Raw genomic sequence first — 144,179 nt, 5'->3', positions numbered from 1 at the left:
GGTTTCACTGTCAAAGTTTCATCTGGGAAAACTGGGATGAAACTTTGACAGTGAAACCGGTCGGACGAGGCGGACGTGTGGCTGGACGGCGTCCTATGTTTTATTGAAATTGAAAAATTTTATTTTTTTTTTTAAATTAAAATTTGTGGGTTATGTTCAGAGTGTGGGAAATTTTTTGAAAAAAATGACGTGGGGTCCCCCCTCCCGAGCCTCTATAACCCCTTGTCTCCCATGCAGGCTGGGATAGCCAGAATGCGGAGCCCCGGCCGACTGGGGCTTCGCACCCTGAGCTATACCAGCCCGCATGGTAAATGGTATGGGGGGGCTTCGGGGGGGAGGGGCGGCCAAGACTTCCCCTCCCCCCCGGAGCCCTTGTCCAATCCATGGACAAGGGGCTCTTCCCCACTTCCGGTGCCCCAGGAGGAGGCGGGGGCGACGACTCCCTGGGCAGGGGTTCATGGTGGCATCTGGGAGTCCCCTTTAAGAAGGGGACCCCCAGATGCCCACCCCCTCCCAGGAGAAATAAGTATAGGGCTACTTTGTACCCCTTACCCATTTCCACAAAGGGTTAAATGAAATAAAAACACAACAACGAGAAAAGTCCTTTAATGTTCTAAATTAACCAGAAATACTTACCTGTACCTTTAAGAAAAAAAATCCCACGTCAATTAGGTCCCACGACAGTATCCTCTATCTTGCAACCTTCTGTTACATCTTGATTGAAGATCTCCGCCGCCCCGATGCCACACACGCCGCCTCCGCCAAACTGCTCTCAGCTATACTTAGTATAGCTAAGAGCAAAAAGCATCTTTAAATTTTAGCTCCGATGGTCCCCATTGGTTCCTTAACAGACCAATGGGGATCAGGAGGATCCTCATTGGTCGATAAGGAACCAATGGGGAGCGTTGGAGCCAAAATTTAAAGATGCTTTTTGTTCTCAGCTATACTTAGTATAGCTGAGAGTTGCGTCTATGCATCTATATAGACGCATTAGCGCTAGCTGCCGCTGCCCTCCCTGCCTCCCCCCATCTGTCACCCTCACCCAAGCTGGCACCCATGGGTGCATTGGGTGCCAGCATGGGTGAGGGTGACAGGTGGGGGGAGGCAGGGAGGGCAGTGGCAGCTAGCGCTAATGCGTCTATATAGACGCATAGACGCAATTCTCAGCTATACTAAGTATAGCTAAGAGCAGTGCGGCGGAGGCGGCGTGTGTGGAGTCGGGGCGGCGGAGATCTTCAATCAAGATGTATCAGAAGATCGCAAGATGGAGGATACTGTCGTGGGACCTGATTGGCGTGGGATTTTTTTCTTAAAGGTACAGGTAAGTATTTGTGGTTAATTTAGAACATTAAAGGAATTTTCTCGTGGTTGTGTTTTTATTTCATTTAACCCTTTGTGGAAATGGGTAAGGGGTACAAAGTAGCCCTATACTCATTTCTCCTGGGAGGGGGGTGGGCATCTGGGGGTCCCCTTCTCAAAGGGGACTCCCAGATGCCACCATGAACACCCCCCCAGGGAGTCGTCGCCCCCGCCTCCACCTGGGGCAAGGGAGGCGGGGAAGAGCCCCTTGACCATGGATTGGACAAGGGGCTCCGGGGGGGAGGGGGGAGGTTTGGCCGCCCCTCCCCCCCGGAGCCCCCCCATACCATGGATCATGCGGGCTGGTATAGCTCAGGGTGCGAAGCCCCAGTCGGCCGGGGCTCCGCATTCTGGCTATCCCAGCCTGCATGGGGGACAAGGGGTTACAGAGGCTCGGGAGGGGGGACCCCACGTCGTTTTTTTTTAAATTTGGTATCAATTTTTATTTTTTTAATGTTCTGAGTGTGGGAAATAAATTTAAAAAAAAAGGACGTGGGGTTCCCCCTCCCGAGCCTCTGTAACCCCTTGTCCCCCATGCAGGCTGGGATAGCCATAATGCGGAGCCCCGGCCAACTGGGGCTTTGCACCCTGAGCTATACCAGCCCGCATGGTCCATGGTATGGGGGGGCTCCGGGGGGGAGGGGCGGCCAAGCCTCCCCCTCCCCCCCGGAGCCCCTTGTCCAATCCATGGACAAGGGGCTCTTCCCCGCCTCCCTTGCCCCAGGTGGAGGCGGGGGCGACGACTCCCTGGGGGGGTTCATGGTGGCATCTGGGAGTCCCCTTTAAGAAGGGGACCCCCAGATGCCCACCCCCTACCAGGAGAAATGAGTATAGGGCTACTTTGTACCCCTTACCCATTTCCACAAAGGGTTAAATGAAATAAAAACACAACCACGAGAAAAGTCCTTTAATGTTCTAAATTAACCACAAATACTTACCTGTACCTTTAAGAAAAAAATCCCACGCCAATCAGGTCCCACGACAGTATCCTCCATCTTGCGATCTTCTGATACATCTTGATTGAAGATCTCCGCCGCCCAGATGCCACACACGCCGCCTCCGCCGCACTGCTCTTAGCTATACTTAGTATAGCTGAGAATTGCATCTATGCTTCTATATAGACGCATTAGCGCTAGCTGCCGCTGCCCTCCCTGCCTCCCCCCACCTGTCACTAGTGTTGGGCGAACAGTGTTCGCCACTGTTCGGGTTCTTCAGAACATCACCCTGTTCGGGTGATGTTCGAGTTCGGCCGAACACCTGATGGTGTTCGGCCAAACCATTCGGCCACATGGCCGAACTAAGAGCGCATGGCCGAACGTTCCCCGAACGTTCGGCTAGCGCTGTGATTGGCTGAACGGGTCACGTGGTTCGGACGCGAACGCGCTGTGATTGGCCGAACTGTCACGTGGTTCGGGTAAATAAATACCCGAACCACGTCATATCTCCGCCATTTGTCTGTGGGTTTAGCTTTGGGTAGGCAGGCAGGGTAGTTCGCGCTCCAGCCACGCTAGCCAGGGTCCCCCCAGTCATTGTGTGTCGCTGCTGGGAACAGTAGTACACCGCTCGCTCAGCCACACTATATAGCATTGTGTTTACTGCCACTCTGTGTACCTCGCTCAGCCACACTATATAGCATTGTGTTTACTGCCACTTTGTGTCTGCTGGGAACAGTAGTACACCGCTCGCTCAGCCACACTATATAGCATTGTGTTTACTGCCACTCTGTGTACACCGCTCACCCAGCACTATATATAGCATTGTGTTTACTGCCACTCTGTGTCTGCTGGGAACAGTAGTACACCGCTCGCTCAGCCACACTATATAGCATTGTGTTTACTGCCACTCTGTGTACCTCGCTCAGCCACACTATATAGCATTGTGTTTACTGCCACTCTGTGTCTACTGCGAACAGTAGTACACCGCTCACCCGCCACTGTATAGCATTGTGCTCTGTGTCGCTGCTGGGAATAGTGGTACACCGCTCACCAACCACTGTATAGCATTGTGCTCTGTGTCGCTGCTGGGAATAGTGGTACACCGCTCACCCACCACTGTATAGCATTTCTGTACTGCCACTGTACTGCTGCCAGTCAGCGTGTACTTTAAGGATAAGTGAAATGAGGAAGAAATCCGGTGAAAGAGGGAGGGGCAAGGGAAGAGGTGTTTCCCCTGACGGTTCACGTACATGCCACAGGGGAGCACCCAAGAAAACCCACTCAATACCGCCCATGTTGTCCAGGACAACAACCCTCACAAATCCAAAAGAACAGGACCAGATAATTACTTGGATGACCTCTCAAGCGTTCAGCAGTGGGTTAAGCAGCACCAGCACATCACGCACGAGGTCCGAGTCCTCAGCCAGTTACAAGGAGCCAGTGGGCACAAAGCTGACACAACCGGCAGCGACACCACGCACACAACTGCCAGATAACCAGTCCGATGAATTACCTCAGGACACAATGGGGTATTCGCAGGAGCTATTCCCAGCCCAACAAACTTCCACCTTTGAAAGGTCAATGGAGGAACAGCCAGAAATGTTGTGCCCGGATTCACAACCATTAACTGTGGGAAATGCACCGCGCGCTGAAATACAAGGCGAGTCCGAGGACTTTGAAACCTAAATCCCAGAGCAAGTTGGGCAGGAGGGGTTGCAATTGCAGGAGGTCGGCCGACAAGATCTGGAAGACGACGTTGGAGTGAGCTGCGCAGAGGTTGTTCTGGGGAGCTCTACTCCACGGCGGCAGCCCCCCACAATGACATATGACGAGTTTGAGGAGATGGAAGAGGAGGGTATGGACAATGTGGACATAGACGCACGCTATTTGTCCTCATGCAAGGCCTGGGTTGCGTCTCAAAAAGCGTGGCCTTCTCCTCCTGCGCCTCCTCCTGTTCCATCACGTGTGCTGCTGCTGGTGCTGGGTTAGCGTTACCGGTCCCTTTTCCTGGAACCTCTTCTCTGTATTACATTTATGACTGCATGGCGACAAAAAGCATGTTACCTGTGCAAAGAAACATGGCCTTTTTTCAAATTTAAAAGACAGTTTTTCCTTTGAAACTTTACAATCAATTTTCTCAAAAACTATAAGCTCTTTTTCAAATATTTTTTTCCTCTTGTACCCACTCCCAAGGTGCACATACCCTGCAAATTTGGGGTATGTAGCATGTAAGGAAGCTTTACAAAGCACGAAAGTTCGGGTCCCTATTGACTTCCATTATGTTCGGAGTTCGGCACGAACACCCGAACATCGCGGCGATGTTCGGCGAACGCTCGCGAACCCGAACATCTAGGTGTTCGCCCAACACTACCTGTCACCCTCACCCATGCTGGCACCCAATGCACCCATGGGTGCCAGCTTGGGTGAGGGTGACAGGTGGGGGGAGGCAGGGAGGGCAGCGGCAGCTAGCGCTAATGCGTCTATATAGATGCATAGACGCAACTCTCAGCTATACTAAGTATAGCTGAGAACAAAAAGCATCTTTAAATTTTGGCTCCAAGGCTCCCCATTGGTTCCTTATCGACCAATGGGGATCCTCCTGATCCCCATTGGTCTGTTAAGGAACCAATGGGGACCATTGGAGCTAAAATTTAAAGATGCTTTTTGCTCTTAGCTATACTAAGTATAGCTGAGAGCAGTTCAGCGGAGGCGGCGTGTGTGGCGTCTGGGCGGCGGAGATCTTCAATCAAGATGTAACAGAAGGTTGCAAGATAGAGGATACTGTCGTGGGACCTAATTGAAATGGGATTTTTTTTCTTAAAGGTACAGGTAAGTATTTCTGGTTAATTTAGAACATTAAAGGACTTTTCTCGTTGTTGTGTTTTTATTTCATTTAACCCTTTGTGGAAATGGGTAAGGGGTACAAAGTAGCCCTACACTCATTTCTCCTGGGAGGGGGGTGGGCATCTGGGGGTCCCCTTCTTAAGCGGACTCCCAGATGCCACCATGAACCCCCCCCCAGGGAGTCGTCGCCCCCGCCTCCTCGTGGGGCACCGGAGGTGGGGAAGAGCCCCTTGTCCATGGATTGGACAAGGGCTCCAGGGGGGAGGGGAAGGCTTGGCCGCCCCTCCCCACCGGAGCCCCCCCATACCATGGACCATGCGGGCTGGTATAGCTCAGGGTGCGAAGCCCCAGTCGGCCGGGGCTCCGCATTCTGGCTATCCCAGCCTGCATGGGAGACAAGGGGTTACAGAGGCTCGGGAGGGGGGACCCCACGTCATTTTTTTCAAAAATTTCCCACACTCTGAACATAACCCACAAATTTTAATTCAAAAAAAAAATAAATACAATTTTTCAATTTCTTTTTTAAATATTGTTTCCCAGTATCTTTTTAACATATCCTGCAAATTTGGTGTTGCTAGGATTTAAGGGGACTTTGCTATTAACTGCTAAAGTTGGCAGAAAAAGTTTCCACGGAAATGTCAGTACGCGATTTAAATAGATACATTTCCTCTTTGAAGATTTAAAATCGATTTTCTCAAAAACTATAAGGTCTTTTTGAACAATTTTTTTGTCTTCGTGTTGCCACTATTCTTCTTAACATTCCCTACACATTTGGTGTTTCTGGCATTTAAAGGGGCTTTGCTATTAACCGCTAAAGTCGGCGGGCGTTTAATTTTCCCACGGTCAGAAGAAGAATATTCAACATCGATTTTCTCAAAAACTATAAGGTCTTTTTGAAAAAAAAATTTTTCCTCTTGTTCACAATTTTCTTCTTAACATTCCCTGCAAATTTGGTGTTTTTAGTTTTTAAGGGGGCTTTGCTATTAAACATTAAATCCGGCGGGCAGATATTTTCCAAACGGCAGCAAAGCAAGGGTTAAAACGATAAATATCGTTCAGGCAGGACAAAAAAAAAGTTTTAAAACGATAAATTTCGTTCAAAAGGTCTGCACTATTTTAACCTTTAAAACGATAAATATCGTTTTAAACATATATCGGGCAGAAGGGGGCGCCATTTGTTTGCCGGCGCCATTTTTAACTAGACGCCAGTCAGTGAAGTGATGGCAGGGATTACATTATAAACTCCTCTGAGGACTGTTAGTGACATGATGTCAGGGGTTAGATTGTAAGCTTCTTGGCAAGGGGCATATTCGGTAACTGACAGGCAGCTCAGAGATCACTGTAAGTGCCCGTTCGCTGCCCCTTCATCCTCCAAGTACCAGATCCGGCTGTTGGTAGCTGCCCCCTGCTATGTATGTAATAACTATGCGTACAGGATGAATGTTTCACAGGATATTTACTACTGCTGCTCACAGCCCGCCCGTTGCTTTCCTGGTGTCCTAGTCCATGGCCTTTGTGGCCTTGTCTGAAATCCAGCCATGGGTATGGGAGAGGAGGGGAATTACCTGGACAGCCAGGTATTTTAAATATATTATTCACAAAAAGAGGAGACAAAATCGTGTTCACAAATATTAAGTGACCTGATATACGGTACATTTCTGATTGCTGTATCTAACCTGTGGGAAGCAAGATGTATCAGTCATGATGCTGTATTATTATCTTATTTCCACTGTACCACTTGCAAAGGAAATCTATTAGTAATTTTTGCCGTCTTTTTATATGGACGCAACCACAAAGTGTAAAAGAAATAAGCAGTTTTCATCTGATCACTTGTAAACTCGAGCCATGCAGATTTATGTCACACAGAGCCTGCAAAGCCAGAGATAAGTAACTACACCTGTGGTAAGGAGGATAAGTTGGGAGTGTGTGGAGAGGTTTGTCATCTAATTGAGTCAAGTGCAGTAACTCACAGGGATAGAAGTTGCAGCAACCAAGGCAGCAGTGGGTGACAAGAAAAACATTCAATCATACATGCAGTGCTTTATTCAGTGTAAGAATTAAATTCTTAATATACCATGCCATTGTAAGAGTTATGGATTCATACAATAAAACACATTTTCAAAACACTAGAGGATGCCAAAGATTTCCTGCTGGAAATCTGAAGAAAGCACAAAGGGGGTCTGAAGAGCAATAATAATATGCCCTGAAACAGGTTTAATCAATTTCTTTCCTCCTATGAAAAGGGACATTTTTCCAGTTCCACAACACTATCACGTTGTTGAGGCTTGTGATTGAGATGGAAAAAAAAATAAGTTGGAATACATGATATATTTCAAGTTAAAACATGGTTGGTTATGCGGTTTTATGCTGGCCTGAGATGCTAGAAGACAAGAAACATGCAGGAGAGAAGACAAATCTAAAACATTGTTTGTGAGTTCTGTATGTGGATTTTTTTAGTGATAATATAAAACTGTTAGCTTTGGAGGACTCCCTCTGTGCAATGGAAAGATTTTTGATGAAGTTTGTGATTGTAGCTAGTAACATAAACTTAAGTTAAAAATAATAAATTATTATAACATTTAATGCTGCTCAGGCCTCTTTAACACTGGTGCATTGCGTTACCCTGTTTTTACCGCAGGGTAATGCTACACCAATGTAAGTCTATGGGGCATTTCATACCTGTGCGATGCAGCGGAAGTGACATTTTCGCTGCACAGCCAACATTAGTGCCACAGCACGTTGGTGGATAACTTGCGTGGCACCGCACGGCAACCGGATGCCATGTAAGCCTAGGACGACGCAGGTTGTTAAAAAAAATTTGCGTTGTGGCACACATGAGTGGAAGCGTATTTTGTAAATACACTTCCGTGTAATTAGAACATAAGTCACAGGAAGTGAGCACTAGAGAGCCTCACTTCCCGCTTGGCTTGCAGCCAAAATGGAGATTACTGCGCACTGCCGCAGTAATCTTCATAGACTTTTTTTTTTGGTGATGCAGATGATCGCATCGCACAGCAACCACAGGTCACAGTGTGAAACTGGCCTCAAGCTTTCCAATATGCAAAAAAGAGATCCAGAGTAATTAAAGGGGAACTTCAGCGTAAACAAACATACTGTCATTAAGTTACATTAGTTATGTTAATTAGAATAGATAGGTAATATAATCTCTTAAGGCCCATACACATGTCGGATTTTTGCGAACGACCCATCGTTTGAACATTCCGTCGTTCCGTCGTTCGCACGTCAAATCCGGCGTGTGTACAGACTATCGTTCGGGTTCACCCGGCGGATCGCTGAAAACCAGTCTTATCACCCGAACGATAGTCTGTACACACGCCGGATTTTACGTGCGAACGACCGAACGACGGAACGTTCAAATGACGGGTCGTTCACAAAAATCCGACGTGTGTATGGGCCTTTACCCACCCCGTTTTAAAAGAACAGGCAAATGTTTGTGATTCATGGGGGCTGCCATCTTTGTCATGGGGGCAGCCATCTTTTTGGTTGAAAGGAGGTGACAGGGAGCAGGAGACACAGTTCCAACTGTCCTGTGTCCTGATCACCCCTCCTAGCTGCATGTGCTAGGCTTCAAATGCCAAATTCAAAATGTAAAAAAAAAAAAAAAATTGCACCAAAACAGCAGAACGAGAACAACAACATCAGAAATCCCATCATGCTTTGCACAGCATTAGGGGAAAAAAGCCCGGGCAGTTTTTTTCTGTGCAGCTAATGAGGCTTGTATAAGAGAAAAAAAGTTCTGATGCTGTGAAACAGTTAAAGAAACACCAAGCCTTTCCATTGCTACTGAGTCAATTTTTAGTCTTGAGGTTCACTTTAAGCATTTAAGAAACTTATGGACAGACATAGCATACATAGCTAACCTTCAAGAGACTTGCTAACAGCTCTAGTATCTCCAAAATCAATAACAGGTTAGCCACAAAACAGGGATACTTCATCTAATAAATAAAATTTTTCACACTCACTGGTGATAACAATAAGGCAAATGGATTATCCTCCCTGGCGGTAGATTACATCCAGATTTTAGGGTCTAAAAACTGTGCATGTTTTGCACCCTTTCAGACACTAAAACCGCAAAACAATCATGCCGCCAGAAAGCCTGCAGCGGTCCCTGCACTTACTCACCTCCCTGGGATCCAGCGCTGCTGTTCTCCCCTTGTACTCCGGATGGCGCTGTAACCCTATAGTGAGATACTCTTCATGAGGATAGGTGGCAATCTCACAGGGGGATACAGAACCTCGGAGGACAGGAAGAAGAATGGCTGCCAGCATCTGGATCCCCGGGGAGATGGGCTGAAACACCATTGCTCTGCATTAACCTTGCGGCGGTCACCAGGAGTCTGGCTCTGGGTTACCACTCTGAGCTGCGGATTTCCAACCCCAAGTCTGACTCAGGGTTACCTTTAAGGAGATTAAGCATAACACTGGCAATCTAGGTAAATAGTTATTATTAATGGCTGAATTATGGATGGGCCCAAATAAAAAAAAATTGTAAAACTCGTGTCTGCATCATGAGACATCATGGTCTAAGTGATAAAATAAAGCTCTATCTGGCAATGGGAAGTGCCAGTTAAGGTTGATAAGCATTGTACTTACATACTAGCAAACCAGTTAAAAACATTCTTTGTAGTTTTAAACCTTTATTGTAGTACTGTTTCACAATGTGTTTTTCACGTATCTCTTGATTTCTTGGGTCAATACTGTGTCAAAGAGTACCTCCGTTTTTAGGCCTTTTTTTTTCTCATATGGAGCAACAATTATTTGATTGCTTGCACAACATAGTGGTGTAGGAATCACCATAGTTACCATAGCATATGCTATGGGGCCCATAGCCAAAGTGGACCCGGTGGTCTCGGCCGGCAATAAGGGGGTCTCCTGTGAGCCTCATGGAGACCTGCGGGAGGTTCCCTGATTTGCAGAGTAGTGAGCAGTGTGCTAGAGAGAAGTGACATACCTCTCCAGGCTCTACCAATGATCTACTTTCTTCATACATTATGCCCTCTCTCATCACATAGGTTACATGATGAGAGAGAATGCTGAAATCATAGAGACTCAGATACATGGAGAAGGTAGATTATCACTGGAGCCTGAAGTGGAATGTTACTTCTCTCCAGCACTCTGCTCACTCACTCTGCATATGGGTAGATAATCTGGTTACCTATACATAGGGGAGATAATCTGGCTACCTAAACTTGTGGGGACTAATCTGGCTATCTATACTTAAGTGGGCTAATATGGCTACCTATACTTTAGGGAGGGTAGCCTGGCTACCTATACTTGGGGGCTTTCTTATTCTTCACAAGGCTAATCTTGCTACCTATACTTTGGAGGGCTAATTGGGACACCTACACTGGGGGGGTAATCTGTCTACCTATTCTTGTGGGGCTACATATACTATATTTGAAGGGGGCTACCTGTACTTGGGTGGCTAATTTGGCTACCTATACTTGGGTATTTCATCTGGCTACCAATACTTGTTGGGCCTACCTATACTTGGTTGGCTAATCTGGCTACAGATACTTGGTGGAGGGGACAAAATACAGCCCCCCCCCCCCCCCAAGTATAGATACACTTGAGGGGGGCTAATTTGGCTACCTATACCTTTGAGGTTAATCTGGCTTCAGGGACTAACTTCCTTCCTAACTTCCTCCTCTATATCATTTCCTTTCTTGTATTTTACATTGCATGTAATAGAGCAGTGGTCCTCAAACTAAGGCCCGCAGGCCGAATGCGGCCCCTCAAGGCTTTTTCACTGGCCCCCAAACACAAAGTGTATAACTTATAGATGTGGCCCACTACACCTTTAAATATTGACGGCCCACATATAGAATAGCAGTGCTAGCACCACCAATCCACACACTGTAGAAGGCAGCGAGCAGTCATTCACTGGCTTCCAATTCAGCATCAGGTGACTCTGCTGTCCAACTGGACTGCAGGTTGTCACCTGAGTATGCTTCACTGTCTGGTGCACAAGGAAGTTCTTCAGTGCAGCATGACTGAAGGGCTGCTGCTGGGAGTTCTCCTCTGGGCATGATTGGAGGGACTCAATACCTACATTTAATGTCATGTTTTTCCGCATCATTTTATGTATGATCCGGCCCCCCAGCAGTCTGAACAATGTTGACCCGGCCCTTAACAGAAAAAGTTTGAAGACCCCTGATTTAGTCAGTGTTTTCTCATTGTAAAATCTTTTAAATCCCTGATTTACATTCTGACATTATCACATGGTGGCATTTTTACTGCTGACAGGTGATGTAGCTGCTGCTTGCTTTTTTGGCAGTTGGAAACAGCTGTAAACAGCTATTTCCCACAATGCAGCAAGGTTCACAGACAGGAAACTGCCAGGACCATGGTCCTCAAAGTTTCTTGTGGGAGGAGTTTCATCACAATATCAGCCATACAGAGCCCCCTGATCATCCGTTTGTGAAAAGGAATAATTTTCTCATGTAAAAGGGGATATCAGCTACTGATTGGGATGAAGTTCAATTCTTGGTCATGGTTTCTCTTTACTTGCCGACTGCTCCACGCCAATTGGCGTGAGCAGTGCGGCAGCCCCAGGACCGCTCCACGTCGATTGGTGTGAACAACTGTCTAAGGGGCTAGCAGGAGATCGCACGCAGGTTGCGCACGCATCTCCTGCTTGGAGTCTTCAGTCTCCCAGCGACGATCGCCACTCAGAGACTGTTAGCCGTCTATAAACATTGTACAGCGCTGCGATCTGCAGCAGCGCTGTACTGGGGACAGCCGTGTGGCACGGCTGTCCCCTCCATTCCTGCGAAGTGATCCGCTGACATGGGCTGAAGCCTATGACAGCCGATCACGCTGATTGGCTGGCAGGAGGAGGGAGGGTATGAGTCAAAATAAAAAAATAAAATAAAGAAATGTATTGTAAAAATAATAAAATAAATATGTATTTAAAAAAAATAAACACTGGGGGAGCAATCAGACCCCACCAGTTGGTGGGGTCTGATCGCTCCCCCAGTGTTTAGGGGGGGGGGGATAACTTGTGTGCTGAGTTGTATGGTCCTGCAGCTTGGCATTAAAGCTGCAGTGGCCAATTTCAAGAAAAAAGGCCTGGTCTTTAGGGAGGTTAACACTGCGGTCCTCAAGTGGTTAAAGGGGCACTACAACTAAAAACTGTAAAATTTTAAATATGTGCAAACATATTATTATTATTATTATTATTATTGATTTTTAAAGCACCAACATATTCCATGGCGCTGTACAAAGTAAGAAACAAACATGGGGTACATAATACAGACAATGGTGTACACTAATATACAAGATACATAATTAGTGACAAAATACAAAAAATGATACAGCATACAGAGTACAAAATACAGAAGTGGTAATGACATTGATAAAAGTAACATGATGAATAAAATGTATAATGATTTCCAAGACACAAAAGGGGGAGAGAGTCCTGCCCTTGCGAGCTTACAATCTAAAGGGAATGGGGGGAAACAAGAGGAGGGGTAGTATACGATAAAATATATAAAGGCAGTGTGTTTTAGGATACCTAGTAGGAGTGCAATTTGGTCTTAGGACAAAGGGAAGTGGCCTAGGGTAGCGCATATGCTTGTCGGAACAAATTAGTTTTTAGAGAGCATTTAAAAGTAACAAAGGTTGGCGAGTAACGGATGTGTTGTGGGAGGGGATTCCAGAGAAGGGGTGAAGAGCATGCAAAATCTTGTAAGCGGGAATGTGAGGAGGTGATTCTAGAGGAGGACAACAGAAGATCGTGTGCAGATCTGAGATTGCGATTGGGTTTGTGTCTGGAAATGAGTGATGATATGTAGTGGGGAGAGAGATTGTGGAGAGCTTTGTAGATTAGGGTTAGGAGTTTGAACTGGATCCTCTGGTTAATTGACAGCCAGTGAAGAGCTTGACAGAGAGGGTCAGCTGAGGAAGATCGAGAAGAAAGATGAATGAGACGAGCAGCTGAGTTCAGTACCGACTGGAGCGGGGCCAGTTTGTTAGAAGGTAGTCCACAAAGTAGTACATTGCAGTAGTCCAGACGAGAAATTATAAGAGCATGTATTAACATTTTGGTTGTGTCTTGAGTGAGAAAGGGACGGATGCGAGATATATTTTTGAGTTGGAGATGGCAGGAGCTGGTTATGGAGTTAAGATGAGGAATAAAAGAGAGAGAAGAGTCGAATATTACCCCCAAGCACCGTGCTTTGGGAACTGAAGTGATGGGAGTGTTATTAAAATTTATAGTTACTTCAGGCAGAGAGGTGGCCAGAGATGGTGGAAAAATTATTAGTTCCGTTTTACTCATATTAAGTTTTAGGAAGCGAGAGGACATGAAGGAGGATATAGCAGACAAGCAGTCAGGAACACGTTTGAGGAGGGAGTTAAGGTCTGGGTCCGAGAGGTACAGTTGCGTATCGTCTGCACACAGGTGGTATTGAAAACAGAATGAGTTGATTAAGTCACCAAGACCGTGCATGTAGATGGAAAAGAGGAGGGGACCAAGGACAGAGCCTTGAGGAACCCCGACAGACAAAGCATGAGGAGAAGAGATCTGATCTGAGTAGGAGACTGTGAAGGACCTTCCAGAGAGGTAGGAGACCATGTGAGAGCAAGGCTCTTTATTCCTACATTTGAAAGTATTCAGAAGAGTAAGGTGTGGTCGACCGTATCAAATGCTGATGACAGGTCAAGAAGGATGAGTATGGAGAATTGACCTTTGGATTTGGCTGCAAGGAGGTCATTGGTCACTTTGGTAAGGGCCGTTTCCGTGGAGTGGTTGGAGCGAAAGCCAGACTGGAACTGATCAAGTAGGGAGTTAGCTGATAAATAATGGCTTAATTCTGCATGTATGTGGCGTTCAATTAGTTTGGATGCAAATGGGAGAAGTGAGACTGGGCGGTAGTTGGCGAGTGTGGTAGGATCTAGAGATGGTTTTTTAAGTAGTGGTGTCACAACAGCCTTTTTGAGTGGTGACGGAAAGATGCCAGTGGAGAGGGACAGGTTAAATAGCGATGTTAGTGCAGGCATGAGAGATGAGGATAGCTGCGGAATGAAATGGGAGGCAATAGGATCCAAAGAACAAGTGGTTAGATTAGCTTTGGATATTATAGAGGAGAGTGAATGTTCAGAGAGTGTAGAGAAGGCAGTTAGAGAGCAGTCAATGAGAGGTGTGGAGGTGGGATTTGAGGGTTGCGTGGAGAATTCACTTCTGATTTTGTCAATTTTATCAGTGAAGTATGTTGCAAATTCTTCAGCTGATAAGCAAGATGAAGGAGGAGGATGCAGAACGGAGTTGAAGGTGCTGAACAAGCGTTTTGGATTGTGTACTTGGGCGGATATTAGGGAGGAAAAATACTGTAGGCCTGTTTTGCCACAGAGAGTGCGTTTCTGAAGTTGTTCAAGGCTATTTTATATGCGATGAAGTCCTCATTGGTGTTACTTTTCCTCCAATTCCTTTCCGCTGCTCTAGAGCATCTTTTTAACTGTTTAGTGTCTTTGGTCATCCAGGGTTGGCGACTGACACGGTGAGGGCAGACATTGACGAGTGGGGCGAAGTCATCCATGACTTTTGTAATGGAGCTGTTGTAGTGTATAGCAGCCGAGTCTGGGTCATTGAAGGATTGTGTGAGGAGAGGTGCCAGGGCATCAGAGACAGATTGCATGTCTAGATTGCGATAGTTTCTGCGAATATGTGAGCGTGCTTGTGACAGAGTAGTAGGAAGAGAGGAGGAGAGAGAGAAGCTAAGTAGGTTATGGTCAGAGAGTGGTAGTGGCTCATTAGCAAAGTCAGTGACAGAGCAGAGACGAGTGAATACGAGGTCAAGCATATGGCCATTAGTGTGGGTTGAGGTAGAGGACCACTGAGACAAGCCATAGGAGGAAGTGAGTTAAAGAAGTTTGTTGGAGACAGCGTTCTTGGTGTCAATAGGAATGTTAAAATCACCCATAATGATGGTAGGGATGTCAGAGGACAGGAACTGGAGAAGCCAGGCAGAGAAATGATCTAAGAAAACAGAAGCAGGGCCTGGAGGGCGGTAAATAACTGCAATCTGGAGGTTTGAGGGTGAGTATAGTCGGACTGCATGGACTTCAAAGGATGGCAGGGAGAGAGAAGGAATAGGAGTGAGAGGCTTGAAGGAGCATTTGTCTGAGAGAAGAATACATATGAAAACATATACGTACAAATAAGAAGTACATTTTTCCCAGAGTAAAATGAGCCATAAATTACTTTTATTCTATAATGCTGTCACTTACAGTAGGCAGTCAGTAGAAATCTGACAGAAGTGACAGGTTTTGGACTAGTCCATCTCTTCATAGGGGATTCTCAGCAAGGCTTTTATTCTTTATAAAAGATATTCCCTAAAAAGGATTTAAACAATGATGCTGACCAGCTTCCCTGCTCACTACACAGTTTTTGGCAGTTGGACAGAGCAACTGTTATTCACTTAGTGCTTTTGAAAATAAATATATCCCTGAGAATCCCCTAAAAAGAGATGGACTAGTCCAAAACCTGTCACTTCTGTCAGATTTCTGCTACCTACTGTAAGTGACAGTAACATAGGAGAAAAGTAATTTATGGCTCATTTTACTCTGGAAAAAATGTACTTCTTATTTGTATATGTTTGCACATATTTTAAATTTTACAGTTTTTAGCTGTAGTGCCCCTTTAAAGGGAACCTGTACTGAGTACAATTATTTAAAATAAACACATGAAGCAACTTCAAATGAACATAACATAGTTAAGCATTACATAAAAATAAACAAAAAAGGCAGAAAATGGCACCAGATGCCAGACTGGCAGCTCAGGAGCAGTAGGTGCGAACAGCTGTGCCACCAGACAAGAACTAACGTCCAGCATGCAAAAAAGAGATGAGAGTCTGGGCACCAGCTGAGCTTGCTTGTCACCTTTTTATTGTACTCCCAACACCTTCACAACATAATGCTCTTGTCTGGTGGCACAGCTGTTCGCACCTACTGCTCCTGAGCTGCCAGTCTGGCATCTGGTGCCGTTTTCTGCCTTTTTTGTTTATTGCACAGTTCAATCTTTAATCTGAGCACAGATGTCCAATCCTGGCACCAGCATGGAAGAGATACAAGGTATGCCTGCGAATGAGACGACCTCTGTGACCACTGTGGTGCAAGCTGGACGTAGTGACTGGCAGACCTTCCTCACAGATACTGCAAAGGGCTCAGCATTCAGCAAAGCCCTAGGTGTTAAAGTTGTGGAACAAAGATTAACCAAGCTGTCTGAGAGGGAGTTACAACTCTTCTGGACAGTAGCAACTTTGAAAAAATACAACGATAAACAGATTGCAGCAAGAGGCTTTCGCAAGTACAGTGAAGCAATTGCATATCAAGATGATGCCGATTTTATGAAACTCTGGAGGACCCAGAAATTTGACAATGCCTTGAAACTTCAGAAAATTGTTCTTGATAGGAGTGAGCAAGAGTACAATAAAGTATCTGAGGATTTGAACGGATGTAAACAGGAATTATCACATCTTACCACCAATATCCAGTATACAGATATTACAACCAAGATTGATACTCGTTTAGGACCACTCCAGGACAATATTAAGGAGAGGAAGCTAAGAAAATTTAGAAGGGACCAAGAGGACTTTCGTACTGGTCATATTTTTGACTGGGGCCAATCATCAAAAAAAACACCTTCCAGGGGGAGGACCCACCAAAAAAAGTGAAAACCGTCAGGTTATTGGACAACGGATTCTGGATCTGACTCTAGCCCTGTAAATCCTATTACTCCGGTCCGGGTGAAACCAGTAACCCCCCAACCATGTGCAGGGGCCCCTTTGGGAGAAGGACCTGGCGGGGATGGAGAAAGCCCCAGCAGACCTCCAGCGAAGAGAGTAAGGTGGCATCAACAAACCTCTGGACGGAGGTACTGGAGGAAGAAGTAGGGCCAGCTAGTAATGACCTCCAGATCATAAACATTTCAGGTATTCAACTGCCAGAGGGATCTGATACCCTCCTTAAGAAGGGGCTGGGCTTCTCTATCAATTGTAACTTTGACAGATTTCAGTTTGAAGTAGATTGTTACAGGGCAGTCAGGCGGTTGAATATATGTACATTTCAAAGGTCACCTAATACCAAAGGACAGGTGGGTGAACTTGGGTTCACACCTTCCCCTACAGATCTACATGCCCTAAAAGACTTGACAGAACTGTGGAAAGAAAGTCATCCAGAAGAAAACATTGATGAATTATCTCAAGATTCTTGCCTTCCATTTATTCCCTGCAAATCTACTAGGGATTTTCCAGTTACTCTGGGGTCAGACCTAAATTTGACGTTAAAACTAGGGAAGAATTGAAAGCCCTGGTTTACCCCACTAGTGATGCTAATATAACGCCACAAGAATTTAAAGCTCTTAAATGGTTAAGTGGCAATGATCAGATTATAGTAAAAAAAATCTGACAAAGGGGGAAACCTGGTGTTGATGTCAAGAGAGTACTATCGAAAGGAAGCCCTGAGACAGCTGGAAGGTCCTGAAGGCTTCTATGAGAAACTTAGGGGTGACCCTACCCAGCAGTATAAAAATACCTTGCGGACTCTCCTAAGGCAGGGGGTAGAACATGGCTGGTTTACCCGTAAATTAGGGGAGGGTCTGTTTACAGACTTTCCAAAGAAACCCGTGTGGTATTTTCTGCCAAAGGTTTATAAAAATCTTGAATATTCCCCGGGTCGTCCAATTGTGTCTGCCAGGGGATGGGTTACCGAGCCTTTATCTAGGTATCTTGAATTTGTGTTAAGACCATTTTTGGAGGAGATCCCCTCCTATCTGGCAGACACATTGGCACCTGTTACCCTCTATCGAGTGGAAAGATGACTATAGCCTTGTATCTATAGATGTAGAAAGTTTGTACACTCGAATTCCACAAAATTTGGGGGTGTCCCTGGTCAAATATTTGTTAAGAGAAATAGGCAAGGATGACGGGTGGGTTGATTACATTGGGAGATGTATGTTTTAACCCACAATGCTTTTCTCTTTAATGATCAGTGGTACAAACAGGCTTCTGGTGTGGCGATGGGGACTTTGGTGGCCCCGACTTTCGCTAATTTGTTCTTATTGGGAAACCCATTGTGTTTACAGTTGGGATAATCCCTATCGCCACGCCATCATATCCTGGCACCGCTATATGGATGACGTGATGCTGGTATGGGATAGTAGTGAGTCCCTTTTTCTTGAATTTGTGGAATAGTTGGGTGATATTAACCTTAACATGCGTTTTACTGGTGTTTGGGGTGGTGGCAGTTTGGAGTTTCTGGATTTGGTCATTTATGTGGATGAGGGGTGGCTTTTATCCAGGGGTTTTAGGAAGTCCACCTCCACTAACTCCATTCTGGCTTATAACAGTTACCACCCCCACCATGTACTTAATGGTATTCCATACAGCCAGTTTCTCCTGCTGAAAAGGAATAATAGCAAACAAGAGGACTTTATTATCCAGAGCAGGGAGCTAGGATATAGGCTTTTGGCCCGGGGGTACCCTCTCCCTCTGTTGATTGAGGCCTTTAATAAGGCAGATGGTCACAGGAGAGAGGATATCTTGAAATGAGGCTCAGATAAGAGAAGAAGGAGAAAGACCGCCTTTGGCAGTGATACTGACCCTGACTCTAAAAGAGTAAATACTCCTTTTATTTTTGATTTTTCACCTATGGCAAACAAAATCCATAGTGTGATCTCCCGAAACTGGGTTGAATTACGTAGCCATCCGGAGTGGGAAAAACGCCTTACGGAAAGACCCCTAGTTGCATTCCGTCGTGCAGCTACGATCGGGGACCGTTTGGTTAAAGGCGAATTCAAGGATCGTAGAGAACTTGATTGGCTAACTATGGGGAGACCAAAAGGCAATTTTCGTTGCCACAATTGTAACCATTGTCCACAATTCTGGCTATGTAAAAGTATCCGCTTAGGCGGGATATATGTAACAATAGTGTCAGCAGGATAACAGATTTCTGCTGACTATCTATCTCATCAGAAGTGATTGTACCGCTGTTTGCTTGTCACCGTGGAGTGAAGAAAGCATTTTTTAACAGTCACATACGGAACCACATATGGAGACCATGGATGAGGGGGACCCTACTGTAATGATTGTGGAATTATCTCCGTGGTCAGCGCACAAGATGTGCGCTGACACTGCGGAAGTCCTCCACAAGCGTATAAAACGACAGAACCCAGCTTTGGTGCACCTGTAGAGAGAAAGTGAGCACACAGACAGAATGTATGTGTGTCCACCAATCTAGTCGCCACCCGGCGACGGTAAACACACAACAGCGGAAACCAAGTGGGAACGCAATCGCAAGAGTGGCGATTGCCAACAGTGACACAAGACCGAGTAAGACAGAGCACAAGTGTAGCGAGAAAGACACAGTAAATAACAATGATCAGAACTACAAGGAAAATAACAAACGCACACGAAAAGCACAACAGCGACAAAGCACGCTAATGGCGTGGTCTCCGCACGAAAAGCGCAACAGAGACAAAACACGCCAACCCTAACTAACCAATGAACACGGAAATGAAAAAAGAACGCGAACGCTTGCTAAACGGTTACCTCAACGAGCCTACAGCAAGCGTTCGTTCCAGACAAGACAGACAGAAGGAGTAACCAGTAGCAACCACAGCTCTGGCCTACACTCCCAGACAGAGTACAGAAGGAACCACCGCCACTACCACTAGAGAGGATGCGATCCAGACAGACAGATGGAGCAACCAGTAGCAACCGCTGCTCTGGCTTGCACCCCTAAGACAGAGTACAGAAGGAACCACCACCACTACCGCTAGGGCGAATGCGATCCCAACAGACAGAACGATTTCCTGTCGACCGCCGCTGGCGACAAGACAATTGCAACAGATAAAACAGCATAGGCAGTACAAATTAAACACAAACCTGACTGCACTAAATAGGAGTGCAAGTGCACTCCCAAGGAATTACTCTAAGATAATCTTTAGCAAACAATTAGCAAAGGTTGAACTCCAGGTGAGTTAACAGGAACAAACCTCTATGACCAGCAGGGAATTCTTGGAGCAAAAGGTATTTATACTGCAAGTCATCAAAGGAAGCAGCTAAGCAATTTGCATGACAAGTGTATGCAAATTCCTCACCAGCAGAGCAACTCTGAAACTTACAGAGTGAAGACAGGTCTCTTTTCCAGAGGCCTGCAGCACTCAGACCTAAACAATGGTCAAACAGCTGTCTGACAAACAACAGAGCGGACCATTACAGTCCCCCCCCCCCCTCCAGGGACTGCTTCCAGACGTCCCTCAAAACTGACATTTCCAAAAAATCTGATTGAAAACTCATGAAGGTCGGGACAGCCCGACAAGGCCCAATTCCAGAGTCAATCCTCCTGAAACCGACCTCGTCGGAAGCAGAAGCCACCCAAACATGCCCATCAGTACTACAAGTCTCAGCGTAACACCCATCAGAACTGTGAATGCCAGAGAAGAACCCATCGACACCCTCCGAGCAATACCCACCACCTTCCAGGGACCGTCCAAAAATACCACACCTGCCACAATACCTGTTTGAAGTGTCCCTTTGAACAGAGAAGCCACTGCTGATCCCATCCAGGGTACCAAGAAAAAATTCTCCCAGAATCTCCCAGAACACTTTGAAGCTCCGCAGAGATCCCAAGAGTCCAGAAAGCTCACCAGGAGAGCATGGAGAACTATCAAGAACCCCTATGGAACCTATGACAATTCCGGATTCAGGATTACCAGGACAATCATCAAGATCAGGGCTTTCTGGGATCACTTCTGGGCATGCAGGCAGGCAGGCAATATCAGAACATGTCTCCACCGAGGAAACGTCTGAGCATGCTGGCAACCGAGACACACTTGGGTATTCTGGCTCATAGAGCACATCGGGGTACACTAGCACAAGAGAAACCTCAGGACACGTCGAGGAACTGCTAACCTCAGAGTCCGTCACAACAAGATCAAAACCAGGACTGGGCAGAGAATCATCACGAGTAGTGGTCACAAGTACTGGACTTTCAAAAGAAGACTTGGACTCAGACTTAGAAGTCTCTGTGACTGTAATTGTATCCAAGCTGAACTCATCATTGACTACGCATGACTGAAGCTCCACAAGAGCTGCAAAAGTAGTCAGAATAACAGCAATGCCCACTGAAGTGGGCAATACCTCAGACGACCCTGCGGGGCTGGAGGCATCTCCTAAAAGTTCTGCACCCTTTGGGAGGAACTCGGAGACCTCCAGAACTTCAGAAGCATCATTTCCTAAGTTTTCTTATAAAGATTCTGAACTATCCATGTTACAGGGCCGAACATCAAATATCTTCTGCGAACAGGGCAGGTGTCCCAGGGATGGTTTTACCATACGCTGGGACTGAATTTCATCTTGAAGAACAGGATGCACAAGAATATCTAGTGGAACAAACACTGATTACTTGACTCTAGTTGCACTGCACGCAGAATCCTGCCTAGCAGTCAAACCAGACTGCAATTCCAAAATGGCAGAAATACAGGTGAGAATAGTTGCAATACCTAGATGAGCCTCTGGGCTCACTGCAGGAGATTTATTGCAAGGCAACATTGACTCATCCAGAGTACAGGGTGGAAAGTCAGTACTTTCCTCAGAGCAAAAAAGGGACTCACAAATGTCAGTGCGAGTGGACATCATAGTTTCATTCATGGTACAGGGTAGGCTCACAGAAACATTCTCTGGACAGAGCAAATATCCCTCAGTATCAGATTCGCAAAACCAAAGCACTGTCTCACCCTTAGATTCGGCTAACAATGTCGAATCAGAGGAGTCAGAACGCAAAATTTGCGAATAAAAAGATCGCTTTAGGTTGTGAAACTAACGCTTCCAAAGCGCAAGCCTCCGCAATCTGTGGACCAGACTGCAAAGTGTTCAAGACAGAAACACTGGAACAAGTGTCATCTGGCAACGTGCCTTTACAGGTGTGAACAGAGCGACACAGATTTATGTGCAGAAGAGTTTGTGACAACAACATGAGGAACTTTATTAATCATATTAACATTACTCTTGAGGCTGCATGGTTTAGGAATTTTTCCCATAGCAGGATCATAGATGGCAGATCTTAAAGAATCACTGGGAGAAAAAGATCTGTTTTTAAACGACAAGGGATCCCACATCTCTTTGACAAAACTGACACACTCACGCCATTCACAATCTGCAGGCACATCTGAGAAACAGGCATCAGATTGCACGGTGTCTAAACTCACTTGCTTTACCCCAGAAAGGCAGGAACAATCATCTGATAATGGTGTCACTTTATTGGAGTCAATTGGATGGTGTGTGTGCAATTCATCTAAAATCGTCTGCCACACACATATCACCGGATCCACAAAACATTCGTCTCACTCATCAGAGGCAATCAAAGTGTACACAGAATTAACACAAGCATTAAGAATCACTTTGCTTTTTGCGATGTAAAAATCGCAAAACGCCTTCCAATCAATCTCGAACTCCTCAATCAAAGCCCCAATCTCCCACGAAGCAAATGGAGGCTCAAACAACCCTGTATCAAGGTAACACTCATATGGGTTGGGATCAGGAACATGCATCGATTTTCTTACTCCTTTAATATACTGAATAATTCTGCCTATCATAGAATCCACATATGCTTTTGCTTGTGGTAATAAAACCTGAGACTGAAAAGTCTCTCTGGATTTATCACATTCAGGTGTGTTCCACATTTCAGACTTTACAGAAATAATTTCTTTATTTGTAGTTGCTATGGGCAATGGATCTTTCAGCTGAGAAGCCTTTTTAGACACAGGCTGAACCATTTTATTGTCAATATCTATAGGAAGTGTTTCATTTAGATGTTTGCGTCTTTTAGACTTTGTCTTTTTAGCAGCTTTAGATACAAGGATATTAAACTGATTGTCACTCTGAATGGTTTTGCATGGAAGGGATAGAATAGCTGACTGACTAGCAGGTACACACTCATCAAGAATGAGTGGTAAACAAGGCAGTTTAAACTAGTGGGAAAAAATCAATGTAAGAAACTGATAAGGATTATCATTCCAGGAATTGTTTTTCAAAATCTCATAAGCCCACACAAACAGATCTCCTTGCACTAGTGTACAAGCTAATTGGAGAGCCGACGTGGACAGATCAGTAGTTTGAAAGGTAGGATTCAAAAGAAATCTTACACATTCAGAAAGGAAGTCCTCTTTGGTTTCAGAATCTAGTCTTTTAAAGCTCTTAAAGGTATAAGAACCATATTCGACAAAAACGTACAAATCGGAAATTCCCTCCACACTGGGAATTTCGGTTTGGCTGGTCATACTGTAACGATTGTGGAATTATCTCCGTGGTCAGCACACAAGATGTGCGCTGACACTGCGGAATTCCTCCACAAGCGTATAAAACGACAGAACCCAGCTTTGGTGCAATGCACCTGTTGAGCGAGAGTGAGCACAGAGACAGAGTTTATGTGTGTCCACCAATCTAGTCACCACCCGGCGACGGTGAACACACAACAGCGGAAACCAAGTGGGAACGCAATCGCAAGAGTGGCGATTGCCAACAGTGACACAAGACCGAGTAAGACAGAGCACAAGTGTAGCGAGAAAGACACAGTAAATAACAATGATCAGAAAGCCAAGGAAAATAACAAACGCACTCGCTAAGCGCGGTCGCCGCACGAAAAGCACAACAGCGACAAAGCACGCTAATGGTGCGGTCTCTGCATGAAAAGCGCAACAGAGACAAAACACGCCAACCCAAACTAACCAATGAACACGAAAATGAAAAGAAAACGCGAACGCTTGCTAAACGGTTACCTCACCGAGCCTACAGCAAGCGTTCGTTCCAGACAAGACAGACAGAAGGAGTAACCAGTAGCAACCGCAGCTCTGGCCTACACTCCCAGACAGAGTACAGAAGGAACCACCGCCACTACCACTAGAGCGGATGCGATCCAGACAGACAGATGAAGCAACCAGTAGCAACCGCTACTCTGGCTTGCACCCCTAAGATAGAGTACAGAAGGAACCACCGCCACTACCGTTAGGGCGAATACGATCCCAACAGACACAACGATTTCCTGTCGACCGCCGCTGGCGACAAGACAATCGCAACAGATAAGACAGAATAGGCAGTACAAATAAAACACAAACCTGACTGCACTAAATAGGAGTGCAAGTGCACTCCCAAGGAATTACTCTAAGATAATCTTTAGCAAACAATTAGCAAAGGCTGAACTCCAGGTAAGTTAAAGTGAAGACAGGTCTCTTTTCCAGAGACCTGCAGCACTCAGACCTAAACAATGGTCAAACAGCTGTCTGCCTATACAGACAGCAGCGCGGACCATTACACCTACCTTTTTCTACTCAGCTGAGGAGATCAGCAATATTCTGTTTGTTGGGAGTAGATGTATCGGGTTTGGATCTGATAAAGCAACCGACCTTCTACGAGAATTACGCAGACTAAAGAAACGTCAAGTGAACCTGGAGTTGCATGGCCATACACTCTCAGAATATTACCGGTGCAAGAAGATCCCGAAAGGCTTTAGATTGGGGATACAACCGACAATCAGCCGGAATAAGAGGGATTTCTGTGACCGATGGTGTGCATTATCTACACAGCACTCACTAAACTATATGTTAATGGTGAATGAGGACGTGAGAGTACTACTACTCCAGGTAGAGAAGGAGATTGTTACAATACAGAAAGGTATACAAGAACTTCTCAATACTGACAAGAAACTGGCAGAGCAGCTGATTGCTCTTGATAAAGATATAGACAAATACAGAGAAGAGATACAACAAAGGAAAAGAGAGAAATTCCGGCAGATCTGCCAAGATCACCAAGAAGGCCATATCTACCCCTGGCTCGTGGGGATCTCTGGTGAGAGGAGGGGACCACATCCCGCGTACAGGAGACCAAGACCTAAAAAGGGTCCCAAGGGACCACCTAAAAGGAACCCCAACACAGACAGTGAAGTTCACACAGAAAACCCATCCTCTGAAAGTGAAACCCCGGGTTCATCGGGTTTTGTAACGATTGGTGATAGCACACAGAGACAATCTGATTATTGGTGATCTGCAGTATCACCAAAAATACAGATATATACCTGATTATTGATGATCTGCAGAATAACCAATAATACAAGTATAACTAACTCCTGGACACCTATATAGTGTGAGTGTTTGGTGCAACAGTAATGACTTTGAGTGGGACCACCCGAGGAGCAGGTGGTCCTTGGCAGTATGGGAAATACCTCCCTCTGCCAAGTGCAAAAGACCTTCCAGCAGCCTGAGACATCCAAAGGGGTGGAGCCCCAGGCTGAATAGCAGGAAGGACCTGTGGCTGAGTGACACCTGGAAGGAAGGTGTCACAAGCAGGTCTGGAGACTAGTCTCTCAATGGAGAGGGATAGCTCGCAAGCAGGAGCGTAGCTACAATTCAATGGGCCCCATAGCAAATTTTGTGGTTGCTCCCCCCCCCCCCCCCCCTATAGCCAACCCCACCCTCTTCTTCCCCAGTACTGTACATACTGGAGGAAGCAGAGATCAGAACACACTGCAGCTAGTATAGTATCAGTACAGGCACAGAGTAACAGCTTATCCTGTACATACTGGAGGTAGCAGAGATCAGCACACACTGCAGCTAGTTTACTATCAGTACAGGCACAGAGTAACAGCTTATGCTGTACATACTGGAGGTAGCAGAGATCAGCACATGCTTCAGCTAGTTTACTATCAGTACAGGCACAGAGTGACCGCTAATACTGTACATAATGGAGGTAGAGATCAGCACACACTGCAGGTAGTATACTATCAGTACAGGCACAGAGTAACCACGTATACTGTGTAGATACTGGAGGCAGCAGAGATCAGTACACGCTGAAGTTAGTTTACCATCAGTACAGGCACAGAGTAACAGCTTATACTGGAGGCAGCAGAGATCAGCACAAACTGCAGCTGGTTTACTATTAGTATAGGCACAGAGTAACAGCCTGTACTGTATATACTGGTGGTAGCAGAGATCAGCAAATGTTAGATCAGTACATGTTGTAGCTAGTTTACTATCAGTATAGGCACAGAGTAACAGCTTATACTGTACATACCGGAGGTAACAGAGATACGCACACACGGCAGCTAATATACTATCAGTACAGGCATAGAGTATCACCTTACACTGTACATACTGGAGGTGGCAGGAACAGCAGCTAGATCTGTGCCCCCTGACCCCCCCCCCCCCCATTCCTTCACAGTATAATAGCTAGATGTGTATTTTAATCCCCCCTCCCCCTATACACATTATAGTAGCTAGATTTGTACCTTCCCCCTCCCCCAGTATAATAACTAGATGTGTCCCCTGATCCCTCCCAACACACACAGTGTAATAGCTAGATGTGTCCCAGCCCCCTCCCCAGTATAACACACACACTGTAGTAGCTAGAAGTGTCCCAGCCCCCCTCCCTCCAGTGTGGTAGCTCCTCCACCCTCTCCCAGCATTACAGAGTGGGGGACTGGCAGGCAGCACACTCACCTCCTTTTTGTTGTTCCAGGGGCTGCAGGTCCCTCTCTCTCCTCTGTAGTGTAGCTCTGCACTTCCTGCTTCTGACATCGGGCACTAGAGCCCAAATGGAGGAGCAGGAAGTGCAGAGTAGCTACACTACACAGGAGACTGACAGACCTGCATCGCCTGGAGCAAGGCTGAGGTGAGTGAGTGCTTGCCTGCCTGCCTATTCCCACTGCTGCTAGTGGGAGAGCTGCAGCTTTCAGCCTGTCAATGTAAACTCCATCCACAGGCTGCCAGCTGCAGCTCTCCCTCTAGCAGCAGTGGGAATAGGCTGATAGCCATGGACCCACTTGTCTTCCCATCAGCCGGACGTCAGGATCAGGTGGACCAAGCCAGGGGCTCCTCCAGCACTTCAGGCAGCCTCTTCCTCTCCCGGTCAGGACGCCACTCCTCCCTGGCCGGAACTACAAAGTAATTGTCGGGTCTGGCAGCCGGCCAGGGAGGTATCATTCCCCCTCACCTGCTATTTGCAGGGATGGGTGGGGGGTGGAGAGGAGGGATGTAGGGAGGGGGGCCCGGCACCCAGCTTCGTTCTAAATAAAAGTAAAATAAAAGTAAAAAAAAAATCCTCTCAGCTGCGGGTCCCATGTGGCATAGGGCTGGGGGCGGGCCCCATACCATCGCTATGGTCGCTATGTCGATTGCTACGCCACTACTCTCAAGGTCGGGCAAGCCAGGTCGGCAACACACGGGCAGATAAGGTACAGAGACAGAAGGCTGATTCGGTAACCAAGGGCAGGCAGGGTTGGCAACAGGTAATCAGATATGTGTAGGTACCGAATCAGAAAGCAGAGGGATAGTCAGGAAATGTAATAGGTCATAACAGATATCAAACAATGCCTAGTCTTGGGTGTGAGGTCCGTGGTCTCAACACCCTGGAACTAGTCTGAAGTATAATATGATGGTACACAGTATCCCTAGTCTTGGGTGTGAGGTCCGTGGTCTCAACAACCTGGAACTAGTCTGAAGTATAACACAATGATAACACAGTATCCCTAGTCTTGGGTGTGAGGTCCGTGGTCTTAACACCCCGGAACTAGTCTGAAGTATAACACAATGATAACACAGAATCCCTAGTCTTGGGTGTGAGGTCCGTGGTCTCAACACCCTCGAACTAGTCTAAAGTATAACACAATGATAACACAGAAGTAATCTGGCTCAGTGTGAATTCAGACTATGGTCTGAGTGCTTTCACGTAAGTGTTCGCAACGGCAGACAACTTGAGACTGACCAGCAGTAACTATATATAGAGCGGCGCTCCCCGGCGCCACCCATCACCGATCAACCAATAGCCACTTGCTCTGAGATCAGCTGACCAACCTGGTCAGCTGATCCCTCCTCGTTTGTCATAAAGGTTCTGCCTCTCAGCGCGCGCGCGCGTATTCCTAAACCTGCGTGAACTAACAGACCCAGCCACACCAGACGCACGCTGCTGCGTGCAAACCGCCGCGCTGGATGCGGAATCAGCCGCCTTGCTGCCAGTCCACGCGGCGGCTTTTCCGCAATCTATTACAGGTTTCAACAAGGAAGAGGAGGAGACGAGTCAGGAGGGGCCGCTAATTCAAAACCATTGTCACAACGCCCGCACACAAGGAGCACACCTCGTGTAACGTAATAAATCTCAGTGATCATATCCTGAGTGAAGGTGAGATGGCGGTCTTGGCAAAAGGACTTTCGTTTTGCCCTACAGCCAAATTTAATGCCTTCCAATTAGAGGTGGATCTATTCCGATATGAAAGGCTTATGAAGTTGAAGCAATTTTTCTAGAATCGACCAGTATCAAGCCAGTCACTAGAGCAGAGCACAAGATTCAAATTAAAGAGTATGTTTACCCCACCAGGGACATTCTCGAGTATTGAGACCTACATTAAATCAGTTAAATATGATATACAGCACAACCAGCAGACGATACCTACTCGGAACAACCTAACTAGGAGGGAAAGAGCAAGTCTCAAAGGATTGAAAGATAACGACCAAATTATCATAAAGCCAGCCGACAAAGGCGGAGCGGTGGTCATCATGAACTATCGGGATTACAGTTCAGGAATTAGAACTATGCTGGCTGACAGCACAAGTTACACCTGTATACAGTCTGACCCAACCCCGTGTACTCTGAGAAAATTACACAGTCTACTCGATTTGGCGATCTCCAATAGATGGATATCCAAAAAGGAATATGAATATCTCTTGCCTAAATTCCCCCAAAGACCTGTGATCTACGGGTTGCCAAAGGTCCACAAGGGCACCGCACCATTCAAGTTCTGACCGATTATTTTGGGAACGGATTCGGTCACACAGCCTCTAGCAAGGTTTGTGGACTTTCACCTCCAACCCCTAGTCCAGTCATTACCAGAATATCTCAAGGATACGGGGCATTTCCTGCAAAGGTTAACAGCCGTCGGAGAGGTGAGTGATGAAATGTTGCTGTACACAATGGATATTAGTTCCTTGTATACCTCGATCCCCAACAGTGAGGGATTGAAGGCCGTAAGACATTTTTTGTCCAAACAGGATGACAAGTTATTACCTGTGGAATTTGTTTTAGCAGGACTGGAACTCATCCTCACTGAGAACTGTTTCCATTTCGAGAAGGACTGGTTCAGACAATGCAGGGGCACTGCTATGGGCAGTTCGGCAGCCCCTGCAATGGCCAATTTGTTTGCTGGCTATCTGGAGGAGACCAGGGTCATCAGCTCGCCAATGTACCTCGCCCATGTTGTTCTGCGGACGAAATACATTGACGATGTGTTTGTGTTGTGGAGGGGGACATCTGATGAACTTGAGATATTCGTCTAGTTTTTTAATTCACTGTTTGAGGGGATAGTGTTTAATCCAGAAGTATCAGAAACAAGTGTTCCCTTCTTGGATGAGATGGTTACAAAGAAGGGTGGAGGATTGAGCACCAGTGTGTACAGGAAACTGGCAGACCGCAACACCTTGTTGCATCACGACAGTGCCCACCCGAAACATTTGATTAACATCCTTCCTATTTCACAATTCTTAAGGGTACTTAGGATATGCAATGAAAAAGAGGAGGTTTCTAGGGAATTAAGAGGTCATGAAAGAACGGTTCCTCGAAAGAGGATACCCTGAGGGTATACTGACTGAGGCCCTCTACAGGGCCAAAGATGTCATGGAAGGGAAGGAAGAAAGACCAGCTAAAAATAGTTTGGCACTGGTCCATGATTATAGCCCAATGGCAACAACCATTAAAAAATCAGTGGGCAAAAACCTCACTATTCTGCAATCTGATGCAGCTTTGAATCCAACCTTGCATGAACCTCCCCTATTTTCATACAGGGCTAGCAGAAGCCTACGGGACATCTTGGTGCAGGCTGATCCAGTACATAAATACGAAAAATCTCCATTTACCTTTTCAGATAAAAAGGGCTGTTACAAATGTTATAAGTGTAATGTATGTAACTCACTAATTACAGGCAAATATTTCTCTAATCCTAGGAGTGGAAGGAGATACTACTTTAAGGATTATTACAATTGCAATACAGAATACTGTATTTATACAGTATGTTGCGGTGTCCTTGTGGACTAGCATACGTGGGGAAGACTACAAATGCTTTCAAAGTATGTTTCCAACATCATAGGAGTGATATCCGATTGGCCCTTGAGGCACTCAAGAAAGGTAAAACTTTGGACGTCACTAAACCAGTGGCAGTCCATTTTGCCAATATGGGACATTGCGCCAGCGACCTGAAAGGGCTGGTGATTGACTGTGTTAAGAAACCTCGGAGGGGTGGTGATCAGGACAGACTATTACTACAGAGAGAGGCGTACTGGATACACACTCTCGATACGGTTTCCCCGAGAGGGCGTAATCAATATAATTCATTGAACTGTTTTCTGAGTGAGAGATAGGTTAATGGACAGTTTAATTATTTTCTGTCCATGGAAGGGGCCAATGGGACATTGTCTGTTGGGCTGACTTATAGTGGGATCGACTTTGTGATTGTCTAACCTCATAGAGTATTTTGAGGGGGTCTCCCCTGTTACAACAATTATGCTGCACTGTTTGGGATTGTTTGTCACTTGTTTTTGGCAATCTTTTCTTTTTCCTTTTTTTCTTTTCTTTTTATCTTTTTTCCCCTTCTTTTTCCATTCTCTTTTTCATTCATTTTCTTCTTTTTCCCCCCCTCCTTTCCCCTTTTCTCCCCCCCCTCCCCCCTTCCTTTCTATTCTCCTGCATTGATGTATATCTGAATTTAATGTCAGTAAGGTTTCAATATGTCCCAGTATTGGTGCCGACCAGCAGTTTTTACATGCCCATGTTTTACTTTGATTAACAGATTTGTGGGGCCTTGGACTAATGTCCTTCTTCATGTGTCAATAGTTTGCCATTGCATCGTCGGATAGCCGTCTCCCCCATGCGGCCTTATGCAGTTCTATGTGTGCGGGGTGCGTTGTTGAAGGTTTCTATGGCAGCCGCACAATGCACCCGCCGCGTTGACACCAGTGATGAGAGCCATGATTGGCCGGTGACTCCCAGGCCCATACCCACTGAGTGGCGGAGTTCGCCTAGTGGGATGGGCTGGGATTCCCCTCAGTGACGTCTAAAGTGACGTCTTTGGCGCATGGCGACTGGCAGACCCGATGGTTGCCATGGCGACGCCACATACGACTCTCCTGGCGCACAACGGAAGTGACGTCATGGGGATGCCGCGCATGGCGGAAGTGATGTGGTTTCCCTATTGAGATGCACGCAGAGCGCACGGTAACAGCTGCAGCGGCCATGGCGCGAACTATGAGCTTATTAGATTTGAATGGGAACGGATCCCCGCCCAGGCAGACATGGATTGACACATTGGGGTGAGTGAGCATTACTCCTGTCGACACCATTGACTGGCAGTAATGTTATAACCAGTTTTGAGGTCGAGTATGTGGGGCATTCATGTTCACAAGTAACCTCATGATGACATTATATGGCATGTTTGATGGCGTATACTGTGAAGTTTGGCATTGTTTTGTTTACATATGATGCAAGAAAGATGGGAGGGGTTACTGTCTTGATTGTCATAGGTGGTTTTCCACCTCATAGAGTATATAATTGATGTGCACTAATGGGTGTATTGTTTGTTTGCACTATCTGAAGAAGGGGACCCCGGGCGGCCCCGAAACAATTGTCATATTCATGTGCCAATGAAGCAATAAATTGAAACAATTTGCATCTTAAAATGGTGTGCTAACCTGGACTTTCTACTTGCTTGTTACAGTGGACAAACTGGACGCAGGAGAGGAGGAAGAGATGGAGTAGACTGCACAGGAGGTAAGTATGACATGTTTATGTTTATGCTGACTTTTAATTTTCAGTTCAGGTTTTCTTTAAGCTAGCATACTAATCTTTCTAGCTTACTGACCGCCTTCTCTGATAAGTTATCAGTGCCTTGTTACAAACACTGACTTATGGTTCCAGATCACTGCTGGTCTATCAGTGGAGAAGGACTTGGTGATAGATGAGGCTTCCTCTGCACTATCAAAACCGATGTGACATATGCGTGCTTTCTCTCTCTCTCCTCACTCATTCAGTCAACTCTGACACTTTGTGACCATATGAACTTCTGCACGGCAGATGTCTCTGTTAATCACTGCTTCTTTCAGCTGTTGCATAGGCATGTTCATAGCTTCACATATGCTGTCTATCTTAGCCTCTTCATCCTCTTCTTCTTTTGCCCTCAATTTTTCTAAGCATCAAGGATTTTTCCAAAGAACCCGTTCTTCTCATTATGTGAGCAAAGTATTTGAGTTTCAATAGTAGTATCATCTCTTCTAGTGAACACTCAGGCCTTATTTCTGTAATGTATCGACTGGTGAGATCAGGTGTTTCTGACATTATGGTCAGATCTTACAAGATTAGCTGCATGCTTGTTTCTGGTGTTATTCAGACACTACTGCAGCCAATAGATCAGCAGGGCTGCCTGGCAATCAGTATTGTGTAAAAGAAAATAAATATGGCAGCTTCCATATTCTTCTCACTTCAGTTGTCCTTTTTTTTTTTTCAAATTTGTTTTTATTTGAGTTTAAATATAACAGGTACAGATAAGGGCCCAGAAAACCTGGGAGGAAGCAGTTGGTACTATACATTATATCAACAGTACTACAACATTATATTCAGGCACATTATCCATAGTTATTACAAATATCGTAGCGATGTAAATTTAACAGGGTGGTTAGGGCCGCATTAAACCAAGCGGACAAATGAGGGGGGGGGGGGGGGAGGGATAGAACTAACATCAGGTGGGGTTCAATCCGGGCCAGTGGATTGGGATTCGCCGTAATATTTTAGGGTAAGAGAAGTGAGATAGGGGAGGTTCAGGGCCGAGAGGAGAGCCAAGTTTCCCAAGGGTCCCAAATCTTGTCAAATAATGGGGTAGTTTCTCTAAGTGTGGAGGTTAGCTTTTCCATTATATAAATCGATTGGATTTTGTTAATTAGCTCAGATTTAGAAGGGGGAAGTGTCTTCCAATTTTTGGCTAAGAGGGTTTAACCTGCGTTGCATACTTGGCCCAGCCATTTGTTTTGGGGTTTGCTGAGTTGGGGAAGGGGTTTGTGGAAAACAGAGCCGGGACAAGGTCCTCCAGCACCCAAGGCTGAGACACCAAAGTGCGCCCCTCCATCCCTGCCACCCGAGCCATCAAACACTGATTGCTATTAGACTAAGAGGCGCCACAGGGCCCACAACCTCCCCAACACCTTAATATCTAGTTATCTGGCTTGCAATCACTGCCATGTATCCCCTTTTCTTATTTCTTTCTGCTTCAAACACAATTAGGAATGACAGCTGAATGAATTCTGCGCCCCCTCCTACACTGCGCCCTGAGGCTGGAGCCTCTCCAGCCTATGCCTCGGCCCGGCCCTGGTGGAAAAGGGCTGTCCAAGGGTTTGGTTGGATTTCTAGGCCCAGTACTTCGGATGCTAGGGAAAAGCTCATGTTCCAGAAGTTTGCCACACACGGGCCAGACCACCAACAATGGGTTTGGTCCGCCTCTGCCTGGCAACCCCTATAGCATAAGCTGGTGGGGATTAATCCCCATTTAGCAAGCTGGGCAGGGGTACGAAACCAGTCATAGAGAATTCTGTAGCTGCGTTCTTTAGTGAGAGTATGTTTGGAGGAGCTGGCCATGGCGCTAAATATATGCTCCCAGTGCTTTTCGTCCCCAGGCCCATTAAGTCTCTCCAGCCATTTCACCATGGCCGTGGAGGGGGTTGAGTATTTAGTGTACCAGATGTCATAATATATAGTGGACATAAGACCTTGTGGCAGGGGGTGGGAACAAGAAATAGGCTCAATGGAGGAGCGCGATAATTGTAATCCTGCAGTTTGACGAGACTGGATAAAATGGCAGACTTGTAAGTATCTAAATATTTCAGAATCTGGCCAATCCAATTTTTCCTTAAGTTGGGGCCAGGGGAGCAGGGTCCCATCTGACACCATGTCATTGTCAGTGTGGACCCCACTAGTTCTCCAGTTCCCCCAGACCAAGCCACAAACCCCAGGGGGGAAATCTTCGTTATAAAGTAGAGATTCGAGGACAGAGGGATGGCCCTTTGGGGTCAAAAGTTTTTCAGCGTCCTTTTGATCAATAGGGATTCGTTTATTGGAAAAAATGAGGAATTTGGACCCAGACAAGGTTTAGGGGTCCATAGAAGTGACTTTATTAGAAAGGGGTAGATGAGCTCCTGTTCTAGATCAACCCATCTTACCACGCCTCTGGGGGAGGACCACTGAAGGAGCTGTGAAAGTCTGGCAGCATAGTAATAATGTAGGAGATTGGGAGCACCCAGTCCCCCCTGTAGTTTGTGGCGGGCCAAATTTGTGTATTTGATGCGGGGTCTGCGTCCCTCCCATACAAAGTTAGTGATCCTAGATTGCAACCCCTCTATGTCTCTTTTATTAATTCTTATGGGTAAGGCTCTAAAAAGATACAGAATTTTGGGGAGTAGTGTCATTTTAACTGCGTATATGCGACCTTGCAAGGAAATGCGAAAGTGCTGCCAGTCATCCAAAAGTCTGTGAAGTTTTTCAAGCATAGGTACATAGTTAAGTTTATAGAGATCTCCGAGATCCTGGGAGACTGTGACACCGAGGTATTTCAGCCCATTGGGTCTAAATTTGAAGCCAAAGGAGTGAGAGAGAGAGGTCTGATGTGCCTCTGTGAGACCAAACGGAATCGCTTCAGATTTAGAGTTGTTGATCTTAAACCCTGAGTGGGTGCAAAAATGTTCAATTTCTTTGAATAGATTTGGGACCGAAATTAGGGGGTTGGAAAGAGTAAAAATTGTGTCATCTGCAAAAAGAGCAGTTTTGAAGACAGATCTGCCAACTGAAATCCCAGATACGTCCGAGGAGCGCCTGACCCTGATAGCCAGAGGCTCTATGTCAGTTGTCCTTTTTTATATGTAAAGTGATATTTAGTTCAGCTGTATGCAATCAAGTGCTAGAGTGATATTATAAACTATACTATTATTGTTAGAGGTTTTATATCCTGAACAGGAAGACAAGCTTAACCTCCTTGCCGGTTTTCCCGACCTGAGCTCGGGGTAGAAAAAAGCAGCTGCTATCGGTGATCCCGAGCTCAGGTCGGGGTAGGCATTGCAGAGCTTTACCTGCAGTTGTGGAGTCCCGCGCGCGATCTCGCTGCGCAGCGGGACTCCAGCCTCTCTCCCCGGCAGTGTGGGGTCTTTCCCTGGCCGCCGGGATCCCCCATGTCCCCGCTATTCTTCCGGGGACCCGGCAGCCAGTTGGAGCAGCGCAGCCGTGGTGGTGGCAGCAGAGCGGTGGTGGCAGCGTGACGTCATCGGGGGCGGGGCTCACATTGAAAAAGAACTTCTCTATATTAGAGAAATATAGAGAAGTTTGTTTATATGTATATTAGCGCCATCTTGTGGGCAAAGAGAAAACTGCAGCCCAGGAGCCCAGGAAGGTACATTTTTTTTTTCATTTTGCTGCAGATCTCCCTGCCAGAATGATTTTTTTCAGGTTTTAGGGTCTGAAAGAGTGAAAAAAATTGCACCGCTTTTAGACCCTAAAATCTGGAAAGAATCAGACCGCCAAGGAGGTTAACCACAAGACACATCAGCTGCTAAATCTCCCCATCTAGCACCAAAACAGGAAGAGAACCACACAAGTCAGTCATTTGTAATTTATGTTACATTTTCTGATAAAGCTAAACTTACTTTATATTAATATATATCTATGCATCACCACTTTGCCAATATAATGATATAATATATTCCTTCCTGTCAATGTAAGCATTGGTAATTAGATGAGGCATTGCATTGTGTAGAAAGCAAGCTCGCCACAGGAAGAGGGGAACGTTGATTCATTTTCATGACTCTGACCAAGCTCAAAATCACATACCATAGCTATTGGTAAGTACTTTATATTACAACAATTATTTATCATATTTTATTTAGTGTGCTATCTACAGGGGAGCAGGAAAAAATGGCACCGGGAAAAAATGGCGCATGGAGCGTAAAACGCTATTTTGCGTTTTAATGTTAAAACGTTAAATAGCGTTTTAATGTTAAAACGATATTTAATGTTTTAACATTAAAACACAAAATAGCGTTTTGAACACTGTAGCGGCAGCTCCGTGCACCATTTGTTATTTGTACATAAATAAAAAACAAAATAAATATAAATAATGTGTATATATATATATATATATATATATATATATATATATACATATATATATATATATATATATATATATATATATATATGTATATATATATGTATATATATATGTATATATATATATATATATATATATATACAGTATATATATATTATACATATATATATATATATATATGTATATTATCATATATATATATATATATATATATATATATATATATATATATATATATAAAATTGATATATATATATGAATATGTACGTACACACATCCATACACACACACACACACACACATATATATATATATATATATATATATATATATATATATATATATATACACACACATATACAGTCGCTTGCAAAAGTATTCGTCCCCCTTGAAGTTTTCCACATTTTGTCACATTACTGCCACCTACATAATTCAATTTTATTGGAATTCCATGTGAAAGACCAATACAAAGTGGTGTACATGTGAGAAGTGGAACGAAAATCATACATGATTCCAAACATTTTTTACAAATAAATAACTGCAAAGTGGGGTGTGCGTAATTATTCAGCCCCCTGAGTCAATACTTTGTAGAACCACCTTTTTTGCTGCAATTACAGCTACCAGTCTTTTAGGGTATGTCTCTACTAGCTTTGCACATCTAGAGACTGAAATCCTTGCCCATTCTCCTATGCAAAACAGCTCCAGCTCAGTCAGATCAGATGGATAACGTTTGTGAACAGCAGTTTTCAGATCTTTCCACAGATTCTCGATTGGATTTAGATCTGTACTTTGACTGGGCCATTCTAACACATGAATATGTTTGTTTTCAATCCATTCCATTGTTTCCCTGACTTTATGTTTAGGGTCGTTGTCCTGCTGGAAGATGAACCTCCGCCCCAGTCTCAAGTCTTTTGCAGACTCCAAGAAGTTTTCCTCCAAGATTGCCCTGTATTTGGCTCCATCCACCTTCCCATCAACTCTGACCATCTTCCCTGTCCCTGCTGAAGAGAAGCACCCCCAGAGCATGATCCTGCCACCACCATATTTGACAGTGGGGATGGTGTGTTCAAAGTAATGTGCAGTGTTAGTTTTTCGCCACACATAGGCTATCATTCATAAAGAGGCTGTCGGTAAGGGGAATCAGTGCGGGAAAACACCGCTGGTGGTATTTTAGACTTCTGGGTGGGCATTCACAGAAAAGTATCCATGTGCGGTAGCACTGCGGAGATTCCCCGAACTAGGCTGGCGATAGGCAGGCGGTAGGCAGGTGGAGACACGGAAGCTGCAGAGTTGATACATTTCTCCGTGTTCCGCTCTGCTGCAGCTGCCTGGGAGGTCTGTGTGTCTCCATTCACTTGCATTGCTATCGCCACATCAGAGGGAGCGGGACTTCCCGACCTGACACCGCTTGCGGTGTTCTTCATGAATGAACATTTTGCTACATTTGTTCCGATAATCACCGCACAAGGCGGTGATTTATCACTCTGCTCGTTAGTGTCATTTTTTCATGCGGAAAGAGCCTTTATGAATGCTGACTTTGCCGAGTGGTCGGTAAAGTCAGCTGTTTTTAGCATTTCCGCATGCGGAAATGCTTTATGAATGATAGCCATAGTGTTTTACATTTTGGCCAAAAAGTTAAATTTTGGTCTCATCTGACCAGAGCACCTTCTTTCCCACATGGCTTGTGGCAAACTGCAAACAGGACTTCTTATGCTTTTCTGTTAACAATGGCTTTCTTCTTGCCACTCTTCGATAAAGGCCAACTTTGTGCAGTGCACGAATAATAGTTGTCCTATAGACAGATTCCCATACCTGAACTGTAGATCTCTGCAGCTCGTCCAGAGTCACCATGGGCCTCTTGACTGCATTTCTGATCAGCGCTCTCCTTGTTTGGCCTGTGAGTTTAGGTGGACGGCCTTGTCTTGGTAGGTTTACTGTTGTGCCATACTCCTTCCATTTCTGAATGATTGCTTTAACAGTGCTCCGTGGGATGTTCAAGGCTTTGGAAATCTTTTTGTAACCTAAGTCTGCTTTAAATTTCTCAATAACTTTATCCCTGACCTGTCTGGTGTGTTCTTTGGACTTCATAGTGTTGTTGCTCCCAATATTCTCTTAGACAACCTCTGAGGCCGTCACAGAGCAGCTGTATTTGTACTGACACTAGATTACACACAGGTGCACACTATTTAGTCATTAGCACTCATCAAGCAATGTCTACTGGCAACTGACTGCACTCAGACCAAAGGGGGCTGAATAATTACGCACAACCCACTTTGCTGTTATTTATTTGTAAAAAATGTTTGGAATCATGTATGATTTTTGTTCCACTTCTCACATGTACACCACTTTGTATTGGTCTTTCACGTGTAATTCCAATACAATTGATTCTTGTTTGGGGCAGTAACGAGACATAACGTAGTATGTGTGAGACCTGGGCCCATATGCAATTCGCTTGCTTTTTCTCCTGAGTTTTCTTCTAGATGATAATTTGATAAACCTGTCAATAAAATGCCTTTTAAGGCAGCACAAAGCAAGAAAATACTCAAAATAATTTTGATAGTGCTTTTTCACCTACTTTTCAGTACTTTTTCAGTTGAAAAGTGCTTAAAGGGATACTGTAGGGGGGTCAGGGGAAAATGAGTTGAACTTACCCGGGGCTTCTAACGGTCCCCCGCAGACATCCTGTGTTGGCGCAGCCACTCACCGATGCTCCGGCCCTGCCTCCGGTTCACTTCTGGAATTTCAGACTTTAAAGTCTGAAAACCACTGCGCCTGCGTTGCCGTGTCCTCGATCCCGCTGATGTCATCAAGAGTGCACAGCGCAGGCCCAGTATGGTCTGTGTCTGCGCAGTACACTCCTGGTGACATCAGCGGGAGCGAGGACACGGGGGTGCAGGCGCAGTGGTTTTCTGACTTTAAAGTCAGAAATTCCAAAAGTGAACTGGAGGCGGGGCCGGAGCATCGGTGAGTGGCTGCGCCAACACAGGATGTCTGCGGGGGACCATTAGAAGCCCCGGGTAAGTTCAGCTCATTTTCCCCCGACCCACCTACAGTATCCCTTTAAAAGGTATTTTAAATTAAAGAGGAAAAATTATCTCCTAGGAGAAAACTCATGAGAAAAAGTTAATTGCATATGGGCCCTGGACTTTAGAGCATATTATAGCCCATTTTCACCATGAGTTGTACCGTTTCTGAAAAATAAAGATAGGACTGGCCATTGGCCAAACCCACCACCTTAAAGAGAATCTGTATTGTTAAAATCGCACAAAAGTAAACATACCAGTGCGTTAAGGGACATCTCCTATTACCCTCTGTCACAATTTCGCCGCTCCCCGCCGCATTAAAAGTGGTTAAAAACAGTTTTAAAAAGTTTGTTTATAAACAAACAAAATGGCCACCAAAACAGGAAGTAGGTTGATGTACAGTATGTCCACACATAGAAAATACATCCATACACAAGCAGGCTGTATACAGCATTCCTTTTGAATCTCAAGAGATCATTTTGTGTTTCTTTCCCCCCTGAGGGGGGAGTGCATAGCAGAACCACAACACTGAAGAACTTGGCAGCCTTCCAGACACAGGCTGACAAGTCTGACAAGGGAAAGATACATTGATTTATTACAGAGACTGTGATAGTACAAAGTGGTGCAGTAAGCCAGAACACATTAGAATAGCTTTTGGAACTTGTAGGATGATAAAAAACAGGATGCAATTTTTGTTACGGAGTCTCTTTAAAGGGAACCAGAGGCCCCAGAAAAAAGATTCTATACATACCTGGGGCTTCCCCCATACGCACGGATCGCTCCCACGCCACCGTCCTCAGCTTCCTGTATCCAGCGGTACCGGGTCCCGTAGTTTCGGCCAGTCGGCGGCAGCACATGGCCAATTGTCCGCATCACAGTGGCTCCCGGCATACCCTTACGCTGCATACTGCACAGCCGCACGCGTAAGGGTATGGAGGGAGCCCCTGCTCATGCGGACAATTGCCCGCGTCCGCCGGAAGTGACGGGACCCGGTACCGGCGGATCCAGGAAGCGGAGAACGGCGGCGTGGTTGCGATCCGTGTGTATGGGGCTGGAGGAAGCCCCAGGTATGTATAGAATCTTTTTTCTGGGCCCTCTGGTTCCCTTTAATGCCAAAGAGGAACCCTAGAGATATTCTAAACTCAGCCTTAAACGCAGAAGTTAGCTGCAAAGAACATGATGGCTCGGGTGGCGAAAAGTAAAGGTCTAATGCTTTACTCAACATAGATTGGCTCTCCACTTGTGAATAAATCATTCCCATACAGTGACTCTAGCACACCTAAATGAAATCACTTGCGACATTAAAGACATACTCAGGAGTGCCATCTCCTTCATGAAAGGAAATGGTGGTAAAAGCTGACAAGGAAGGAAAATGGTAAGCAAATAGAATATTTACAAGGCCACACTTACAATAATGCTTATCAATTGCATGCTGCATTCTGCATTATTGAAAATTTAAATAACATGGGAAGGCGATCAAACATGAGGCTACGGGGGTCTCACTGAACCAGTACAACTTAACCAGCTCAAAGAAAACCTGAACTGAAAATTAAAAGTCAAAATAAACATACAGAAGTCATACTTACCTCCTGTGTAGTCTACTCCTCAATCCCTTTCTCCTGTCCCGCGTCCTGTTTGTTCACTGTGATCAAGGGAATTCTCCGTCCTCCATTTTGAAAATGGCTATTACCCCATAACAGCTTTCTGGTCAGCACACTGTTAAACTGTAACATCGCCCGGTTGAGCCATAGGGAAACATGGACATTATCGGGCACTTCAGTTGTCCACTCAGCTATAACTGACAGCAACTGATATATAACTAACAGCAACTGATACATTTCAGTTCTGACAAAATGTTGTCAGAACTGGAAGGGATCATGGTCAGAAGAAAATGGTGAGCTTCTAAGAGGAACTGATAGCAAGGTAACTATTTAATATTCATTTGAAGTTATCTCATGTGTTTATTTTAAATAATTTTACTCAGTACAGGTTCCCTTTAACCCGAAATCCTGCATAGATAAAGTTCACTCTTTCCCTTTCCTGGCGTATTCTTTAGCAATACAGTCACAGTGATATGTCAATAAAATATATATTTTTATATTGTTCTTTAGTCCCAGGTGTTCATTACATCTATTACCACTCTCAATATTTATGCCCCTAAAAACTCCCTAGACCTTCCACTTTCCAGTTAATCAGACTATTATTAGGGGTTTGGAGCTATACAACTTGAGGTTCATGATGTAACCAGCAAAATGTATATTTTGTTTTTGTGTAGATAGGGATTTATCTTTCCCTTGGTCTGCTTATATATCATATCACTTTTGGTAACAGTTTCGCTGTACATTAATATAATATATAATTTGCATATGTATGTAAAGAGTACATTTACCATTGCTTACAAATGGTCTGAAATGTGACAAAACATGTTTGTTATTGTATACTCTTTTGATTAATCAATGAAAGCTATTTTTGCTTAAATAAAATATTTTATGTGTCCTTCTTTAGCGGCATTGTGCCTTAAAGGGAACCTAAACTGAGAAGGATATGGATTATTTCCCTTTTAAAATAATACCAGTTGCCCGACTCTCCTGCTGATCCTGTGTCTCTAATACTTTCAGCCACAGCCCCTGAACAAGCATGCAGATCAGGTAACCTGACTGAAGTCAGACTGGATTAGCTGCATGCTTGTTTCAGGTCTGTGATTCAGCCACTACTGCAGCTAAAGAGATCAGCAGAGCTGCCAGGCAACTGGTATTGTTTAAAAAGGAAACATCCATATATCTCTCAGTTAAGGTTCCCTTTAAAGATAGGAGGATAATCATTATTTTAGTTTTGACTCGGTTAAGGATAATTAAACTGAATCGCAATAATGTAATCTTGCTTCTGAAATTAACCAAAACTAATGCTGCTGTGATTCTCAGTACTCTTGTCATGTCACGCAACTTCATTCATAATGTTCAGGAAAGTTTAATGACCTTTGAGAGATGATGCCTACTTCTATTTATGTAATTTTCTTTCCACTGTATGAGGATATTATTTCAAAATATCTGTAGTTCCAAGGTACACATGGCAATTGATATCACCCCTGGACCTGTGACTGAAAGGTTGCGCACAATGAAAGGCTTACTAAGAATAAAGAAAGTGTAGCAGAGGAAGGTAATGCCACAAGTAAATTAGTGTGACAGCGGCTGATAATCATGGGAACTTTGTTGTGCAGCTAAACAGGCAGTAGAACAGTTCTATTTATAGCTTCTGATCATATGATATTTTGATATTCATTCGCTGAGATGTTACTAAACATGTAAGACAAATGCATTTTAAACACACACACTTTAAATTGTAGGTGATGTTTCCTTAACCCTTTCCACTCATATGTCCAGCATAGCGGGACATTGCTAATTTCCCGTTGCACTTGTATGTCCCACAGAGCGGGACATAAATATAACGGCGGTTTGCAGGCACATTGGTCCCATAACAATGCCCGATCTCTCTCCCCTAGTGTTCCCCAGCATGTAGACTACATGCCCACACAGTGCGTACCCCCCTGGCTGAAACCGGAAGTGCGCGATCAGCACTACCAGGAAGTGACCAATGCATTGAATTTTCCTTGCAGATTCCTTGCTTATTCCTTACTGATTCCTTCTTGCAGATTCCTTTCTGCAGATTCCATTGCAGATTTCTTGCAGATTGCTTGCAAAGGAGCAATGGCATCCTATGCAATGGACGTGGAGGAGCGTCTAAATAGTGGCCAGCATTTCATTGCTCTAATTACCAATCGAAATACCAAAGATTGCATCGTGTGTAGTGACATGAAGACACCGGGTGGCAGGCATAAAACCACCTATTATTGCGAAAGTTGCTCACGCAAGCCAGGATTACACCCAGGAAATTCTGTAAAATTTACTATACCTTGGCTTTCTTCTCTGCTACCAGCCAATAGAAGATGCCAAACTGTCCAAATAAGGTATTAAATTAAACTTTGTAATGTGTTAAAATAAGATATACCATGTTACTATGTTATTTTCCATGTTAAAATGGGAGAGAGAGTAAGAGGTAGAGTGCATCTCTGTAAAAAAAAAAAACTCCGAGCAGAAACGACTCCCTTTAAGAAAAAACTCAGAGTGGAAAGGGTTAACCCACAGCTTAAAAATAAAACCTAGCAATTTAGAGATTGGTACGCCATGCAACCTGTGTTTGCTACCCACTGTAGATGTGCTGTATACTTTGTCATGATAAGATTGTGCCAAGATAGTTGTAGATGAGTAATATGTCCAGCATATAATTATTTAAATAAACCCAATCAGTTTGTGCTTTTTGGTGTCAAAGTCCTGCACCTCTTTCCTTCTGAATGTTTCCAGAAGATGATCATTTAATAATGTAACTCTTTTTAAGAGCTACAGAAGTCAGAAAAGTGTCCTCATTGCCATTAGATTGGCTTCACAACCTATGCACTAAAAAGTGATCTTATGAAGAAAATTATACACAAAGTTTATTTTTTGTGAAAACAGCATATCAAAATAGTTACCGTATTTTCCGTATAAGACGCTCCGGAATATAGGACGCACCGCCAGGTTTAGAGGGCAAAAACCAGGGGAAAAATATATACCTTATCTTCTGCCGTATATGATGCTCCGGACGTCTTATAATGGTCCCCCCTCCCCCCTCAACTGGTGTCCTGTGTTCCCTTCTGTCCCCTGTGTATCCCCAGGTGTCTTGTTCTGTTGCCGGGTGTCCCCCTTTTGTCCTCTGTGTGGCAGCTCTGTCCAGCCTGTTTCCCCTTCTGACCCCAGGTGTCATCTCTTCTGTCCCTTGTGTGTCCCTAGGTATCCCTTTCTGTCACCTATGTGTCCCCTTCTACCCCAGGTGTCACCTTCTGCCTTCCGTGTGGCCACTCTGTCCAGCCTGTGTCCCCTTCTGTCCTCTCTTCTGTCTCTTGTGTGTCCCGACTCCCCAGATGTCCCCTATGTGTCCCCTTCTGTCCTCAGTGTGACCGCTCTGTCCAGCCCGTTTCCCCTTCTGACCCCAGGTGTCATCTCTTCTGTCCCTTGAGTGTCCCTAGGTATCCCTTTCTGTCACCTATGTGTCGCCTTCTACCCCAGGTGTCACCTTCTGTCTTCTGTGTGGCCACTCTGTCCAGCCTGTGTCCCCTTCTGTCCTCTCTTCTGTCCCTTGTGTGTCCCCAGATGTCCCCTATGTGTCCCATTCTGTCCTCTGTGTGGCTGCTCTGTCCAGCCCCTCAGCCTGTGTCTCCTCTCCCTGTGTATTAAGTATCCCCTCTCCACTTCTGACCCCTGTGTGGACACTCTGTTCAGCCTGTGTCTCTGCTCCCCTGCATTAAGTCTCGCCCTCCCTTCTGACCCATGTGGACAATCTGTCCAGCCCCCTTGTCTGTGTTCCCCGCTCCCCTGCATTAAGTGTTCCCCTCCATTCAGACCTGTGTGGCCACTCTGTCCCATCCCCTTGCCTGTGTCCCCCGCGCCCCGTGCATGTTAAATGTAACGGCAGCCAGCGTGTCTTACTGTATCCATGTTGCCCAGAGATCGCCAACATCCTCACTTCTTCCTCTAGTAACCGGCTCTTGTGTAGATGACCTCATCTACATAAGCACCTGTTATTAGAGGGAGAAGTGAGGACGTCTGCGATCTACGTGCAGCATGGATACAGTAAGACACGCTGGCTGCCGTTACATTTAACATGCACAGGGAGCAGCGGGGACACAGATAAGGGGGTGGGTAGGGTCGGAAGGGAGGACACAGACAAGAGGGCTGGACAGAGCGGCCACACGGGTCGGAAGGGAGGGGGACACCTAAAACAGGAGCGGAGACACATGCTAGGAGGCTGGACAGAGAGTCCACACGGGTCGGAAGGGAGGGGGACACTTAAAACGGGAGAGGAGACACAGGCTAGGAGGCGGGACAGAGCGAAGAGACAGACACATGCGCCTGGGACTATGCTGGGAATCCCCGATGTTGCCATGGGTCGGTGGTTTTGTATCAGTGGGCATATCTAAGTCGGGGATCCACTGCATTCGCCGTATAAGACACAGGGACTTTTTCTCCCTATCTTTTGGGGAGAAAAAGTGCATCTTATATGGCGGAAAATACAGTAGCTACTAAGATTTAGGCTGCTGATAAAGATGAAGCGCACTGAGCTCCAAATCTTCCTGGTTGGTCAGAGAAGCCACCTGCTATGCTAAAGAAAAATATGGACGTGTAGTAGGTGGATAGAATAGGACCAAGGTCAACTTTTAGATTGGAGCATTGGCTGTATTTGTGACTGCATGTAGGCAAAGCTTATAATTCCTCACACACTTAAAAAATAATACTTGAATTATTTTCTGCGCAGCCGCAGGAATTATACCACCAGGGGGGTTAAACGCAGATATAGGATTTGCCATAACTACTTCCTGTGGCAATGCATACCACATCTTAATCACTCTTACTGTTAAGAATCCTTTCCTAAATAAATGGCTGAAACGTTTTTCCTCCATGCGCAGATCATTTCCTCTACTCCTTTGTGAAGGCCTAGGGACAAAAAGCTCATCTGCCAAGCTTTTATATTGGCCTCTGATGTATTTATACATGTTAATTAGATCCCTTCGAAGGCGTCTTTTCTCTAAACGAAATAACCCCAGTTTATCTAACCTTTCTTGGTAAATGAGACCTTACATCCCTCATATCAATTTTGTTGCTCGTCTTTGCACCTGCTCTAAAACTGCAAAATCTTTCCTGTAATGTGGTGCCCACAACTGAATTCCATATTCCAGATGTGGCCTTACTAGAGAGTTAAACAGGGGCAATATTATGTTAGCATCTCGAGTTTTCATTTCCCTTTTAATGCATTCCAAAATTGTATTAGCTTTAGCTGCAGCGGCTTGGCATTGAATACGATTATTTAACTTGTTGTCGATGAGTACTCCTAAGTCCTTCTCCAAGTTTGATGCCCTCATCTGTATCCTATTTATTTTGTATGGTATTAGACCATTGGTACGACCAAAATGCATGACTTTACATTTTATAACACTGAATTTCATCTGCCATTTATGTGCCCATATAGCCATCCTATCCAGATCCTGTTGCAATATGTCACTATCTTCCCGAGAGTTGATGATTCTGTACAATTTTGCAAAATCATCTGCAAAAATAGCAACATTGCTTTCTACTGACCACAACTCTTTGTTTTCTGTCCATTAGCCAGTTCCCTATCCATGCAAACAGACTCTTCCCCAATCCTTGCATCCTCAACTTTTGCACCAGACTTTTGTGGGAAACAGTGTCGATTTTTTTTCACATCATTCTATGCTTATTTTAACCACTTGCCGACCACCCACTACCTATGGGCGGCGGCAAAGTGGCATGCCCAGGACCAGTGGCGTAGCTAAAGAGCTGTGGGCCCCGGTGCAAGTTTTACATGGGGGCCCCCCAAGCACTCTATACATAAAAATTGATACGGCGCACCAAAACCTGCCAAGGACAACCCCAGTGTCAGAGGTGCAAGAAGGGGATGGGGAACAGTGTGTTAAGGATTACTACTATTCAAAGCATCTATAAAAGTGATTATTACCAGCACAGGACCAATAGAGAGCTAATACTGTGATAGAGGGTGGACCTTTCGGGGCCCCTCTGGCCCAAGGGCCCCGATGCAGTCGCTACCTCTGCACCCCCTATTGCTACGCCCCTGCCCAGGACCGCGAAACGCTGATGGGCGTCGGGTCCTGGGACACTGAATTACCGGGGATCATCCGCCAACATTAGGCTCCGCCCACCCGCGACGTCAACCCGCCGGCTGTTTAGAAGCGCCGGCTGGTTGTTAACCCCCGATCTGCCACAATGCAAGTGTATAATACACTTTGTACTGTATACAAAGCCTCAGATCCCCCTCAGACCCCCTCCCGATCACCTCCCCAGTGCATTGATTGCATCTATTCTCCCCTCTAATCACCCCCGACACACCCATCAATCACCTCCTGTCACCACCTGTCACCCCCTAGCACTCCTATCCATCAGATCAGGCCCTAATCTGCCCCCTGCGGGCTTCTGATCACCCGCCCAAACTCTCACCCGCCCCACTGCAGTGACAGAATTTTTTTTTCCTGATCACTGCTGGTACGACTTAATTGTGGCTGAGACCAACCGTTATGCCACACAATACGCAACCGCCAATCCAAGAAGCTACTATAATAATAATAATAATAATCTGAACATTTGTATAGCGCTTTTCTCCTGTCGGACTCAAAGCGCTCAAGAGCTGCAGCCACTGGGATGCACTCAAGAGGCCACCCTGCAGTGTTAGGGAGTCTTGCCTTGAACTCCTTACTGAATAGGTACTTGACCTAGCCAGGATTCGAACCCTGGTCTCCCATGTCAAAGGCAGAGCCCTTAACCAGTACACTACCCAGTCTTTTCAGTGGAAGCCACTACAAGTTTCCGAATGAAATATTTTTTGGGGCCTTCTCCTTAACATGGGTGTAGTTAAAAATAATGTATTGCGGTCTTATTGGTCTACGCACCCAATACATCACATGCCCATGTTCTCTACTGCCATGTCCAGGTCACGATTTGAGAACATCCTGCGCTTCCTGCACATCAGTGCCAATACAACCTGTCATCTAAGTGGCACCCTGCTTATGACCGGTTCCACAAAATTCGGCCCCTCATAGACCACCTGTCATCAAAATTTGCAGATGCTTATACCCCTGAACAGTCATTTTGGGGCATTTGGTTTCCAGACTACTCCTCGCGTTTTTTTGGCCCCTAAAATGCCAGGAAAGTATAGGAACACCACAAGTGACCCCATTTTAGAAAGAAGACACCCCGAGGTATTCCGCTGGGTGTATGATGAGTTCATAGAAGATTTTATTTATTGTCAAAAGTTAGCGGAATTTGATTTTTATTGGTTTTTTTTCACAAAGTGTCATTTCCACTAACTTGTGACAAAAAATAAAATCTTCTATGAACTCACCATACACCTAACGGAATACCTTGGGGTGTCTTATTTCTAAAATGGGGTCACTTGTGGGGTTCCTATACTGCCCTGGCATTTTAGGGACCCTAAACCGTGAGGAGTCTAGAAACCAAATGCCTCAAAATGACCTTTGAAATCCTAAAGGTACTCATAGGACGTTAGGCCCCTTAGCGCGTCTCCATACTGCACACACGTGAGCGTGCAAGAGAGCGTGCTTGCGCAGGCGCAGTACAGGGCCGCCCTTCTTCAGGATTACTCAGGCTCCCTGAAGACTTCTGAAGCCTCCTTCGGCCGGGTAAAGCAGTATTTGACTAATTTAGTCAAATACTGCTACTACTGCTACCGTGCAAGCCAGCACCGGAACGAAGGGACCAAGAGAGGAGCCGGAAGGCTCTATAGGACCCAGAGCCTTCCCTCTCCTTGGGTAAGTATCTATCTAATTTTTTTTAAAATGCAGTTGCCATTCACTTAAGGGACACTTAAGCTGGTTTCGTTTTTGCCGAAAGGCCCGACACGACTGGCCACGCGTAGCTTTCTCCGCATTCCCGACTGTAATTAACGCTATTGTGGGCAGCAACGCATACAAAGATACGCGTTGCCGCATTACCTACGCATAGATATACAGCAACGCGTATCTTTGTATGCGTTTCGGCCCGCAATAACGCTAATTACAGTTGGGAATGCGGAGAAAGCTACACGCGGCCAGTCCTGTCGGGCCTGTCGGCAAAAACGAAACTAGCTGGCAGCGGGGGACCAGAGGATTAGTGAGTGGCTGCAAGGGCACAGGACTGCTGCAGGGGTCTGGTAGAAGCCCCAGGTGAGTAAAACTCATTTTTTTTCTGGCTTAAAGAGACACTGAAGCGAAAAAAAAATTATGATATTATGATTTGTATGTGTAGCACAGATAAGAAATAAAACATTAAGATCAGATACATCAGTGTAATTGTTTCCAGTACAGGAAGAGTTAAGAAACTCCAGTTGTTATCTCTATGCAAAAAAAGCCATTAATCTCTACAACTTTCAAAGTCGTGGAAAGGGCTGTCTTCTGACTTTTATTATCTCAACTGTAAGTAAACAGTTTTCTTTTTATCTGCCAGAGGAGAGGTCATTAGTTCACAGACTGCTCTGAAAGAATCATTTTGAATGCAGAGTGTTGTGTAATCTGCACATATTAGAGAATGATGCAATGTTGGAAAAATACTCGTTAGACTTACCGGTAGACGGTATTTCTACGAGGCCTCCAGGATGGCCCCTAGTTGAGAGTACCCTGGCCCCTCCCTGCAAAATGAAACACAGGCTTAGCATTCAATTAGTTGAGGAGGTATATAGGACAGGTGCTCCCCTCCCCTTTCAGTTTTCACAGAGAAACCAAGCGTGACTCCCCTTGAAATACCGCACTGTGAAAGAATATATTATCAGAAGAAAAAAACATGTGAGATAGGGAGGGAAGTATGAGGGCCATTCTGGAGGCCTCGTAGAAATACCGTCTACCGGTAAGTCTAACGAGTATTTGATCCCTACGTCCTCCAGGATGGCCCCTAGTTGAGAGACCACAGAGAGATCATACCTCATATTTTTAGGGTGGGATAACAGACTGCAGAACCTTCCTTCCAAATGTCATGTCTTGGTTTGAAAGGAGGTCTATTCTATAGTGTTTGACGAAGGTCGTTGGTGTAGACCACGTTGCTGTTTTGCATATTTGTTCTACCGATGCTCCTGCTCTTTCTGCCCACGAGGTGGAGACTGATCTTGTCGAGTGAGCTGACATTTGAGCGGGGGCTGGTTTATTTGCCATGACATATGCCTGGTAAATGGTTTGTCTGATCCATCTGGAAATTGTATTTTTACTTGCTGCCTGACCCTTCCTCTGGCCCATGAATATAACTAGTAGGTTATTACTCTTCCTCCATTCCCTTGTTCTATTCAAGTAAATTAGAATGGCCCTTCTTACGTCCAATCGGTGTAGAGACCTCTCTTTCTCATTTTTTTGTCTTATCACAAAAGGATGGGATGATTATGTCTTGCTTTCTATGAAAGTTTGAACTTACTTTTGGTCTGTAGGTTGGGTCTGGCCTAAAAATGATCTTGTCGTCTAGGACTGTCATGTAAGGCTCCTTAATCGATATAGCTTGTAAGTCGCTAACCCTCCTGGCTGTCGTGATAGCTACCAGGAAAGCTATTTTGAGAGTCAGGAAATTGTCAGAGGATTCCTCTAACGGTTCAAAGGGCGGGTCTATTAGTTGTTGCAACACTAACGAGAGATCCCAAGGAGGAAAAGTTTGCAGCCTAATTGGTTTATTTTTAGAAATTGCCTTAATAAAAGATATGACATATCTATTTTTAGCTAGCTTTCTATCCAGAAACACTGATAGTGCCGCAATTTGCACTTTAATTGTGCTTACAGATAGGTTCATGTCGACCACGTTTTGGAGGAAGTCCAGAATCAAGGGTAAAGTGTTAGGTTTTACCGTAGCCCCTTTCCTAGTCTTCCACCCACAGAAAGTTTTCCATACTTTTAGATACATTTTCCTTGTTATCTCCTTCCTTTCTGAGATTAGCGTTGAAATTACTTTCTCTGAGAAACCTTGTCTTCTTAGAAGCTGTTTCTCAGGATCCATGCTGTCGGTTGTAACCTGTCTATATGTGGATGATTCTGACCCCTCTGAGATAGCAGGTCCTGCCTGATGGGGAGCGTCCAGGGGTCTTGAGTTGCTAGTGATTTGACCAGTGGGAACCACGCTCTCTTGGGCCACCAGGGGGTAATGAGAATGACCGTGGCTCTTTCCTGCATAATCTTTCCCACCACTCTGGATAGCAGATTGAATGGAGGGAAAGCATAAACCAGCCCCCCTCCCCATGATGTGGTTAGAGCATCCCTGCTTTCTTGCAAGGATGAATCGGTGAGGGAATAGTAATCTGGGAGTTTCGCATTCTTTGGTGATGCGAACATGTCCTTGTCTGGGAGACCCCATCTCGCTACTATTTGCCGGAACACCTCTGGGCAGAGTTCCCATTCTGATTCCTGGAGACAATTTCTGCTTAGGCTGTCCGCCAGCCAATTCTGGGTGCCCTTTATATGTGTCGCTGTTAGGGATTTCACGTGAGTTTCTCCCCAGTGTGAAATCTGTAGCGAAAGGGTAAGGAGATCTCTTACCCTTGTGCCCCCTTGCTTATTTATGTAACTTACTGCTACCAAATTGTCCGAGAGGACCAATACTTCTTGGTCCCTCAGATAATCTTCGAAGTGACATAGTGCTTCCTTAATAGCTAACAGCTCTCTGAAGTTGGATGATCTTCCCTTTTGGTGTAGACCCCAACTTCCCTGAATCTGCATATCCTGACAATGAGCTCCCCAGCCCCATGCACTGGCGTCCATAGTTATACGTATAGTGGGGTGCGGGAGCCATGGTCTCCCCTGAGTAAGGTTCTCTGGTTGTAGCCACCAATCCAGGGACTCTTTTGTCGAGACATCTAGAGTTCTGCTGTGGTTCAGAGATCTGTGATTTCTGTCCCAATTTTTTAGAAACCATTGTTGAAGTCCCCTGGAGTGAGCCTGAGCCCACTGTACTGCAGGAATACAGGACGTCATTGAGCCTACCAAAGACAACACTTGCCTCAGTGTTACCTTTTGTAGAGACAGTAGATTCCAAGACTTTTCGGCAATCTTTGAGACTTTGTCTACTGGTAAGAATATTTTTTGTGACACGGAGTCTATGATGTAGCCTAAAAACATTTTTGACTGGCCGGTACTAGGTCCGACTTGTCGAAGTTTATAATCCAACCTAGAAATTTTAACGTCTGAATGCAGAGGCTTAGATCCCTCTCTAGCTTTTCTGCATTTTTCCCCATCACCAGGAAATCGTCTAGATAGGGGATTATCGTTATACTTTTCAGATGAAGATAAGCCGTGACTTCCGCCATGATCTTTGTGAAAACCCGCGGAGACGCCGCAAGGCCGAAGGGGAGCGCGCGAAACTGATAATGGCAAGTGGTGACCCCAACTTTTAAAGCAAAACTTAGATACTTTTGATGATGTTCCAGAATGGGCACATGGAGATATGCATCCTGGAGATCCAGGGTGCACATGAAAACTTCCGGCATTAGAATATTCCTTATGGAATAAATGCTTTCCATCTTGAAGTATTTAGCTCTCTTAGGTTGATGATGATACGGTACAGGCCCGACGGTTTCTGGACCAAAAACAAATGAGAATAGAACCCTTTCCCCCACTGATCCCGGGGCACCGGCGTTATCACCTTTTGATTCATGAGGGAAGTCACGGCCTCTTTTAAAGCTTTTGCTTTTACTTGATCTTTTGGTAGACTGGTTACATAAGGTCTTGGGGGGGGGGGGAGTTCCCTGAACTCTAGCCTGTAACCCATTTTTATAATGTTTAAAATAAATAGACTTTGGGACATCGTACTCCACTGATCTCGGAAGTACAGCAGTCTCCCCCCCACCTTTATACTGTCACTTTGCATCTTTGTTTCCCAGAGTTGGTTGCCTCTGGGAAGTGGAAGCTCCTCTACCTCTGCCTCAGGAATAGGACCAGGATCTTTTGGGGTCTGGGATTTTACTTTTGGGTATGTTCGTACCTCTCCCCCAAAAATACTTTTTTAATTGTCCTCTCTTCCGCTTATCTGGGAACTTTTTCCTCCTATCTGCTGATCGGGTAAGGACCTCATCCAGGTCTTTCCCGAACAGTAGACTGCCCTGGAACTTCATAGCACATAGGCGGTTTTTTGAAGTGACATCTCCCTCCCAAGTCTTGAGCCACGTGGCCCTTCTGATGGAGTTTACCAGGGCCAAAGCTTTAGTCGCAGCTCTCAGGGACTCTACTAGAGCATCTGCTAGGAAGGCTAGAGCCCTGGCAATAACTGGGAGAGATTCTAAAATCTCCAAGTGAGAAGTGCCTGAAACCAAATGATTTTGGAGTTCATCAATCCATGTTATCAGATTCCTGGAAACACAAACCGATGAAATGGTAGGTTTACAAAGAAAAGATATCGCTTCCCAGGCACGTTTTGATAACAGTTCCACGTTTTTGTCCATCGGGTCCTTAAAGAGACTCTGTAACATTAAAAACATCCCCTGGGGGGTACTCACCTCGGGTGGGGGAAGCCTCCGGATCCTAATGAGGCTTCCCACGCCGTCCTCTGTCCCACGGGGGTCTCTCCGCAGCCCTCCGAACAGCCGGCGACTGTGCCGACTGTCATTTCAATATTTACCTTTGCTGGCTCCAGCGGGGGCGCTGTGGCGGCTTTCCATTCCGAACTACACGGAAATACCCGATCTCATTCGGGTCCGCTCTACTGCGCAGGCGCAGGAGACTTGCGCCTGCGCAGTAGAGCGGACCCGACGGCGATCGGGTATTTCCGTGTAGTTCGGAATGGAAAGCCGTCAGAGCGCCTGCGCAGGAGCCAGGAAGGTAAATAATGACGTCACCGCTGCCCGGACTCCACGGAGGGCTGCAGCGAGACCCCTGACGGATGGAGGACGGCGTGGGAAGCCTCATTAGGATCCGGAGGCTTCCCCCACCCGAGGTGAGTACCCCCCAGGGGATATTTTTATGTTACAGTTCCTCTTTAAGGGCCCCAGTGTCCTCGAACGACAAGTCTGCTTCTTTGGAGTATTGGGATAAACTGGCGTCCAGTTTTGGGCATTTAGCCCATCTTTGAACCTCCTCCTCCTTAAAGGGGAACCTTCTTTTGAAGGATTTGGGAATAGCCAATCTCCTCTCAGGTGCTTCCCACTGGTCATCCATGATAGAATCTAGAGCTCTATGAATGGGAAAAACTCTGCCTGTCGGGACTTGTAGTCCTTTATAGATGACGTCTTGCACAGACGTCTCCTGGACGGTCATAGGGATCTGTTCAGAGTCATAAATTGCTTTTGACAACTCAGAAGTATCGTCTGCACTAAATAAATATTTAGACGTTGCTTTTAATACAGGTCCGTCTCCTGATTCCCCTTCAGAGAGACCCTCCTCCATCTCTTCTACCTCCTCTGCAGATGACTCAAAATGCTTCTGAACAGGTACAGGGGTGGCTGAGCTGCCTGCATGTGAGGTCTGCGGGGACTGAGACTTCACCGCCATAACCGCCCTGAGTGCCTGAAACGTAGTTTGCATCTCAGCGGTAAAAGAAGTCAAGAACTGCTTTACAACTTTTGATGACTCTTGTTCTGTGGAGTCATCCAGGCATTTCTGACAAAGTGCTTTTAACCAGGTGTCAGGCCATTTAACATTACAAGTGCTACACCTCTTAGATTTGTTTTTATGTTTAAGGGATACAGGCTTTGCATTATCCTTCGCCTAGAGGAATAAACACAAACAACAGAACTAACATCACTTAACTGTAATAGAACTGTTTCCAAACTACAGATTTGGAAAGGTTTATGCACAATAAAAAGACCCTGTATTACAGACCTGTCCCGCAGAGACCTGGTTAGGCACCTCAGTTCTTTTTGTAGGCTCCATCACAGCAGAGTTAGATTGTTCCATGCTGTTTGGTAGCCGGCTTCCGAATGATTCCCAGCTCCTTAAAAGGAGTCTGGTGTCTCCACCCCCATTGAAGGGGATCCTCAGCGCCATGTTTGATCCTGGCAGCCGCCCTTAGCCGCTGCTGTATTACCTCTGGATCGAGGAAGATGCAGGGATATTATGTCCCTCATTGTCCCCTCCGGCGCCGCCATCCGTCCGCTATACCTTGTGCAGCAGTCTGCGCGCAGACTAAAGACGCGCTGCATAGCGGGGAAGCCATTCCTCTACCCCCCCGAAAGCGGAAGCGCGTCACCGGGGGGCGTGGCCTAAGTGCAGCGAGGTTCCGGAGGCTAGGCAAGCATCCGGTCTCACTACCCGCACCGCCTGATGCCCCCAGCCTCAGCCTGCACTCGGCCTACAGACAGCATGGAGGAAGAAGCACTCCTTGCGGACAAGCACCCCTGCTCCCACGCGAGACCTGTAGACAGCCCCAGCCATCCGCAGATCCACAGCCAGCTACAGACCTCTGTTTGTGTCCCCCCAGCCGACTACTGGTCACACCAACCAACAGTGCACGTGGGGTCCATAGCCGGCAGGGTAGAGGTTAGAACACAAGGGCCATAACGACTACCACACATGGCCCCTAGTCCCCTTGATGCCTGTGAAACCTGCAGCGAGGAAACACAGTGAAAAGTGAAAGGGGAGGGGAGCCAGGGGCGTAGCAATAGGGGGTGCAGAGGTAGCGACCGCATCGGGGCCCTTGGGCCAGAGGGGCCCCGAAGGGTCCACCCTCTATCACAGAATTAGCTCTCTATTGGTCCTGTGCGGGTAATAATCACTTCTATAGATGCTTTGAATAGTAGTAATCCTTAACAAACTGTTCCTCATCCCCTTCTTGCAACTCTGACACTGTGGTTGTCCTTGGCAAGTTTTGGTGCGCCGTATCAATTGTTATGTATAAAGTTCTTGGGGCTCCCCATGTAAAACTTGCATCAGGGCCCACAGCTCCTTAGCTACGCCACTGAGGGGAGCACCTGTCCTATATACCTCCTCAACTAATTGAATGCTAAGCCTGTGTTTCATTTTGCAGGGAGGGGCCAGGGTACTCTCAACTAGGGGCCATCCTGGAGGACGTAGGGATAAACACACTATATACCTGAAAATAAAAATATGAGAATATTTTCTTTGCTGCTAATCTTCTAGTAATTATTCATAGTACACAACCAATTCATTATATAATTTTTTTTTTCGCTTCAGTGTCTCTTTAAGTGTCCCTTTAAGGGGTTTTATGACTGCAGTCCTTAAGTGGTTAAGGATTCAAACTTCTTGTTAAGGATTCAGTCTTAACGTTAAGGTTTTCATGAGGGAAATTTTTAGTGCAGGGGTACCCACACTTTTTCAGCTCACACGCTACTTTGAAAATTGCTTAGTCAAAGGGATCTACCAACGTATCAAATGCTAATGCATATAATTTGCATGCCCCTCCTTAATAATTTTATGCTAACGATTAACTAATAAACATTTACTTATTTTCATATTACTTTGAGCCTGTACGGTGTACCTATTAATTCTTACACATGCACATTAACAATATGGTACAACCATGCAGTGAGGCATACAGTACAATAAAAGTATGCAGTACTGCCAAAGTAAATGCGCACATCACCCTGTAAAGCAAGTGTATCTGTAATGATCGCTGCTGCAGCAGGCATTGCTGGAAGTAGTAGTGCTGCAGCTCAGGTAGTTCTGATCTCTTTTCATGCAAGCTGCATAGCTTTGTCGGCCTTTCCCTGCTGTCAGCTTGTGACTGATTATCATTCACCTGTGTGGGAATCTGCATGTCTGCTCCCATTGGATGACCTCAGTATAAAGATCTGCTTCCTGCAGGGTTTCCTTGGGTTTTCATAGCTTCAGTTTGAGCCTGTCTTGCTGTCGCTTCAGCCCCGTTCGTGTTTCTTGTTCTAAAAGATACTTTGCTGGTTTTGCATCATATATTGGTTCATTGCCCATATATATGCATACCAGCACGTTTATTATTTTCCTTGTATTCGTGTTACGTTGATACATCAGTGTCGCTGATGTATACGTACACGAACTGTTTATATCCTGTGTGCAGTTAGTCAGCTTTCCAGCACGTTTTGGTAGTTTGCGCGTATCGTGAGCACCCGTGCTGAGCTAGTATCCTGCTCCTGGTCCTGTTCGTGGATTGCGTTCATCTCTGCGAGGAGATAACGAATCCTTCTGAATCCTGTCCTGTTACCGTTTGTGGATTGCGTTCATCTCTGCGAAGAGATAACGAATCCTTCTGAATCCTGTTCTGTTACTGTTTGTGGATTGCGTTCATCTCTGCGAAGAGATAATGAATCCTTCTGAATCCTGTCCTGTTACCGTTTGTGGATTGCGTTCATCTCTGCGAAGAGATAGCGAATCCTTCTGAGTCCTGTCCCCTGTATTACTCCAGTCCTAGTCAGCGTTCCTGCTTATGTCATATATCGGTTCATTGCCGATATATACATATGTTAGTCAGACGTTACAAATAGTTTCATTGATAGCTGTAATTGTAATACGCTAGGAAAACATACTTATTGTATATTTATCTGTGTTACGTTCATCTATCTTAATCCTGCTATTTCCTGACTATCCTGTCCTGTCTTTGTGAGGCACGCCATCGCCGCATCGCATTGGCTGCCTCATTCCAGTCTGTGTTATTGTGGACGCTTGCTGTCACTAAGTAGTGGCTAGTTAAGCAAGCGTTCATTCTGTCTACCTGTCCTGATCTCCTCAGTTCTGGTTTGTGCGCTCAGCGCTACTTTGCGCTGAGACGTTATAGCGAAAGCATTGTTTGTGGCTGTCGGATCTGCACCGGCTCTGTGCGCCACAATCTCCTATTGGAGTCAGTCCTCCCCTCCACTATACTAGGGATAGCCTGTTTCCTTGTGCTAGTGTGTGTACCTCCTCCACGTCAGCTCATGCGTTGCATGCTGACTGTGGAGAATACACCACCAAGCCTTACAGTATCCCTTGCATTAACAGACAGAACCTACCGCACCTTGATCAGTGTGATCAATATCCTCATAGGATTATTATTGCAACTGCAATGTGACAGTTTTGTGCAGTGCAACGTGAGGCAATTGCTGAAGAATAAAACGACCCCGGCTAAAGTGGCCCTTAAATAGGCAGGCCACACCTGCTGAATATTTAATCCCAGGCTAAAGAGGAACAGCTGGGAAAAAACAAGTCCATCCAGACTTAGGGCCTGTTCAGACTATCTGCGTATGAAGAATGCGTTTAAAATCAAAGAAACGCAAGTTGAAAAACGCATGCGTTTTTCTTGCGTTCTAATGCGTATTCTATTGCGTTTTGCACACACACGTGACCCAGGGGGAAAAAAAGAATTATGGGAACCGCAGAGGAAAACGGAAGCTAAGTACGCGTTTTTGATACGCGTCCATAGACTTTCATTGCGTCCGTTTCTATGCGTGACGCACAAAACTGCGTGCAGCAATGCGGATGAGAAACGTATGCGTCTCATACGCATACATGTGAACTAGCCCATTCAAAAGCATTAGGAGCCGTTTCTATGCGTTTTTGGTACCCAGACACGTTCCCTGAAAACGTCTAGGAACGCGCATAGTCTGAACAGGCCCTTAGACACCACCCGCAGGTGATACAAAGAATAACCTCCATATACAAAAGGCTTAATGGGGCCAACTGCTGGTGTGCAGCGGAAGTCCACCACAATTCAGAGGATTGCTGCCACCAGCAGGACAAAAGTGATAATGTTCCTGACAATATGAGACATTCGCCAACCAGCATTAAAGAGAACCCGAGGTGGGGATCTTAGTGTGAAATCTATACACAGAGGCTGGGTGTGGCTATAGTGCCCAGCCTCTGTTGCTATTTGAATCCCCCCTAAGTCCCCACTGCGCTCCGTTCTAGCCCATAAATTACAGCCGCGCTGTCGGGCAATGTTTACCTAGCTACGGACACTTGCGGACTCGAACCGCAAGTGTGAATGGGGCCTAACAGTCTCCTAGTGATCGCCACTAGGAGACTGTTAGACGGCAAAACTACCGTCTATTTACTAGGAACAGTGCTGTGATCTAAGGCAGCGCGGTACAAGGGACAGCCGTGTCACTTGGCTGTCCCCTCCAGAGGCACAAAAGTGATCTGCTATCACAGCCGATCGCTCTGATAGGCTGATGGGGGAAGGAGGGAGCTAGAGGGATGAAAAAAAAGCATTTTTATTTAAAGAGACAAAAATATTTACTAAAAAAAAAGTAAACATTGGGGGAGCGATCAGACCCCAGCAACAGAAAGCTCTGTTGGTGGGGAGAAAAGGGGAGGGGAATTACTTGTGTGCTGGATTGTGCGGCCCTGCTGCGAGCCCTTAAAGCTGCAGTGGCCTATTTTGTCAAAAATGGCCTGGTCACTAGGGGGGTTTAAGCCTGTGGTCCTCAAGTGGTTAAGTTTAGCACGTGCCTGGGCTTACTTATATTCACAATGTGTGGCTTTCAGGAGCCACTTGCAATGACATGAATATATAATGTAATGTAGTTAGGAAACAGGGTAGTGCAAGGATCATGGTGCTAACCATTTGTCTCCCTGGTTATGAAACAATTGTCACGAGTTTGAGGGATCGGGCAATTTCTTATTCGAATGGACTGTGTGGAGACTGCATTCATGATATGCCAGATATGGAACTGATATGAGTATGAACTGGGCTCTCAAATGAATGGATGATCTGCTTAAAGCGCATTAAAGCAAACATATGTCATATACTGTATGTTCAGTAGAGATGGCCCGAACCTCAGATTTTCGGTTTGCGAACTTCCGCAAAAAGTTTGGTTCGCGCGAACTTCCGCAAACCACAATAGACTTCAATGGGGAGGCGAACTTTGAAAACTAGAAACACTTATGATGGCCAGAAAAATGATGGAAAAGATGTTTTAAGGGGTCTGGATTTGACGCAAAGCAGCGTTTTAAGGGCAGAAATCACATTGAATGCTAAATTGCAGGCCTAAAGTGCTTTAAAACATCTTGCATGTGTATATGTTATGGCCAAAACCAGAAATTGGCCAATTCTAGAATTGGCCGGCCGTTTCTAGAACTGGCCGATTTGACGTCGGCCAAAGTCCAAAATGCTGGGAATTTCTGACATTGGCCAGCCAGTTCTAGAAATGGCCAAAGTCAGTCGGCCAAACTGCAAATCGCACAAATCCAGAACATCCCGGGTCCAGTCCAGCACCATGAATAGCACTTGGAACTTCCTCTCTGCTGCAGATACAGCATAATAATCTTTTTAAAGAAAAGCATTTCATAGTTCTCAGCTGATACAAATCCTGCAATAAATCTGCAGTGTCTACATCCTGCTTTCATGGGAGCAGACATATTGTTAACATCCTGTGCTGCTTTGCTGTGGCAGTCAGGTGACACATTAGAGATCAAATTACAATGGTGATTAGTCACAGATGAGGGTGAATTAGACCGGCTAAACTCTCTAAATACATACAGTGTGCATTTTGCCAAGGTTTTCTTCTGTCCAGTGCAAGACTTTAGACAGACATATTTAACATCCTGTGCTTTCAAACTAGCTGCTCTGCCGCGGTAGTCAGGTGACACAGGAGAGATCAAATTACAATGGTTATTAGTCACAGATGTGGGAGAGCAGCCAGGCTAAACTCTCTGGATACATACGGGGTGCAATTTGTAAGGGTTTCCTTCAGTCCTGTGCAAAAGTTAAGGTCCACTTTAAATTAGGTGGCTGCTCCGGTGCACTGCTCGGGAAGAGGAGAAGATAGAATGCAGAAGGCTGAGAAGGAAGGTGGCTGGGAGAAGATGCATAGAAGACAGAAAGCGGAGAAAGAAGGCTGCAGGGAGAAGATGGATAGAAGACAGAAGGCAGTGGGGGAATCAGCTGCAGCCGGCAGCATACAAGCCAGCCCCGGGTCCATACAGGAGAGGAAGAAAGCAGCTGCAGCCGGCAGCATGAAAGGAAGCCCTGGGTCCTCGCTTGCAGGAGAGGGGGCAGACTAGGGGGAGAAAAAAATAAGCGGCAACAGCAGAAGGGACAAATGAAAAGGAGGTAATTTGCGGTGGGGGACGGCACTTCGGGACTTGGCCGGCCACATCTAGCCAGAATGCGTTCTGGCCGGCCAAAGTTCGCAAAAACTCGCCGTTTTGCACACTGGCCGGATCAGCCGGCCACTTCGCATTCTGACCGGCCAGAGTTTGAAGTGGCCAGACTTCGGGTTCTGGCCGTAACATATACATCAATCAGGTAGTGTAATTAGTGCATTGCTTCACACTGCCATACCAAACTCACTGTGTAACGCACCGCAAACAGCTGTTTGTGTAGTGATGGCCGTGCTGGACTACTGCACACCATGACGAGATTGCTCTTCCTCACTCAGTGATATCAGGTAATTTCTGACTGTCTTATGAACTTTCAATGGTTCTTTCTCTAACATAGTTAAAGCTTACATCTATTTATTTAAATTACTTTTCCTGCTGGCTGTTCACTGCCTGTAACGAGAATCTGCTATGGAGGGCAAGTCTGCCATTGTGAGTGACCACGGGTAATGGCCGGGGAATCAGGATTCGATTCCGGTCCGGAGTTGGAGCCTGAGAAACCACCACACATCCAAGGAAGGCAGCAGGCATGGTAATGCACGTCCCGAGGTAGTGACCAAAAATAACAATACAGGAGGACTTTCGAGGCCCTGCTGTATATGAGATGAATCAACTTTAAATCCTTTAACGAGAATCTGTTATGGAGGACAATGATGACACCACTTGCCTTTCATGAGAATCTGGTCTGGAGGGCAAGTCTGCCATCCATTCAAGTAAAAGGTATGCACTGACTGCCAGGTATAATAAAATGTGCAATCACAGACTAACTGACTCTACTGCTGATACTCTGTCTGTAATATGTTTAGACACAGGCCCTGAACAAGCATCCAGATCAGGTGCACTACTGCAGCCAAAAAGATCAGCAGGATGCCAGGCAACTGGTATTGCTTAAAAGGAAATGAAAATAGTACCCTCCACATGTCTCTCATTCAGGTTCTCTTTAAAATACCCCCAAAAAATAATGTTCCCTTTAAAAATACCAAAATGAATAAGCCTTTAAAATGCTGCATTAGGTAAAAACTTTTGTGAACTGACATATGAATGCATTATGCAACTGTTAGTAAAATATATCCAGTGCATAAATAACACACATATCATAACACAAAAAACAAAAACACATCTCAAAAAAACACATCCATATTATTAAAATGTGATTAAAAAGAAAACATAAACTTAGTTAAACTAATTTATTAAAATCCTGCAATGTAATATGTATTTTTATTGCTTCAAGACCTTTTTTGCTACAACAACACAGGCAGCACGGGGACAAAGAGGTTAGCACTTTCGCCTTGCAGCGCTGGGTCCCTGGTTTGAAACCCAGCCAGGGCACTATCTGCAAGGATTTTGTATGTTCTACCCATGTCTGAGTGGGATTCCTCCAACATCCCAAAAACAAACAGATACGTTAATTGGCTTCCCCCTAAATTGGCCCTAGGCTACGATACATACACTACACAATACATACATAGACATACAACGATGGTAGGGATTAGATTGTGAGCCCCTCTGAGGGACAGTTAAGTGACAAGACATCAGGGGCGCCTTAACCTACTGACCACCCAGGCAGTGGCTTGGAGCGGCTTTGATGGGGAAGGCGCAATAAATTACTGTCAGTCCAAGGGGAAATAAAAATTCCTGTCATGAAAAACCGTTGTAAGGTACTGGAGAGAAAAAGATTTCCTTCTGTTTTAAGAAGGAAAATTACACCAAGCTTTGCTTTTTTAGTAGGAGGGCATTTGGTTCCTTTTATCCCCCTATACATTCCTAGTAGCTTGGGTCACCCTGAGCTGCTTGGTTACTCTGCTCTTTTCACAAATAGCCTTCTGCTAAGTCACTGATAAAAAATCATTTAGAGTTCAGATTTATAGATACAAGATACAAGATACAAGATGGTTTTATTCGCCAAGTACGGTTGTTGCCGTACTCAGAATTGCTTGTGGTACACATGGCTTGGGCAAGTAGATAATGACAGTTGTACATTTTACATATACGGCGACAGGTTACACATTTACAATACATTAGCGGCTACAGAGAAGAGAAGGCAGAAGAGCAACATTAAAGCAGGTATGCTGGGTTTCAGGCTAGGACGGAAGAGTCAGGGGTCAGTGTTGTTGAGCAGCAGAACTGCCTGAGGGAAGAAAGAGTTCCTGCGCCTGGTTGTCTTGGATGGGATAGTTCTGAAGCGGCGGCCGGATGGGAGGGGCTCAAAGAAGCGGCTGCCAGGGTGGGCGGGGTCGCAGGAAATCCTGGTGGCCCTCTTTCTCATCCTAGCCGCGTGGAGGAGATCAAGAGGTGGCAGGGGCGATCCGATGATCCTTTCTGCCTCATTAATGATTCTTTGCAGTTTATGTCTGTCGCTGGCCGTTGTGCGTGCGTACCAGACGATAACTGAGGAGCAAAGTATGGACTCCGTGGTGGCGGTGTAGAAGCTGGTCAGCAGCTCCCGAGGCATGCCAAATTTTTTCAGTTGGCGCAGGAAAAATAGCCTCTGCTGTGCCTTTTTCTGAATTTTGATGGTGTTCTGTTCCCACCTTAGATCAGTGGATAAGGTTGTGCCAAGGAACCGGACCGATGATACTCTGGAGACTTCGGTCTCGCCTATGTAGACTGGTAGGTGAGTGGGAGGGTACCTCCTGAAATCAACAATCAGCTCAACAGTCTTTGTTGCATTGAGGACCAGGTTGTTGTTCTCGCACCACTTGCAGATTCTCTCTATCTCCCTGCGGTATTCCCGCTCTCCGTTGCCGCCGATGAGACCGATGATTGTTGTGTCGTCAGCAAATTTGATGACCTTGACGCAGTCCGAAGCGGAGGTGCAATTATTGGTGTACATAGAGAACAGAAGTGGGGACAGTACGCACCCTTGAGGTGCCCCTGTATTGGTAGTTCTCACGCTGGAGGAGCAGTTTCCGAGCTTGACCTGCTGTGTCCTGTCTGAAAGGAAGCTCTTGACCCATGCGCGAAGTGTGGGGTTGACACCCAGCTGCGCCAGGTTATCGACCAGGGTGTCTGGGCAGATCGTATTGAAGGCTGAACTGAAGTCCAGGAACAGGATTCTGGCATAGGAGCCAGGCCGGTCGAGGTGCTCCATAATGTATGCCAAGCTGATATTAATGGCGTCCTCTATGGACCTGTTGGCCCTGTATGCGAATTGGAGTGGGTCTAGCAGTGCATCAGTGGTGCGTTTGAGGTGAGCGAGGACTAGCCGTTCTAGAACCTTCATAATGGTAGGTGTTAACGCCACAGGTCTGAAGTTGTTGAGGTCTGTGCTGCCTGGCTTTTTTGGGACTGGTACGATTGTGGACCTCTTGAGACAGGAGGGGACTGTACCTTCCGCTAGCGATTTTCTGAATAGAGTAGTGAGCACCGGAGCCAACTGATCCGCACAGGTTCTTAGGCAGTTCGATGACACTCCGTCCGGGCCTGAAGCCTTCCTGGGGTTGAGCTTGCGAAGCAGCATGAGGACTTCTGCTTCCTGAACTGTAACCGGTGCAGTGATGTCATGGTCTCTCAGTGAGGTGGGGGCCGCTGTCGTCACCGACCCCTGGGCCCCGGGCTGTTCGAGCTGTTGCTCGAACCTGCAGTAGAACTCATTCAGTTCCTCAGCCAGCTGGGTGCTCGGGGTCACCAGTTGAGGGGGGGGTAGTTGAGGGGGGGGGTTTAAAGTTGGTGATCGCTCTGAGGCCTTGCCATACCTCCCTCGAGTTGTTGGATTGGAGGCGGAGTCCCAGCTTGTCAGAGTAGGCTCTCTTTGCAGTGCGCAGTTCCTTTTTCAGGGCATACCTGGCCTCCTTAAACTCTTCTTGGGAGCCAGACTTGTGTGCCTGCTCCTTGCATTTCCGAAGCTGGCGCAGCTTATTATTGAACCAGGGCTTGTTATTGGGGTAGGCCTTGAAGGTCTTTGAAGGGATGCACATTTCCTCGCAGAAGCTAATGTAAGAGGTGACATTCTCTGACCATTCATCAAGGGTGGGTGCCTCCAAGGATGACCAGTCAGTGCAGTCAAAGCACGCCTGCAGCTCCAGCTTGGCCTCTTCTGTCCACTTCTTGACAGACTTGACAGTAGGCTTAGCGGTCTCTAGGAGCCTCGTATAGGTGGGGATCAGATGTATTAGGTTGTGGTCGGAGTTCCCCAGAGGGGCACCCTGGCTGGCCTTGTATGCGTCCTTGTGGACCGTGTAACAGTGGTCCAGGGTTTTGTGGTGCCTGGTGGGGCAGGTGATGTGCTGCTTGTAACGGGGCTTCTCCTGACGCAGATTAGCGTTGTTGAAGTCACCCAGGATGATAAGGAGGGCCTATGGGTGGGCGGTCTCCCACCGTGAGATGCTGTCACTGAGTATTCGCAGAGCCTCCTTGGTGCTAGCGTCAGGTGGGATGTAGACTCCGACAAGAATAAGAGATGAGAACTCCCTGGGGGAGTACTGTGGTCTGCAGATGAGGGCTAGAAACTCGACTTCCGGGGTGCAGGCCTTGCTGAGGATGGAGGTGTTGATGCACCAGGTGGTGTTAATATAAAAGCAAATGCCCCCTCCTTTCTTTTTCCCAGAGAGCGTAGGGTCGCGGTCTGCGCGGAGGAGGTCGTAGCCTGGTACAAGCAGGGAGTGGTCGGGGACACATTCGCTCAGCCAGGTCTCTGTGAAACAGAGGACCGGAGTGTTCCTACCAATCGAGGATTTGCTGCCAAGTAGTAGGAGCAGCTCATACTCCCTAAGAAGAAGGTGTCTGGTTTATAGCTGTTCTCTGCCCCTCCATGAGTCCACCCTGAGCCTGACTGACTGACTGACATTTAAGGGTATGTAGTGAAAGTTTTCTACTCTCACAAGTGTTTTTAGGAATGCATCTAATAAGGATTCATAGAAAGATTTGAGACAGTCCCAGGGCCGGCGCTACCATTAAGGCAAAGGAGGCAGCTGCCCCAGGGCCCCAGAGCTTGTAGGGGCCCCCAGTGGCTACAAGAGGAAAAAAAAAATTTCAAATCGGCCTTATAGTTTTTGAGAAAATTGATTTTAAAGTTTCAAAGGAAAAAAAAACACATTTAAAAACCTGCCGACTTTAATGGTTAATAGCAAATCCACCTTAAATGCTAGAAACCCTAAATTTGCAGGATATGTTAAGGAGATCGTTAGGAATAAGACGAAAAAACAATTTTTCAAAAAGACCTTATAGTTTTTGAGAAAATCGATTTTAAAGTTTAGAAGGAAAAAAGTATAGTTTTAAATGCGGTAAATGTCACTTTTAATAGCAAACCTAACGGTAGTGTCATTTTACATGCATCAAACGAAAGCGCAATAAATTTCCTGACGGGGTTTCCAGGGGGTCCATACGCAGCCGCAGCGCTTTGGCCAGGGATCGCTATACAGCGGCAATATGGCTGTATGAAGATCCCTGGCATTTTTTCCTATTTTCCCAATTTTTTTTTATGTTTAGAGTGTGGGAATTTTTTTTTTTTTAAATTATGTGGGGTCCCCCCTCCTGAAACTTTTTAACCCCTTGTCCCCCATGCAGGCTGGGATAGCCAGAATGTGGAGCTCCAACGGATTGGGGTCACCCTGACTATACCAGCTGCAAAAAAGGTCCCCTAATGCCGATTTTTGTTCTGGGGTATATGTTGGAGGGGGCCCCCCAGGTTTATTTTGCCCTGGGGCCCCATTGTTGCTTAAACCGGCCCTGGACAGTCCCTGACTATTCAGTGTACAGAGGAGACAGCGCCCTACCCCCAAATGTTACTGAGTCTGCAGAGTGAGCGAGACAAACAAACAGTAAACTTTGCAGATAGCCCTGTGCACAATGCTCTGCTAGAATGTCTGGCATGTCTAGATGTCAGGACGCTCGCCAGCCATGACTAGCTATGGAGTGGTGGGATCATCTGATGCACTCCCCCTCTGGGACACAGCCTGCATTTCTCCCTGAATTCACAAGGACAGTGTTTGAAGTGTGTAATGGACACAGTGGGGGTTGCAGGTTTTGTCTTTCATTGTGAGACAGTGAATAGGAGGGCAGCATCTAAAGCTCAAACAATGATAATGGACATGTAAGCAATGTGTGTAATTACATCCATCACTACTTATAGTTGAAGATGGCATAATAATGTATTTCCATTAATGCTGTCTGTTTGCCCTCTCTCTAATGCTATGTACCACCTCACGATTTTTCCAACGATTTTCCTGATGTTCATCAATTTTTTTTTTGAGCGACAAGTAGTCATTTACACGATGTCGTGACATCGCTTAGCGTTGTGTGGTGAAAAGTAACCGTCACTGAGGATCGGATCTTTAAGATCCTTGACGACACCCCATAAAGTACTGCGGTCGCTTGACTTCTCGTTCGCGCCCGTCCTGTAATGTCACGTGACATCTTGCAGGAAGATGAATCGCTGGACGCTTGTCATGAGGGACACCTCGCTGGATCCATCTTCCTGTGTTGTTGCAATCACTGTGGTGAGTGTGGAGCTTAACTTTGGCTCGCCCTCACCCTCTGCTCATGCTCCCTCTCCCACTGTCTCTCTGACCAAACAACTGCTACTTGGGGAACAATGTGCACAACTATGTACACTAGTCTGAGCACTCTTCAGGGGAGCCAGTAGCATTTGGAACTATTATTGTGTATTTATGTAGCACTGACATCGTCAGCACTTTACAGAGTACATAGTCATGTCACTGACTGCTCACTGGAGCTTACAATTTCATCCCTACCATAGTCAAACTGTAATGTCCGACCATATTATTATCATGTATTTATATAGCACTGACATCTTCTGCAGTACTTTACAGAGTACATAGTCATCATGTCACTGACTGTCCCCAGAGGAGCTCACAATCTAATCCAACCATAGTCATAGTCTAATGTCCTACCATATTATTATTATGCATTCATTTAGCACTGACATATTCTGCATCACTCTACAGAGTACATAGTCATGTCACTGACTGTCCTCAGAGGAGCTCACAATCTAACCCTACCGTAGTTATAGTATAATGCCCTACCATATTATTATTATGTATTTATATAGCACTGACATCTCCTGCAGCACTTTACAGAGTACGTAATCATGTCACTGACTGTCCTCAGAGGAGCTCACAATCTAAGCCTACCATAGTCATAGTCTAATGTCCTGCCATATTATTATTATGTATTTATATAGCACTGACATCTCCTGCAGCACTTTACAGAGTCATGTCACTGACTGTCCTCAGAGGAGCTCACAATCTAATCCCTACCACAGTTATAGTCTAATATTTTCAATATAGGATTGTTTTGGGGTAAACCAGTTGACTTATTAGTATGTTTTTTAGGATGCAGGAAATGTCTGAAGTGTCTGAAGACAGAAACTCCATGCAGATTTTGCCCTGGCCAATGTTCAAGCCTAGGACTCAGCACTAAAATGCAGTAGTGCTACCCACTGAGCCTCTATTCTACTCATAGATATCTGCTCATCCATGTCATCAATTCTGACCCTCTACTACCCTTCCTCCCTCCATTCTACTTCTCTTCTCTTGTATCACTTACACTACAAACACACTGTGCTTATCTCCAGAATGGATTATGAATCAAACTATTAGGCCCAGTGCACACCAAAACCGCTAGCAGATCCTCAAAACGCTAGCGGTTTTTGGAGCAGATTTCAGAGCGATTCTAGGCATGTTTAGAGACATTTTCTAAACATGCCGAGCGTTTTTGTGAAGCAGATTACAAATACTGTTACAGTAAAAGCTGTTACTGAACAGCTTCTGTAACAAGAACGCCTGGAAAACCGCTCTGATCTAGCGTTTTTCAGAGCAGTTTGCATTTTTCCTATACTTTACATTGAGGCAGAATCGCTTCTGCAAACCGCAAATGTGCAGCAGGAGGCACGTTTGCAGTTAGCGAAAAACCTCAAACCGCTGGTGTGCACCATCCCATGGAAATACATTAGCCGCATTTTCACAGACAGATGCGGTTGGCGGATCGCTGCTAAAACCGCTCGGTGTGCACTGGGCCTTAAACCACCTTACCATATCAGCCCTTCAATGTCATGATATACCCACTCTAGTCCTACCCTAACAGGTGGTAACATATTTGCATATCTCATAATGTTTGTGAAAAATTATTTTAAAAGTAAGAATGTCTTGCTTGATAATCCAATCTTGCAATGTGACTGCCATTGGAACTTGTAGTGTGGATGCTGTATTTATTTGAGGTGCATACTGGCAGCATGTGCTGTATGGCATGCAACGCTGATCATCCACAAGGCAAACTTAGGCAGCTGCCTAGGGTCTAGAGAGAGTTTAGGGGCCTGGTGGTTGCTAGCCCTCACCAAATCTAACTAAATAAGCCAGGTGACCATCAGTGGAGGGCAAAGTGTTATCTTGCCTAGGGCCCCATTTCATAGTTATCCCTCTCTGATGGCTTATATCATGTGTGAAGTGTTCTATAATGTATATGATTTTTGTTTTCTTTTTTATGGGGGGGGGGGGGGGGGGGGCGCCACAGGATTTCTTGCCTGGAGTGACAAGAAGGCTAGAGGCGCCCCTGCAAGACATAATACTCTGTACAGCACTGCAGACGATGTCAATGCTATATAAATACTAAATAATAATAATAACTTAAAAGCTGAGTTTCCAAACAGAGCCATAAAGCATCCCCACTATTTTATTCATCTGTACCAATAGAAAAACTAAAGAAAAATCCCAAAATGCTCATGCTGGGTTAATTGCATTAGGAAAAGTTACCATAACAGATAATAGTTCAGGCTCCTTACACATTTTGCCGAATTCATTAATTTACATCACAGGAGCCTATAGGCACAGATGTCCTGGCACCCTTGACTTCGCCCTCCATGAACCTACAAACCCCAACTGAACTGCAACACAAGTGTGCTAGCTAGCCCAGCTTTCATTTCTCTAGCTACAGGTGTCCCTTAGTATTAGGTAGCCAGAGGTACCCTCAGTATTAAGTACCTAGTGTGGCCCCACTGAAGGAAGATCAGTGGAATGCCGAGAGCTGGGTGTGTAACCTCTCATTTATGCTCTGCTCTGGACTCTGCAGAATAAAGGAGGGAGGTACTAGGGAGGGAGGTACTACGGAAAGGAGGAAGGAACTAGGGGAGGGGAGTGAGCCGCCTTTCCATTATCAGGCACATGAAGGCACGTGCCTACAGTGCCTCATACACCTTACGGTACGGTAATTTGGCCCTAATTGTGCCGCAATTATTCTTCAATCAAACAGCCATATTTTTGAAAAGTTGCATCTCACCTTAATGTCGCAGTGCAGCTATACAATGAGGCATACTGTACCATTTAAAGTGTACTTGAGACGACAAAAAGAAAAAATATATATACCTGGGGCTTTCCCCAGCCCCCTTCAGGCTAATCAGTCCTTCGCCATCCTCCTCCGCCACTTGGATCCTCCGGTAGATGCCCCATTATCTCAACCAGTCGGGGACAGTCGGCGCAGGCGCAATCCCTTGTCGCTCTCCCATGGACGGCAGCACAACAGGGCACATGCGGCCAGACTGCACAAGTGCAAATAACGAGGAGTTTACCGGAGGATCTAGGTGGTGGAGGAGGACGGCGAGGGACTGATAAGCCTAAAGGGGGCTGGAGGAAGTAAGTATATATATTTTTTTCTTTTTAATGATCTCAGGTTTACTTTAAAAAAAAAGTCTGGAAGCAGACACACACACACACACACACACACACACACACACACACACACACACACACACACACACACACACAGAGACTGGACGCAGAGACACAGGGGTTTTATTATATAGGATTACCAATAGTTTTTTCTTCTTAATCTAATCTAACCAGCAGGGAGAACAATTCTGCATGACAGTTTAGCATGAATTTCTAGAGCTGCACTACAGTTAAGAAACGTGTAAATCCATCCCTAAACTGATGCAGATGTAGAAGTGCTTGATAGCAGTCTGAGAGACCTTCCTAGCGCCTCCTATTTTACAACAGTTTTAGAAGGAATCTGCACTATCTAGTGATTTCTTAAGATGTTTTTGCACGGATTTCTAAAAACCTACAGATATTTTGTCTCAGACATTCTTCGTAAATGTCCCCTTGTGTCAGGATGTGATGGCTTTGTGCAACACAACGTAATGGCCAAAGTGTAAAAAGATATCTGCATGTCATCCGAGAGTGGGGGTGCTCATCTTATTGCTCCAATTGCAAGGGGGCTTCTTTTCTTCTTTTCCTCTTTTTTTCTTGGCTTAGAAAAAAAAACGTTGCCTTTATTGCCAGGGGTGTTTGTGCTCACCAGCAGTGGGCTCAGTTCTTGAAGGACACCTGAACTGAGAGGGATATGGAGGCTGCAATCTTCTTTTGAACAAAACGATTGCTGTACTGTTGAGTATATGTCTCTAATACTTTTAGATATAGACCTGCGCAAGCATGTAGGTCAGGGGCTCTTATTGAAGTATTGATTAGCTGCATAGTCGTTTCAGGTGTGTGATCCAGACTGCAGCCAGCAGGACTGCCAGTGTCAGACAACTGGTACTTTTTAAAAGGAAATATATCCCTCTCAGTTCAGGTGTACTTAACCACTTCCATACTAGCAGTCTCAGGCCCCCTTAAGGACCAGACACTGCTGGTACCACAAGACGGGGCTTACCACTGAATCGCTGCACAGACCCGCCGATCTCACCAGTCATGCCACTCACCCAGGTCAGGGGCCAATTTCATAGGCTCCTGACCCTGTCATCAATGTAAGCCAATGGGATTGGCTCATAGTGATCACGGGGTAAGGAGCCAATTAAATCGGCTCCTGACCGGCTCACAGAGCTCTGCCGTCATACTGACAGCAGGGCAGCGGCGGGGCAGAGGGGAGCGATCAGCAGCAATGGCAGGACAGCTTGCTGGCGATGTTGAAATACACGTCCTGCCACAAAGAGGTCGTAAAGTTCAACTATTGCGGTCCAGGAATGGTTAAGGAAGAGAGGAGGAAATGTCACCCCTTCTGGCAAGGTTCTACCACCCACTGCAGATGGCCATAGCCAGCTAGTATACATAGTTAGCGGAAGTCCAGGCACTTGTGGGGATTATCTGCTCATCACCACCTCCTGTAGCTTGATGGCAAAGTTAGTACACCTCCAGGCAAAGAGAGTTATGTTATTTAACCTCTTGATGACCAGCTAACGCCGATTGGCGTAAACTGGTCGTCCGCAAGTTTTCTCGAACGAGCGGCCTTTCCATGTCAGTTTACGGAGGCTGTCTCCGTGAACACCCGGAGAGCCGCCGATCGCGGCTCGCCGGCAAAATGTACACACGCGGGCAAGAAATCCCCGCTGTTTACATCATACGGCGCTGCTGCGCAGCAGCACCGTAAGGCAGATCGGCGATCCCCAGCAGCTGATTGGCCGGGGATCGCCGTCATTTGATAGGCTGAAGCCTATCCTACAACGTCCTGCGCAGCTCAGAGGGGAAGGGAGAGGGACGAAGCGCTGAAAACGCTGCGGAGGGTGGCTTTGAAGAGCCCCCCCCCGCAAACCGCAGAGAGCCGGCGGCGATCAGAGCCCCCCAGCAGGACATCCCCCTAGTGGGGAAAAAAAGGGGGTAAGTCTGATCGCCCTGGCTAAAACCTGATCTGTGCTGCGGGCTGGAGAGCCTACGCAGCACAGATCAGCCAGAAAGCCACTGGTCTGCAAGTGGTTAATCAGTAAACAAAAATGTAAAAACAAAAACTGCTCCCAGCTGCAGGACCGTGTATTTTACATAATAAAAGCATACCTCTGTTTTGCATTTTTTTCAGTCACATATGAGAAGCAGCAAAAAAGCTTCCATGAATAATCCTGTAATACTAAACAAGATATTTTTTTTCATGATCAACACATATGCCTTAATTTATGCATACTAAGGTGCTAAATTAAAACAAACCTTTTTCCATGGCTGTTAATTGTTTTTTAAGCACGAGGTAAAGTGGAGTTAGCAAAACAAAAAAAGACATAAAAAGATGTTAAAAATACCAAACAAGTTTTTTACATAAACCACATTTAAAGGGACCCTGAGCAGATGCCGTGGGTATGTGTATAAGCATATCCATGGCTATTCGCGCGTCATATTGCGGTTCACGCGCTGATGGAAGGAAGAAGCCAGGAAGCCTGCGCATGCGCAGAGAGGACCTTCAGGCCTCCTTTTCCAGGTCACAGAGCGACTTTATGTCAGAGTTGCCGGTTACAATGTAATTTATAGCAGCCAGTCCGGGAGCAGGAGCACTTACATAAGGGGCCTGTGAGTGTCTCCTCTTTGTCAAATAGCTGTGGGTAGGCTTAAATGCATACCTACGGCATCTGCTCAGGGCCACTTTAAGCACTGCTGTCACTTCTGCATTGAAATATTTTTGCTAAATATATCTCTCGCCTCTAAACAGGGGCGTAGCTTGGGGGGGCGGGGTAGGACATGTGCCCCCGGGCGCCGACTCCCTAAGGGCGCCCTGCCACCTTTTGTTTATCTTTTAAATCTCCTCTCTGCCCGATTCTCCTGAGAGTAGCTGCGGTGTCAGCGCACCTCATTACGTGCTGTGCACGCAGCTTCCACGTGCAGGATGCTGTCACTGGAGCCCCGGGAAGTTTGAGTCAGAGCTGGAGGCCTGGCTGGATCGTGCGGGGACTTACCAGTGTGGACTGTCACTGGAGTGCTGTGCTGACCGGACTGTCTGCGGCATCCATATGGAGCTGCCTGTGTTGTGTCGTGGAATGGATTGGACGGAGCCCTGAGAGCTGTCAGAGGGAGCCGCGTGTGGAGATGCAGGTGAAGAGGGAGAGGAGCTGCAGAGAGAGCGTCACATCACACGCCGATGCCCCACCACTGCGCAGCGTGCACTAGTGGAACACATGCAGAGCCACTGAGCCAGCCAGAGCCATTAGCTGGAGATGATGAGGACCGCAGCCTGTGACAAAGCCTTCCCCCTGACGACATCTGCAGACAGATGGTAGGCTTGGTAGCCTGTCCCCTTTGCTGCGTGCTCCTCAGTCCTCACCTCACTGGAAACCCTGCCCCGCAGCCTGTCTCGATGGAAGAGGCATGTGAAGACTGGCTGCTTCCTGAAATCTGGCCCATGTTGCAGTGCCCGGCCCGCCCACATGTCACAGGAACACCATGGAGATTCTGGAGATGTACGAGGAGGAGACTGCAACCCCGACAGGAGAGGTCATCGAGCAGCAGCACAGCCACGACTTCCAGGTGATCTCTCATCATCATCATTCACTGCTTTCTCCACCACATCATTCACTGCTCTGTCCTTATCTTCCTGCTTCACTGCTCTATCCTCATCCTTCTGCTCTGTCCTCCTCATCCTCCTGCTTCACTGTTCTGTTCTCATCCTTCTGCTTCACTGCTCTGTTCTCCTTATCCTTCTTCACTGCTCTGTCCTCATCCTTTAATGCTCCATCCTCATCCTTCTGCTTCACTGCCCTGTCCTCCTCATCTTTCTTCACTGCTCTGTCCTCATCCTTCACTGCTCTGTCCTCATCCGCCAGCTCCACTGCTCTCTACTCCTCATCCTTCATTGCTGTGTCTTCCTCATACCCCAGCTTCACTGCTATCTCCTCCTCATCCGCCAACTTCACTGCTATCTCTTCCTCATCCGCCAGCGTCACTACTCTGCCCTCCTCATCCACCAGCGTCACTGCTATCTCCTCTTCATCCGCCAGCGTCACTGCTCTGTCCTCATCCGCCAGCATCACTGCTCTGTCCTCATCCTTCACTGCCCTGTCCTCCTCATCCGCCAACATCTCTGCTCTCTCCTCCTCATCCGCCAGCATCACTGCTCTGTCCTCCTCATCCACCAGCGTCACTGCTCTGTCCTCCTCATCCACCAGCATCACTGCTCTGCCCTCCTCATCCACCAGCATCACTGCTCTCTCCTCCTCATCCGCCAGCATCTCTGCTCTGTCCTCCTCATCCGCCAGCATCTCTGCTCTGTCCTCCTCATCCACCAGCATCACTGCTCTCTCCTCCTCATTCGGCAGCATCTCTGCTCTCTCCTCCTCATCCGCCTGCGTCACTGCTCTGTCCTCCTCATCCACCAGCATCACTGCTCTCTCCTCCTCATCCGCCAGCATCACTGCTCTCTCCTGCTCATCCGCCAGCATCACTGCTCTCTCCTGCTCATCTGCCAGCATCATTGCTCTCTCTTCCTCATCCGCCAGCATCACTGCTCTCTCCTCCTCATCTGCCAGTGTCACTGCTCTGTCCTCCTCATCCGCCAGCATCACTGCTCTCTCCTGCTCATCCGCCAGCATCACTGCTCTCTCCTGCTCATCGGCCAGCATCATTGCTCACTTCTCCTCATCCGCTAGCATCACTGCTCTCTCCTCCTCATCTGCCAGTGTCACTGCTCTCTCCTCCTCACCCGCCAGCATCACTGCTCTCTCCTGTTCATCCGCCAGCATCATTGCTCTCTCCTCCTCATCCGCCAGTGTCACTGCTCTGTCCTCCTCATCCGCCAGCATCACTGCTCTGTCCTCCTCATCCTTCACTGTTCTGTCCTCTATCCCTGCCTTGCATCACTCACCTCATGATCTTAGAGTCTAATCCTTAAAAAAAAAAATATTCTGAACTCTAATCCCTGCGTCATGTCACGAACTGTCTTTTGGATCTTACACTCTAATAACAGTCTCATGGCATCCTAACAGTTAGTGACATGATGCAGGAATTAGAATTCAGAATATTTTTACTTGGGGGTGTGGAATGTGTTGAGGGGCACCACGTAGGGTGCCAGAACACCTGTACCTACAGGCTCCTAACTTGTAAATCCGGCCCTGCCTCCCATTCATGATTATGTATTTATATAGCACCGACATCTTCTGAAGCTCTCTACTGAGTACCCAGTAATGTTGCTGTGTTCTCAGAGGAGCTGATCCATTCTAATCCTACCTTACTCCTAATCTACTGTCCTACCATATTATTGTTATGTATTTATACAGTACTGATATCTTCTGCAGCGCTTTACAGAGTACATATTCGTGTCACTGACTGTCCTCAGAGGAGCTCACAATCTAATCCTACCATAGTCATAGTACAATGTCCTACCATAATGTTATTAAGTATTTATATAGCACTGCCATCATCTGCAGCACTGTATAGAGTACATAGTCATGTCACTGACTGTCCTCAGAGGAGCTCACAATTTAATCCTTGCCATAGTCATAGCTCCACCACGCCCAAATTCTGATACGTGGCCATTTTTTTGGGCGTTGCAGGACTGGCCAGTAGGGGGCGCACAATCTGTCTTTGTCCCCGGGCGCTGAAAACCCTAGCTACGCCTCTGCCTCTAAAGAATTACCCAGTACCTTCTGTCTGTAGCGACAGTTGCTAGCTGAACTGACAGGAAGAGAGTGAGACAATTATAGTGTGAAACATTTGTTGTTATTTCTTTTACTACTTTAATGTTAAAGGACAAGACAGCTCTATCCCTGAATTTATTCAAATCCAGACTGAGAAGCCACCTGTTTAGCCTGGCATTTGTGGACTTGTAGAATTCTTCCTCTGTACCACAATGGTCTGAGCTATGCTTATGCGCTTTGAGTCCTATGGGAGAAAAGCGCTTTACAAATGTTGGTTGTTGTAAAAAAAAAGAAAGCAAAACAGCATCCCTTGCTATTTCCTTTCTATGTAACCATGACTTGGGGCATATAACCCCATAATAATGAACAGCTATGTGCAATGTGACACAGCTGGCCCACAAGTGTACTCAGAAACCTTTTAAATAAATAATGCAATCAAGATTTTCCCATCACATCTCAGCTTACTGTGGCTTTAGTAAGCCACGCTGGATATATTACAAGTTTTATTTCTTCGGATTTTGGGTTTGACTGTTACATTTTATAATTAGAAAAGATTGAATAACTTTATAGGGAACAAATGGACTTCATAAACAATTCTCAAATCTTGCTAACTAAAGGGCCAGTTTCCACTACACGCAGATTGGATGCAGAATGGATGCAGAAAAACTGACTCCAATGAATGCCTATGGGAAAATCTGCATCCGAAAAATCGCGTTTAGTGGAAACAGGCCCTTAGGCATTCATTGGAGTCAATTTTTCTGCATCCATTCTGCATCCAATCTGCGTGTAGTGGAAACAGGCCCTAAGTGTTTTTAAAAATTAGCAAGCCAACCGGTAAAGCTAAACTGAAAACTATTATTTTATAATTTTTCATAGGATCTTTAAAGTGAATGGGAACCCATACTGAAATAAAAAAGTCAGATACTCACCTAAGGAGAGGCAGGCTCTGGGTCCCATAGAGCATTCTCTCTCCTCTCCCGGTCCCCGCTGTTGCGCTGGCTCCTCCGTAGCGGTATTCAACCGTTTCAGTCAAAAACCACTGTTTCCCTGCCGAAGGGAGGCTTCAGAAATGCTTTGGGAGCCTGAATGCTCCCCGAAGACGGGCTGCTCTACACTACGCACGCGCGAGCACCCTCTATGACGCACTTGCACGTGCGCAGTATGGAGCCACGGTGGGGGATTTGAACGGGGGAGCCAGCGCAGCACCAGGGGCGCCGGGAGAGGAGAGGAAAGGCTCATTAGGACCAAGCCTTCCCTCTCCTTAGGTGAGTATCTGACTTTTTTTTTTATTTAAGTACGGATTCCCATTGGCTTTAACAAAAAGATGAATGTATATATATATATATATATATATATATATATATATGCTTAACCTTCCTGGCGGTAAGCCCGAGCTGAGCTCGGGCTATGCCGCGCAGGAAGATATCTCTGCCCCTGGTGGGGCGATTTGGCCCATTTAAAGTGCTGTACGCGCAGCTAGCACTATGCTAGCCGCGCGTACAGCTTTATCGCCGACGCTCTGCGGTGATCGCCCGCACGCAGCGGCAGAAGAGGGCCCCCCCCCCCGCCAGAGCCCTGTGCTGCCCGGACCAATGAGTTCCAGGCAGCGCTATGGGCTGGATCGGAGGCGTCTGACGTCAGGACGTCGGCTGACGTCCATGACGTCATTCCGATCGTCGCCATGGCGACAGGAGAAGCCAAACAGGGGAGCGCGTTATATACGCGTTCCCCTGTTTGCTATTGATGCCGGCGACGATCGCACTAGAGGGACACATGCGCCACTCTGGTAGCTTTACATGAAACACAAAAAAAAAATACAAAAAAAAAAAGGATTTCTGCCTGTTATTAATTAAATAAAACTGCCAGGAAGGTTAAAGGAAACCTGAGATGAAAATACAAGATGTCCGACGTCTGCTTCCGTCAGTGTCACTGTGTATATGTCTCCATAAAATAATGCATGCAGGGATATATATATATATATATATATATATATATATATATATATATATATATATATATATATATGCAGATATATATATATAGAAACACCTGCAGACATCTACACACAGGCACAATTACTTTTACTTATTCCTGTAAACAAAAGACAAGCAAGGCTGCTGATGCTGCATTTGATGTGTGATCAGTCACCATCATTATTGTCCTGTGGTGTGAAACAACTTTTTATGCCTGGCACGCACCATGCAATTTTCTGACAGATTTACTGTCAGATAGTTTATTTCCAACTTGTCCAATTTGATTTCCTATCGCTTTTTCATAGAACAGAAAGTCCATTGAAAAATCCATCGGAAATCAGATTGGACATGTTGGAAGTAATCGATCTGACAGTATTGTTTCAGATAAAAGGGTAATTGTCCCTGTATGTTCCTGGATCAGCTCGGGCGAGATAAGTATGTATCTCAACCTCTGACACTAATTTTCTAGGTAGATAAATAAACCTATGTTTCCCGAGCTGCTTCTCCCAAATCCAAATCCCCAAAAATTGTATTGGCAGGACCAAATACATTTAGCATTGCCAAAGCAGAACATTAGTGTTAGCATGGGAGAGGGTGGTTGTGGGATTATTGGCATGGGGTGGGTATAGGTGACAGTATGCGGGGTATACAGTCCATGGGATATCATGTTCCTCTTAGTTGATAACAGGTAGGATATAGAATTTCCTCTCCTCATCTGTGAAGGTGAAATCTGGGATGTGAGCGGTGAGTCTCTAGAAGTGGGCAGTCCTCACAGTTGCATATTTGCTGCAGTGTAGCAGGAAATGGGCCTCATCCTTCAGAGCCACCTGGTCACATTGCCTGCACAGTCTCTCCTCTCGGGGCTTCCACTACTGTCTGTGCCGCCCTGTCTCTATCTCCAGGCTGTGGGCACTCAGATGGTACAGGCTCAGTGTCTGTCTGTCTTTGGGGTGATGTAGCCTCTCCAGATATGGGGCCATTGTGTACTCTGACCTGTAGTGATCACAGGCACTGCTCTCTATGATGCCGTTCTGAGCACAGATAGGTAGAAAACAGCCAGAAAAAGGGACGGGCTTGAGCAGACTGCTCTTACAGCTATAGAGCTTCCAGGCCAAGCACACAACTGAGAGCTCAGTTGGTGGTTTTTACAGGGGGGATTACAAGCTCACAGGGCAGAATAAAACAGACAGCAAGGCAAGTGTCTGTTCTCATGTCCCTACTAGTATATTATATAAATTATAGCAGGTTGTTTTGTATCAGGTACAATTTAAGAATAAAGAGAATATTCCATTTGCAAATATTGGGGTCAGGACATTATTAAACATGCACAAATAAGCTGCTTTGTTATGATACGATCACAAATAAACTTTGTAGTTTAGAAAAAGGTAACTAGCCATGTATGCACATAAAATCTTCCAACAATGTTCCGGACCATAGAAAGTAGAGCGCTACAGCCAGAGTGGCCAGCACAGCAGCTCGGCCCCCAAGTGCAGTTCCAAGACTGTGTAGGAGAGTTGGGACATTTAGCTGGCTGAAGATGGATAGCAGGTGGTCATGGAGAGCAGAGCTCGCAGTGAGCCGTGATGAAGTGACAGCTGTGATTGGCAGGTGAGGCTTACCCTGCTGTTAGTGGTGTAGCAAAAGGGGATTAAGAAGTTGTGACCGCACCAGGGCCCCTGAATCAGAGGGGCCCACTAGGGACACTCCTTCATCCATCTTATCAGCTATTTATTGGTGCTAAGCTGGAAATGAACACCTCTTTATGTGCTTTGCATAGTGGTAATTCTTAACAAACTATTTACTTACTCCAAATACAGCTTTCTAACACTGCAGCTGTCTTTGATAGGTTTTGGGGCTCCATATCAATAGAGTACTTGGGGCAACATGTAAAAACTTGCATCGGGGCCCCAAGCTTCTTAGTTACGCCACTGCCAGCTGTGTGTACATAGTTAAGTTATGCCTGTGACTAGTGACTGCAGCAACAGGTAGAAGAGGATACAATACAGGTGGCTCTGTTTGCACCAGTGGGCGACAGTCAAAAAAAAAAAATGAACATTGAGATTCATTTAAATGATTTTTGAAAAACACAATGGACTCTATTCACTAAGCATTACTGCATTCGGAAATGCTGAAAACAGCTGATTATACCGATCATCTTCCCGGTGCTGGCTTTTTTGTGTGGGAGGGTGGTCCATGGTGGAGGTTGCCTGCTGACTCTGGGGTGAGGGGTCAAATTTTGGATCCATGTTATTGTATTGGAGGGTTTGCCGAACACAACATGTGTTCGCCTGCTGACGCGGACGAAAAGACGTGTTGCATTCCTCCTGTTGTATGCGTTGTTTGACGGGAACTGTCCACCGGCGAACAGTTCGGGCCATCTCTAGTTACCAACTTTTGTGAAGATCAATGGGGAACCTGAATAAGAGGTAGAAACAATAGTGATGACGAGCTCAAATTTCGCATAATCATAATATTGCATTGTATTTATGATGCAAATTTTTAATGTAACATTTCTGAAAAATTGTAATTAATTTCATATGTAAATGTAATCAGGAACCATAATTTGACATCATTTGCGTGTAATTTTGTGCGGACTTTAGCGATTAATAGCAAAACCCCCATACATACTGTGCTACTGTAGTTGAGGAGCCCCATTCTGGTCTTTCTGACAAACCAAGGTTGAAGTGCCCTTCCCCGTCTTTCTCTGTCCCCTCTGTGCAGGGGCGTAGCAATAGGGGTTGCAGAGGTCGCGACCACATCGGGCCTTTGGGCCAAAGGGGCCCTAAAGGACCCTTCCTGGACTACAGTATTAGCTCTCTATTGGTCCTGTGCTCATAATAATCACTTCTATAGATACTTTGGATAGTGGTAATCAATAACAAACTGCTCCCCATCCCCTTCTTGCACCTCTGACGCTGTAGTTGCCATTGGCAGGTTTTGGTGCGCCGTATCAATTGCCATGTATAGAGTGCTTGGGGGGCCCGATTGCAAAACTTACATCGGGGCACACCGCTCTTCAGCTACGCCACTGCCTCTGTGTTTCCTCCTCTTTCTCTTCTGTGCTTTCTTCTGTTCTTGTCCCTCCTCATGTCCTTCTATGCCCCTTCTGTCACCCTGTACTCCCTCTGTGCCATGTCCTGTCTTTCTGTGTTCCCTCTCCGCCTCCTCTTCCTGTCCTTCTGTGCCTCCACTATCACCCTATGCTCCCTCTGTGCCCTCTGCTGTCTATCTGTGTCACATCTGTGACTCCTCTTCCTGTCCTTCTGTGCCTCCACTATCACCCTATGCTCCCTCTGTGCCCTCTGCTGTCTATCTGTGTCACATCTGTGACTCCTCTTCCTGTTCTTCTGTGCCTCCACTATCACCCTATGCTCCCTCTGTGCCCTCTGCTGTCTATCTGTGTCACATCTGTGACTCCTCTTCCTGTCCTTCTGTGCCCTCTCTCTGCCTTCTCTGGCACCCTGTGTCCTCTCATGTCCTTCTGTGCCTCCTAATGTCCCCTTGTGCCTCCTCTTGTCCTTCTGTGCTCACTCTTTTATTTCTCCTGTTACATTATGCTCCCTCTGTACTCTCTACTGTATGTCTGCTTCCCCTCTGTGCCTCCTCTTCCTGTTGTTCTGTGCCTCCTCCTGCACCCCGTGTCACTCACCAGTTTTACCTCTGCTCTTCTTCCTTTGGCCAAGTTTTGTAGTCCTATTTAAGTTATAGGGGGGAAAATGGAACTATAGGACTTCAGGAGAGCAGAGGAGGAGGCAGAGCGAAGAGACATAGGTTGGACACTAACATTGATGCATGCGATGCTGCAACAACACCCTGCAGGATGCATGCAATTATAAACTCAAGATAGCTTGGGGGAACACAAGAAAAGCCTTGGTGTGCCAGAATTTTGAAAAGCCTGATCTAGTGTGTGTACAAGGCCTATTTTGCTATTTATCTTTTAATAGAGAATGATGGTATACACTCCAGTCAGCCTGCGTATATCAGATTTGCCTGGGTTGATCTTGTTACACTCAGATCATTTCTAATCAATTAATTAAAAAAGTCAGTAATTGCCTGTGGACCTCTACAAGGTAAAATTGATTCATTAAGACAAATAGCATGCCTTATCAAAGTTAACAGGCATTATCAAAGTTAACTCGCCTTATCAGAGTAGCATACAAGCGATATGAACCCGCAGGGGCTCATAACAGGACGAGTGGAGCTCTCGTCATTGCCATAAGTTTGTAGCACTTGCTATGCTACTCTGATAAGGTGTGTTAGCGTTGATAAGGCGTGTTATCCCTGATAAGGCATGCTCTTTGTCTTAGTGAATCAAGTCATTTGTGTTTAAACTTTACCTCTACAATTTTGGCTTTTATTAAAAGGGTGTAATCTTGCTCCATTTTTCAGCACTTTTTTCTGCATTGTAAGTGTATATGTTATTATAGTAATTGTATGGTTCAACAGATCTTTTTGCAGTTGATCTACTTTATCTGAAGCCTTCATCATAAAACAATCTATACCTGAGTTAGAAGCAGGACAAAATAAACTCTTGTGGTGTCCATACACGATACAATAAAAACATTACATTTTTTTGTTTATTCAATCTAAATGATCGAATCGAATGATAGTAGAAAATATTTTTTTTTACGATCAAGTAACTCGAACGATTATCCCATTTTTTCAAGAAAAATCTGATCCGACATGCTGGAAAAATCTTTATATTCGATCTAACGAAGTAATCGAACTAAATTATCTAAATAATCTAAAAATGAAAAATTGTACCATGTATAGCCACCTTTACATTTCAGATTTCTTGGATGCCCAGAGGAGATTGCCCATTTTCAGAATCATATCCAGTCTGAGGCTGATAAGGTAACAAGAAAAAAATACTTCAACCTAAAACTGTAAAAAAGGCTGGATGTCCATTTCAATAGGATCCAGAAAATATAAAAGTGAAAAGTTTAACTTTTTACTTAGTATAGAAGGTTGAGCTGCAGTGAGCTGGTGTTGTGAAATATTCATGACTAATTGGTTTCCCATTTTGGTCCTGGCTCAAAGAGATGTATTCACTATTCAGCGGTAAAATTTGTGCTTGTAGGGAGTGCCCCTCAATTTCACCTGTACCTCCATCAAATACAATTAGCACAATGTGTGTACATTGTCAGGACATTGTGCGCTATGCCACTTGCATAGCGTGTGTACCATGAAAACATAGCCCTTACCTAGGCAACGTGCAATGTGCTTATTGTGTTAGTAGTCCTGGTAAAACTGGTAACACCACACAGCAATTTTACTTCTGTATAGTGAATATACCCCTTTTAGGATGCAATCTCAGGTGCTCTAGTTGCATTTCACAGTAAGTGAAATCTTGTAGACTGATAAATTCCACTCCAATGGGTGCTTTTCATGTGCAATAAAGCTTACAGAGTATGATAGAATGCACAACAATTAAGTATATCAGATCTGCTAGGATTGACCATGTCGCACTTAGATTACTTTTGAACAATAAAGTAATATCCAGCACCATCCTAGTTGAAAGTAGACATTCGGGCCGTGGCTTGGCGCCGGTCTAAGATGGCTGCATGTTAGAGGAGCTCCTGTGCTGACTCCCATAAACTGGCTGCCTGCTGACTTCCTACCCTCACAGAACTGCAAGATAATAGGACAATGGCGACCACTAAGCACCCCGGTGACCCTAACTTGCAATCCAACAAGACGGTGCCTGAGATTTTCCGCACCCACAAAACAGTGCCTACTGCACGGACTGCGATCGCCACTGAACCTGCGCCATCACAAAACCTGGTTACTAATGGACCATCTACGCAACTTACAGACAGAGGACAAGTGGTAGATATGTTGAAGGACATTCCCACAACCTCGGTGATGCAAACTATTGCAGCGGACATTAAGAACACGCTTACCGCAGCCATAATGAATTTAAAAGATGAGGTGACGCACTTAGCAAATCGAGTGATATCTCTGGAAGACAACAAGCTCCAGTTAGGAGACATACAGAAAACCTCTAAGAAGCAGGAGAACCGGATGATTGACTTCAACCGTAAGTAAGAAGACCTTGATAATCGGGGGCGCAGACATAACAGAGTTCGTGGGGTACCTGAAACAATCCTAGCAGGCCAAATCCCTTCAGTGATCACAACTATATTCAACAAGCTCCTGGATAGAGACACAGACGCCACTATCATATTAGACCGAGCCCATAGAGCCTTATGATCCAGAAACAGAGAGGATAATCTCGCCCTCATTACCACCACCACCCCCCCCCCCCTTACATCATTTCCTGTTTGCAGAGCTTTGGCTTAAAAGAAGAAATAATGAGGAAAGCACCCGAACAGGACGAAAACTACTTTAATGATAATGTGATAAAACTTTAATTTTAGTGCTTGCCATATAAAAGTTACAACACACCTCAAAGAGAATCTGTATTGTTAAAATTGCACAAAAGTAAACATACCAGTGCGTTAGGGGACATCTCCTATTACCCTCTGTCACAATTTCGCTGCTCCCCGCTGCATTAAAAGTAGTCAAAAACAGTTTTAAAAAGTTTGTTTATAAACAAACAAAATGGCCACCAAAACAGGAAGTAGGTTGATGTACAGTATGTCCACACATAGAAAATACATCCATACACAAGCAGGCTGTATACAACCTTCGTTTTGAATCTCAAGAGATCACTTGTGTGTTTACCTTCTGTCCCTCTGCAGCTCTCATCCACTGAATACTAGTGACAGGCTGTGAGGCTGATCGTTTCTTCCTGCAGACAGCTCTGCCCTGTCTGTAATTCCTCAGTATGTGTCAGCCAGCTCCTTTCACAGGCTAACAAAGGAAAATTTTTATCCAGCTCTCTTTCACTGATAAGAGAGAGCAGAGACGCTGCTGGCTTATGTAAATAACACACATACTGGAGTGTGCATAGAGGGGCCTGGAGAGGGGTGTGCATAACAGATCAGCATGGAAGAGTTGGCAGCCTTCCAGACACAGGGTGAAAAGTCCAACAGGGGAAAGATACATTGATTTATTACAAAGATGGTGATAGTAGAAAGTGCTGCAGTAAGCCAGAGCACATTAGAATAGGTTTAGGAACTTGTAGGATGGTAGAAAAAAAGGATGACATTTTTGTTACAGAGTCTCTTTAACCTTCCATTTCCCCCCCTTTCAGAATGTATACATTACAGGAAGTTCAGCAATAATGTAGTAAATTGTAGTAAGCTATTATGCTGGTGGGAGTAACAGGATAGTAGTGACTCTATATGGTTAAAAACTCATAGGTAACACTCCTTCATTACCACTGTAGTTTTGAAATATCTACTACCTTACAGTCAGAGACACTTTACCTTAGTGTTAAGTGCCTTTGCCTACCCCCATCAGTGCTACACGACTGATCATCGTTGTGGCACTGCCCATATCGGTATACTTCATCGGCGGGTAGTATTTCTACTTAACCGATCCGACAGATTATTTATTTTCCTGGCCAGTGTATTTCCTGATTCACCTACTAAGTCAGAAGAGAGCCAGGGCTCTCTATAAAATCACTCTCAACCATGTCAGATCACAGAGACAGACGGGGAATATATTACATGCTAAGTATGTTTCTTTAATATCCATGGCTTAAACACTCCACAAAAACGCTCAATGTTTCTAGACAAACTTCACAGAGACCGTGTGTCAATAGCCTTTGTCCAGGAAACCCACTTCAGAGCGAACGCAGTTCCTAAATTGACAAATAGAAATTATACGGCTCACTACTACGCTGCTTCTCCCATTTCTAAATCAAAAGGCGTTCCAATACTCCTACATAAAGACTGCTCTTTCCAGGTTCAGGAATATAGATTCTGATGGATGATATGGCTTCCTAAAAGGAACAACCCACACACGGGAGATCACGTTGGCTTGTCTTTATGCACCCAATGCAGGTCAAGTGGAATTTTTGACCAAAACCTTATCCTTATTACAAGAATTTACTAAAGGTGCTTTGATACTAGGAGGAGACCTTAATGTCCCTCTTAACCCCCTGCAAGATACATCTAATGGGAAATCAGTCCTGCCATACAAAGCTTTGAGAAAGATTAAACTAAAGCTTCAAGAACGTTTTTTGATCGATATATGGTGGATTTACAACCCAAACAGCAGAGGCTATACCTATTACTCAGACCCAGTGAAGTGTTACTCAAGCTCAGACTATCTTTTTATATCCCAGAGTGACCTGGATTGGGTGAAAGACACTAGTATTGGGCTGACTGATATATCAGACCATGCCCCAGTATTCCTTATTCTCACATTCCCCATCCAAAGGCCTAAACAAAATCACTGGTGCTTAAATCCCCAGTTACTTGCTGATGACGAAGTAAAACAAACGGTAAAAGAAACTCTGATATCCTACTTCAGAGAGAATTCAACAGACGATGTATCCCCGCTAACCACATGGGAAGCCCACAAAGTAGTAATCAGGGGAGAATTGATGAAATGGGGAGCTATGAGGAAAAAAGAGAAGTTGGCAAGAATCAGAGATCTCTCAACTAAAATCTTGAACAATTACATAAGAGATCTCTGATTCAGGCTAAATTACTTGATCTTCAAGCTTTAAGGGAAGAACTGCTTACACTACTACAGAGAAAGACTAGATGCACATTTATGCTCCAGACAAAATTATTCTATGAATATGGTAACAAGGTGGGGGCCCTTGTGGTGAGGGTCATTCGGAAAAGGCAGATGAACAGATCAGTCTTCCAGATAAAATCACACTCAGGTATAATGTGCCATACGAACAAAGACATAGCTGAGTCAATGCTATGAGACAATGAGACAATGCTATATTAGTCTCTACAATCTGGCAGATAACTCTACCCCTCAGACTAACTCCAATACCAGAAGAGAGATTATTGCCAATTTTTTAATACAATATGGTATTTGCTCTGTGGCTCCGGAACAGGCCCTGGAGATTGAAGCAGATCTCTCCCAACTCGAATTCAGGGCTGCAGTTAAATCCCAGAAACCTGGTAAAAGCCCAGGACCAGATGGGCTATCATCGCAGCACTTTAAAACATATTCAGAGATCCTAGCGCCAGCTTTTGTGAAAGCTTTCAATGAAATAACAGCTGAAACTACCCCCTCCCCACAAATGTCAGAAGCACATATAACAGTAATCCCCAAAGAGGGTAAAGACCCTAGTTCCTGTTCGAGTTACAGACGAATCTCATTGCTCAACCTGGACGTAAAAATTGTAGCTAAAATTTTATCGAGCCGCCTCCAAGAACTGATAGCAGAGAGAGTAGATAAGGATCAAGTTAGGTTTGTGATGGGTAGAGAGGGTCGTGACTGACAACACCTACAAAGCCTTGCGAATACAGGTCTGGCTCTCTCGGCGTTCGGTGGAGGGGATGTTCCTCTCCAGCGACGCCGAGAAAGCCTTTGACCGAGTGGCCAGGGACTACATGTTTGCAGTGCTTGAAGGTATGGGCCTGGGCCCTAAGATGATAAACTGGATTAATCTATTATATTACAATACATCTGCAAAAGTTTGGGTTAATAATACACTCTCTGATTTATTTGCTTTGAAGAATGGCACTCATCAGGGGTGCCCCCTCTCCCCCACTCTCTTTATACTAGCCCTTGAACCTTTCCTTAACAAAATCCGTCCAAATAATAACATACATGGAGTACTCGTGGGCCCCAAAGAATATAAACTAGCTGCATTTGCAGATGATTTATTATTTTTCGGGGGGCGTGGTTTAACGCCGGAGCAGAATGGCCACCTGAGAGAAGAGCTCCTCCGCTAGCTCCCGGTATTTGGCCCACTGCTCTATCCTAACCCAAAACTGAGGAACCAGAAGGACCACAAGTCACTATCTAAACCCTCTGGTGACCAAGGGGTACAGCTCACCCTCCAGATCCCTGCGATTTTCCGCCCACGGAAGACGGGGCCTACCTCACAGGCCACATCCAATATGGCGCCCGCTCCTACTACGAACAATGATACCAGCGCTTCCAGTGCTACGTAACACTCAGAAGAGACCCCCAAAGGTGGATTAGTAGTAGGCATGATCCGAGATATACCCACCACATCTATCATGCAGGCTATTGCGGCTGACATCAAACGCACCCTCACGGTGTCAGGCGTGGTTATGCTGAAACGCGTCGTAACGTCATACGGCTCCAGTGCACCAGGCCCCGCCCACCGCGTGTTACTCCCGCTGACAACACCGCTCCCGTAGCCCCGGCCAGGTGCAGGAGTGTGGAGAGGACCGCCAGCAGGCCTGACAAGCGCTTATTTCATCTACACACTGTAAGTGTATCTATGTTGCGTGTCTACCTAAATTAAAAAGTTAATGCACCAAGGAGCATTTGTTGTTTCTTCTATCATATGCTTGTATTTCACTGTTACCCTTGTCTTTTGCTTTAACTTTAATAAAATTTATTAAAACAGAAAGTAGACTTTCTTTTGTTGAAGCTCAATAGTATATACAGAAGTGATATTTGAAAGAATGAACTTCCTTTTTTAACCCAAACCACAATATTGTATTATACTGGCGCAAACAGGTTTTCTTTTTGGGTCAGTCGATACATATGATTGGGTAATTTAACATCTTTGTGATAGAAGCCAGACTCCCAACCAATGCCCTTTGAGGCTCACACATCTCGCCAGTACTGCAAACTCTTCACTGGTAGCCAATGAAATGGATTGGAGAAAACATTTTAAGGTCTGCCTGCTGATATTCAAGGCTCTTAACCTGATGGGACCCATGTACATAGTAGATCTATTGGAACTATGAGAACATTACCCATATGGCAGCAAATGTAATGCTGCCATAACACAGGCTAGGGAGGACACACAAAGCAAAGTAAGAGCTGCACAGTGTATGGCCGGCTAACGTCTTAACGTCTTCCTGTGTACTCGTGCACATGGCAGGCAGCCAGAACAGACTTTGGTGTGCTGCTCTGCCCTTTCAGAGGGAACAAAGTAAACTCCCCTACTTAGGAATTTATGTTACCAGCTCCTATTTAAACAATGTTCATAGATACCTATCCTAAACTTCTTAAAGAAATAAAACTCTCAATGGATTGCTGGAAGAAATACATCTGCCGGTTGGTATGTACAGTATCACAGCCCTGAAAATGACAATATTGCCCAAACTCACATATTTAGAGTCTTGTCTGTTTTGATACCAGCCCATGCAATTGTACAGTTGTAAAAAGAAATGCTATCTTTTGATCCAGATTTTAGGGTCTAAAAGTAGTGCAATTTTTTTCACAAGCTTTTAGATCCTAAAAATCATAATGTTAGATAGATCTGTGACAGCCCTGCACATCACTCTCCTCCCCTTGGTCATGCAGAATTGTTGGAGTAAGAATAAATGTTATTTTATGATACACTACTGTTGTGTCTTCTCTGGGAAGGTAAGTCCACCAGTACCCCCCATTTTATACTGTTTTCAATACATTTTTTCCTGTATTGGCGCCTCTATATTTCTCATAACTCCCCTGGATCCAGCTCGGGGTTACCGCTCTGAGCTGTGGATTTCCAGCCTGAGCCTGACTTAGGGTTACCGCTAAGGAGGTTAAAGACACTAAATCCTTTGTGATGAGAAAATTGTTTTGAAAAAGAATGCCACCAGAGCCCACTATCTTTGGCCATGATTTCGCTCATCTACAACTGCCTAATCTCCCCCACTTCATTAGTCAAACATCTCTATGTAACTAAATAGAAACAAGACTTGTAGGAAATTTAAATTCAGATGGCTTAAAGGACCACTATCACTAACATTTAAAAAAAAATTAAATACATGTCTATGCATGCATACAAAATGTACATTTGTCCCAGAGTAAAATGCACTACAAATAATTTTTTTTCCCTATGTAGCTGTCTCTTATGCTTGGAATACACGGTGCATTTCTCCCTTATTAATCGAGCCGCTGATGGCTCGATTGCTAATTTCCGACGTGTCCGATCACGCGGCGGATCGATTCCACGCTGATAAGGAAGTGCCCATGGGGATGACCGGGAATTTATCCGGGCGGCCGCGGGGACGAGCGGGGACGTGCGGTGACGCGGCGGGAGTCGATCCGGCGGCTGATCGAACCGCCGGGTCGACTCGTGTATTAAAAGCATTACAGTAGGTAGGGAAAATCTTACAGATCTGGCAGGCATCTTTCTCTGGAACAAATGAACATCTTATATGTATATATTTTTAAATTGTACTTTTTTTTGTAATAATGGTCCCTGATTATTCAGCAGCTTTATTTGCTGAAACATAGTGGAAACTAATTTTAATGTCCTACTTAGATGGTACCAAAATGGACAAATACAGCCCTAAAAAGGAATGACTTAAGTTTCCTAGCCTGTGGCAGAAAGGGCACATTTCTCCACATCTGGTGGATGTGTCCTAAAATACAGACTTTGGACAAGAACTATTTAAACTGGTTTACATGGTCAATGAATCCCACATACCAAACTTCCGCAAACAGCTTTTTGGGAGGGTTTTAAACGTGAAAAAAAATAATGGTGGCATAGTATATTCTTAGGTCCCATATCTTCTCTCTTGCAAACAGGTAAGTACGGCTGCCTGGAAATTCTTTATCCTCTCCTGTACAGGATCTTCTCAACAAATTAGCATATTGTGATAAAGTTCATTATGTTCTGTAATGTACTGATAAACATTAGACTTTCATATATTTTAGATTCATTACACACAACTGAAGTAGTTCAAGCCTTTTATTGTTTTAATATTGATAATTTTGGCATACAGCTCATGAACACCCAAATTTCCTATCTCAAAAAATTAGCATATTTCATCTGAATAAAAGAAAAGTGTTTTTAAAACAAAAAAAGTCAACCTTCAAATAATTATGTTCAATTATGCACTCAATACTTGGTCGGGAATCCTTTTGCAGAAATGACTGCTTCAATGCGGCGTGGCATAGAGGCAATCAGCCTGTGGCACTGCTCAGGTGTTATGGAGTCCCAGGATGCTTCGATAGCAGCCTTAAGCTCATCCAGAGTGTTGGGGCTTGCGTCTCTCAACTTTTTCTTCACAATAGCCCACAGATTCTCTATGGGGTTCAGGTCAGGAGAGTTGGCAGGCCAATTGAGCACAGTAATACCATGGTCAGTAAACCATTTACCAGTGGTTTTGGCACTGTGAGCAGGTGCCAGGTCGTGCTGAAAAATGAAATCTTCATCTCCATAAAGCTTTTCAGCAGATGGAAGCATGAACCCACTTTTGAACCAGAAACAGCGGCTGAAGCGCCTGACCTGTGCTACAGAGAAGCAGCACTGGACTGTTGCTCAGTGGTCCAAAGTACTTTTTTTTGGATGAAAGCAACTTTTACATGTCATTCGGAAATCAAGGTGCCAGAGTCTGTAGGAAGAATGGGGAGAGGGGAATGTCAAAATGCCTGAAGTCCAGTGTCAAGTACCCACAGTCAGTGATGGTCTGGGGTGCCATGTCAGCTGCTTGAGTTGGTCCTCTGTATTTTATCAAGGGCAGGGTCAATGCAGCTAGCTATCAGGAGATTTTGGAGCACTTCATGCTTCCATCTGCTGAAAAGCTTTATGGAGATGAAGATTTCATTTTTCAGCACGACCTGGCACCTGCTCACAGTGCCAAAACCACTGGTACACGGTTTACTGACCATGGTATTACTGTGCTCAATTGGCCTGCCAACTCTCCTGACCTGAACCCCATAGAGAATATGTGGGATATTGTGAAGAGAAAGTTGAGAGACGCAAGACCCAACACTCTGGATGAGCTTAAGGCCGCTACAGAAGCATCCTGGGCCTCCATAACACCTGAGCAGTGCCACAGGCTGATTGCCTCCATGCCACACCGCATTGAAGCAGTCATTTCTGCAAAAGGATTCCCGACCAAGTATTGAGTGCATAACTGAACATAATTATTTGAAGGTTAACTTTTTTGTTTTAAAAACACTTTTCTTTTATTGGTCGGATGAAATATGCTAATTTTTTGAGATAGGAATTTTGGGTTTTCATGAGCTGTATGCCAAAATCATCAATAAGAAAAACAATAAAAGGCTTGAACTACTTTAGTTGTGTGTAATGAATCTAAAATATATGAAAGTCTAATGTTTATCAGTACATTACAGAAAATAATGAACTTTATCACAATATGCTAATTTTTTGAGAAGATCCTGTACGTAAGTCTTGATGTGGTCAGATGTAGTATAGTCAATGCATTAGTTTTCATAGACTAAGGCCTTGTTTGCGCTTCTGCTTTAGAGTAGTTCCACCTCCAGAGATCCCAATAAATGATTCTTCCACTCCTAAAAGGTGCAGCTCAGTGCACAATAAAAAAAAGGGGAGATAGGGACTCTCTCAGTGGAATAGATAAAATGCAAAATTTATTTGAGTATGTAGATTTTCAAAATTAGATAAGATAACACTCACATATAGAGGGTCCTACTCCAGTAGGAACCCTCCTGGCAGCAAACGCTTCCCACTCCGTGTGGTACTACAAATATCAGCGATCAGTGTAACATTGCCCGCTCTCGTCCCGACTAGTTTCGGCCTTCCGCCGTCATCAGGGGATACGAGAGCGGGCGGGCAAAACACAAATATATACAATTTGATAGCCATAATTACCTTTTCTAGAGTCAGCATAGTTGCGAATGGCGCCCGCAGTTCGTAGCGGGCACTTCCGGTTGCTGCATTTGTTGCTATATCTGTTGTACCGGAGGATAAGGATTTACCTCTACAGTGGCTGCAGTGTGTGACTCTGTCAAAGAATACAGACTGATATCACGTGAGGCGCCTCTACTATTCCATTGATTGTTTGCGCTTCTATCCGCTTCTGTCCACTTTTTATCAGCACATCAATGTTACAGATTGATACATGTTGCTGAAAAGTGAACAGAAGCGCACAGATGCAAACGAGGCCTTGGGCCTCGTTCACATCATACGCGTTTCCATGCGCATTTGGAAGCACGTATGATGTGGTGACACGCAAGAACAGTAGAATAGCGTAGACAGCCCTTCTGCCATTCACATCTACTGTGATGCGCAGCAGTGCGATGCGCTATGATGCGCTTGCATACTTCTGCTTGCATTTTGCCCGCAAGTGCAGAGCTGACTCATTACTGTCAATGGATGGGATCAGCAGCACAGTGGGTATCGGCACAGATGGCATGCGATCATATGCGTTATGTTTTGATCACACGGCCATCTGCGCTAGTAGATGTGAACGAGGCCTAAAAGCCACCTTGGAAAACTCTCTATGCAAGTTTATGAGGATTTGGAGGCCATGGTACCTACGCTACTTAGGCAATGATTCTCCCTTCTCACTGACTAAGATCTTAAGCCCCAATACCTTTGCACTATTTAAACAACTTTTGGTCAGTATGTGTCATGAACAGAGCCTTAAATCCACCATCCGGCTACTTACCACACCAAGTTAAATATAGCAAATACCAGGCATACTGTAATTCTCTGTCCCAATTAATTGCTCTACCTCTCTCAGAATCAGAATCTTTATTTTCGCCAAGCACGACTAGGTCGTGCCCGGAATTGGTCTTGGCACATACAGAATACAGGCAGGATAGGGTACACAGAATATATCAGAAAGGATCAACACTATATCAGACATTACATACAGAGAAAGACATCCAAGCAAACAACACTCAATTTTTGCATAGTTACACAGCACTCAGGTGTGTGAAGGATGTGTGTGGCGGCAAAAACATGATCACGTTGTGGTGTGGAGTGCGTGGAGAGAGTTTAGTGAGTTTACAGCTGAGGGGAGGAAGCTGTTTCTGTGTCTAGTGGTCCTGGTGTAGATGGACCGATACCTCTGGCCCAAAGAAAGCTGGCTGAAAAAACGGTTGCCTGGGTGTGAGGGGTCATTTACAATCCTCAAAGCTCTGGAGCTCAGCCTTGAGTGGTAGAGGAGGTCCAGAGCGGGTAGTGGTTTTCCTATGATTCTCTCCGCTGATCTGATGACTCTCTGTAATTTGTGTCTGTCGCTGGCGGAGGAGCTGGCATACCAGACTAGGATGGAAGAGCAGAGGACAGATGCAATTGTGGCAGAGTAGAAGCTGGTCAGAGGTTTCGGGGACATGCCGAACTTCTTCAGTTGACGGAGAAAGTACAACCTCTGCTGGGCTTTCCTCTGGATGGAGGAGGTGTTTGCCTTCCACTTCAGGTCATTGGAGATGGTTGTGCCCAGAAGACAGACACAGGGAACTCTTTCCACTTCTTTGTCATCAATACAGATTGGAGGGGGGGCGTTGGCGTGCTTTCTAAAATAAACAATCATCTCAACAGTTTTTGCCGTGTTTAGGACCAGCCCGTTCTCCCTGCACCAGTGGCAGATGCTCTCAACCTGGTGGCGGTACGCTTCCTCATCATTTTTAGTGATGAGGCCGACAATGGTGGTGTCGTCAGCGAATTTGATCACTTTGACGGAGTCCGCTGTGGATCTGCAGGCATTCGTGTACAGGGAGAACAGGAACGGCGACAGGACGCACCCTTGAGGTGCTCCTATATTTGTAATCCGAGGTTGAGAGGAGATGGTGCCTAGCTTAACGACCTGGGATCTGTTGGTGAGTAAGTCTGTGATCCACAGGCGTAGAGTGGGGTGGACCCCGAGTGCGGCAAGGTTCTCCTGGAGTATTTTGGGGCTGATGGTATTGAACGCTGAGCTGAAGTCAAGAAGGAGGATCCTGGCATACGTGCCGGGTTTGTCCAGATGATCATGGACGAGCTCCAGGCAGATATTGATGGGGTCGTCGGTGGACCTGTTTTGCTCTGTATTCGAACTGGTGCTGATCCAGCATGGCCTCAGTGGTGAGCTTGAGGAGGAGGAGCACCATCCTTTCAAGAACCTTCATGATGACTGATGTAAGTGCCACGGGCCTGAAGTTGTTGAGGTCGGTGACGCCCTGCTTTTTGGGGACAGGGATGATGGTGGACCTCTTAAAGCACGCGGGGACTTTCCCGCTCTGAAGGGACTTGTTGAAGATGGAGGAAAGAATAGGGGTGAGCTGTCGAGCGCCGATTTTCAGGCAGGCTGGTGACACACCGTCCGGGCCAGAGGCTTTCCTGACATTTATCCTTAACAAGTGTTGCAGAACATCCGCCTCGTTCACCGGTGGAGGAGGAGAGTTTGGTCTTGGGGTCTCAGTGGCAGGGGGGGGGGAGGTGCCCGTAGCTGTGGGGGAGACTGGTTCTCAAATCTGCAGTAGAATTCACTGAGATTCTCGGCGAGCTCAGCGCTCGGTGTTGCATGCTGCGGGGGAGGCTTATAGTTGGTTGCGGCCTTGAGCCCTTTCCACTCTGCTCGCGAGTCGTTTGAGGAGAGGTTCTGTACCAGTTTATCCGCATAGCCCTTCTTGGCTCCTCAGTTCTCTGTTCAGGTCATTTCTTGCCCTTCTGTATTCATCTTGGTTTCCTGACTTGTGCGCGTCCTCTTTGCTTCTGCGCAGTTGCCGTAGTTTTTTTTGAGAACCACGGTTTGTCGTTACGATAGAGTTTAAAGGTTTTCGTTGGTATGCAATGATTCTCACAGAAGTTAATGTATGAGGTAACATTGTCAGTCCATTCGTCCAAGTTTGGCAATTCCAGGGTCTGCCAGTCTGTGCAGTCGAAGCAAGCCTGAAGTTGTAGCTTCGCTTCGCTTGACCACATTTTTGAAGTTGTAGCTTCGCTTCGCTTGACCACACTTCCTGTTCTCTCCTTAGTCATTTAATTTCCGGTTTTATTTTAATCATTTAGTTTTAAACACCCTCATAAGGACAAGTTTGGTTTATGTTATATCCTGTTTTGTGGTTACCAGTCAGCATGACCGTCTAGAATCAAGTGTAGAACCCAATGTCATGATTATGCCTAGCTGAAAAACTATTATGTTGGTTTGCCTTGAATTGTTATATCTGTTTTGTACTTACATTGTTTTGTTTTTTTTATGCACTCACTCATAAGGCACTGGTTAGAAAGTCAACTTTAACATGTAATTACTAGAGTTGGGCCGAACGGTTCGCCGGCGAACGTGGTTCGCGCGAACTTAGGTGGTTCGCGTGCGGGTGTCGCACGCGAACGTTTTGCGGCAAAAGTTCGCAAAAAATCGGTTCGCCCCATAATGCACCTGAGGGTCAACTTTGACCCTCTACATCACAGTCAGCAGGCCCAGTGTAGCCAATTAGGCTACACTAGCCCCTGGAGCCCCACCCCCCCTTATATAAGGCAGGCAGCGGCGGCCGTTATGGCCACTCGTGTGCCTGCATTAGTGAGAGTAGGGCGAGCTGCTGCAGTCTCTCATAGGGAAAGATTAGTTAGGCTTAACTTCTTCCTGGCTGCATACCTGTTCTGTTCAGTGAGCCCTCAGCCCACTGCATACCTGTACTGTGATCCTGCCACTGCATACCTGTTCATTGATCCTGCCACTGCATACCTGTTCAGTGATCCTGCCAGTGCATACCTGTTCATTGATCCTGCCACTGCATACCTGTTCAGTGATCCTGCCAGTGCATACCTGTTCATTGATCCTGCCACTGCATACCTGTTCAGTGATCCTGCCAGTGCATACCTGTTCATTGATCCTGCCACTGCATACCTGTTCAGTGATCCTGCCAGTGCATACCTGTTCATTGATCCTGCCACTGCATACCTGTTCAGTGATCCTGCCAGTGCATACCTGTTCATTGATCCTGCCACTGCATACCTGTTCAGTGATCCTGCCAGTGCATACCTGTTCATTGATCCTGCCACTGCATACCTGTTCAGTGAACCCGCCACTGCATACCTGTTCTGTTCAGTGAACAGTTTGGTGTGTCAGTGTGAAGCAGTACCTTAATTACACTACCTGATTGATGTATACACATGCAAGATGTTTTAAAGCACTTTAGGCCTGTCATTTAGCATTCAATGTGATTTCTGCCCTTAAAACGCTGCTTTGCGTCAAATCCAGATTTTTCCCGGGGACTTTTGGCATCTATCCCACTCCGCCATGCCCCCCTCCAGGTGTTAGACCCCTTGAAACATCTTTTCCATCACTTTTGTGGCCAGCATAATTTTTTTTTTTTTTCAAAGTTCGCATCCCCATTGAAGTCTATTGCGGTTCGCGAACTTTAACGCGAACCGAACCTTCCGCGAAAGTTCGCGAACCCGGTTCGCGAACCTAAAATCGGAGGTTCGGCCCAACTCTAGTAATTACATGTGCATTCACGCCACATATCGAGATACTGGATTTTCTTGTGTTATTTGGTTCTTGTTCCACATGTTGTCTGTTCAACCAGGTTCTGTTAGTCTACTTAGTATATATTTCTGTTTTTCTATTTAGTACAAACTTATCACAATTAGTGTAACAACAAGTTCCCAAAGTGCCAATGTTCAGTATTGTTGTGTTGAATTGACACATTTTCTTTTTCTTTAAAAAGCCATGCAATTGACAAAAAAATGTAGCAATTACATCATATGAGGCCTATAATTAAAGCTCTGCCAGCAGCAAGCTGCACAGCTGTTGTACTTCTATGCTATATTGATGACACTGAATATCTCATGTGTTTACATATTTGGTACAGTTCTTTTTTTTTCCCTTCAATAAATATAACTGAAACCGAAAAGTAAAGTCCCAAAAAAAAGAGAAATACATAATGTTTATAGATAGAAAATAGCAACAACAGCCATCAGCCTGTATATCCTAGCATGCGTATAATCTAAAGCAATAGGGAGGAAACAAGAGTTGGGGTAGTATATAATGTCTGTATCTAGTGTGTTTTTATGTTGTATTTAATAAGGAGTACAACGTTTCCAGAGGTTGAAGGGGAATGCCCAAGTTCAACTGCATGGAGGATAGTGACATATTGCAAAAGGATCTGAATAGGATGGCTATATGGGCAGATAAATTGTAGATGAAATTCAGTGTTGAAAAATTTAAAGTCATGCATTTTGGTTGTACCAATGGTCTAGCACCATACAAAATAAATGGGATACAGATCAAACTTGGAGAAGGACTTAGGAGTACTCACAACAGTTAAATAATGGGGGAAAAATGTTTAGCCATTTATTTAGGAAAGAGTTCTTTACAGTAAGAGTGATTAAGAGTATAGGTAGCCAGTTGATGATGGCGCCGGATAGGTAGCCACGGCCGCAAGAGCTCTGGCTAGTAACTTTTTTCTCACAGTGCTCTGGCGGCGGCTCCGGAGATCGTCGGGTCGTAATCACCACTGCACCTCTGCTGCCGAGGTGTGTGAAGGTCAGCCGTCCGCTTGCCTGTCGGTCCAGCTGCCAGCCTGTCCGGGACACTCCACCCGATGCCCTCCGCCCGCACAGGCATCTGTGCCCAGGCCTCCGAAGCCTGGAAGGGGGAGCCGTTCACCATGTGCTACAACTACGGCTGAACAGCCTGTGCTGGGGAGTCAGGCATCCCAAGCTGCCAAGGCCGGAATCCTTGCTCTGCCATCGATTTCATCAGAGCCGGCGCAGGCCAAGAACTCAGACTCCTAGTCTCAGGCCACCAATGCATGCTGCAAGGCCGTCGCAGCCCTCCCTCACCAGAAGCTCTGCACTACAGCCAAAAGTTTTGTAAACCATTCAGGCCAGGCTCCAAAGGGTTGATCTTTTTGGAAGCACAGCCACAGGCGCAAGAAGCACAGCTTCCTACCATCCAGACTGGACCAGGCCGCAAGCCTATGGCTACATTTGTGCAAACATGGCCAGGACTGTCACTTGCCACCTAAAGGGGGACCCTCAGACTCTCTCCTTTTTTCTCTCTTCTCTCTCTCCATCTGCACTTTCAAGGACATGCGGTGGGGTGTCTGTAATTGCTGCAGAGTAGTGAGCGCCGCACAGACAGGGTCTGCTCCACTCGACATAGCACTCAGACGGACCCCACGGGGCCTCCTCCGCCCTATTAATGTATTGTGTAACATGCTATGCTTAATGTATGTTGACTGCTTGTATATCTCTGCTATTGCTGTAACTACTATCTTGCTGTTACTGTACCATCGCCGACCCTGTATGTGCCAAAAATAATTCCGGGTACAACCCCCGTTGTACTTGGCGAAATAAATGATTCTGATTCTGATTCTGGAAAATGTGGTGGACCCAGCTCTAGATAGACTCAGACCGGGAGGCAGAGTGTTCCCAGCCTTACTTCAATGGAGGGATACATATGCATTACATGATATTTGGAGGTGGAAGTTTCCCAACACTAAAACGTTTTCATGTTTTTCTGATTCATACAGAACTATGTCTAGAATAGATATATGCTTTGGTTCAGCAGACTTATTGCCCATGGTAGATTCTATAGGCTATCTCTCACATGGAATTTCAGATCATGCTCCTTTAATCTGTCAATTACAATATCCCAATGTCATTTCCTCTGCCCTGTGGCACATGAGCCCTTGCTGGCTGGAGGATGAAACAGTTCTTAGGGAGTGCCAGAAAGGTGTTGCGGAATACTGGGCAATAAATGAGGGCACCGCGGGACGACTTGTGTGCTGGGACGCAGGGAAGGCAGTGGCCAGAGGTTCCTTCAAAGCCGCTCTGTCTATTATAAGACAGAATGAAGTGGCTTCCCAAGCATACCTTGAGAAAGAAACTGCAGAAGTGCAAACGCAATTATTAACTCAGCCCTCTGATGTTAATTATGAAGTGTGGCAAACAGCGCGACGAAAATTTGAAGTTAAAATATTGGAAAGAACCAAAAGAAAAGATATAATTCAATCTCAACGTTTCTTTGAGTTTGGCAATAAGTGCAGTAAATTACTTACATATTTATTAAACTCTGCATCTGGTTCCTCAATAATCCCGCACATTGTGTCGCCCTCTGGTGTTACCTACCACACCTCACCTGACATAGCAAAATTCTTCACAGAATTCTATACTGAATTGTACTCCACTAAATTAGGCCCAGTAGATGATAAAATTGCAGTTTTTCTTAGGGATCTGGATCTGCCGGTACTGTCAGCAGAGGCAATTGCTGCATTAGATGCCCCAATAACCGCACATGAAATAATAACTGCAATAACCACATTCAAACGTAATAAAGCCTCGGGCCCTGATGGCATACCCATCGAGTGGTACGTTAAAAATAAAACACTAATTGTCCCTCACCTTGTCAATTTATTTAATCATATTTTTGAAACTAAACTACTCCCTGAATCCATGTACGAAGCACTCATAACTCTCATTCGAAAGCCCAATAAAGACCCCTCCTCTTGCGATTCCTATCGTCCAATTTCTCTAATTAATACGGATGCCAAAATACTTACCAAAATCCTCGCTTCACGGCTTAATGAGCACATCGCCTCTATAGTGCACCTTGATCAGACAGGTTTTATACCTGGGAGCTCTACTAGGCTTAATGTCAGAAGATTGTACTAATTTACAATATCCACATAAAAATACGGGAACAAGAGTTATACTCTCACGTGATGCGACTAAGGCATTTGATTCTGTTGAATGGCAGCAGTCTTAAAGCATTTTGGTTTTGGAGAATCCTTTCAGCGCTGGTTCCAAATTTTACAGTATATGATAAACCCAAAGCTAAACTCAGAATCAATTCCCTTATTTCTCCCACCTTTACAATCACAAGAGGAACTAGACAGGGATGTCCCCTCTCACCCCTCTTATTTGCCCTTGCAATTGAGCCGCTTGCCCAAGCAATTCGTCTTGATCGTAACATACAGGGACTCAAGATTAATTGCATTGAGGAACGCGTATCGTTATACGCGAACGACATGTTGATTTTTCTGGCAGATCCAGGTCCCTCATTAACAAAAGTATTGGAAATATATGACCTTTTTCATAAAATATCTGGATTATCTATAAACTTGTCAAAATCAGTGCTTCTCCCGCTAGACTCTTTTGATAAGCCAATTATAACTAAAAAATCCAAACTTCAAAGTGTTGATAGCTTTAAATACCTGGGAATTAAAATCACCCCATCAACGACTTCCTTCATAAATAGTAATGTGATCCCCACTATTGATGCAGTGGAAGCAAAACTAAAAAAGTGGATCACTCTCCCTCTTAATGTCTGTGGCAGAGTATGCATTATAAAAATGGTAATTGCCCCCAAACTCCTGTATGTGATGCAGATGTCCCCAGACTGGATTCCCCGCTCCATATTCAAACGCATAGACTCAATGATAATCTCATTCATCTGGTCAGATTCAACAACTCGTATTGCACTTTCCACCCTGCAACTCTCTACAAATTATGGAGGCCTAGCGGCTCCTCATTTCTTCAAGTACTACTTGGCGAAACAATTAATACCTATACAAAGTTGGCTGGGTGGAGACAGGGCAGATCCCAGTCTGGCGGCAGAAGCAGATATTGCAGGATCTTATGAATCTCTATGTGGAGCCATATATAGGTACAGAGTATTAAATGACCGGGAAGGTACTAACCTAATCCAAACCACTATCAAAATATATAAAAAGACCTGCAAACTTCTTGGAGAACCCACCCAGTATGTATCGCAAAACTCACCGTTATGGGGTAGTCCTAACCTCTTGGAACTACAATCTGTCCCAGATATATCCTTTTGGCACAACCATGATATCAAATATATTTCACAGCTTTTTATAGGAGGTTCTTTCAAAGCTTTCAACACTCTAAGATCTGAATTTAACTTACCTAGACATGCTCTATTCAGATATTTTCAGTTGAGACATGCCATTAAAACACAATTAGGAACGGCCAATGTTCTATTGGCACCTTCAAACTTAGAAAGACTACTCTTAAGTCATGAAAAATCTAAAAAATCACCACTTTATACACCTTCCTCATGGCCCAAGGTAATGACCAAAAAATACAAAACATCTGGGGAAAATGGCAAAAGGCTGACTCCTCCTTGACACAAGAGAAATGGAAGGAATTAGTTGAAATTTTTCCCAAAGTAGCATCTAATGACAGACTTATTAACATAAAATGGCTACTTCAGGCATACCTCTCGCCACGACGCTTGTCCCAAATGAGTCCAATCCATGAAAATCATTGTTTAAAGTGTAAAGCTCCTAATGCAGATTTCTTACACTGTGTATGACACTGTTCATTGGTCAACAAGTACTGGAAGTCAGTGATACATTTTATTAGAGATAAGCTCTCTCTACCAGTTATCCTTGATTTTAAACTCTGTATGTTGGGAATGGTGGAAGATATAGCCTGTTCCAAGAACCAGCTAATCCTATTAAGAATTCTATTATTTTATGCTAGGAAAAATATAGTCTTGAAATGGAAATTACCATCTCCCCCCTCTCTGATAGAGCTGTTTAAAGGGAACCAGAGAGGAAGCACCCTTGTGTATTTTACCATGTATATCAGTAAGAACATTAGAGAAAACACTTACCATGCTCTCTGTTTCGTCCTCACTGCTAAAAGTGTCTGTTAACAGCAGTCACAAGAATCCCAGACTGAGCAATTAAATCTGGCTTTGCTGGGAATGATTATTGCTGAGTCATTATAGCAAAGCCACAAGGGGGCAGGCTTGGGCTTGAAATAACACCACAGAAGACAGACTTAGCTATAATCTTTCTGTAGCAAAGCTAGACGGAGCAGCCTGACTTCTCAGTCGGGGATTCTTATCAGACGTGATAACAGTCAGATTACACAGAGAACAATGAAACAAAGGGCAGATTAGGTGTTTACTGTCATGTTCCCACTGATTTATAAGGTAAAATACAAGAGGGTGCTTCATCTCTGGTTCTCTTTAAGCTCACGTATCAAGTGAGAAACCAATTCACTAAATTTGACAAAGTTTGGAGTAGATGGGTTAACGCCTTTGATTCCACGATTCCCATTCATATTTCAGTACAAGACTACCAGTGACATAGCTAGAACCGTTAAAATTTTACAGATTGAATGCATATTTTTTTGTGTCGGATTTAACCCAAGAATTATGAACTCTGTTAACATTTCCGCTTGTCTCAAAAACGATTGTAATACTGTATATTTACTATATCTTTATTGGTCACCTACCGGACAGATTGTGGTTTTTGGTTTGTTTTTTTATCTTTCTTTATGTTATGGTATTTTTACTTACATGAAAAATTCAAATAAAAAATTCTCTTAAAAAAAAAAAAAAGTGTGATTAAAATGTGAAATGCATTGCCACAGGAAGTAGTTATGGCAAATTATATATCTACATTTAAGGGAGCTTAGATGCTTTCCCTGCGTTGAAAGATATCCATGGCTATAAATACTAGATAATTCCCAAAGGTGTTGATCCAGGGAATTTATCTGAGTGCCATCTGGATTGGGAAGGAATATTTTTTCTTTTTGGGGCTAATTGGACTATGCCTTTTAAGGGCTTTCCCCCTTTCTCTGTATCAACAGGGATGAGTGAGGATGCAGGCTGGTGTACTTTATTTTCTGTTTGGACTCGATGAACGTATGTATTTTTTCAACCCAAATAACTATGTAACTATATTTGTCTGCAAAAGTGAGTTTCAAACTACGACTAATAGTAAAAATAAATTTGTATTCAGTACTCTATATTTGGGTACACATTACCATTAGTGCTAGGGGCACCTTATTTCTTCTGACAACTCTCTCTCTCTCTCTCTCTCTCTCTCTCTCTCTCTCTCTGCTTTTAAATCACATTTCACTCCTCACACAGCTCACAAAGGCATTTCCATAGAGTTGGGCCGAACGGTTCGCCTGCGAACGGTTCCATGCGAACTTCAATGGTTCGCGTTCGCGTCCCGCAGGCGAACTTTTGTGGAAGTTCGGTTCGTCCCATAATGCACCATGAGGGGCAACTTTGACCCTCTACATCACAGTCAGCAGGCCCAGTGTAGCCAATTAGGCTACACTAGCCCCTGGAGCCACTCCCCCCTAATAAAAAGCAGGCAGCGGCGGCCATTACACTCACTCGTGTGCCTGCGTTAGTGAGAGTAGGGCGAGCTGCTGCAGACTGTGTCTCATAGGGAAAGATTAGTTAGGCTTAGCTTGTTCCTGGCTGCATACCTGTTCTGTTCAGTGAGCCCACTGGATACCTGCATACCTGTTCAGTGAACATGCCACTGCATACCTGTTCTTTGAACCCACCACTGCATACCTGTACTGTGAACCCACCACTGCATACCTGTTCAGTGAACCCACCACTGCATACCTGTTCAGTGAACCCACCACTGCATACCTGTTCAGTGAACCTGCCACTGCATACCTGTTCTGTGAACCCACCACTGCATACCTGTTCTGTGAACCTGCCACTGCATACCTGTTCTGTGAACCCACCACTGCATACCTGTTCAGTGAACCCACCACTGCATACCTGTTCAGTGAACCTGCCACTGCATACCTGTTCTGTGAACCCACCACTGCATACCTGTTCTGTGAACCCACCACTGCATACCTGTTCAGTGAGCCCACCACTGCATACCTGTTCTGTGAACCCACCACTGCATACCTGTTCTGTGAACCCACCACTGCATACCTGTTCAGTGAACCCACCACTGCATACCTGTTCTGTGAACCCACCACTGCATACCTGTTCAGTGAACCCACCACTGCATACCTGTTCAGTGAACCTGCCACTGCATACCTGTACTGTTCAGTGAACCCGCCACTGCATACCTGTTCTGTTCAGTGAACCCGCCACTGCATACCTGTTCTGTTCAGTGAACCCGCCACTGCATTCCTGTTCAGTGAACCCGCCACTGCATACCTGTTGTGTTCAGTGAACCCGCCACTGTATACCTGTTCAGTAAACCTGCCACTGCATACCTGTTCTGTGAACCCACCACTTCATACCTGTTCTGTTCAGTGAACCCACCACTGCATACCTGTTCTGTTCATCAGCCAGGCGACCATATGGGCTGTAAAGCCACCAAAACCTGCACTCTCGCCATGGTGCGCACCAGTCCAGCACGGCCGTCACTACACAAACAGCTGTTTGCGGTGCGTTACACGGTCAGTTTGGTGTGTCAGTGTGAAGCAGTACCTTAATTACACTACCTGATTGATGTATACACATGCAAGATGTTTTAAAGCACTTTAGGCCTGTCATTTAGCATTCAATGTGATTTCTGCCCTTAAAACGCTGCTTTGCGTCAAATCCAGATTTCTCCCGGGGACTTTTGGCATGTATCCCACTCCTCCACCTGGGGGTCCAGGTGTTAGACCCCTTGAAACATCTTTTCCATCACTTTTGTGTCCAGCATAATTTTTTTTTTCAAAGTTCGCATCCCCATTGAAGTCTATTGCGGTTCGCGAACTTTTACGCGAACCGAACCTTACGCGGAAGTTCGCGAACCCGGTTCGCGAATCTAAAATCGGAGGTTCGGCCCCACTCTATTCCCATTGTGACTAAATAATTTCCTGCACAAGGGGGTTGCTATCAGCTACTTATTTTATGCCCCAACAATTACAATTTTTCACACATTTTTACTATTGTGGGAAAGTAATAAAGATTTGGAGCAAAGTGAAATGTATAGTCCACACTCCAGACAAGGTCACAAATCTCCTTCACTGTGTATCCCTCACAGCATAAAAGAGAGTCCAAAGCGAAGGTAGACAAGCAGATCAGGTAGCCTGTTGCTGTAATATTGTTGTAAAATAACTAGCAGTCATTGAGATGTATACACATGACTCCTGACTGGTTGATTGTGATATAACACTTCTCTGCAGTATATAACTTTCAAGGTTCTGGTTGCTTTGTTCTGAGAGGGAAAAACACACTGATAAAGACAAACAGATAATGCTTTTGTGAGTAGTCAGATAAGTAAAAACATTAAACACACATTACTAAAAACGTAACCCATTACCACCACCTGAATAAGATTCTTTCAGCCAGGTGTGTAACTAAAAATCATGGGGCCCCCAGAAAAACTTTTATGGAGGCCCCCAACGTTCCCACCCTTTCCATTTCCTCCCCCTGGTGACTCTCACAGTCTGGGGACCCCCTTACAGCTCTGGCCTCCTGTGGTCACAGGGGCTGCTCCCCTGTAGTTATGCCCCTGCTTTCAGCAAGATGATTGCTAGACTATACACTGAGGGGTTGATAGCAACGCTCTGTGCAGGAAAATGGTCCAGTCCCGTCAGAGCTATCAGATTCTGTGTCTGGAAATAACAGAATGATTTTACAACAGAGAGGCAGAGCTGTGTGAAGAAAGTACGGTAATTGCTCCTAGTGCTTATGGTAATACGTGCCATAACATACAGCCTTAAAGAAAAATTATTTTGACCTGCAGATGCGCCCCTACCTTATGGACCTGATTCACATGTCACGAAATACATTAATTAAAATTGTAACTTTTAACCACTTCACAACTGAGGGGTTTTACCCCTTGAGCACCAGAGCAATTTTCACCTTTCAGCGCTCCTTCCATTCATTCGTCTATAACTTTATCATTACTTATCACAATGAAATGAACTATATCTTGTTTTTTCCGCCACCAATTAGGCTTTCTTTAGGTGGGACATTATGCCAAGAATTATTTTATTCTAAATGTGTTTAATGGGAAAATAGGAAAAAATGTGGGAAAAAATGTATTATTTTTCAGTTTTTGGCCTTTATAGTTTTTAAATAATGCATGCTACTGTAATTAAAACCCATGAAATGTATTTGCCCTTTTGTCACGGTTATAAAACCATTTAAATTATGTCCCTATCACAATGTTTAGTGCCAATATTTTATTTGGAAATAAAGGTGCATTTTTTTCAGTTTTGCGTCCATCCCTAATTACAAGCCCATAGTTTATAAAGTAACAGTGTTATACCCTCTTGACATAAATATTTAAAAAGTTCAGTCCCTAAGGTAACTATTTATGTATTTTTTTAATTGTAATATTTTTTTTTTTTAACCAGTTCACATCCTAACTACAGGATCATCACGTCGTTGTAAGTGGCTCACGAAAGCCACACGACGTGATTATAAGTCACTTCACTTTAATGAGCACAGCGTGCCTGGGCTCATTTACCCCCCTCCCTCTAACTACACTAACTAAGGATTCCCTCCGATCCTCCCACTCCCCGCTCGATCCCTTTTAATTGAGCATCTCCCCCCCCCCTTCTTCCCCCATGCTGCAATGCTGGATAAGCATGAAACCAACATACCTTACCTCGTTCCAGCGTGCGATCAGCCTCCCCTCCGTGCATCACCGCTGCCTGCAGCATTATGCCGAACGAATCGGGTCCCGGCTTGATGACGTCATAAAGCCGGGACCCGATCCGTTCGGCATAATGACACAGGCAGCGGTGATGCACGGAGGGGAGGCTGATCACGCTGGAACGAGGTGAGGTATGTTGTTTTCATGCTTATCCAGCATTGCAGCATGAGGGAAGAAGGGGGGGGGGTTGGGGGGGGGTCAGCATTTCGCCACACATGGCTATCTGAGGGGGGGGGGTTGGGGTGGCACATGGCTATCTATAGGGCAGGGGGGGCAGAGGCACACTTTGCTATCTATGGGGGGGGCGCAAATGGTCTGGCTATCTATGGGGAGGGGGAATAATACAGCACATCTGGCTATCTATGGGTATGTGTAAAAATACACCCCAAAACACAACATACTACTTCTCCTGAGTACGGCAATACCACATGTATGGCACTTTTTTGCAGCCTAACTGCGCTAAGGGGCCCAAAGTACAATGAGCACCTTTAGGCTTTACAGGGGTGCTTACAAATTAGCACCCCCCAAAATGCGAGGACAGTAAACACACCCCACAAATGACCCCATTTTGGAAAGTAGACACTTCAAGGTATTCAGAGAGGGGCATGGTGAGTCCGTGGCAGATTTCATTTTTTTTTGTCGCAAGTTAGAAGAAATGGAAACTTTTTTTTTTTTTTAACAAAGTGTCATTTTCCGCTTACTTGTGACAAAAATTAATAGCTTCTATGAACTCACTATGCCTCTCAGTGAATACTTTGGGATGTCTTCTTTCCAAAATGGGGTGATTTGGGGGGTATTTATACTATCCTGGAATTCTAGCCCCTCATGAAACATGTCAGGTGGTCAGAAAAGTCATAGATGCTTGAAAATGGGAAAATTCACTTTTTGCACCATAGTTTGTAAACGCTATAACTTTTACCCAAACCAATAAATATACACTGAATGGGTTTTTTTTAATCAAAAACATGTTTGTCCACATTTTTTGCGCTGCATGTATACAGAAATTTTACTTTATTTGAAAGATGTCAGCACAGAAAGTTAAAAAAAACATTTTTTTGCCAAAATTCATGTCTTTTTTGATGAATATAATAAAAAGTAAAAATCGCAGGAGCAATCAAATAGCACCAAAAGAAAGCTTTATTAGTGACAAGAAAAGGAGCCAAAATTCATTTAGGTGGCAGGTTGTATGAGCGAGCAATAAACCGTGAAAGCTGCAGGAGAAGTAGTATGTTGTGTTTTGGGGTGTATTTTTACACATACCCATGCTGGGAGGGAGAAATACCTCTGTAAATGACAATCTTTTGATTTTTTTTACACACAATTGTCCATTTACAGAGTTATTTCTCCCACCCAGCATGGGTATGTAAAGTCCAATGAGTACCTTTAGGATTTCACAGGTCATTTTGAGAAATTTCGTTTCAAGACTACTCCTCACGGTTTAGGGCCCCTAAAATGCCAGGACAGTATAGGAACCCCACAAATGACCCCATTTTAGAAAGAAGACACCCCAAGGTATTCCGTTAGCAGTACGGTGAGTTCATAGAAGATTTTATTTTTTGTCACAAGTTAGCGGAAAATGACACTTTGTGAAAAAAAACAATAAAAATCAATTTCCGCTAACTTGTGACAAAAAATAAAATTAGTTAGGGTTGCAGTTAGGGTGCAAAAAAGTGCCACACATGTGGTATCGCCGTACTCGGGAGAAGTAGTACAATGTGTTTTGGGGTGTATTTTTACACATACCCATGCTGGGTGGGAGAAATAACTCTGTAAATGGACAATTGTGTGTAAAAAAAATCAAAAGATTGTCATTTACAGAGGTATTTCTCCCACCCAGCATGGGTATGTGTAAAAATACACCCCAAAACACATTATACTACTTCTCCCGAGTACGGCGATACCACATGTGTGGCACTTTTTTGCACCCTAACTGCGCTAAGGGGCCCAAAGTCCAATGAGTACCTTTAGGATTTCACAGGTCATTTTTGTTTCAAGACTACTCCTCACGGTTTAGGGCCCCTAAAATGCCAGGGCAGTATAGGAAGTAGGAACCCCACTAATGACCCCATTTTAGAAAGAAGACACCCCAAGGTATTCCGTTAGGAGTATGGTGAGTTCATAGAAGTTTTTATTTTTTTGTCACAAGTTAGCGGAAATTGATTTTAATTGTTTTTTTTCACAAAGTGTCATTTTCCGCTAACTTGTGACAAAAAATAAAATCTTCTATGAACTCACCATACTCCTAACGGAATACCTTTGGGTGTCTTCTTTCTAGAATGGGGTCATTTGTGGGGTTCCTATACTGCCCTGGCATTTTAGGGGCCCTAAACCGTGAGGAGTAGTCTTGAAACCAACAATGTCGCAAAATGACCTGTGAAATCCTAAAGGTACTCATTGGACTTTGGGCCGCTTAGCGTACTTAGGGTGCAAAAAAGTGACACATATGTGGTACCGCCGTACTCAGGAGAAGTAGTATAATGTGTTTTGGGGTGTATTTTTACACATACCCATGCTGGGTGGGAGAAATATCTCTGTAAATGACAATTGTTTGATTTTTTTACACACAATTGTCCATTTACAGAGAGATTTCTCCCACCCAGCATGGGTATGTGTAAAAATACACCCCAAAACACATTATACTACTTCTCCTGAGTACGGCGATACCACATGTGTGACACTTTTTTGCAGCCTAGGTGCGCTAAGGGGCCCAACGTCCTAATCTCAGGTCATTTTGAGGCATTTGTTTTCTAGACTACTCCTCACGGTTTAGGGCCCCTAAAATGCCAGGGCAGTATAGGAACCCCACAAGTGACCCCATTTTAGAAAGAAGACACCCCAAGGTATTCCGTTAGGTGTATGGCGAGTTCATAGAAGATTTTATTTTTTTTCACAAGTTAGTGAAAAATGACACTTTATGAAAAAAAAACAAAAATCAATTTCCGCTAACTTTTGACAAAAAATAAAATCTTCTATGAACTCGTCATACACCTAACAGAATACATTGGGGTGTCTTTTTTTCTAAAATGGGGTCAGTTTGTGGGGTTCCTATACTGCCCTGGCATTCTACGGGCCCAAAACCGTGAGTAGTCTGGAAACCAAATGACTCAAAATGACTGTTCAGGGGTATAAGCATCTGAAAATGTTGATGACAGGTGGTCTATGAGGGGGCGAATTTTGTGGAACCGGACATAAGCAGGGTGGCCTTTTAGATTGTTTAGGTTGTATTGGGCCTGATCTGATGGATAGGAGTGCTAGGGGGTGACAGGAGGTGATTGATGGGTGTCTCAGGGGGTGGTTAGAGGGGAAAATAGATGCAATCAATGCACTGGGGAGGTGATCGGAAGGGGGTCTGAGGGGGATCTGAGGGTTTGGCCAAGTGATCAGGAGCCCACACGGGGCAAATTAGGGCCTGATCTGATGGGTAGGTGTGCTAGGGGGTGACAGGAGGTGATTGATGGGTGTCTCAAGGTGTGATTAGAGGGGGGAATAGATGCAAGCAATGCACTGGCGAGGTGATCAGGGCTGGGGCATGAGGGCATTCTGAGGGTGTGGGCGGGTGATTGAGTGCCCTAGGGGCAGATAGGGGTCTAATCTGATAGGTAGCAGTGACAGGGGGTGATTGATGGGTAATTAGTGGGTGTTTAGGGTAGAGAACAGATATAAACACTGCACTTGAGAGGTGATCTGACGTCGGATCTGCGGGCGAACTATTGGTGTGGGTGGGTGATCAGATTGCCCACAAGGGGCAGGTTAGGGGCTGATTGATGAGTGGCAGTGACAGGGGGTGATTGATGGGTGGCAGTGACAGGGGGTGATTGATGGGTGATCAGTGGTTTATTACAGGGAAGGACAGATGTAAATAATGCCCTGGCGAATTGATAAGGGGGGGTCTGAGGGCAATCTGAGCGTGTAGGCGGGTGATTGGGTGCCGGCAAGGGGCAGATTAGGGTCTGATCTGATGGGTAACAGTGACAGGTGGTGATAGGGGGTGATTGATGGGTAATTAGTGGGTGTTTAGAGGAGACAATAGATGTAAACGCTGCGCTTGGGTGGTGATCTGATGTCGGATCTGCGGGCGATCTATTGGTGTGGGTGGGTGATCAGATTGCCCGCAAGGGGCAGGTTAGCGGCTGATTGATGGGTGGCAGTAACAGGGGGTGATTGATGGGTGGCAGTGACAGGGGGTGATTGATGGGTGATTGACAGGTGATTGACAGGTGATCAGTGGGTTATTACAGGGAAGCACAGATGTAAATATTGCACTGGCGAATTGATAAGGGGGGGGGGGGTCTGAGGGTGATGGGTGGCAGTAACAGGGGGTGATTGATGGGTGGCAGTGACAGGGGGTGATTGATGGGTGATTGACAGGTGATTGACAGGTGATTGACAGGTGATCAGTGGGTTATTACAGGGAAGCACAGATGTAAATATTGCACTGGCGAATTGATAAGGGGGGGTCTGAGGGCAATCTGAGCGTGTAGGCGAGTGATTGGGTGCCCGCAAGGGGCAGATTAGGGTCTGATCTGATGGGTAACAGTGACAGGTGGTGATAGGGGGTGATTGATGGGTGATTGATGGGTAATTAGTGGGTGTTTAGAGGAGAGAATAGATGTAAACACTGCGCTTGGGTGGTGATCTGATGTCGGATCTGCGGGCGATCTATTGGTGTGGGTGGGTGATCAGATTGCCCGCAAGGGGCAGGTTAGGGGCTGATTGATGGGTGGCAGTGACAGGGGTGATTGATGGGTGGCAGTGACAGGGGGTGATTGATGGGTGATTGACAGGTGATTGACAGGTGATCAGTGGGTTATTACAGGGAAGGACAGATGTAAATAATGCCCTGGCGAATTGATAAGGGGGGGTCTGAGGGCAATCTGAGTGTGTAGGCGGGTGATTGGGTGCCCGCAAAGGGCAGATTAGGGTCTGATCTGATGGGTAACAGTGACAGGTGGTGATAGGGGGTGATTGATGGGTGATTGATGGGTAATTAGTGGGTGTTTAGAGGAGAGAATAGATGTAAACACTGCGCTTGGGTGGTGATCTGATGTCGGATCTGCGGGCGATCTATCGGTGTGGGTGGGTGATCAGATTGCCCGCAAGGGGCAGGTTAGAGGCTGATTGATGGGTGGCAGTGACAGGGGGTGATTGATGGGCGATTGACAGGTGATTGACAGGTGATCAGGGGGGATAGATGCATACAGTACACAGGGGGTGGGGGGTCTGGGGGGGGGTCTGGGGAGAATCTGAGGGGTGGGGGGGTGATCAGGAGGGGGCAGTGGGCAGGGGGGGGGAGATTAAAAAAAATAGCGTTGACAGATAGTGACAGGGAGTGATTGATGGGTGATTAGGGGGGTGATTGGGTGCAAACAGTGGTCTGGGGGGTGGGCAGGGGGGGGTCTGAGGGGTGCTGTGGGCGATCTGGGGCAGGGGGGGAGAAATCAGTGTGCTTGGGTGCAGACTAGGGTGGCTGCAGCCTGCCCTGGTGGTCCCTCGGACACTGGGACCACCAGGGCAGGAGGCAGCCTGTATAATACACTTTGTAAACATTACAAAGTGTATTATACACTTTGTATGCGGCGATCGCGGGGTTAACATCCCGCCGGCGCTTCCGTGTGGCCGGCGGGATGTTGCGGCGGGTGAGCGGTGACAGGCGCCGGCGGAGGATCGCGTCACGGATGACGCGATCGCTCCGCCCATGCCCCTACAAGGACCGCCGCCTTTGGGCATGAGCTGGTCCTTGCGGGGTCCACTTCCCGGCCGCCTCTGTGCATTAGGCGGTCGGGAAGTGGTTAAATAGAGAACAAAAAAAAACAAGAATGAAAGATAATTATAAGCTCAGAGTAAGAACCTTAGTTTATGAGAAGCGAGAAGAAAAAAAAATTACAATGAGCACTAAGTAGAAATAAAAAGGAGAGAGAGAAGAAATAAGAGGACTGACAGACAAGAAAAGAAGAGTGAAAGGATAGAGAGGAGAGGTTGAGCAGAGCCATTGTAGGCTTCTAATAACACTATTTCCTTCCATTAATAAATATTAACCCATCTTTCACATATTGATGGTGATATACATTATCCTGTAACTAGGGACAGATCTAGGGGGGGGGGGGCAGACGGGTCTCTTTCCCCAGGCGCAGTTTGTTGAATTCTTAAAAAGGCAGCAACATTTGGATGGGGAATGGCAGTTTAGGTGCCAAAACCTGACGTTTAGGCGCCAAAACTGGATGGGGAATGGCAGTTTAGGCGCCAAAACCTGACCTTGCCCCAGGCACAACTTGGTCTAGATCCGTCCCTGCCTGTAACGAGATTGACAAAGGCTATGACATTGTGGAAATAACAAAGACATGGATGGATGAAAGCCATGACTGGATAGGGAATTTAGAGCGATACAATGTGTTTAGAAAGGATAGAGCAGGGGAAAAAAGGTTGGAGGGGTTTGTCTCTTTGTTAAGAACTCTTTTACAGCTGTCGTGAATGATGAGATGGTGGATGAAGATTGTGAAGATGTGCAGTCCGTTTGGGTAAATATTCATGGTGAAAGCTGGATATAGCCAAGAAAAGGGATATAGCCTGAGAAATCTGACTACTATGACCTAACTCCTCCCTACTCTCACACAGATCTCTCCCCTGGTGGTGCCTAACCCTAAGACCCCCCCTGGTGGTGCCTAAACCAAAGACCTCCCTTTTGGTGCCTAACCCTAAAACCCCCTGTTGTTGCCTAACCCTTAGACCCTTCCTAGTGGTGCCTAGTCCTAAGAACCTCCCTGGTGGTGCCTAACCTTAAAACCCCCTTGGGGGTTCCTAACCATAAGACACCTCCCTGGTGGTGCCTAACCCTAAGACCCCCTGGTGGTGCGTAACTCTATGACCTCCCTGGTGGTAGCTAACCCTAATACCCCCATTGGTGGTGGATAATCCTAATAATCATAATAATAAAAAAAAAAGTTATAATGCCTAACCCTAAACCCCTGGTGGTGCAGAACTTTAATCCCCCATGGTGATGTCTAATCTTTGCCACATTTGATGTCAAAGAAATATGTTATTTTGAACTGATATAACTGAATTAACTTTGCAGTTATTGATTTGTAAGAAATGTTTGAAATCCTGTATGATTTTCGTTCCACTTCTCACCTGTACACCACTCTGTCTTGGTCTTTCATGTGGAATTCCAATAAAATTGATTCATGTTTGTGGCAGTAATATAACAAAATGTGAAAAACTTCAAGGGGGCCGAATACTTTTGCAAACCACTGTATGTATGTGTGTGTGTATATACAGTGGGTTGCAAAAGTATTTGGCCCCCCTTAAAGTTTTCCACATTTTGTCACATTGCTGCCACAAACATGCATCAATTTTATCGGAATTCCACGTTAAAGACCAATACAAAGTGGTGTGCATGTGAGAAGTGGATCGAAAATCATACATCATTCCAAACATTTTTTACAAATGAATAACTGCAAAGTGGGGTGTGCATAATTATTCGGCCCCCTGAGTCAATACTTTGTAGAACCACCTTTTGCAGCAATTACAGTTGCCAGTCTTTTAGGGTATGTCTCTACCAGCTTTGCACATCTAGAGACTAAAATCCTTGCCCATTCTTCTTTGCAAACAGCTTCAGCTCAGTCAGATTAGATGGACAGTGTTTGTGAACAGCAGTTTTCACATCTTGCCACAGATTCTCGATTGGATTTAGATCTGGACTTTGACTGGGCCTTTCTAACACATAGATATTTTTTGTTTTAAACCATTCCATTGTTGCCCTGGCTTTATGTTTAGGGTCATTGTCCTGCTGGAAGGTGAACCTTCGCCCCAGTCTCAAGTCTTTTGCAGTCTCCAAGAGGTTTTCTTCCAAGTTTGCCCTGTATTTGGCTCCATCCATCTTCCCATCAACTCTGACCAGCTTCCCTGTCCCTGCTGAAGAGATGCACCCCCCGAGCATGATGCTGCCACCACCATATTTGACAGTGGGGATGGTGTGTTCAGAGTGATGTGCAGGGTTAGTTTTCCACCACACATAGCGTTTTGCATTTTGGCAAAAAGTTCCATTTTGGTCTCATCTGACCAGAGCACCTTCTTCCACATGGTTGCTGTGTTCCCCACAAGGCTTGTGGCAAACTGCAAACGGGACTTCTTATGCTTTCTGTTAATAATTAATGCCTTTCTTCTTGCCACTCTTCCATAAAGGCCAACTTTGTACAGTGCATGACTAATAGTTGTCCTAGGACAGAGTCTCCCACCTGAGCTGTAGATCTCTGCAGCTCATTCAGAGTCACCATGGGCCTCTTGACTGCATTTGTGATCAGCGCTCTCCTTGTTCGGCCTGTGAGTTTAGGTGGATGGCCTTGTCTTGGTAGGTTTACAGTTGTGCCATACTCCTTCCATTTCTGAATGATCGCTTGAACAGTGCTCTGTGGGATGTTCAAGGCTTTGGAAATATTTTTGTAGCCTAAGCCTGCTTTAAATTTCTCAATAACTTGATCCCTGACCTGTCTTGTGTGTTCTTTGGACTTCACGGTGTTGTTGCTCCCAATATTCTCTTAGACAATCTCTGAGGCCCTCACAGAGCAGCTGTGTTTGTACTGACATTAGATTACACACAGGTGCACTCTATTTAGTCATTAGCACTCATCAGGCAATGTCTATAGGCAACGGACTGCACTCAGATCAAAGGGGGGCGAATAATTATGCACACACCACTTTGCAGTTTTTTATTTGTAAAAAATGTTTGGAATCATGTATGATTTTCGTTCCACTTCTCACGTGTACACCACTTTGTGTTGGTCTTTCATGTGGAATTCCAATAAAATTGATTCATGTTTGTGGCAGTAACATGACAAAATGTGGAAAACTTCAAGGGGGCCGAATACTTTTGCAACCCACTGTACCTACCTACCTGTTATTCACAGTGCACCCACCTACCTACGTGAGTGCACGCTGTGTGATATACCACTCCAAGCATACCTGATAACTGCACATTGTATTACTCAAGTCAGTGCATACCTTTCACTTCATCCCCCCCGATATGGACAAAATGGAAAAAACAGGTAGAGGCAGAGGTAGAGGCAGACCCAGAGAAAGGCCACCCGGCAGGTCTTTGCGAGGTCATGCTGATGTGATTTCGTGTGGCCCTGGACAAAAGTACAATGCTCAGAAGAAGGCACCTCCCAACAACTCCCAAGATTGTCAGGATGTGGTTGATTAATTTAACACAGAACACCTCATCTTTCGCAGCCACCAGTGCTACTCCAAATACCACATCCACTACATTTGACAGTTCGCAGGAGTTATTTGGTGGGGAAATCACTGATGCACAGCCATTGTTAAAACTAGATGAAGGCGTTAAGCAAGTTACACCACCTCATATGTCTGAGTTAGGTGACTCTATGGATGTAACAAGTGAGGAGGAGGAGGATGAAGTACGTGCTGTTGGTGCAGTTTTGGAGGTGTCTGAGGCAAGTAAAGCTGGGCAGGATGATTATGATGATGATGATGATGATACTGATGCCATGTATGTTCCCAATAGAGGAGATGAACAGGGGACCAGTTCATAGGGGGAGTCAGAGAAGAGTAGGAGGAGAAGAGTTCCTGAAAGAAGCAGGGGGAGCTCGTTGTCAGAAACAGCTGGTGGCAGTGTCCGGCGCCAGGTATCACCACCTATGGACAGCCAGCCAACATGCCCTTCAACATCAGCTGCTGATGCCACCATAGTGCCATCACCCCATTTTTTAATGCGTCTGCCTCAGATCAGAGCAATGCCATCTGTTCTCTTCCACACCGCAGTGGTAGATGCCAGGCCATGATTATTTCTCTAAAAAGGCGATACCCAAATTGTACCGTGAAGTTGAGAGGCAAGTGGTGTCATCTCTGGCACACAGCGTTTGGTCAAGGGTCCACCTGACCACGGATGCCTGGTCTGCCAAGCACGGTCAGGGCAGGTATATTACTTACACAGCCCATTGGGTCAACCTGGTGACCGATGGCAAGCAGGGAGTACGTGGCTGTGCAGTGGACCAACTTGTGACACCTTCACGGCTTGTAGGCAGGCCTCCTGTCACCTCCTCTCCTTCTGCTACATCCTCTTTGCTGTCTTCATCCTCCTCCTCCTTGGCTGAGTGGCAGTTCAACTCTACTGGTGCTGCGATCTCCTCTCCAGCTACACAGCTCCAGCTCTCCAGGGCCTATGCTGCATGCCAGGTACGACAGTGTCACGCCATCTTAGAAATGTCTTGCCTTAAAAGCGGAGAGTCACACTGGAGCAGCTATCCTGGCTGCTCTTAACAAACAGGTGGATCAGTGGCTGACTCCGCACCAGCTGAAGATCAGCAATGTGGTGTGTGACAACGGCAGCAATCTCCTTTCCGCTTTGAATTTGGGAAAGCTGACACACGTACCCTGCATGGCAAATGTGCTGAATCTAGTCATTCAAAGACTTGTGTCAAAGTATCCAGGCTTAGAGGACGTCCTGAAGCAGGCCAGGAAGTTGTGTCATTTTAGGCGGTCTTACACGGCCATGGCACACTTTGCGGACATTCAGCGGAGAAACAAGTTGCCAGTGAGACGCCTGATTTGCGATAGCCCAACTCGCTGGAATTCGACCCTCCTTTTGGTCTCTTGCCTGCTAGAGCAGGAGAAAGCTGTCACCCAGTACCTTTACAACTACAGTAGAAGGACACAGTCTGGGGAGATGGGGATGTTCTGGCCCAACAACTGGACACTCATGCAAAATGCAGACTCATGCGGATGTTTGAGGAGGTGACCAACCTGGTAAGTCGCAGTAAAGGCACCATCAGTGACTTGATCCCGTACGCTTACTTCCTGGAGCGTGCCATGCGTAGAGTGGTGGCTCAAGCTGTGGAGGAGCGTGAACAGGAACAGTTATGGGAGGAAGCGTTGTGGGATCAATTCTCATCAGAACCAAATGTTTCCTCAACACCTGTGGCAGCATTGAGGGGGGAGGAGGAAGAGGAGAAAGAGTCGTGTGGGGAAGAGGAGTCAGACTCAGATGATGAGGAAGGTGCTTCTTTGGAGGAGGAGAAGTAGGAGGAGGCGGTGGCAGAAGAACAACTGAAGCAGGCGTCGCAGGGGGCTTGTGCTGCTCATAGTATTGTTCGTGGCTGGATGGAGGAGGAGGACTTACCTGACGTCACTGAGGAAGAGCAAGAGGAGTTGGATAGTACGTCTGGATCCAACTTTGTGCAGATGGCATTTTTCATGCTGTCCAGCCTGTTGAGGGACCCCCGTATAAAAAAAAACTCAAGGGGAATGAGCTGTATTGGGTGGCCACGCTACTAGACCTTCGGTATAGGCACAAAGTGGCGGACATGTTACCAACTCACCTGAAGGCAGAAAGGATGCAGCACTTGCAGAGCAAGTTGGCAACTATACTTCACAATGCGTTTAAGGGTGATGTCACAGCACAACACAATAAAGGTACTGCTGCCAGTAATCCTTCTCCCATGTCCACGCAGGCAAGGACAGGACGCTTCAGCGATCTCATTGTGATTGCAGACATTCTTTAGTCAAACGCCTCGCCTTAGCCCTTCCGGATCCACCCTCCACCAACGCCTAGACCAGCAGGTAGCCGACTACCTGGCCTTAAGTGTGGATGTAGACACTGTGAGCAGCGATGAACCCTTGGACTACTGAGTGCGCAGGCTTGACCTGTGGCCAGAGCTGTCCCAATTTGCCATCCAACTTCTGTTCTTGCCCTGACTTAAGCGTCCTGTCAGAAAGGACCTTCAGCGCAGCTGGAGGCATTGTCACTGAGAAGAGAAGTCGCCTAAGTCACAAAAGTGTTCAGTACCTCACCTTTATCAAAATTAATGAGGCATGGATCCCAGAGGGCTACTGCCCGCCGCAAGACTAAGTCAGTCCCCACACACAGCATCTCTGCCTGCACGCCATGTGACTGCCAGCCCCAAGACTAAGTCGCTCCCCACACAGCACCTCTGCCCACAGGCCACTTGACTGACTTCTCCACCACCACCAACAGGGTCCAGGACTCCAGGACTCCAGATGGATTCCTGAAATTTTAATGCTGCTGCTAGCACCGGCCGCTATACTAATTTTTCTGGTGCATGTACATGCTTGCCTAATTTTTCTGGCTGCACTGCAGCTGCAACAACAAAACAAAAGGCATGTACATGTGCCAATTCCCTTTCTTGATCATTACCTTGCCGCGGTGAAGGGGCTTGGATATCACAATGAAGCAATGACCGACAACTATATGAGTGTGGGGGGAAAAACTCCCAAGATAATAAGGTCTTTGCTTCATTGTGGACAGACCAAATTTGATCAGCTGGACAGTCACTGTTGTTCTATCATTGAGCTACCACAGCCCAACGACCATATGGGCTTGAAAACTGCCACGGCCTGCACTCTCTCCATGGTGCGCACCAGTCCAGCACGGCCGTCACTACACAAACAGCTATTTGCAGTGTGTTACACAGTGAGTTTGGTTTGTCAGTGTGAAGCAGTACTCTAATTACACTCCCTGATTGCTGTATACACATACAAGATGTTTTAAAGCACTTTAGGCCTGCAATTTAGCATTCAATGTGATTTCTGCCCTTAAAACGCTGTTTTGCGTCAAATCCAGATTTTTCCCCGGGACTTTTGACTCCGTCATGCCCCCCTCCAGGTGTTAGACCCCTTGAAACATCTTCTCCATCACTTTTCTGGCCAGCATAAGTGTTTCTAGTTTACAACATTCGCCTCCCCATTGAAGTCTATTGCGGTTCGCGAAAGTTCGCACGAACCGAACCTTTTGCGCAAACCGAAAATCGGAGGTTCGGGCCATCTCTAATTATAAACATAATTTGTACTTCCTGGACAGCACACCTAAACTTGCCTTGTTGGTTGTGCCAGGTCTAGTCAATGTGGCAAGCAGGGACTTAGTGGAATCCAAAACAAAGAGATGACCAGCACCGACCGATTTTTAAATTGTAGATGTTTACTCACCAGAAGCATGTGAATAAAACATAGCCAGCAACATCCAAATGGCATATGCCATTCGTATGTTGCTGGCTATGTTTTATTCACATGCTTCTGGTGAATAAACATCTACAATTTAAAAATCGGTCGGTGCTGGTCATCTCTTTGTTTTGGATAATTATAAACATAACTCTTTACAAAAGATAACTGCTCGTTTTTGGAAATGTCCTTTGATTTGTCAACCTGAATTAAAAAGACACCGGTATGAGACATTTCTTTGGTGATTTCTTGTCTTACTAATTTAGCCATAATGTTAATAAGCTCATCTTGATGCTGTGGTGTGTGCATTTCTTGCACCTGCAAATTTTTTCTTTACTATGTCGTCATGTCTTGAAAGAAGATGAATTTCAATAAAATTTCCCCGAATCAAGCTTGTTTCATCTTCTCGGTGGCCTCTTCGTGCAATGCCCTGACTTGCTGTTAATCTCAAAATATCACATATTGTTTTTATATAGTGTCAGTTTTCGGCTACAAGTTTACAGTGTTCTTCACCAAGCATTGTATTTAAAGTAGGTTCATCTCTTGTGCATATCTGAAACTCACACCAGGCTACATGACAGGCTTTATGTGCTTTGGCAAACATTTGAAAAGACCGGTGCACAAGCCCTTTAAAAAGCAGAGATTACCTAAGGAAAACCTTAGGGAAGGCAAGTTGAGAAAGACAAACTAGAAAAAATGTAAATACAGCCGCTGCAAAAATCAGTTTATTAATAGAAAAACACGTGAAAACCACCCCATGTTAAAAACATGAACCCTCATAAAAACAAGATGTGGGCATCAACCTAGGAGTACTCCTGGAACCACGCACGCTTCCACATCACTTCAAACACACTCAGATTGGTCGGCCGACCCTGTAACCGATGTATATAAAAATGATTTCAGACGCTCTAAGGCTACTTCATATGAAACCAGCACTCCCACGTTTTAATTAAGTTCTTCAGACAACCTTTCCAAAGACGTGCAGGCAAATAGTCTCTTATAGGTTTGTAGCACTGGATCAATGAAACAAATAGCTGCCAAACTAGAGCTTTGTGCAACGTTCCTAACTCAGCAGCAGCAGTTAACACACTTTCTCTCTGTTAAGCGTACTTTACCGCTCTTCATACGGATTCCCGCTATGTCTTAGATTCCCTTTCGAGGTCTTCCGCGGCGTCCTGCGGGTGGCAGGTACCTGCTGCATGATCCGGCTCGCTCAAACACCTCCCGGCTCACCGTGTATCTATAGGGCGTGCGTCAAGCCTCTAGTCCAGGCTATTCCTCCAACCCATCATCCTCAAGCCTCGCCCACATATGTTACGCCCACTGTCACGTGGGCTTCATCAGTGTGATGCTTTATGTGCTTTGGCATCGTTACGTATAGTCAGTGATCCATCTTTTCCTATAGCTTTTTTCCAGTTCTGGAAGCCAAGTCGGACAAAAGCATTGGTGGATTTATTTGACTGAGGGAAATACCTGCATGGGAAGCAGTGCACTGCATCCTCAGATTGTGAATATTCAATCCAGTAAAAAGTTGTGTACCAGTTGGGATTAAAGCCTCTATGTTGTTGACCAATTTTTTTTTAGCGGAAATGCGTTGAGTTTTTGTTGGACAGGCTTGGTGTCTCTAGTCTGGCTAATGTCTGTTGGACCAGGAGGCCTTTGCACATGGATTCTGTCCCTGCATACTTCTATAATTTCCTGGCTTGTATCTTCTCCTTCAACAGTAGCTGTCTCACTATCAGATTCAAGTGTGGCAATGCTATCATTGTCACTGTATTCCCATTCTGGGACGTGGGTTACATCTGAGCTGGTTTCACTGTCTGCAGTAATTTCACTTGATTATGTATGGGACAGCTGTGACACACTGCATTCAGGTTCTACTGCAAAAACTTTGCGCTTTTTTGGTGAAAAATCCACGAATATCCATATCTGCAATTATGAAATTTATTTTAAATAGTTTCGGCACTAAGCAGACACCTAGTTTTACTTCTATTTTACCAATCCTCCAAAAATAATTACACAACAGTGGCCACCTTATCACTAGAGATGGCCCGAACCTCTGATTTTTGGTTCACAAACAGGGTTCGCGAACTTCCGCGGAAGATTCGGTTTGCACGAACTTTCGCGAACCGCAATAGACTTCAATGGGAAGGCGAACTTGGAAAACTAGAAACACTTATGCTGGCCAGAAAAGTGATAAAAAAAGATACTCATATAATATCAGACAGCGCTCATATTATATGAGTATTTATTAAGAGGAATTGGGTTACCCTTAATCAGGGCCAGCAGCTATAATTTTTGGCGCAACACTTCTTACTCTCTTTTTTGATAAAAAAAGATGTTTCAAGGGGTCTAACACCTGGACCCCCAGGTGGCGGAGTGGGATACATGCCAAAAGTCCTGGGGAAAAATCTGGTTTTGACGCAAAGCAGCGTTTTAGGGGCAGAAATCACATTGAATGCTAAATTGCAGACCTAAAGTGCTTTAAAACAACTAGCATGTGTATACATCAATCAGGTAGTCTAATTAGTGTACTGCTTCACACTGACACACCAAACTCACTGTGTAAAGCACCGCAAACAGCTGTTTGTGTAGTGACGACCGTGCTGGACTACTGCGCACCTTGGCGAGATTGCTCTTCCTCGCTCAGTGATGTCAACATTATAGGTAGTGTCTGACTGCCTTATCAACTTTCCATGGTTCTTACTCTACCATTGTTAAAGCTTACATCTATTTTTTTTTTAATTATATTTTCTGCTTGCGGTTCAGTACCTGCAACGAGAATCTATTATGGAGGGCAAGTCTGCCATTGTATATAAATTTCAAAGCGCTATAGCAAGGTATTATTGTCCTACAGGGTGCGCTGTCACCAGGTTTAGGCAACCCTTTTTAAAGTCACTATATTATTTGCTCAGCGCACACCCTTCAAGTGACTTCATTTCTATATCTTCATATTCAGTGTTCTTGCATCAATTATCGGTAGCACCTCCACCGTAGACACCCAGTAGTGAACAGACTCACCGGACGTATTGGTCACTATTAGACTGGCCAACCATGCACTATTCCAGGAAGCCTAGGTTCCTCAGGATCCTGTCAATGTCAATGCTGCCCAATAACGATTTTCCTCCTTTGCAAAACCTCAAAAGAAAAGCCTCATACAGCGTAATATTGTAACTTTAAAACCACTTTTATTAAAATATTGCACTCACATGTCCAGGCTGTTAATTGCACACAGAGTTTTATTCACAGGCTCTCCCCTGTTGCCAGGCAGGGCACGTTGTCGTACTGTCCTCCACCCACAGCTGCCACTGTCCTATGCTCAAAACGCCACTCCGGGGTCCGTTGTACTCGTCCTGGTACGTCCACCACCGCCATTGTGACCCCAGGTAATGGCCGGGGAATCCTGGTTCTATTCTGGTCCGGAGTTGGAGCCTAAGAAACGGCTACCACCACACATCCAAGGAAGGCAGCAGGCAGGCATGCACGTCTCGAGGTAATGACCAAAACTAACAATACAGGAGGAGGACTTTCGAGGCCCTGCTGTGTATGTGAAATGAATCAACTTTAAATCCTTTAACGAGAATCTGTTATGGCGGACAATGATGACGCCACTTGCCTTTCATGAGAATCTGTTTTGGAGGGCAAGTCTGCCATTGTGACCAGTGGGTAACGGCCGGGAAATCAGGGTTCGATTCCACTCCGAAGTGGAAGCCTGAGACCCATGCTGTATACGTAATGTACCTGCCCTGACTGTGCTTTGCAGACCAGGCATCTGTGGACCCTTGACCCAGCGGAAGACAAACCAATTCGAACGCATTTGCCAAGAATGTGTTATGGAGGGCAAGTCTGCCATTCATTCAACTGTGTGAAACTTTTGATTGTACTTTCTCAGTACCGTGGTGATTGACCAGGGGTAATTACCGGGGAATCCTGGTTCGTTTCCGATCTGGAGTGGGAGCTGAAGAAACGGCTACCACCACCACACATCCAAGGAAGGCAGCAGGCACGCTGTGGGCACAGGAGCAGTAACGGCTACCACCACACATCCAAGGAAGGCAGCAGACATGGCATGCACGTCCCGAGGTAGTGACCAAAATAACACTACAGGAGGACTTTCAAGGGCTTGCTGTATTTGAAATGAATTAACTTTAAATTCTTTAACGAGATTCTGTTATGGCGGACAATGATGACACCACTCGACACAACAGCTAGGTATATGCAGTGATGAGATGGGTTCACTGAACAAAACAGCTATGTATATGCAGTTATGAGGTGGGTTCACTCAACACAACAGCTTGGTATATGCAGTAATGGGTATTACAATGTGCAGCTGCCTATCACACACACAGGTAGTCACTGAATGTGCTGGGCCTGGCAGTGGCACACACACAGTATGAATTACAAAAGCTGTCTATGCAACACAAGTGTTAGTTAGATCAGTGGGTCACACAGAAAAACAAAAGATCACAATAACAACATTAGCTCTCAAAAGAGCTGTTGTGGGGTGCTATTTTAGCAATAAGAATCAGCCAGGAGCAAGCTAACAAGCCAAGAGCCTAACTAATCTTTCCCTATGAGAGACAGTCTGCAGCAGCTTGCCCTTCTCTAATTACGGCAGACACATGAGTGAGTGTAATGGCCGGCGCTCCCTGCCTTATATATGGGGGGAGTGGCTTCAGGAGTGAGTGTAGCCTAATTGGCTACAATGTGCCTGATTACTGTGATGTAGAGGGTCAAAGTTGACCCTAATGAAGTATTATGGGGGCGAACCAAACTTTCGGGAAAGTTCGCCTTCGCCGGTGAAGGCGAACCACCCAAAGTTTGCCTGGAACCGTTCGCCGGCAAAATGTTCAGGCCATCTCTACTTATCACCTTGCATGGCCAAGACAGCAATAGTGTGCATTTTCCCAACAAAAAAATTTAACTGCTGGACACTATGATTGGCTGGGCCAGGCAAATAAGTAAACCTGGTTCAGCTTGTGCATGAAGAATGTGTAATAGAGGAAAAATCACCTCATTCTCCTGCAGACTACCTGCACATCACTCTTACATGTACCCACAGTTAGATTGCCTAAGTTCTGATCGATGTTCTTTGTCCCTGTCTGCACCTACCACAAGTACTCTTACCAAGGACTAGTTGGATTTATATTTGAAGGATAACTGACGTGATAGAGCTACGGAGGCTGCCATCTCTATTTCCTTTAACCATTTCAGCCATGCAGACGTGAGCTTCACGTCCGCATCGGCAGGTGCTAGAGCCGCAGAGTCACGTCCCTGCAGTTTGGGGGGTCTGCAAGCGATCCTGTGGGCAGATGCCCGCGATCGCGTTGCTGCTGCTGCTAGCAGGGGGGATTGGCTGCAGGGGACAAAAGTCCCCTGTGCCAATCCGAGCATGTCCGCTTGGAATAAACACTGTTTTTGTTCAAAAACAGTGTTTATTCTGTAAATGGAGCCGCCGCGCTTTGCGCCACCGCCGCAATTTCCGCCGCTCGATCGTTAAATGTATGAATGGAAACAATGTTTCCATTCATAATCTCCCCGCCGACGCTGTGATCAGAGGCTTCCGATGGAAGCCTACGTCACTTCCCTGGTTACAATGTAGTGATACATAGTATCCCAATTAGCGTACATTGTATGCTAATGGGCTTTTTGCTCAGTAGGGACATCTTGTGGCCAAATAGTAAAACACACCTACTGACTTTGGGGAATAAAAATAAATAATTATTTTTGTCAAGAGGACATAAAATTAACAAATAATGGGCAAAAAATTTGTTTCCAAATAAAATATTGTCACCATACATTACACTAGGGGTATAATTTTAACGTCGCAATAACCGTAACAAATGGCCAAATAAAATGTGTGGATTCTAATTATGGTAGCATTAATTATTTTAAAACCGTAATGGTTGAAAACTGAAATATAATGAATTTTTCCCATTTTTTTCTTATTATTCCCATTATAATACATTTAGATTAAAATAATTCTTAGCATAATTTACCACCCAAAGAAAGCCCAATTGCTGGTGAAAAAAAAGTATAGATCATTTCGCTGTGATAAGTACTGATAAAGCTATTGGGGAATGAAAGGGAGAAGCGCTGACAGGTGAAAATTCCTCTCGTCCATAAGGTGAAAAATCCCTGTGGGCTGAAATGGTTAAACAATACCAGTTTAGCTGCAGTAGCGTCTGAGTCACACCAGAGACAAGCATGCAGCTAATCTTGTCAGATCTGACAATAATGTCATAAACACCTGATCTTCTGCATGCTTTTTCAGGGTCTACAGCTACAAATACTACAGGGTCAGCATGGCTGCCAGGCAACTGGTATTGGTAAAAAGGAAATAAACATGGCAGCATCCATATCCCTCTTGCTACATTTGTCTATTAACAGCTACTCTACAGCTATTTTCTAAGTTCAGTTAATATGTGTCTGTGGTGTACATAGAGCAAAAAAAAATAAAAAAAAATCACAGAGGTACAATAATGCTTAAAAGTTTCCCAACACATTGTCAGTTTCATAAGATTCAGTGGAGCCCAATATCAGCTGAGTTCCAATGCATAGCCCTGTCCCCTTGCAGAAAATGGCCCTGGCCTTTTTTTCTATCAGTGTAAGGTAGAGGCTTTTTCAGCAGGGTGGCATGGCTAAATGCTGGAACATGGCTGATATGGGGCTTCGTTGAATCTTATTATACAGATGACATGCTGGGGCATTCACGTTGGCAATGACAGGCTGCTGGCCAGAAGCTTTTTGTTCCCATAAGAAGATGCCATCTTAACATAGCTTTGAAATTCCTAAGTTTTGGCATTGATGAAATGCATTTTATGTTACATACTTTCAATCAATGAGTAGAGATGGCCGGAACGGTTCCCGGCGAACGGTTCCCGGCGAACTTTCAGGGTTCGCGATCGCGGTGGACCGCAAACTTTTCTATAAGTTCGGTTCGCCCCCATAATGCACCATTAGGGTCAACTTTGACCCTCTACATCACAGCCAGCAGGCACATTGTAGCCAAGCAGGCTACACTCCCTCCTGGAGCCACTCCCCCCCTTATAAAAGGCAGGCAACACCAGCCATTACACTCACTCGTGTGCCTGCACTAATTAGAGAGCTCTTGTAGGCCTGTTAGCTTGCTCCTTGCTGATTCCTTATTGTTAAGATAGCACCCCACAACAGCTCTTTTGAGAGCTAATCTTGTTCTTGTAATCTATTTTCTTTCTGTGTGTCCCACTGACACATACTGTGTGTCACTGCCAGCCAGGCCCAGCACATTCAGTGACTACCTGTGTGTGTGACAGGTGCACATTGTAATACCCAGTACTGCATATGCCTACCTGTTGTGTTGAGTGAACCCACCTCATCACTGCATATACCTACCTGTTGTGTTCAGTGCACCCACCTACCTACGTGAGTGCACGCAGTGTGATATACCACTCCGTGCATACCTATTAACTGCACCTGTGTGACTGCAAATTGTATTAGTCAAGTCAGTGCATACCTTTCACTTCATCCCCCCTAATATAGACAAAACGGACAAAACAGGTAGAGGAAGCGGTAGAGGCAGACCCAGAGGAAGGCCACCCGGCAGGTCTGTGCGAGGTCGTGTTGATGTGATTTCGTGCGGCCCTGGCCCAAAGTACAGAAGATTGTCAGGACCTCATCTTCCGCAGCCATCAGCGCTACTACAAGCACCACATCCGCTGCATTTGACACTTTGCAGGAGTTATTTGGTGGTGAAATCACTGATACACAGCCACTACTCCTACAACAAGATGAAGGCGTTAAGCAAGTTACATCACCTCATATGTGGGAGTTAGGCGACACTATGAACGTAATGTGTGAGGATGAGGATGATGAAGTACCTGATGTTGGTGCAGTTTTGGAGGTGTCTGGGGCAAGCGAAGCTGGGCAAGATGATTATGATGATTATGATGATATGGATCCCACATGGGTTCCTAAGAGACAAGATGACCAAGGGGACAGTTCAGAGGGGGAGTCAGAGAGGAGTAGGAGGAGAAGAGTTCCTGTAAGAAGCAGGGGGAGCTCATCATCAGAAACATCTGGTGGCAGTGTCCGGCGCCATGTATTGCCACCTATGTTCAGCCAGCCAACATGCCCTTCAACATCAGCTACTGATACCACTATAGTGCTATCACCCCAGGGGGTTTAGCGGTTTGGAAATTTTCTCATGTGTCTGTCTCAGATCAGAGCAATGCCATCTGTTGTCTCTGCCTCCAAAAATGGAGCCGTGGAAAGGCCAACACTCACAGGAGGGACAAGTGCTTTATGAAGGCACATGGAGAAAAGGCACAAACTGCAATGGGAAGAGCACCTGAGCAAAAGCAGCACACAACAGAAAATCCACCCTCCTTCTCCTCTTCCTCCTTCAGGTGCAGCATCTTCAGCCGCTTTCTCCCTTGCACCTTCACAGCCACCCTCCTCCACTCCGCCTCTGCCTTTGAGCGGTTCCTGCTCCTCTGCCCAAAGCAGCCAGGTGTCCATGAATGAAATCTTTGGGCGGAAGAAGCCAATTTCTGCCAGTCATCCCCTTGCCGGGCGTCTGACAGATGGCATGGCGGAACTGTTAGCTCGCCAGCTGTTATCATACCAGCTGGTGGACTCTGAGGCCTTCCGTAAATTTGTGGCCATTGGGACACCGCAGTGGAAGATGCCAGGCCGCAATTATTTCTCTAAAAAGGCAATACCCAAACTGCACCATGAAGTGGAGAGGCAACTGGTGTCATCTCTGGCACACAGCGTTGGGTCAAGGGTCCACCTGACCACGGATGCCTGGTCTGCCAAGCACGGGCAGGGCCGCTACATTACTTACACAGCCCATTGGGTCAACCTGGTGACCGATGGCAAGCAGGGAGTACATGGCTGTGCAGCGAACCAACTTGTGACACCTCCACGGCTTGAAGGCAGGCCACCTCAACTCCACCTGCTACATCCTCTTCGCTGTCGTCATCTTCCTCCTCCTCCTTGGCTGGTGCCGCGATCTCCTCTCCAGCTACACAGCCCCATCTCCCCAGGGCCTATGCTGCATGCCAGGTACGACGGTGTCACGCCATCTTAGACATATCTTGCCTCAAAGCAGAGAGTCACACTGGAGCAGCTCTCCTGGCTGCTTTTAACAAACAGGTGGATCAGTGGCTGACACCAGCTGGAGATCGGCAACGTGGTGTGTGACAATGGCAGCAATCTCCTTTCCGCTTTGAATTTGGGAAAGCTGACACATGTACCCTGCATGGCAAATGTGCTGAATCTAGTCATTCAAAGATTTGTGTCAAAGTACCCAGGCTTAGAGGACATCCTGAAGCAGGCCAGGAAGTTGTGTGGGCATTTCAGGTGGTCTTACACAGCCATGGCACGCTTTGTGGACATTCAGCAGAGAAACAACTTGCTGGTGAGACGCTTGATATGTGATAGCCAGACTCGCTGGAATTTGATGCTGGTCATGTTCTCTTGCCTGCTAGAACAGGAGAAACCCGTCACCCAGTGCCTGTACAATTACAGTAAAAGGACACAATCTGGGGAAATGGGGATGGTGTGGATCAACAACTGGACACTGATGCGAAATGCATGCAGGCTCGTGTGGCCATTTGAGGAGGTGGCCAACCTGGTGAGTCGCAGTGAAGGCACCACCAGCGACTTCATCCCGTACGCTTACTTCCTGGAGCGTGCCGTGCGTAGAGAGGTGGATCAAGCTGTGGAGGAGCGTGAAGGGGAACAGTTATGGCAGGAACAGTTGTGGGAGGAATTTTTCATCAGAACCAGATGTTTCCTCAACGGCAGCACAGAGGGAGGAGGAGGAAGAGTGGTGTGGGGAAGAGGAGTCAGACTCGGATGATGAGGAAGGTGTTTCTGTGGAGGAGGAGGTGGCAGAACAACCGCAGCAGGTGTCGCAGGGGGCTTGTGCTGCTCAACGTTCCCGTGGTATTCTTCGTGTCTGGGGGGAGGAGGAGGACTTACCTGACGTCACTGAGGAGGAAGAAGAGGAGATGGATAGTACGTCTGGATCCAACTTTGTGCAGATGGCGTCTTTCATGCTGTCCAGCCTGTTGAGGGACCCCGTATAAAAAAACTCAAGGGGAATGAGCTGTACTGGGTGGCCACGCTATTAGACCCTCGGTATAGGCACAAAGTGGCGGACATGTTACCAACTCACCCGAAGGCAGAAAGGATGCAGCACATGCAGAACAAGCTGGCAAGTATGCTTTACAATGCATATAAGTGTGATGTCACAGCACAATGCAATAAAGGTACCACTGCCAGTAATCCTTCTCCTATGTCCACACAGGAAAGGACAGGACGCTCCAGCGATCTCATGGTGATGTCGGACATGCGGACATTCTTTAGTCCAACGCCTCGCCTTACCCCCTCTGGATCCACCCTCCACCAACGCCTGGATCGGAAGGTAGCCAACTACCTGGCCTTAAGTGTGGATGTAGACACTGTAAGCAGCGATGAACTCTTGGACTACTGGGTGCGCAGGCTTGACCTGTGGCCAAAGCTGTCCCAATTTGCCATCCAACTTCTGTCTTGCCCTAACTCAAGCGTCCTGTCAGAAAGGACCTTCAGCGCAGCTGGAGGCATTGTCACTGAGAAGAGAAGTCGCCTAAGTTACAAAAGTGTTCAGTACCTGACCTTTATCAAAATTAATGAGGCATGGATACCGGACGGCTACTGCCCGCCCGAAGACTAAGTCAGTCCCCACACACAGCATATATGCCTGCAGGCCTCTTGCCTTTTCCGCCACCACCAACATGGTCCAGGACTCCATGCGAATTCCTGAATTTTTTTAAGGCCGCTGCTAGCAGCGGGCCGCTATACTAATTTTTCTGGTGCGTGTACATGCCTGCCTAATTTTTCTGGCTGCACTGCAGCTGGCCAGCTGCAACAACAAAACAAAAGGCATGTACATGTGCCCATTCCCCTTCTTGATCATTACCTTGCCGCGGTGAAGGGGCTTGCGTATCACAATGAAGCAATGACCGCTGGATATATGAGTGTCTTGGGTTGTGGCACACCAAAGATAATAAGGTTGCTGCTTCATTGTGGACAGACCAAATTTGACCAGCTGGACAGTCACTGTTGTTCTATCATTAAGCTACCACAGCCCGGCGACCATATGGGCTTGAAAACCGCCACGGCCTGCACTCTGGCCATGGTGCGCACCAGTCCAGCATGGTCGTTGATGTATACACATGCAAGATGTTTTAAAGCACTTTAGGCCTGCAATTTAGCATTCAATGTGATTTCTGCCCTTAAAACGCTGCTTTGTGTCAAATCCAGATTTTTCCCCGGGATTTTTGGCATGTATCCCACTATGCCATGCCCCTCTCCAGGTGTTAGACCCCTTGAAACATCTTTTCCATCACTTTTGTGGCCAGCATAATTTTTTCTAGTATTCAAAGTTCGCCTCCCCATTGAAGTCTATTGCGGTTCACGAAACGAAAATCGGAGGTTAGAGCCATCTCTTTCAATGAGCAGAAGGGGTCAGCAGTGAAAGAGGGAGAGGAGGGTGGGTTGGGGAACAGAGAGAATATGAGGACACCCATCCACGCATGACCAAAATTAATCAAACTACTCACAATTTGCAGATCTTACCGAAGGCTTCACACAACTGCGATCTGCTTGTTCTATGTGTGCTCAGTGACTTGAGGATAATTTTGCTGACAGCTGGGCTGCAGACAAAGGGAGCCAGTGGACATGTTCACAGAAGAATCAGAGTGCTGATGGGACACCACAGCAATTGGTCTGCAACAAAAATAGATGGAAACTGTTAAAAATGTGAATACAGTAAACCACTTTTCCTGGTCCCCTTGGAGTCTTACAAACAAGCAGAGGGGGTCAACAGTGAAGGAGGAGGGGGGGGGGAGCAGAGAGAGAGCGAGAGAATGAGAACACCCACACATGATGAAAATTAATCAAACTGTTCACAACAAGCAGATCTTACCTAAGACTTCACGCAACTGCGATCCACTTGTTCTACAGGTGCTCACTGCTCAGTGACTTGAGGATAATTCTGCTGACTGCTGGGTGCAGACAAAGGGAGCCATTGCAAATGTTCACAGAAGAATCAGAGTGCTGATTTGCAGGTGGGAGACCACAGCAATTGGCCTGCAACAAAAATGAATGGAAACTGTTAAAGCGGAACTGTACAGAGAAAATAAACACATTGTTTCACTTACCTGGGGCTTCCCCAAGCCCCCAGCAGCTGTCCTGTCCCGTGCCGGTCCTGCCCGAGCCTCCGTTCTCCCGCCGCCGCTCCGTCCCGTACCTCAACTTGCAAGTCGATGCCCTGCCAAGCGTATCCTTTCTTCTCGTTCCCCTCTGCAATAGCAGGGAACTCAAAGAAAGGATACGCGTGGCCAGAGCCGCGCAGGTGCAGTGGCCCGGCAGCGAAACCCGAAAGTAGATGGCGGCGGGCGAACGGAGGCTCGTCAAGAAGCGGCGCAGGACAGGACGGCTGCTGGGGGCTTGGGGAGCCCCAGGTAAGTGAAACAATGTGTTTATTTTCTCTCTAAAGTTCCGCTTTAAAACTGTGGGAAAGCAAGGGCCTGTTGTAGGCTGGAAACTAAGGAAATGAAGCTGCATTGCATCAAATGAAATCAAAACAGCAGTGGCTGCTGTAGAATAATTACAGTATAATTTCATTCTGATAAACTCTGTTATAGTAAACATTATGGTATAGTGAACTACCTCTCCAGGTCTTGGCAAATCTCCATTATAAGTCTATGGGAGCAACACCTGACCTGCTCTAGTGAAATAATACACACCTGGATATAGTAAACTCGATCCTCAGGTCCCATGTACTGCGTAAGGTTCATGTGAGAAAGCCCTCCTGAACTGAGAAGACTTGTTTCCCCATAAAATAAACATGTTGTCAGTGCTATATAAATACATAATAATAATAATAATAATAATAGTAATATGGAAGGACATTACACCATGACTATTGTAGGATTAGATTGTGAGCTCCTCTGAGGACAGTCAGGGACATGACAATGTACTCTGTAAAATGCTGCAGAAGATGTTAGGGCTATACAAATACATCATAACAATATGGGAAAACATTAGACTATGACTATGGTAGACTTAGATTGTGAGCTCCTCTGAGGACAGTCAGTGACATGACTATGTACTCTGTAAAGTGCTGCAGAAGATGTTAGGGATACACAAATAGATAATAACAATATGGGAGGACAATAGACTATGATTATGGTGGTAGGATTAGAGTGTGAGCTCCTTTGAGGACAATCAGTGTTCAGTGTAACATGCAGCCCTGCCTGGCTACCAGGGTTCTGCATTATGTCACACACACTGAGGTTATATAGGACTGCATCCTATCATTGTGGACGGTACAAACTGTATATATCCCCAGTCAGCCTAGATCAAATGTCACACACATCTTCAAAGTTCATAGCTGGCTCTGTGTCTGGCTGCTGTTATCTGGGGGAGAGACACTAAAAATACAGGGGGGGGGGGGGCAGCGGGGGCTGAAAACTGAACAGAGCATGCTGCTCTCTTTCTGTCTCCCCTACAGCTGCTCTCTCTCACGAATTTGCCCATCCCCAACCCCACCCTACAAACTCAAGCCACACTATAGCACGCTGAACTGAGGCACACTGCACATGGACGGTGATCTAGCTCCAGAGTACTTTCTGCCTGTTCTTTGGATGTATTTTTTGATTTCTGTTTTTCGATTTGTAAATGATGCTTCACTGTGTTCCCCTGCATCTGTTTTTGTTTTTTGGTTCCTGCATGTTCCATCCTGTATCTGTATTTGTATCTGTATCAGTCCCCTGTACGTGCCAAGCCCAATTCCGGGCACGACCCAGTCGTGCTTGGCGAGAATAAAGATTCTGATTCTGATTCTGATTCCTGGATGGAGTTGGAAGGGCGGGCTTGCTGGCTGCCTGACTCTCATTGCCTGGAGAGAGGCACCAGCATTAGAATCAGCGTTACTGATTGGAGGGGGGGGGGCGGAGGAGGAAATAGAAGCCAGAGGCTTCTTACAGAGCTGCCGCTTGGGACCAGGCTCCCTGAAGCCGCGGTGCGCACATGTGCACACAAGATCGCAACAGTATTTACATTTTTAGATGGACACATGTCGTGAAGTATGAACAACTACGAACACAGGAAATTTAACATCATATGTACGGACTGCCCATACTTAGATGGACGGTTGGCAGCCCTGGCCTAAGCTTCGGCTTCCAGTTCACTTCTCTGGAGATCAAAGCAAATTTTGAATTTTTAAGGGTGCCTGTCTATTTTCATTTTAGCCTTGCACATATGCCAATGTACTCTCAAAAGTGGGTACCATCATCTCATTTTTGCAGGGTGGAGCCCTTCAACTCTGAGAAAAAGGACATTCAGTGATGACTGCAGTTGATGCAAGTTTCAAAGCACTCGCTCCGATCTATGACAACCCAGCTCGTGTTGCTACAACAAAGTCAGCTCCAGAATCTTCGCCAAAGTCGGTGGATAGCAGAAGTTTGTGTCCAATTTCCGCCAGTAAAATGGAGAGTGGAGTGAAACACTCATGAATGAGTTAGCTTGAGTTGGAGTCCCTGAGGCACTAAAGGACCTCATCCACTTGTCAATCCAGATTGATAGGCAGCTTCAAGAAAGAAGACTGGAACAATCTTGTACAACCCATTCCACTTGGATCCCTTCTTCAGATCCAGTTTTTCCATCTCCTTCTTCAGCCTCTGCCCCCTCTTTCTTCCTACTTCTTCTCAGTTAGATGAACCTGAATCTATGTAGATAGACCTTGCCAGGGGTTCACCCTCTCCTAAGGAATGTCAGCGTTGAAGAGTAGCAGACCTCTGCATGTACTGTGGAGCCATTTCTGCCAAGTCAAACCCCTGGGTAAGCCTGGAACACTTGAAGACTTCAACTCAATGACACAACAGTCTTCCATGACTCACATTCCACTGTCACTGCCATTACAGGAGGAACAAATGAAGTTGAAGCCATTATCAATTCCTGTGTTTGTTCCTGCTCCTCGATTCTCAACTTGGCTCAACAATTCAAGAAACCTACCTGTTCTAAGATGCAACCCATTCCCATTCTGATGGCCAACAGATCATCTATTCATTCCAATCCAATTTGAGATTTATCCCATACTGATTACCACTAAATGAGATCATCAAGAACACCTTAATGACAGAAAACAGTAGAGAATGTATTAAGTCAATACTTAATACATTCTCCACATTCTCTACTGTTCTGTCATCCTGGCCATACCCTGGCTCCAGGCCCACAATCCTCTCATTAACTGGAATACCAATTCTGTAACCTTCCAATCTTTATACTGTCATCAGTTTTGTTTCTCTAAAGTGGGACATTTAGTCAGCCTCAATTCTGATCAAGAACATCTGTTACATCCAGCCTATGATGACTTTAATTAAGTTTTCGACCAGAAAGCAGCTGATACACTCCCTCCTCATAGGATCTATGGTTGTCCTACTGAGTTGCAATCATGAGCAAAAAGTATTCCTTTTGGTCGTGCCTTTTCACTGTCTGAAACTAAGTAAGTCATCTTGAAACAATATATTGAAGAAGACCTAGCCAAGGGTTTAATATGACCTTCTTCTTCACAAGTTGGTGCGGGGATCTTCTTTGCTAAAAAAAGATGTCTCTCTTCAACCTTGTGTAGACTACAGAAAGAAAAAAGGATTACCATCAAAAATAGATATCCATTGTCTCTAATACCTGACCTATTTCAAAGACTGCATTTAGCCAAACTATTTACAAAACCGGACCTACGAGGAGCTTACAACCTCATCAGGATCAAGGAGGGGGACAAATGGATGACAGCAATCTGTTCATGTTATGACCATTTTGAATTCTTGGCAAATGCTTTTGGCCTTTGCAATGCTCCTGCCACTTTCCAGCATCTTTAGAGACTATATTGACAGTTTCACCACCGTCTACTTGGATGACATCCTGATTTTCTCTACAGCATCAAGAGCATGTTAAAAAGTGCTAACACATTTAAGAACTCAATCTTTATGGCAAATTTGAAAAATGCATTTTTTAACAAGAAAGCGTACAGTTCCTGGGTTTTCAGATTTGTCCTTCAGGCATTAAAATTGATGATAAAAAAGTATCCTCGAATGGCCTGCTCCTACTAATAGAAAAGAAGTACAACATTTCATTGGTTTTGCCAATTTTTACAGAAGATTTATCAAAGATTTTTCAACAGTAGCCTCTCCAATAACGCAGCTAACCAGTGTGCACCAGAAATTTCAATCGACTTGGAAGTCCAAAAGGCTTTTGAGAGACTAAAACAACTTTTCACATCCGCACCAATCTTAAAACCCTCGCAACCATTTGTTCTAGAAGTTGATCCTTCAGAAAATTAGGCAGTACTTTCCAAGCAATTGCTTCCCAAAAATGTTTTGCATCCAGAGGCATTTTTCTCCAGAAAACTAAGTTCTTCTGAGCATAAGAACATGAGAACTTATAGTATATACTTCATAGTAGCTTAAATTTCACCTTTTCTACAGGCCAGGCAGCAGGAATGGAAAGTCTGATGCTCTTTCACAGATGTTCCCTGACCCTCCCAGTGAATTTGTCTGCCCAGACACCATTCTGTCATTGCAGCACTTCCTTCTGATTCTGCCTGAGCTATTACACCAGATTAAAGATGCTTCGTCTAATCTTCCAGTCTCCATTACAGAGAAATTAGGAACAAAAGATGACAAGAAGACAAACAGAAGCGCCAGAACAGTAAAAACAGGCTTTAAAATTGTTGAAAATTGCTTAGGAGGCAGTGGTGGATTTACAGTTGTGTTAAAAATTATTCAACCCCCTATGCTGTAAAAGGTTTTAGGGAATTTGGTGTACATTTGTAATTGTGTTTAGAATGATATCTTACATGGACTTTTTAAAGAACCAAATGCAACTAAAATGATATCAATTGTTTTTGTAATACAGTATTACATTTTTATTTTATTTTTTATTGTGATTTCTTCATTGACACAATTATTCAACCCCTTAAAGGGACTCCGAGCAGTGCAGAAACTATGGAAAGATGCATATCATTTTAAAGCTCTCTTTCTCCTCTTTCCAATGATATATAAATCATCGCCCTACGCCTTTTAGTTTTCGCTATTTTCACAATTGAAATTGCCGTGGCCACGATTTCGATCGCGAAAATAGAGAAAACTAAAAGGCGTAGGGCGACGATTTAGGGGACGTCAGAAAGAGGAGAGAGAGCTTTAACCACTTGCCGACCGCACACTCATACCGTGCGGCGGCAAAGTGGTAGCTGGAGAACCAGCGACGCAGATCTGCGTCGCCAGGTGCCTCCCTAATTAATCTGGAAAGGCCGCTCACGCGTTTCCTGTTAGATCACGGAGCGGGTCTCCGTGAATAGCATGCGAGCCGCTGATTGCGGCTCGCAGACTAAATGTAAACGTAGGAGACATTTGTCTCCTTTGTTTACATTGTACGGCGCTGCTGCGCAGCAGCGCCGCAAGGCAGATCGGCAATCCCCGGCCAATCAGCGGCCGGGGATCGCCGCCATGTGACAGGGGACAGCCTGTCACTGGCTGCACAGGACAGATAGCGCCCTGTGCAGCCCGGATCATCAGGGGTGAGAGGGAGGAGAGGGAGGGGGGAATTTTGCCATGGAGGGGGGTTTTGAGGTGCCCCCCCGGCGCAACATGCCAGCCAGGAGGAGCGATCAGACCCCCCCCTGCACATCATCCCCATAGGGGGGAAAAAGGGGGGGGGCGATCTGATCGCTCTACGTGCCAGCTGATCTGTGCTGGGGGCTGCAGAGCCCACCCAGCACAGATCACAAAAAATAGCACTGGTCCTTAAGGGGGGTAAAGGCTGGGTCATCAAGTGGTTAAAATGATATCCATCTTTCCATAGTTACATTGTATTACACAGGGCGACTTTTTCTCAAAGTCAACCGCTCCATTCAGCAGAAAAAGTCGCCCTGTGTAATACAATGTAACTATGGAAAGATGGATATCATTTTAAAGCTCTCTTTCTCCTCTTTCTGACGACCCCTAAATCGTCGCCCTACGCCTTTTAGTTTTCTCTATTTTCGCGATCGAAATCGTGGCCGCGGCAATTTCAATCACGAAAATATCGAAAACTAAAAAGGCGTAGGGTGGCGGTTTATATATCATTGGAAAGAGGAGAAAGAGAGCTTTAAAATGATATGCATCTTTCCATAGTTTTTGCACTGCTAGGAGTCCCTTTAAAGACTACCACTATTAAGAACAGAGGTTCATTCAAGTGTTTTCGATCAGGTATTGAAAACACCTGTGGATGTTAACGAGCAGCAATCAAGCATACTAAGCACCAATTAGGCAGATTTAAAATGACTGTGATACTCAGCTCCTTCTAGACATTTACTGGTGTGTTTACAAACATGGTGAAGCCAAGAGAATGGTCCAGGAAGACAAGAGAAGAGGTGATTTTCTTCACAGGAAGGGCAATGGCTATAAGAAGATTGCAAAGACGTTAAACATACCAAGAGACACCATAGGAAGCATCATTCGCAAATTCAAGGCAAAAGACACTGTTGAAAGCGTCCAGTGAAAAATGGCGCCAGTTAAATAATGGCGCCCCTTTCTGCCTGATATTTGTTTAAAACGATATTTATCGTTTTAAAGGTTAAAATAGTGCAGACGAAATGTATAGTTTTAAAACTTGTTGGGTTTTTTTTGTCCTGCCTGAACGATATTTATTGTTTTAAGCCCTGCTTTGCTGCCGTTTGGAAAATGTCTCCCGACTTTAAGGTTTATTAGCACAGACCCCTTAAAAGCTAAAAACACCAAATTTGCAGGGAATGTTTAGAAGAAAATTGTGCACAAGAGGAATACATTTTTTTTTTCAAAAAGACCTTATAGTTTTTGAGAAAATCGATTTTGAATAATTTCCTTCTGACCGTGGGAATATTAAACGCCAGCCAAATTTAGCGATTAATAGCAAAGCCCCTTTAAATGCCAGAAACACCAAATGCGTAGGGAATGTTAAGAAGAACAGTGGGAACAAGAAGAAATTTTTTTTTTTCAAAAGGACCTTATACTTTTGAGAAAATCGATTTTAAAAGTTCAAAGGAAAAAACTATACATTTAAATCCAGTAATGACATTTCTGCGGGAAACAATTCCCGCTGACTTTAGCAGTTAATAGCAAATTCCCCTTAAATCCTAGCAACACCTAATTTGCAGGATATGTTAAAAAGATACTGGGAAACAATATTTAAAAAAAAAATTAAACATTTTATTTTTTTTTTTTTTTAATTTTTGTTTTATGCTCTAAGTGTGGGAAATTTTTTGAAAAAAATGATGCGGGGTCCCCCCTCCCGAGCCTCTGTAACCCCTTGTCCCCCATGCAGGCTGGGATAGCCAGAATGTGGAGCCCCGGCCGACCAGGGCTTCGCACCCTGAGCTATACCAGCCCGCATGGTCCATGGTATGGGGGGGCTCCAGGAGGGAGGGGCGGCCAAGCCTCCCCCCCCCAGAGCACTTGTCCAATACATGGACAAGGGGCTCTTCCCCGCCTCCCTTGCCCCAGGTGGAGGCGGGGGCTACGACTCCCTGGGAGGGTTCATGGTGGCATCTGGGAGTCCCCTTTAAGAATGGGACCCCCAGATGCCCACCCCCTCCCAGGAAAAATGAGTATAGGGGTACAAAGTACCTTACCCATTTCCACAAAGGGTTAAATAAAATAAAAACGCAACCACGAGAAAAGTATTTTAATATTCTTAATTAACCAGAAATACTTACCTGTACCTTTAAGAAAAAATTCCCACGGCAATTTTCCCACGACAGTATCCTCTATCTTGCGACCTTCTGTTACATGTTGATTGAAGATCCCCGCACCCGACGCCACACACGCCGCCCCCGCCAAACTGCAGAAGAGCAAAAAGCATCTTTAAATTTTGGCTCCAATGGTCCCCATTGGTTCCTTAACAGACCAATGGGGATCAGGAGGATCCCCATTGGTCAAAAAGGAACCAATGGGGAGCTTTGGAGCCAAAATTTAAAGATGCTTTTTGCTCGGTGGGCAGACATTTTCCAAACGGCAGCAAAGCAGGGCTTAAAACAATAAATATCGTTCAGGCAGGACAAAAAAAACAAGTTTCAAAACGATAAATTTCGTTCAAAAGGTCGGCGCCGTTTTTTAACATTTAAAACGATAAATATAGTTTTATAATGTAAGTGAATTGGCGCCATTTTTATCTATCGGCACTGGGCGCTATTTTTCACTGACCCGCTATTGAAATGCTACCTGGTTGTGGCAGAAAGAAGATGCTGACTTTGACTGCTGTGCGGTACCTGAAGCGCAAAGTGAAGGAAAGTCCCCTTATGACTGCTGAGGAACTGCAAAAAAAGATTTGTCAGATGCGGGTACTGAAGTTTCAGCTCAGACAATAAGGCGCACGCTGTGTAATGAAGGCCTCCATGCTAGAACTCCCAGGCGCACCCCCTTGCTGTCTCCAAAGAATAAGAGTCGACTGCAGTATGCCAAAAGTCATGTGGACAAACCACAAAAGTTTTGGGATAGTGTTCTGTGGACTGATGAAACAAAGTTAGAACTGTTTGGGCCCATGGATCAACGCTATGTTTGGAAGAGGAAGAACAAGGCCTATGAAGAAAAGAACACCTTGCCTACTGTGAAGCATGGTGGGGGGTCAATCATGCTTTGGGGCTGTTTTGCTTCTGCAGGTACAGGGAAGCTTCAGCGTGTGCAAGGTACCATGAATTCTCTTCAGTGCCAGGAGATATTGGATGAAAATGTGATACAGTCCGTCTCAAACCTGAGGCTTGGGAGACGTTGGACCTTTCAACAGGACAATGATCCCAAGCATACCTCCAAGTCTACTACTAGAGCATGGTTGCAAATTAAAGGCTGGAACATTTTGTAGTGGCCATCGCAGTCACCAGACTTAAATCCGATTGAGAGCCTCTGGTGGAACTTAAAGAAAGCAGTTGCAGCGCGCAAGCCTAAGAATGTGACTGAACTGGAGGCTTTTTCCCATAAAGAATGGGCTAAGATACCTGTAGATCGCTGCAAGACACTTGTGTCAAGCTATGCTTCATGTTTAAAAGCTGTTATAACTGGAAAAGGATGTTGTACTAAATACTAAGAATGAATGTTACTTGGGGGTTTAATAAAACTGATAATGATGTGAGCACAGAAAATACATTTGTGGTTATTTCATTATAAATGTTATGTTATATTTGTCTGACTTACAAGTGCCTCTTTGATTTAATTGTAAACAAGATGACTGAAATGATCAAAATCAATGTCAAACTGGCCAAAATACTTAATTTCAGTGGGGGTTGAATAATTTTGAACACAACTGTACCTCCTATAAGCAGACACTAGAAGCTGTTAATTCATGAAACAAAAAATTTATTGGCATACTCTACAAAAGGTACCGCATTTCGCAGGCAATCTCCTGCTTCCTCAGGCAATAAAGAGTAGGGGAGCATACAACAGTATTAGGTCAAAGATACGCCAGGCGCCTCTGTGAGGCGTATCGTAGTCTTTGGTTACGGGTACTACAGGTATGTCATGATAATGTGTTGGCAGGGTAGTAAGAAAACACTTGATCTTCTCCAGCGTTACTTTTGGTGGCACGAGATGAAAAATGACTGGGTTCATATGTCAAGTGTGCTTGTTCTAAGAATCCATTTCAGCTTCCTTGGGGATTACTGACTCCCTTTTAGTTCCTTCCTGTCCTTGGGAGATTATTTCTATGGACTTTATCTCAGATTTACCGGCTTATGAAGGTTACACCACCATATTTGAAATTGTGGATCGTTTCACATAAATGGCTCATTTCATACCAATGAAGATGATTCCCACTGCTACTGCTACCGCAGAGCAGATTGTTTTTCACAGAACAGATTGCAGATGTTTTTCACAGATTGTTTTTCACAATCGCAAACTGTTGATATTGTAGCAGATAAAGGGGTACAGTTTACATCAAGATTTACTTATCATTTTCATCTGGTTATTATCCACAATCCAATGGACAAACTGAGAGAACAGACTAAACACTCGAACAATACTTATGTTACTTTTCATCCACTTCTCAAGTATAAGGATCCCTCCTGTCGGTTGCAGCGGAGCTGCAACCTAGCAGTTTTGATTTCTCTGCCTGCATTTACTTGCTTGGTTTTGATTGCATTTGCAATGAGTCTCATTGCTATCTGCAATCACTCTGCAGTTCAGAGGAGCTCAGGATGTTGTCATGAATCCATCTAAGGCTTACTGCAGTTGAACTGCAGTCAGACATCTGTGGATTTCTTACGTGCATGTGGTTGCATAATTCTGGTTGCGTGCATTTGTACTGAAAGTCCTTTTCATTCATAGGCAGCTTGCAGCCTTCAATCAGGCTAACACAGGATTGCATGATTACCATTCAGCTGTGTGGGAATTTGCATGTCTGCTCTCATTGGCTGATGTCCATGAAAATGCCTGCCTCTCCTCTCAGAATCGATTCTATAGATACTTTAAATAGTTGTAATCATTAATAAGCTGTTCTCCATCCCCTTCTTGCACCTCTGACACTGTGGTTATCCTTGGCAGGTTTTGGTGCTCCGAATCAATTGTTATATATAGAGTGCTTGGGGGCCCCATGTAAAACTTGCATTGGGGCCCCCAACTCCTTAGTTACGCCACTGACTAAGGAGAAAAAGTTAATTGCAGTTGGGCCACAATGTCCTTCAAAGAAATCTTGGGCCCAATGTCTTGCACTTCTCTAGCAATGGGTTTTGGAGAAAAAAAATGGGAAAGGTTTACAATCAAATTTACTGATTAATTGTAAAGTTTGAAAAATCTGACCAATGTACCACACATGTGTGCAATTTTTCCCCAATTATGAAAAAAAATGATTGAAAATGCTAAAAAAATTGATTGCATCTCGACATTACAAAATTGTCTACCACACACCATACAATCTTGCAAATGATTGGAATTTTCACTTGAATAATAAACACAGCTTTATATTTTTCCTGTAGAAATGATCCCTTTTCATGAATATTTGGCATGGATTAGATTGTGAGCCCCTCTAAGGGACAGTTGAGGAACAAGACTATATACTTTGTACAGTGCTGCAGAAGATGATAAATAAATACTAAATAATATTTTCACTCGATAATCTAGTTTACTAGCCAGCTGTGTATTAAAACTGGCATTTTCTGAAACTGCATGATCTTAACTGCTTCAGAAGCTCTTTAAAAGCATAACAATCATGTATAATACAAATGTACAGTTAAGCATTACATCACAGCCTGCCTCCAGTACTACACAGTAGAGCCAGAAATATTTTGGCATGCATGAGTATGCTCTCTGCCCTGTCATGCCACCTCTGTTTCATGCTCCACATACAGCACTATCTTTGGCAGGGGACACGCATCACACTCCATCCACTTCATTTCAGACTCGCCTGCTCTAAAAGTTTCATGACCAGTATCCGGGGACAAGGGGGACGGTACCTTGTAGGATCCGCCTGGGGTTTCATGGGCCTTCTAATATTATGAAGTCAGCAAAGTCCAAACAAACTTTATGCAGTTTTGCTGCTACCAACACTAAACAAAGAATGGCATCCCCTGCATTCCCTTATATGTGAAGGCCCCTTATGTGTCCTTGCTGTTCATCAGAAACATTTGATACTAGATGATGTTGCCTTTGAATTGCATTCATAAAGCAGTACATTTACACGTATTAACCATTCTGTTGCTGTACATTCTTTCAGCATTTAAAACTCCCTTACACCCAAGTGGACCTATCCTGAGATGTTATAAATGTGACTTTGGTCTTAGAATGCTAATTCCCACCCTATGTACTGATCACCTAAGTCACTATCCCAGAATACATATGCAGATCAAGTGTTCTGGCTTCGCATACTGACTCCTGCCTTTATTAACGATGTACATGTGCTTACAGTGGCGTAGCTAAGGAGCTGTGGGCCCCGATGCAAGTT

At 45.4% G+C, this 144,179-nt stretch overlaps 1 long non-coding RNA gene across 3 annotated transcripts; it reads right to left on the bottom strand.

Moving 5' to 3' along the window:
- Window positions 1–80,240: 80,240 nt before the first annotated feature.
- LOC137528379 (uncharacterized) lies at window positions 80,241–143,778 on the bottom strand. Of its 3 annotated transcripts, none has more exons than XR_011023381.1 (4): window positions 143,692–143,778; window positions 132,163–132,326; window positions 131,798–131,963; window positions 80,241–80,594 (listed from the first exon to the last, which is right to left on the bottom strand). It is a non-coding gene; the product is annotated as an uncharacterized lncRNA (long non-coding RNA). The 3 variants fall into 3 exon arrangements; XR_011023383.1 differs by having other exon boundaries at window positions 131,814–131,963; XR_011023382.1 differs by having other exon boundaries at window positions 143,643–143,729.
- Window positions 143,779–144,179: the final 401 nt, after the last annotated feature.

The sequence above is a fragment of the Hyperolius riggenbachi genome, chromosome 8, assembly GCF_040937935.1.
Source record: "Hyperolius riggenbachi isolate aHypRig1 chromosome 8, aHypRig1.pri, whole genome shotgun sequence".
Classification (NCBI taxonomy): Eukaryota; Metazoa; Chordata; class Amphibia; order Anura; family Hyperoliidae; genus Hyperolius; species Hyperolius riggenbachi.
Note: the sequence above shows the minus strand (reverse complement) of the source record. Positions and strands in the feature narration are given on the sequence as shown.